Source organism: Archocentrus centrarchus, chromosome 21 (genome assembly GCF_007364275.1).
Source record: "Archocentrus centrarchus isolate MPI-CPG fArcCen1 chromosome 21, fArcCen1, whole genome shotgun sequence".
Lineage (NCBI taxonomy): Eukaryota > Metazoa > Chordata > Actinopteri > Cichliformes > Cichlidae > Archocentrus > Archocentrus centrarchus.
In genome coordinates this window covers 34,328,240-34,472,418 of record NC_044366.1, presented here as the reverse complement: position 1 = coordinate 34,472,418, position 144,179 = coordinate 34,328,240, and the positions used below count along the sequence as shown (strand labels likewise).

The window sequence follows — 144,179 nt, the reverse complement described above, 5'->3', positions numbered from 1 at the left end:
GAAAAGGCAAAACTTCTTGATGAAAGTAGAGTTATTGCTAAAAATGAAGTACATGAGTAAATGAGTACAGCAGCGCCCATCCAAAAATATGAACACACCCACTGGTAAAATGCTACCCCCTGCTGGTGAAAGTTGGAAGTGCATTTTGCAGAGGGTAATTGCAAAAAGTACCTTTAAACTAAATCATGCTTTTTGTTGCGCACAATGATCACAAAACTGTAAAGATAATAAAGCTGAGCATGTCGTTCACTGTAGTAGGTTTCAAGAAAGGGGTAAGGTTGATCATAAAGGTCACTGAATTTAAGTTGCAGAAAAAGTGGCATTATCCTTTAAAAAACAACAGAACAGGGTTCAGCTAATCTAGGACTCGTACGTTTTGTCCTCACGTCACATGTGACGATGGCCAATGTCCATTTTGCAGTATTAAAACATCAGTGCTTACCTCTGCCAAAGGCACTGCAGTCAGCCATTCAGTACAGTGCAACCCACTGCTGCTCCCTGATCCATGAGGCTATTTCCCTTTATAACTTCAAAAGTGGGAACACATCGACGTAAAGATTTATCTCTCACTGTGATTCAATATTTAAGGATAATTCTGGTTTATCTCAGTATTTTCCATTATTGTGTCAGTTGTTGCTTAATGAGTCCTGTTTACTCTGTACTCCCCCTCCACTGTAACGATTCAGTGAATTAAAAATGGTAGAAAACAAACAAACAAAAAATGTGTTCTTACATCCGAGTTCTTTGGTTTCTGTCTGATTGAAACACAATAATGGGAAATATGCAAGGTTAAAATAAGCCAAAATTCACCTGTAAGTTGTGAGTTTGAAGCGTGGGAGTGTAGACTATCCATGTGAAAGATCTGGGTGCTACTTATGACTGCAATGTATCTGTTAATCCACATGTCTTAACTCTTAGTACTCTTCAGTGTGTGTGATGCTACCAGTGGTCAAATAGTGCTTAACATTCATGTGAGTAATCGGAGAGTTGTTTATACTTGCTGTAGTGACGTAGACAAACATGTAAAACACTTGGAAACGTGTAAAGGTATTTTAGGTTCTGTAGGCTATTATCTGTGGCATCTACGATGTTTGTGTTGGCCTGTGTCCGCACCACTGACCTTTGAATCCAGTGTTGTTCCCTCAAGTGTTCTCACAGGCGAATGTATGTTTTTGTAAAGCTGACAGAAGAAAAAAAAAGACCAAAAGAAGAAAAAATATTTATTGAAGTGTGTTTTAAAGCTATAAATAAATATAATTAATTAAATGGACCTTGCTTTTATTTTGAAAAGCTACTGTGTTTTCTATCTCACTAGTAATCGAATATAACAAGAGTATGTATCCCAGCTAAATAAAGGCATCTTTTCCTGACCAAATCCTCTGGTTGTGTCTACTTTATCTCACCGTGTTGAAGGTATGTTTACAATATACACACTCACCCATTCATATGAATGAAGTCTCTTCCTTTCTGCCCCAAGCCTCAGTTTTTGAATCAATCTGGATGTGTTTTACAGTAGTCCAAGGGTAAAGCATTAACAGCACAAATAAGAAAGTACTTGCGGTAGGTTCCATTAAAATGCCTACCTCAGACATGATGTCAGTAGAGTCTGGATCAAGATGGAGAGGATTTGGAGAGATAGGCACAGGTTCATTGTTGACACACCCCAACAGACCCCAGGCCTGACCTTAAAGTCAGTATGACGGTTAATTAATGTGGCTACAACAAACTGCATTTAGAGTTGCAGTTGACACTGTCAGTGACATCATTATCTGTATGAACTGTACCTGCTCCAGGTGTAAACACCTGTAAGAACAAACTGCTCACCGTGTTAATTTCAAATACTGGAATTTATCAGAATGAATATAAATACAGTATGTTTGGGGTACTGGAAGTATCGTGGTAGGGTAGCTAGTCTTTACTGCCAAAACAAGCCCCAACACATTCATGTAGTAAAATTTGATCTGGTAACAGTCTAACCTTGCAGCAACTATTAGCTAAGTCAGTTAGCACGAACAAGCTAAATTTAACATTAGATAATATCAGCTGAACTGATAAACTAATTTAGACACACTTATTACAAGTTTGATAACTTTATTAATGACTTCATTATTGTTCTTAAAAAGAAAGAATAAGACTCCAAAAATAATCAAAATCCAAACACTGCTCTGCTCCTTACGCTATAGATTACACTGGTGTCAATGCTGCCATGAGAACGGTGAATATTAAGTTTGGAAGTGGAGTATTGCTCACAATTAAGCTCCTCGTCTCTTCGGCAGACTCTGTTCAGCTGCTTCAGCTGAAGCGTCTTCCTGTTTCCTGTGTTATTACTTGATTGCTTTAAGTAATCATCACAGTTTGATCATTGTTTTTACAATGATCAAACTGGTATCTTCAACAGTAACTGAATAAAAGCCTGGAAAAAGGCTTTTTTCTTCCTTTCCAAATAAAGCTGTTGGAATTTACAGTGTAACTAATTTGACTATTGAAAACTATCCCATTTCTTTACCTTGAAGAACTCATTGTGGCACAAGTTCATCTAGTTTCCATCTGTCCAAACATTTTTTAAAATGTTTTCTAAACTCTAAATCCTCTGCATTTCCATTCATGAAAGCTTCTCTTGATTGGACAATATACAATAATAGCCTACATCCTCACAGTGTTGGGTGTAACACATTCCAAAGTAATATGTTACTGTAATAAACTGTAAACAAATGCATTATGCTGCTAACACAAAGCTAGCCAAGAACCGAGTGAATGCTGACCCCACCCATGCAGCCAGAGCCTGATCTTCAGTGGGTAACAAAGATGGAGAGGATTAGTGTTGGTGTGTGGGACTGTAGCCTAAGGTTTATACTGTGACTGTCATAGTCTACAGAGGGGATTGGGCTCAGGGTGCAGAGTTGGAATTATAGTGCACAGGTTTATTTACAGTGAAGCAAGGAAAAGGTCAGATAGCAGAAGGATTTCCAATTAGTGGATTCCAGACTTCAGTTCAGACAACTTCACAGATAAAACACTCCACAGGGGTTACTCTCTCTCTGCAACTCAAAGACGGATTCCCGCACAGAGGAGCACAAACAGTTGAGGTGTCGTCTCAGAGTAGAGTCATAAGGAACCAACAACCCTGTTTCCAGTCTAACGATCTGGTGCTGATTGAAGGCCCTCCTTCCTCTTAAATAAGCAGCAATCACACACAGGTGAGTTCATTAACTCCAGGCGAGCAGAGCTGAGGGGCGGGAGGAGAGGAAGGACTCGTTAGCTAGCACACACACACACACACACACACACACACACACACACACACACACACACACACACACACAGAAACTGTACTTCAAACAGTTTTACACTCAGGGTGCTGAGGGCCATTTTCCATAGACATCCATACAACCAGACTTCTTTTTCAGCTGAGCATTCAGCCGCTGCAGGCCTTTAAAGGGAATGCAAATCTATGGGACTTCTTCACTGGCCTGGAAGACCCGGAAGCTATGTCCATCTTTTATGGACATAGTGATGAGCTGTTCACTGCTTTCTTTTGTGACCTTGTTTTAGGTGATTTACTTTTTCATAATCTATAATGCAACCTGGCCCCAGATAAGGGGAGGAATTAATGGATGCATGAATGAATAACTATCTTATTTTCTCCAGCACATTTAGGCCTTTATTTTCTTATTATTTATATTTGCTGCTATTTTCTTGCTTCTTGTTTCTGTTCTCATTTATATGCTTTATATTTATATGCTTGTGAATGTATATCTTGTTCTTATTTATATGCTGCTGTGTAAAAATATTTCTGTCTTTCTACATGCTTTATAGGACACCCAGCATAGTTTTGTATAGATTTATTGAAAAAAGAACCTGAATCATAACATATGAAGCGGGTTTAGCAAGCAGAAAGCAACTTACAATAATGTCATCAGCCAATGGTGTATACTGTATAAGCTATGCTGATAAGTACCAAAAATGTCATTTGAAAATATGAAACTCATGAACACACAGGCTCCAGTCTGCATTTGCTGAGTTTTCCAGAGAGGATGTTAGTGACAGTAGCAAGTGTGATTGTGTCTGCATAGTTGAGAGGTTCATGTCCTGCACATGATGTTACTCTGTATTTCCAGGAGGGGGAGCCAAACATCAGGCTATTTTCAGATTGAGTAAAACTTAATCCCACAAGTCAATGTCTTATTTTACATCAGTGTCTCTGTATGTTAGGTGCTAATCTGGCTGAGTAACATCCACTTTATGAATGTAGTTTTTGCTGTATGCCAAAATACAGAAAAAAGTGAAACCTGAAACCACATCTTTTTCAGTTTTTCCCCCATCTTTGATTTTTGTGCAAATGTTGTTTCTTTGTGATTTCATGGTGTAACGGCTGAGTGTAGAATCCTGAACAATCATTCACAGATGCACTCAAGACTTTTACATCAAAGGTGCGTGACTAACAGTCTATATTAAGGATGCAACTAGAACTTACTACACTTTTTCTTGACCTCCTAATATCTAATAGGTCTCCAGTGACTCATATAATATTAGGGTTAGGGTCATATTTACCCCTTTATATGGAGAACTTGTCAGAGGTCTCCTGTATCTCCTGCCTTGTCATATAAAAGCAGACCAGCTCCATGATGCTGAGGCAGTACAGTCTGCTGCAGGGACTTCTTGGTCTTCCTGAGGCTGAAAATGGTTCTTCATGACTGTGACTGGATGCTGAGGATAAATCAGCTGCCTCCCATCATGATCTGTCAGTGCTGTGAGTTTTAGTTTCTTAATCTAAGATGAAGGGCAGCTAAGTCTCCCCCTCCCACTTTCTCTCCCTCAGGAGGTGTTGGGCAGCAGATGGGAAGTGATGGAACTGTGTGGTAGTGTAGGCAGTGACATGGCAAGCTGTCAGGTCCTAATGCAGGCTAACATCTGGAGGTTATTGGCCATGTCACTTCGGGATCCTCTAGCCTGGGGCGAGAAGCCACCCTGTGGGACGTAAACTCAGGGCCAGAGCTGGGCTCTTTTGACAAGAAGCAGCGTACGGTGGGAGTGAGTTTGTCTTTGGCTTTATAGGGGAAGTAAAAGATTAAGATTTAGGTTGTATTGGGGGGTAATACTGACTGAGTTCTAGTATGGAGTGACAAAGTAGTAACTAGTTTAAGTGGGCTATTGAAGTGCAGGTGCTCAGAAAAACACATTTAGTAAGAAACTGCATGGCTCTGCATACATCATGAAGCATGAAGCAGCTTTTACAGTGTATTTATCACAGTAAACAGCTGGAACAAACTACAAATAGACCATCATAAGTGGGTGGTGCAGCCACGGCTATATGCACAGCAGGATAATACAGAGCCTGTTAAAAATGTTAGCGCCATGGAGGCACTATGCTATTAGTGCTTCATGCTTGCCTCGAGCATCTAAGAAGCAAGTGCCTCTTCTATTTTAATGACAGCCCTCACCCAGAGGTAATTTCACAGTGATTAAGGCAAGAGGAAAAAAATTATGTCTTAAAAGTCTCTAAATTGCATCTTATTTATCCACCTTTTAACTAACTACAAAAGGAAGACAGACAATGGCACTGCATGTTTCTACCTCTCCTGGTGAACAATTATACTTGAGACATTATCTGCTCTATTGTTAGATGGATATTAAATATGGCACCCAGGAGATAAAACAGAGTGAAGCTTTGATGGAAAAGTTAAGATGAAAGAAATTAAATGAAAAAAAAACAAAAACTTCCTTGACTGTATTAGTTTTTTTCTTCACAGATCACATTTAACCCGCCTGATGCAAACAGATGGTTTTGGATTAATTTTAGTGCAATTTTAGTGGGTGGAGTAAATTTATAACATTTAAACCGATACTTTCTGTGGGGATTTTCATCCTCTGTCAGGTTTTTAGATGCATTTTTCTGGCTTAGTAAACAGTTTGGGTTTCAATACTGCTATTTGTCATTTCTGGAAGGTGACGCTTGATGGTCTCCTAATTATATACTTTAGCACAAAGTTGATGCCAACCTTAAGAGCTGAATAATAAAACCAACTCTTAAAAGCCACAAACTACTATTCAAAGCAATAGTTCCAAAAACAAGTCAGTCCCCTCAGAGCCCCATGTCGAAAATTTAAAACCTTTGGTCACTAAAGCTAATTTCCCCTCTTTGTGGCAACTTTGCGCATGATTTTTAGGTAGGCCATTTATAATGTATTATGGCTTAATGTCATATTAATGGTCTGGCCATGTGACTGCTTCTTTGGACTTCATGATGCTGTTTACTCCCCAGTATTCTCTTAACCAACCTCTGAGACCGTCACGGAGCAGCTGTATTTGTACTGAGATTAGATTACACACAGGTGGACTCTTTTTAGTCATTAGCAGTCATCAGGCAACTTCTGAATGCAGTTGTTGCACTCAGAGAAAAGGGGGGCTCAATACTTTTGCACACTGCACTTTTCAGTTTTTTATTTGTAAAAAATGTTTTGGATCATTTATAATTTTCTTTCCACTTCACAATTGTATACCACTTTGTGTTGGTCTTTCACATTAAATTCCAGTGAAATATATTTATGTTTGTGGTTGTAATGTGACAAAATATGGAAAAGTTCAAGGGGTATGAATACTTTTGCAAGCTACCACGTATTCGTGAATGAATCATTTGCTCATCTTTATTCTTTGCTGTAGAAATGTGTTACACTTATTTAAACAGCTTGAAAGAATGGGTCACTCTCAGGAGCTCAATGAATTCCTGTGTGGCACTTTGATAGGATGACACCTGTGCAACTCGAAATTTCCTCATTACTAAATATTCCACAGTCAGCTGTTAGTGGGATTATAACAAAGTGGAAGTGAATGGGGACGACAGCAACTCAGCCATGAAGTGGTAGGCCACGTGAAATCACAGAGTGGGGACAGCAGATGCTGAGGGTCATAGTGCACAGAGGTCACCAACTTTCTCCAGAGTCAATCACTACAGACCTCCTTACTACTTGTAGCTGCACTAAACTGTACTTAATAACAGAAGTCATTAAGATGTGAAGTAGTTTCAAGTCTTTTTTTATGGCACAATGTTTCATTACAATACGTAGTGCAACAGCGGGTGCAGGAGCAGTGCCTGAAGTGTAACAATAACACCACCCAGTCAGGATCCCACTGTTGCATTACAGAAGCTGTTTAAAAAAATAAAAGCAGGAAGATTTCCTTTGATTTAACTATGCTGCAATATACTGTAGATACAGCCAAGATAACTACCACATCTAAGGCAATTTGTTCAGTTGTACTAAAAGACAGTTTACATGTTATAGTGGGCTATTAATATTGCTTGTATTTATACTTGTGTTTTATACTTCTCTTCACTGGCTCCCTGTTAAATCTAGAATAGAATTTAAAATCCTTCTCCTCACCTACAAGGTCTTGAATAATCAGGCACCATCTTATCTGAAAGACCTCATAGTACCATATCACCCCAATAGAGCACTTCGCTCTCAGACTGCTGGCTTACTTGTGGTTCCTAGGATACTTAAGAGTAGAATGGGAGGCAGAGCCTTCAGCTTTCAGGCGCCTCTTCTGTGGAACCAGCTCCCAGCTTGGATTCGGGAGACAGACACCCTCTCTATTTTTAAGATTAGGCTTAAAACTTTCCTTTATGATAAAGCTTATAGTTAGGGCTGGATCAGGTGACCCTGAACCATCCCTTAGTTATGCTGCTATAGGCCTAGTCTGCTGGGGGGTTCACATAATGCACTGTTTCTTCTCATTCACCTTATTTACTTTGTTTATACTCCACTCTGCATTTAATCATTAATTGATATTAATCTCTGGCTCTCTTCCACAGCATGTCTTTCTCTCCCCTCAGCCCAACCGGTCGCAGCAGATGACTGCCCCTCCCTGAGCCTGGTTCTGCTGGAGGTTTCTTCCTGTTAAAAGGGAGTTTTTCCTTTTCACTGTCGCCAAGTGCTGCTCACAGGGGGTCGTTTTGACTGTTGGGTTTTCTCTGTATTATTGTAGGGTCTTTACCCACAATACAAAGCGCCTTGAGGCGACTGTTTGTTGTGATTTGGCGCTATATAAATAACATTGAATTGAATTGAAGTGTCCAGGTGTGTCTACATTGCTCTGGCATATAACCGATCTGTTCATGTTGCACTTTGAGTTAATACATTTTCAGCAGCAGCAGCTTTTACTGAAATGCACAAAGGAGAAACTTTTGAACCAACTTTGAGTCTATGCACGGATTGTCAGAGTTATGAAAATGGAAAAAAACAAACAAAAAAAAACCAAATAAATGGCAGCACGTTGGTAAAATAATAGCTATTTTAATAGCTACTTTATGAGCCTAATGAGCAATACACTTACAGTTAAGCATTTTTCTTGTGCTCACATCAATATACTTTGTTGAACATAGAACAACATATGACTAATTATAAATGTCCAATTTTTGATAACCAAACATCAAATTTTTTTATCACAGAACATTTTGAATGCTAACTAAAATCCAGTGATACCAACTTGTCCAAATGTTCAGTTTAAAAAAAGCAGCATCAAAACAGTCAAATTGGCCAACTTGTCTAGTCTACAGGTATGCAGCCTTCTTTTCTCCAGAGCTGAAGGACACGTCAGGTGTGTCCTGTGAGTTCTACCCTATCCCAAGATTCTGAAGATGGGAAATTTTCAAATGAAAGCGGCCAAAATGTTTGAAATATAACACTCTGTGACACAAAATAAACCTTTACAGTATATATATATATTAGGGCTGCAACGATTCATCGATTAACTCGATTAAATCGATTCTAAAAATTTATCGACACAAATTTACTGTGTCGATACTTCGTTTAAACTCTGCAGCGCTCAGCTGTCTCGGTGTAAGCGGCGCTCCTCACTAGCATTAGCAGCATTTGTGCTGACGTTTTTTTGTGGGTTTATTGGGGGCTGGCAAACCAACATAGAACTGCATTACCGCCACCTACTGGACTGGAGTGTGAATCACTCACGTATACACAAGCACACATTCTAAAAAGCTCTCCGTCGCTGCGATGGATTTCATTTAACACAGAGTGGATCATCACTAGAGTTGCCACCTGTCGTAAAATACAGAACCCCGTATGTTACGGGACTCCGTGGAATACGGCTCCGTAACATGCCGTGTTCCGTACTTTACGGGACGGGTGGCAACTGTCGCTGACATGCATTTCCACGCCTCCACTGCTCTCTGTGTGTCTGTGTGTGTTGTGCTCGCTGAGAATTTCAGCTGCTATTTTTGTCTTTACTTCAGCTGTAGCTACCAGAACTGGTTTGCTAGCGAGCGCGGGCCATTAGCACTAGCGATGGTTCGGTACCGGAAGGCCCGCCCCCCAGGACCGAGGGGCTCCTTCAAAATATTTTTATACTTTAATCCCTTATTAGTGACTAAATATAGACCTGCAGTAGAAACGTATTTTCGAGAATGCTTGTGAATACAAAGCATTACACCATTACTCACACATGCGCCATGGCTCCCGCAGCCACTAGTTTTTCGAAACACTCATAGCAGGCAGCGGTTTTAACTGCGCAAGCGCAAAGAGGCGAAGCTGTGACGGTGAGCTCAAGTAGTGAAAAAGGAAACGTTTTTCCAGCGTCCAAAACAGCAGCTTTTTCTTTTAGTAACCACCATTAAATCTGTGAAACAGCTGGAGGTCCTTCATCAAGCACCCGATCAGCAAGTGTTAAGGTGAAGAAAAGAGAACTTTGTAGCTGCTCCATTCACCGCTGTTTGTTCACAGGCGAAAAACTGCAGTAAGGAAGTTAAAATATGCAGATAAACTGTTAATAAAAAAAGTATTTTAATCGCTGGAATAATCGATTACTAAAATAATCGTTTTATGCAGCCCTAATTTATTTATATATATTTATATATATATATATATATATATATATGTTTAACTTTAATGCCTTACAAGAACACTACAGTGGCTTGCAAAAGTATTCATACCCCTTGAACTTTTCCATATTTTGTCACATTACAACCACAAACATAAATATATTTCACTGGAACTTAATGTGAAATACCAACACAAAGTGGTTACAATTGTGAAGTGGAAAGAAAATTATACATGAATCAAAACATTTTTTACAAATAAAAAACTGAAAAGTGCAGTGTGCAAAAGTATTGAGCCCCCCTGAGTCAATGCTTTGTGGAACCACCTTTTGCTGCAGTTACAGCTGCAGGTCTTTTAGGGTATGTCTCCACCAGCTTTGCACATCTAGTGACTGAAATTTTTGCCCATTCTTCTTTGTAAAACAGCTCAAGCTCAGTCAGATTAGATGGAGAGCATTTGTGAACAGCAGTTTTCAGATCTTGCCACAAATTCTGGATTGGGTTTAGGTCTGGACTCTGACTGGGCCGTTCTAACACATGAATATGTTTGGTTTGAAACCGTTCCATTGTAGCCCTGGCTTTATGTTTAGGGTCGTTGTCCTGCTGGAAGGTGAACCTCCGCCCCAGTCTCAAGTCTTTTGCAGACTCCAACAGGTTTTCCTCCAAGATTGTCCTGTATTTGGCTCCATCCATCTTCCCATCAACTCTGACCAACTTCCCTGTCCCTGCTGAAGAGAAGCAGCCCCAGAACATGATGCTGCCACCACCATATTTGACAGTGGGGATGGTGTGTTCAGAGTGATGTGCAGTGTTAATTCTCCACCACACATAGCATTCTGCATTTTGTCCAAAAAGTTCAATTTTGGTCTCCTCTGACCAAAGCACCTTGTTCCACATGTTTGCTGTGTCCCCAACATGGCTTCTGGCAAACTGCAAACGGGACTTTTTATGGTTTTCTTTTAACAACGGCTTTCTTCTTGCCACTCTTCCATAAAGACCACATTTGTGCAGTGCACGACTAAGAGTTGTCCTGTGGACAGATTCCCCCACCTGAGCTGTTGATCTCTGCATTTGGTCCAGAGTCGCCATGGGCCTCTTGGCTGCATCTCTGATCAGTGCTCTCCTTCTTCGGCCTGTAAGTTTAGGTGGACGGCCTTGTCTTGGTAGGTTTACAGTTGTGCCATACTCTTTCCATTTCGGGATAATGGATTGAACAGTGCTCCGTGAGATGTTCAAAGCTTGGGAAATCTTTTTATAGCCTAAGCCTGCTTTAAACTTCTCCACAACCTTATTCCTGACCTGTCTGCTGTGTTCTTTGGACTTCATGATGCTGTTTACTCCCCAATATTCTCTTAACCAACCTCTGAGACCGTCACGGAGCAGCTGTATTTGTACTGAGATTAGATTACACACAGGTGGACTCTTTTTAGTCATTAGCAGTCATCAGGCAACTTCTGAATGCAGTTGTTGCACTCAGAGAAAAGGGGGGCTCAATACTTTTGCACACTGCACTTTTCAGTTTTTTATTTGTAAAAAAATGTTTTGGATCATTTATAATTTTCTTTCCACTTCACAATTGTATACCACTTTGTGTTGGTCTTTCACATTAAATTCCAGTGAAATATATTTATGTTTGTGGTTGTAATGTGACAAAATATGGAAAAGTTCAAGGGGTATGAATACTTTTGCAAGCTACCATATATTCCTGAATGAATCATTTGCTCATCTTTATTCTTTGCTGTAGAAATGTGTTACACTTATTTTAACAGCTTGAAAGAATGGGTCACTCTCAGGAGCTCAATGAATTCCTGTGCGGCACTTTGATAGGATGACACCTGTGCAACATGAAATTTCCTCATTACTAAATATTCCACAGTCAACTGTTAGTGGGATTATAACAAAGTGGAAGTGACTGGGAACGACAGCAACTCAGCCATGAAGTGGTAGGCCACGTGAAATCACAGAGTGGGGACAGCAGATGCTGAGGGTCATAGTGCACAGAGGTCACCAACTTTCTCCAGAGTCAATCACTACAGACCTCCTTACTACTTGTAGCTGCACGAAACTGTACTTAATAACAGAAGTCATTAAGATGTGAAGTAGTTTCAAGTCTTTTTTTATGGCACAATGTTTCATTACAATACGTAGTGCAACAGCGGGTGCAGGAGCAGTGCCTGAAGTGTAACAATAACACCACCCAGTCAGGATCCCACTGTTGCATTACAGAAGCTGTTTAAAAAAATAAAAGCAGGAAGATTTCCTTTGATTTAACTATGCTGCAATATACTGTAGATACAGCCAAGATAACTACCACATCTAAGGTGCACAATGAAGCAAAAGCCCTATTACATGTAAGAGTTAAGAGAGTTAGAGTTAAAGGTACAGTCAGTCAGTTTATTCAAAAGAAAAAAAAAAGGATTATTGTAATCATAAATATACATTTACACCTGGTGGAGTCTTCTGCTACTGTAGCCCATCTCCTTCAAGGTTTGATATGTGGTGTATTTAGAAATGCTCCTCAGCATATGTTTGCATAATTTACAGGATTCAAGCCAGAACAATCTAATAGACTCCAATTTGTTCATGTAAATGGGGAGTCTTCACACACTAAGATTAATTATGGAGTTCCACAGGGTTCTGTGCTGGGACCAATTTGATTTGTCTGTAAAGCATTCAGCTGATCCAAAATGCTGCAGCTAAAGTACTGACAGGGACTAGAAAGAGAGAGCAGATTTCTCCCATATTGGCTTCTCTTCATTGGCTCCCTGTTAAATCCAGAATTGAATTTAAAATTCTTCTCCTCACATACAAGGTTTTGAATAATCAGGCCCCATCTTATCTTTAAAACTTCATAGTACTGTATCACCTGAATAGAGCACTTCGCTCTCAGACTGCTGGCTTGTGGTTTCCTGGATACTTAAGAGCAGAATGAGAGGCAGAGCCTTCAGCGTTCAGGCCCCTCTTCCCTTAATTACACTTCAGTGGGCCTAGGCTGCTGGGGGGTTCTTCTTTACTCACCTCTTTTCACTCTCTGTGTTTATACACCACTCTGCATTTAATCATTAGTTAAATGTATTTGGACTAGTTCTCATATAGTGCTTTTCTACTCTATCTGAGCACACAAAGAATTTATGCAACACGTTTGCGTGCACCCATTCATACAAGCACTTCCATGTGTATCTAAGCTAAGTGCTTTTACTGTCTACCATTCACACACATTCATACTCCAATGCTTGCGTCAAAGAGCAACTTTGGGTTCAGTATCTTGCCCAAAGATACTTTGGCTTGATGGAATCAAACCGCCAACCTTCCAATTAGTAGGTGACCTGCTCTATCTCCTGAGCCACAGCCACCCCATTGGTTATTATTAATCTGGCTCTCTTCTACAGCATATCTTTTGTCCTGTCTTCCTCCCCTCACCTCTTTTTCCCCCATTCTGATGCTCAGTTTGAGCTTCAGCAGGTCGTTTTGACCATGTGTGCATACTTAAATGCATTAAATTTCTGCATTAAATTTCAAGCAGTTGAACAGGTGAACTTAAAAGTGTCAGGTGAATAAGTCATATTATAAGGAACTATTCCTGCTTTTTTTCTGTTGGCTGCAAGCAATTTAAACCCAGTTTATTGCTTTATAAGCCTTAACATATATATATATATATATATATATATATATATATATATAAAACCAGGCCACATATTTGTATTTGTTCATATAACCAATTTTCAGACTAAGCCTGTTTTTGAATTATGTGTTTATTATGTTATTGCTTCCTCTCAGTGTTAACCACCTCTAGGGCAGCAGCTGAAAGAATAAGCCTAAAATTCTAAACTGAAACAACATGATTTTAGTTGAATACACAGTTCTAAGACTGGCATATTCTCTTGTGTCTTGAATACACTTTACATATTTTTTCCAGCTTTCCTTTCTGACTAACCACTATTAAAATTATAGACTATATAGGCCCTCTTTTCCAATCTGCCAAAGAACTTAAAGGGTGCACACAATCATACAGTACTTTTAAAACGATGTTGTTGCTGTTTAGCTTCCAGACTATTATGTGTTTAACCTCTTCATATTATTCTAATATTATAGTTTTATCTTCTCTTAAAAAAACAGGTTGCTCTGCAGTCAGTAGACCATGATTATGATTGGTCAGATGCTGCCGACACCTCGCTTTTCATGTGAAAAGGGAGCTAGGTTGGGAAACCCTGGGTTGACTTATCAAGGTGATAACAGCCTTCGTGTAACTGCTTAGTAAAGGCCCCTGGGAGACAAGCGTAATAAGGAACAGGTGAACTCAATTAGACACTAAAGAGTGTAGGACAGGAACAAAGGAGGGGAAGTAAAAACACAGAAAGCCACAAGAAGAACTAACCTCCAAAATAAAACAGGAAGTAAACTTAAAGAGGCGTAAACATACCAAATACAAAAAACTTTAAGAATTACAAGGGCCGTAACAACGAAACAAAGCACACAAAGCAGCCATGTTGTTGACATTGTCTGTTAGCCCAATGGTTACATCATCGCTGCATCCCTGGTGACCACAGACCGATAAAAATGACAAATGAATCATTCTTTTTTGCTCAAGTTCTGAAGTCACAGACAGAAAGTGTTTCTAACTGGATGAATCCCAGAGATGAGTTTCATGAACTGTGGACATGAAGCTCGAGGTCCCATCGAGGCCTTTCGTCCCTATCAAATCACGCTCCATTGTGCCAGCTGGAGAGGAGCTTGAAGATATGGATAATTACACTCACCAGAATCCATGTCGCACCTCTCTGTACCCTCCCATTCTTGAGGAGAAGTTCTACCTCCCCTACCTGAGCAATCACACACCATCTTCACAGACATTGTATTGTAATCACGGCCATTCACAACTTGCTAAAGTTTAAATTTACCTCTTCCCATTATCCTCACGAATCATCCCTCCTCCTCTGCTCTCTTCATTTATTTTCTCACTTGATTGCACGTTTTCAGGCTCATCAGTCAGTGTTAGTCACTAGTCCTTTACAAATGATTGAAACACTTGCATATTGAATTGTAGTGAATCTTTTTTCCTCCTTTTTCTTTCTCACACACATCCATACACTCCTCTAGCTAATGCTGCTAATGTTAATAGCTTGTTCTGCTTTAATTGGTTCCTAAACGCTGTAAGCAGAGTTCCTACTGTGTGTTTAATGAACAGGTAGCACCCCATGATTACAGTAATCTCAACCCACCACCCCGCTGCTACAGACTCTCTACTCACACACACACACACACACACACACACACACACACACACACACACACACACACACACACACACACACACACACACACACACCGTCCCCTGGCCTTCTCGTAAGCAAATGGACAAAGGCATTTTGAGAGGCTCCTCAGCTCTGCAGGATGCTGGGTAATTTAAAGACGAGGATGAGAAGGCGAGACCAGACGAGAGAGAACACAAAAGAAAATGAGAGGAGAGGAGATGAGCCCCCCCCCCCCCCAAAAAAATGATTACTGTTTTTTTTTTAAGTGAAGAAGACGTGAAATCATTTCAAAGCTCACGTGTGTGACCAGTAAGCACATTAGTACTGTGCAGGCTGGAGTGCGTAGCGAGGAAAAGCTTTGCTGGTTATAGAGTGTGTGTCTTTGACTCCATATGTTGTGATTGTGTTTGATCCTTGTGTTTTTTCAAAAAAAAATTTTCACCGCACTTAATCAGATTATTCCAACAATGTCCCTCCTTTTCTTTCCTTTGCCACAGTTCATTTTCCCTTCCTCATTTCCTACCCTCCTTGTTTCTGCCTCTCTGGTCTCTGTTTCTGTTCTTTCCCATCCTGTCTTTCTTTGTATTTCTCCTCCTTTCTTTGGTTATCTTTTGCTTTTATTTTCTAAATGTTTTCCCCTTTTCCAGTTTTCTCCTCAGGTGTCCCTGTACTTTCCCCTCTACTCTACTTTTCTTTCACCTTCTTTCATTTTTTCTTTGATTTTTGACTATTTTTATTTTCTATTCTACTGTTCCTTTTATGGTTCCCTTTCATCACTTTCCTTGTTTCCTCCTGTCCTCAGTTGTCCTTTTGTTGTCTCTTTTTGTTTCATCTATGCTCTCTTCTTCTCATCTCACCTCTCTCCTCATTTCCATTCACATCTTCTCCCCTTTCCTCATTTGTTTTCTTTTCCTAATTTTTTCCTAATTACCTTCCCTCACATTTCTTTTCATCTCCTTTCTCCAATTCCTTTTCACACTCTGCTCATGTCCCCTTTTTCCTTTTCCTCTTCTCCCCTTTTCCTGTCCTTCTGTCTAATTTTATTCTTTTCCCCCTCTTCTCCTTTCTTCTTCACCTTTGCTATTGCTCTTTTCTTCCTCTGCATCTGTTAGTCCTTGTCTATCCTGAGGCACACAGTCAGAAACGTCTCTCCTCAGTGGGCTGATGAGGATGTGGGACGACAGCCACCTTTCTCTCTTTTTTCGGCAGAGTGAGTAGAAACAGAGGTGGGTCTCGTTGGAGGCCTGTATATATGTACGGCTGGGTGGCAAACCTCATGTTGTATACATATTTGTTCAAACATGTGCAAGTTGCTCAGTAATCCTCCCCACTCAGGTCACCCTCCCACCCATGTATATAAACACACAAGCCTCTGCCCATCTCAGCTACCATGGTGTAGATGTGATGGGTGAGCCTAACAAAAAGGGGGATGGTATGAGGAAAGGATACATGCACAGCTTCTGCCAGATGCCCTTTGTAAATAAGCAGGGAGCCCTTGGAGGGGCGCCGTCGGGCGTTCTGACTCACCCGTCCCAAAGGACGCAATCAGGGTGTCCCCCCCACTGCCGTGTGTAAGGGGTGAGGAGAGGAGAAGGTCTGGTCTCTGTGCCTGGTGCTGACACAGAGGAGCTGTGGGTCTAATTCATTAAACCAGCCTTCTAATATAAACAGCCATTCATTTCACTGCCTGACACTGGGCCGTCTGGACAATGTGAAGAGCTCCAATAGAACTGCCATACAGGACTGTTTGTGTGTGTGTGAGAGAGAGAGAGGGAGAGAGTTGTGGTGCTGGGCTGTTTGCGTGTATGAGGTCTCAGAAAGCCTGTCAGTCCCGAGCAGGTACAATGAAGTTAACCAGAGGCTTTCATGAGCCTCGATATGGTTCACCGAGCAACTGACGTGCACATCACATTTTGTACAAAAAAAAAAAAAAAAAATCCACATAAATACAAATCCAGTCAAATCCTGAGGTCTGTGCATATTTCAGAATAAAAGGGAGGACATTGCTGACTTATGTCAGCTGAACTACAAGTGATTTGCAATCGGCATCCCTCCAGCTGGGAGGGTGAATTTTTAAACAGAATACAAAAAGATAAAAATATCAAAAAGCAAAGGGTGAAACCTGTTTAAGATTAACACAACTACTCAATTACTCCTGTTGACAGGATGCTGCATTCAAGCACCTTGACTTCTATAACTGAAACATTTAAAAGCATTTCGAAAAAGAAACTATTGTACCTTTCATGTGGTCACTGCTTGGTTCATTACTGAGGTGCAGCACTTCAGTACTGCAGACACATTAAACTCTTTTCATATTCCAAAACATTTAAAAACATTTAACAGCCACGTCACTAATGCTTAAAAAGTATAAAAGTACATTAAATGATAAACATTTTAAACATAATATAAACAAACACTGAAACAAAAAAGTAAATGTAAACAAACTAAAGACTAATTTGACTTTATTTAAAAAATAATGACCATCACTACATTCTGTGTTTGCTGCACTATGTTAGGAATTTAATGTGGCTTTCTGGCTGCTTAATTTTTAATAAATATAATAATTAAAGCACAAGTCAAAGTGTGTCCCCCACCCCCCATCCCTGTGAACATGAATTGGAGAAGCCGTTAAGAAAATGGATGGATAAGCGGGTATGCTTGCTACCTAAATTGGCATTCTGTAACCAAAACACATACTTTCTCTGCTCATGTTTGCATTGCAGAGTGAGATCACTCAACATGCAGCAAGTATAAATTTCAACTTGCCCTCAGCAAGCACAGCAGACAAAAATCCTAATTTAAAAAAAAAAAAAAATCCTGATTCTTGATTTTTGGTTAACTTGTAAAAAAGAAAAAAATAATGCACACACACTCACCTACGCACAAACGCAGCTTGCCCGTCTCCCACAGGGCTAAATTGGCTAGATCAACCCCCCCGTTCATTGTGCACACTTAGCTCCATATCTGCTTTTGTTCCATTGCTATAAAGTGAAATGTTCTCCTTTTCTCTGAGAGAAAAGAACCACAGAAGAAGCTCTAAAAGACCCACAGTGCTGAGGGCTGTAAGACATTTTCAAAAACATACCACAGTGGACAAATGTATTGTGAGGTAATGGTGTACAATGATGAGTAATCATGAAAACCAAGAGGCCTACTTTCCTCTGAATTCTATAGTCCTTTAAAAGTGAGGTACTTAGTGAAAAAAGAAAAATCTATTTAAATCATACCAAGTTAAAAAAAAAATGCATTTTGACAATTTTAAAGGAAAGAATATTATCCACAAAAAAGAAAGAAAATGTGTGAAATTATTCACACAACACTCTATGTTTTAGCTTTAGGTGGCAAATAGATTCCCACTGATCCGCAGACTGGCCAGCTGTTTTTTTAAGGACACGTTGACAGACGGCGCAGCCATCGACAACAGACAGCGTGTACACACCCACTGACACTGATACTGAATCTGGAATGTGGGTTTTATGGGCTTACAAATAAACACACACACAGTGTACATGCGCACACATTTTCATACACGCCCAACCATCCAAGCATGCAAGCATTCACCCACCCACACATACAAACACACAAGCACCTAGGTATCTGTGACCACTAATTGTGTCTGGCCAGTGCCGTCCCCAGCAGCCAGGGTCATGGGAGCGCTGGGTAGCCATTGCGGTACCCTCTTAAACATAGCTTATCCTGAGGCCTGTTATTACCCTGAGAAACTATCATCTTTTTCTCCTCAAAACTGTCCTGCTCAGTCAATTTAATGAAGCAGGCATTCCAACAAAGGGAAATGAGCAACAGCTCCCACAGTCCCATGCTGCACCACCAATTAATGGTTCGAGACAGCAACCTCCGGGAAGGAGAGAAGGGTTCTTCTTCCAGCAAATAGGTTTATCCTGAGAGTGTTATTATCATTTGGTTCTCTGTTGTTTGTCTTTGTTCAGCTGTTGTTAGCTTTTTCAGTTCATATGCGGCTATAATCAGTATTAAAACACTACTGCAATTGTTTAAGGTCCCATCAAATGCCCATCTGTAACACAAAGTGATTGTAATATTTAGTTTCAAGCCAATATTATTTATGTAGTGCCAGTTCACAACTCTTTATATTGTAGGGTAGAGACTCATAACCTGATCCATCAGACAATTCTTTATGAGGAAGCCTGTTGTGATTGTGGGGAGGAAGAACTCCATTGTAACGGGACTAGACCTCTAGCAAGGAGAGCCCTTTGCTGCAGGGCGTGAGAACCCGCTGCCACAACAGGTTGGTTTGCTCTTTCTGCCTGGACCGTTGGATTGAATGTAGTAACCAGAGGGTAGGGTAATGCTGGCACCTAAAGCCTCACAAAAAAGCTTTGCATGCCTGAGAAATGAACTTTCTGAAACTATGCCTAAGGGCCGAGCGCAATAACTTCAGTTTTGTCTGAATTTAGATGCAGGAAATTAGAAGCCATCCACGTCTTTATGTCTTTAAGACATTGCTGCAGGTTCACTAACTGATGTGTGTCATCTGGCTTCATGGATAGATAAAGATGGGTAACATCTGCATAGCCATGAAAATGTATGCTATGTCTTCTAATAATACTGCCAAAAGGAGATATGTATAATGTAAATAGAACTGGTCCCAGCACAGAACCCTGTGGAACTCCATAATTAACCTTAGTGTGTTAAGAAGACTCCCCATTTACATGAACAAATTTGAGTCTGTTCGATAAATATGATTCAAACCACTGCAGCGTGGCATGCTCTAATCTCTGTAAAAAAATTTATGGTCAACAGTATCAAAAGTTGCACTGAGGTCCAACAGGACAAGCACAGAGATGAGTCCACTGTCAGAGGAAAAAGATCATTTGTAACCTTCACTAATGCTGTTTCTGTACTGTGATGAATTCTGAAACCTGACTGAAACTCTTCAAATAAACCGTTCCTCTGCAGATGATCAGTTAGCTGTTTTACAACTACTCTTTCAAGAATTTTAATTTGCATTGACCGAACATGGCCCTCATCCTGGAGTCTGAGGCATCCACCTCCAAGATGAATAGTTTTTCTGGGTCAGGGTGAACCACAACTGGCACTGAGCTGCAACAAATTGACTGGGCTGCTAAAGTACACACACAATTTCACCTCAGCCATTCACCACCATTCCTCTGGTGTTAATTTTGCACTGCCAAGCTCCATCAGCTCCCCAGGATTGTCAGGTGGGGAACAAAAAGTGCTCAGAAGAGGAAGGCAGAGGACCAAAAAGGTAGAAATCATAAGTGAACTGCTTCTAGGGTTAAGCCAGGACTTGTAGTTCTTTTCCCTGCCTCATTCTCTGATGCAGTTACCCATCACTGCCACAGCTGGTCTTCAAATACACAGCACTGATGAAGGTAATGAGCTGCAGGTGCCTGGCAAAGGGCAGCTCCACCCATGGTCAGAGGCACAGATAATCTGCCCACCTCTCCAGTTCAGTTCAATTCAATTCAATTCAATTCAATTCAATTCAATTCAATTCAATTCAATTCAATTCAATTTTATTTATTTAGCACCAAATCACAACAAACTGTCACCTCAAGGCGCTCTATATTGTAATGAAAAGACCCTACAATAATTATAGAGAAAACCCAACAATCAAAACAACCCCCATGAGCAGCACTTGGTGACAGTGGGAAGGAAAAACTCCTTTTTAACAGGAAGAAACCTCCAGCAGAAGCAGGCTCAGGGAGGGGGGGTCATCTGCTGTAATCGGTTGGGGCTGAGGGGAGAGAAACAGGACAGAAGACAGACTGTGGAAAAGAGCCAGAGATTAATAATAACTAGTGATTAAATGCAGAGTGGGGTATAAACACAGAGAGAGTGAAAAGAGGTGAGTGAAGAACACTGAGATCATCATGGGAACCCCCCAGCAGCCTAGGCCTATTGCAGCATAACTAAGGGAGCATTCGGGATCACCTGATCTAGCCCTAACTATAAGCTTGATCATAAAGGAAAGTTTTAAGTCTAATCTTAAAAATAAAGAGGGTGTCTGTCTCCCGAATCCAAACTGGTTCCACAGAAGTGGGGTCTGAAAGCTGAAGGCTCTGCCTCCCATTCTACTTTCAAATACGTTTGCCTGCAAGTGAGCCAGCAGTCTGAGAGTGAAGTGCTCTATTGGGTTATTACAGTACTATGAGGTCTTTAAGAAAAGATGAGGCCTGATTATTCACGGCCTTGCATGTAAAAAGAAGGTTTTTACATTAATTTCTGTATTTAACAGGGAGTCAGTGAAGAGAAGCCAATATGGGAAAAATACGCTCTCTCTTTATGATATATCCATCTTTTATGTTTAGTTTAGGACTAATCCTTTCTTTCCTTTAGTCAGCACTGTGGTCATCTCCTTTGAACAGACCTTTCAGTCAGTGGGGAGGGGCTGGTGTTTGCTTTCAGATTGAGCTCCACATGATAGGAGGTTGATTAACATGTACAGCAGATAATATCTAAGCTAACCCCACTAGCATGCTAAAGCCAAAAGAAGCGAACTGCAAAAAAGAAAAAAAAAAAAAGCCATCAAATGTTCTTTAAATATTACTTTCAGAATTCAGAAATTAACAACATGGTAGAAATACAACAATCGTGTCAACACTCTGCTGTGGCTTCTATTTCACATTCGTGCAGTTGGAATGAATTTCCTGTTTCACTTTGAGTATAATATCAGTCGTTTAAAGAAGGCAGAGTCACTAGCTGAGTGACAGCCAAGCCCTTAACTTTTCTTCCCCTCTCAAGGACTTCCCTTCAACTGTTGAGTTGAATTAGCCTCCTGCTGCCTTTATTAGCAGCAGCGGTGGAATCAGAGAAGCCTGTCTGTGTGGATCATGGAGGAAGGCAAGAGGGGGGGACAACCGCTAAGTGCCTCACTTCAGATCTCTGATGGGGGTCATGGGGTCGCCGTTCAGCCTCACCCTGATGACTTCTGACACTGCATGAGCAACCAAAACCGCACGTGTGCACACACACGCACGCACACACAGGATTTCATGAACACACAAAACCATTTCCTTAGGGATTGGTGGAGCACTGATACAATTAGATCAAGTACCCTAAATATCCTTCCAGAATGCATTCACAGTAAAAAGGCAACCTCAAAACAAAACACTCAAACCCACTACATATTCCTTCTACACAAGTTTCTAGAAAATATGGACTGATAAGCTATTTTTAAGCAGCTGTTGCAAACAATTAATGGGTCCACATCAGACTTGTGGCCGATGTTTACGGGAAGTTTCGCCTTTAATCACATCACCAAATTAGCTGTAATTTGGGGTTCTGAGTGAGACTCGTCTCATTTTACTCACTAGTTATGTCTAAACGTACCAGTCTCAGACAAGTTGTAATTAAAAATGAAATGTAATCACGTGTAATACATGTTTTTAACAGTACTCCAGACTTTTCCAGTGTCTGATTCTTGGTGGAAAAACAGAGCCACAAACAAAATAAGGGGAGTGCTTAAAGTTGCTTTGCATCCTCAGGAAATATTGAAATGACTGGGTAAAATTTTGCTGCACTTACCTGTCAACTGATAACTGAAATGAGGGGAAACGGGAGTGATTAGATACTAGAACACAATGCTAATTCAGACAGTATTGTATTTGTGGGCAGAAAATCCAGGTTTCCTCTTTATAACTTGAGGGTTTGGAAAGTTGATCCTCACTTGTGGTATTATGCATATTCTACATTCTTCATACAACTAGTTATGAATTTTGCCTCTAGTAGCATATACAGCTTTCAGATTGTGTGTCTTCAGTGGTCCATCAGGTTAAAATCTGAGTTTCTCATACATCATATCCTAAATATTTTCACAAATGTCAGAGTTACATTTAGGCAGGAAGTCCTTTGGTTAAATTTAATGAAAGACTGGTTTTGATTAAATGTATTCAGTTCTGACTTAATCTTCACTCTAATATTTCCCTCTAATAATATTTCCCTACCTGTTTTTCCCACTTATCCAGAATTGGGTTGCAGTGATAGCAGGTTAAACAGAGTATTCCAGATGTCCAGTGAACACTTTACCCATTATTTTAATAGAATATTAGGTCAGAACCAGCTCTAATCAGTTAACTATAGGCTATCTGAGCAACACTAATTTATACTTTTAGAGCAGCTTCCAGAGTTCCTGGATTTGCTGAGGGTTGAATGACAGACCAGAGGGACTTGGACACTGAACTTTTTCCATTAAACTGAAAATAGAGCAGAACCCCTATAACGAGGGTAACCACACACTCAGAGGACATAGAAAATTATCAAAAAAAAAGTTTACTAAAATCACCAAGATGGACGTGTTTGAGTCACCCGTTGTTTCATCAGTCCTATTACGAAGCCTTGACTGAGCATTTTGGCTGACCCATTTGGCTGAAGGTGTTTAGTGAGGTCACTGATCAGCAGAGTCAAAGGGCCATTTTCCAGTACACTTCTGTATAAGCAGACTTGATTTTGCAACCAGAGGAGTTGCACCCTAGAGGTAAAATAGACCAACGTTACTGTGCAAAACAAAACAAAGAACAACAAAAACATGTATTATAAAACATATATTATATGCACCCTCATATCTATCATATCAATTGATTAAAAAAAAAGTCCACATCTGGAGAGTAGACTTTCATGTTTTCCACATAGTTTTAAATACCTCATTAATGATAAATATATCACTTGATTAAGTTTAAACATTAGAAACTACTGGATTGGGCCTAGAAAAAAATATCATGGTTTGGGTACTTAACACAACAATTCCCACGTCTTTTATAACGTTTTTTTTTTTTTTGTAGCATCCCTTCTTCTTTCAACAGCCAGACTATAAACATCCAGGACCTGAGGAGCCTAGTTTCTGTACTTTTGGGAGAGAAATGTCCCATCCTTGTCTGCTACAGGATTCTAGCTGCTCAACACGGAAGCCATGCTGCTGTAATAGCAGTTTTTTGTTTAAGGCTTTCCCTGAAAAAGACGTCATCTGGGAGGATATGTTGCTATAAAACTTCTATACACCTTTCAGCACTGACAGTGCCTTTCCAGATGCGCAAGCTGTCAGTTCCATAGGCTTTGATGCACCCCTGTACCATCAGAGATGCAGGCTTTTGAACTGAATTCTGATAACAAGCCGGATGGTCCCTCTCCTCTTTAGTCCAGAGGATCCAAAAAAAAAAAAGGGAAATTTAGATTTGTCTGACCACAGAACCATTTTCCACTTTGCTTCAGTCCGTTTTAAACGAACTTTGGTCCAGAGAAGACGGCAGCGTTTCTGGATCATGTTCACATCAGACTTTTTTGCAGGACAGAGCTTTAACCTGCATCTGTGGATGGCACAGTGCACTGTGTTCACATACAGCGATTCCTGGAAGTGCTCCTGAGCCTGTGCAGGGATTTCCATGACAGAATCCTGTCACAGTTTTCACAACTTAACAGCAGAGAGTGGTCAACACTGTGCGTGAGCACATTTGGGTGGTACAGGTGGTGGGACTTTGAAACCTCGTCTCCACCCCTCACTCATTGTCCTGCAAACGCAACTTTCTGCAACGTGTTGAGGAAGCAGCTACGTGTCACCTACTTTTGAGTTTTTTGGTCGTCAGTGTTGCTTACACACACATATTTGAATTATTCTAAGAACATTAATTAGTGCAGCTCAGTCTGACAGTCTGTGTGCACCAAATATCTGCACGATTCTGCAAACTGGAAGCTGAAAACTACGTTTAACAGTCTGTACCTTCACACCCCGGCTCTCTCAGCTCCTCACTGCTGCTTATTTATTGCTGAAACTAAGTGGAGGATAAAAGCTCGGATCCCTGCTCTCCTTCCCACCTCCCTCTCTCACTCCCTCCTCCTCCTGCCCAGACTGTCTCCTGTGTGTTTATCTTCTCATCAGGGCTCTTTATTGGTAAATAAGGGTGGCCTGCCCAGCCGGGCCCTTTCTTTCTCTCCTTTTTCTCTCACTCCTTATGCTCTTACATCTCCTCTTTACTCCATACCCATCCCGTCCTTCCCCCCTCCCTCCCTGTCTGTGTGTGGAGTCTAAGTGCTGCTGATATGTGTGTGAGTGTAACTATAGCGGCCAGTGTTTAGGCTATTAGAGCCGTCTATTTACAATCTGGAGTTTCCTATTGATTATGTCTGCCTTCTCTCTCTGTTTACACGAGGGAAATAAATAACACATGTCGCCGACCAGCTCTGACTCGACATCTTCTTTCTCCTCTCGCTCGGCCTCCTTTCTCAGCCTCATGCTCTCTCGTTCTCTCCTTCCCCTCTCTCCCCTTTCTTTTGACTGTCACTGCTTTCCAACTGCTCCTCCATCCCCCCTTTTGATGGTTTTCTTACAACTCAAAGTGGCTTTGAGTTCAAATGCAGATTTTTAACGCAGTTGGAGCAATTTGTAAGAGGAGACATAAAAATCAAGTGACATAGAAATGAGGAGTATGCATTCTTGGACACTCAGAGGCTGTGATATGTCAATCATGACAGCAAGGCCCAGAGACACACACATCACACAGTATGTATGTATATCCGCATGCGATGCATGCAAACAGGCGCTTTCAGTGTCAGCCGCAAACCAAAAAGAGAAACAAGCGAACTCTCCGAAGGAATGAAATACTGAGAGAAAACCACGCGAGGGAGAGACGGCTGTTAGCTGTGCAGGAGATAATCACTCCTGGCTGCATCCACAAACCTATACAAAAGTTTACACACAGCCTGTGCTCCCACGCTCCCTCCTGCCACCTCCATTGTGCTCGGAAAGACCGGGCAGTTTGTCATAGCTTCCATCAGCCCCCCACCTCTGTGCCTCTTCTGGAGGGGACGCAGCGCTTAGATGGCCCCCGCTGATAAGACTGGGGCTCCTTATGAACAATGAGCAAAGTGAGATGGTGACTCTCACTAACTGTTCAGAGCCCCAACAGAAGCAAGTGTAGTAATGTATTTCATCATAAAGCTCTTCAGAAAAAAATAATAATGTGTAAATATTCATTTCTTTTTCATCAGTCCGACTCAAAAATATTATAACTTAATTAAGAAAGTAAAATCTAGAACTGAACTGGAAAAGTTGCTTCATGTTTTGATACTTTAGATTTTTACTCCAGTACATTTCAAAAGGAAAAACAGTAATTTGTTACCTTTATGAGTATAACACAAAATTTAGTTCAAAATAATTATGAAGAAAAATTTAATAATATGTGTGTGACAAATCATCCCCAGAGGTGATAAAGTAATTAAATTAGTCCAAAGTTTAGCGGTACCAAACACATCAGTGCTTTAATGAATATAATATCCAATTATATATTATTTTGAATGTGGTTACTCCAGTTCTTTTCACCGTTTAAGTCCATTAGAATAATTTCTAAAATGTGAAAGAGTGTTTGAGCTGATTGCGTCTGCGTACTGCTTCGCTGTCTGCAGTGATTTAAAGTGAGGACTGAGAAACTCACGTGTGTGAAGAGATTGCATTAAGTCTAAATGTAAGTGAGGTAATAATAATAATAATAATAAAACACATTTTTGTGCACAGGAAATTGATTTAAAGTTTAACAGTGATAGATCAAGAAAATTGTAAATTATAGCCCAATGCTTTTTTTTTAAATTCAGCTTTGTGTCATGCAGTTATGTATTTATATTACTTACTGAGCATGCACTTTAGTGGTTCACAATATCAGACTTTCAGTTCTCATTTATAGTGGACAGAAAAATTGAAAGGATATTATCATGATAGAGAAAAAAATAATAGCAGTTATGCTGTCAGTCAGATTCATTGGGAACTTTTCTCTTGTTTGGCAAATTATTGAAAGTCAGAACACCTTCATGGGGGGGGGGGGCAGCCTGTTACCATAACTGTACCGAAGCATACAAAATTTACACAGTTATTCACAATATCATGCATTTTTGACACAATATTGGTATTTCATTTTAAAATGAGTCTGGAAGCAGCGATGTGCTGGGATGTGGCTGATGCTCGTGAACCTCCGCAGTGCTGTGGGACTGAACGCTGCTCCTTTTGAAAACGTGATGCAAAAAAACCCCAAACCAAAACAAAAAGACCTAAATCAATATTTGCCTCCCCAGGACACAGTTTATATAAGTAGGTTATTCCAAACAATGCAGAGAATTCACCACAGTTCTGCTAACTTCATGTAATCCCAGACTGACTTGAGGAGATCGGCGGCGGCGGGGGGGGGGGGGGGGGGGGGGGTCATAACGGTCTGCTGCAGGACTGCTTGATCTTCTTGTGGCTGAATATAACTTTTTATGACTCTGGCTGTTGTTTATGTTTAGGCTTGTTGTCCTGTTGCAGAATGTGGGACCCTCAGACGCCTTGATTGCAGGACAGATACGAATCTAAACTGCTTCAAACTTCTGCGCGGTGCTGTTGTGCTTGTGTGTCTGCTGCTTATATTTGAGCTGGACTAACTTTGCATGCTTGCGAGTGTAATGTATATATTTGTGTACTGCTTTTCACAGAGAGGAATACGTGTGTTGGGGGGGGGGGTTGGTGGTGGTACTCTCTCAAGAGCACCTCTCCACAACAATCAGAACGAAGATGAGATGAAAGCGAGCGCAGCCATAGAGACATGGCGTGTTTACAGGAGAGGAGCTTGAATAACAGGTTGTGGCGGTCAGCGGCTGTAACTCTAGCTGCTTGTGTGGATGCATATGGTGTGTTATGCAGCTTTTTGTAATGCACAGCTTTGTTGTCCCATAGCGACACCACATATTTTGACCAGCAATCAAATAAACTCTGTCTCGGGTTCTTGGGGGGGGCCTTTGATGCCAAAGAGCCGCAGGTTTCGAGTTTGAAGGCACTTCAGTGTGGATATAAATGAATATGAGAGCGCTTTGCACAATAGGGCTCTAACAGTATGGTCACTCACTCCAAACTGTTGCATTTGGTGCATTTGGGTTGGTGTGAGACTGTTTGAATATTTAAGAATTTTGCTGAGGATAAGGCCCTTCTAAATGGTTATATTTTGACATAATATACATAAAAAAAAAGGTGCATTTCTTTTATTTTGTCTGTTGTGCCAAAAACATGGCAACCCCAGAACTGAGCTCATCAAACTGTGACTTTGGTGCACAATCACACTCCATACATAAGGTAAATTATTTACAAAGGAATGTATGGAGTGTATGTAGTGGTGACACAAGTGAGAAGTGTGCGACTGAATTTTCCCCTGTGGCCAAAAGGGAGCAGTAGAGGCCTGGCAAAGACTGAACCTACCAGCCGTTCTCTTTTATTACTGACCCTGTGAAGCTCTCACCTCACCTCCGAATCTCACCCTGCCTCCAAGCACCGTGTGTGTGTGTGTGTGTGTGTGTGTGTGTGTGTGTGTGTGTAAGGAGGGAGAAAAGGGGACTGTGAAATGTTTCTCAGCAAGACTGCATATACAGTCCGTCTGAAACAAATGTGACTGATGGACGTATATGTGTGTGCATATGTCTGTGAAAGCGGGAGAAAGTGAGTGACAGAGAACATGGCAGGATGGGGGGGGGGGGGGGGGGGGGGGGCTTGTTGTTTTTCTGTTGTTTTTTCCATGTGAACTGTAACTGGTGGCCTTGCTGCTGCCGCAGACATCCCTGCAAATGACAGCCTGATCAGAATACATGTACATGTGAAAGGCACCAGTCGTTACTCTGCTAAGTATAGGACCGCTGCTCTGCTTGGCCGTGTGTTTCATGATAACCAGTGTGTGTTAAAATGTGTGTCCTGAGGAAATTGATCTGTGGAGGACTGAGTGTGTGGACATGTCACGGTGCCCTGATCAGCACGCCAACATTTACAAGACATTTTTTTCTTGGCGGAGGGGCTTCAGGTCTGCAGTGATCATGGTATATAGTACATTATATGAAATGGCCCAGGTAGGCTGATAATTCATTACCATTTTTTCTAGATAGTTCATCAATAATTTACCTGGCAGAACATTAAGTGTCAAACATTTTCTGCTCCCATGTTTTCCAGTGAAAGACTTTGTTGCTTTTGTGTGTTTATTTCATTAGATCAGATTTTGGCAGCTCGCAGATTAAATGCCAAATCGATTCATCCAATAAATATCAATATGCAAAGACTCCTCGTTTCAGCTGCACATGTTCCATTTCCACTTTGCAAAAATTAGTTATCATCATTATTATGTTCATTATGTTCAAGAAAACAGTAGTTAAAAAAAAAGATTTCTGAAGTTTTACCTGATGCAATAGTAAGTGTGGAGTGTGTGAGAGTACACTGAATGTCACTGTAAGAGCAAACAAAGGAAATACATTTAAATTAATTATATTAAAACATTCATAAATGTTGCACCACAATACTTATTTTAACTCTTTATGGAGACTTATCCTTCTTATACAGCTCCATTTTTTTATTCCTGGATCAAAATAATCTGTTTGCATATTATACTCGACCTTGATGCAGCCCCTCAACTGACCCTCCATTTAAAATGTCCTGTTTTAGCTCCACTCCCCCTCCCTTTGAGCCAAATTTCTTGCCCCTCATAAACAGTAGGTGGGTGGGGCTTCCGTACCTGGTGACTACATTAGAAATATCCATTCTCGGTGATATCATAGTTATAAGTACAGACAACTGTCAGAAGCAGAGTGTTTAGAGCAAGTCTGAAGTCTGAGCTCATTTTTTGTACATACAAAAGGAATGGAGGGGCGGCGGGGGGGGGGGGGGGGGGGGGGGGGGGGGGTGATTGGCTATGTTTGGCTGCACTCAGGTAAAGGTTGAACAGTATGAGCAGAGAATAAGGATGAATTATTTGCTATTAGGCGCATCTTACATTTATTCACTGAAGAGTTGCTCTAGATCGTGGTGTAATTGGACTCTTTGTGTGTGTTGAACTTCAAGTTTGAATAGGATGAAAAAGCCTCTAAAAAATGAACACAGGATTGATCTGGCACGTTCTGAGGCCTCTGACTTTACCTGCTATACCGACAGCCCGTCTGTCAAAGCAGTGACCAGCTGAGCTTAAGTTCTCATGCTTTCGTCTGACAGGCTCTGGTCACCGTGTCCTGCGGCTGAGGCCAGGCTGGTCTGGGCAGGGCTAGAAACTGTGGTCGAGATGATGAAGGGGGGGGCAGGAACTATAGTTGACCCACATAGGCGCCTTTAGTTCGGGCCAAAGGAGAGCCTTTTCTGGCCAGCTGCAGCCCGTGGACTGTAAACACACTGGACAACAACATAGAGAGAGTGAGCAGGGCTGACCACAGTGCTGCTTGGCATCTGCTCACACCCAAAGAGAAACGAGCTGCAAGCAGAGAATCCACCACTACACAAGAACACACAAATCACCAATGTGTGGTGAAAACCTCACACCAACACCAGTCGTGATCATATTTTCATATTTCAGCTTTAGCATTATGTGCTCGTGTGTAAGATGAGGGGGAAAGAAATCCCCAACCACTCAGGATTTTAGCTGGAAAAACACAGAGTGGTCACCCTGAAAACTGCTTTATTTTTACTTCCTACAGAGTTCATATTCAAACAATACACGGATTTTCATTGGAATGTCAAATTCACACAATAGCTATGAATATAATTTAATGACTAGTCAGTTGACTCCAACTAATCTAACACATATTTTTCATTTAGCCTGCAGCTGTATAAAAATGTTGTAAGAATTAAAATGATTTATGTCTAAGCAAGTAAGTGAAGCACATTGTTCCAGTTCTGAGATCACTGCTGGCTGCTGCTGTGCCACTGAATGAATTTAAAAGAACTGTTCTCTGGTCTGCTTTAGTCTTATGAACCTTTCAGACTTCTTCAGGGTTAAAAAACACTAGGAATAGAAACGACAATTCAACAAAGACCAACGGAGACCTGCTGTCTGCACCTCCAACCAGCAAGAACTGCAGGATGTTTGACTCTCTGAGGTTCACGTCAGTGTAGGTTATAACCCTAACCCTATATTTTGGAGAAAGGCATATCAGCCTTTTTGGGCAAAAAAACCTGTGAAAGGTGAAAAGCTGTCTTCTCTAGCAGAAGCACTTCAAAGGCTCGACTTGAGTATTTACCATTTACTGTTCTCACGTGCTCAAAAAGCTGTGTACAAAAAAAGACCATTGATGTGTAAAGTTGGTTGAACAGTAAAACCTTTTTCTCCTCGGACAAACAGCAGATTTGAATCCAGAACCTTTTTGCTATGAAGACATTAATGGATGTTGTTTTAAAGACCGTGACTGAACTCCCAGATTTAGTCCACTTGGTCTCCGGAGAACCGCTCGAGGACTGGATTAGGTATCGTTGTGATTTACCCACAGACTAAAGCAGTTTCAGAGACCAGAAAATGTTATTGTCAAAGCAATTCTTCCAATGTTGTATGTGTGATAGGTGAAAATTCTATATAAAGAGGAAGCTGTGACCTAAAACTTTACTAAATACGCTAACAACGACCTGGTGGACATTAAAAGGTTAAATCAAGCGTTGATTGATTAGACTTGATTGATTAATCCATGATTGATTCAGACTGTTTTATGTTTAAAATGAGCTGTGTTACAGAGGTCTTTAATCTTTATTTTATGGTGCCAGGTTCACGTCCATTGACATAAAAACATGAGACTGACTAAACGTACAAACCTGTGAATGAACTGCTGCAGCTGTAAAAATGTTTTATCTTTAAAGTTGAAGTCAGTCAGTGATGTTTGGACTCTTCAGAATTTTAAACTGATTTTCATCCGTCTCTCATTTCTAATGAATAACTGTCGATCAGATTAAAAAAATCAGCTAATGATAGACATTCATAATCATCTATTGGCGTTCTACATTTTAAATGAATATAAATTAAATAATAGTGATTAATGCATTCTCTTTGAATTTGGCTTTTGATCGTTGATGCTTGTCTTTAATTCATGCAGATTGCGAGCCACTTATTTACCACAGTTATTTAAATAGTGTATGTTCGTCTAAAATATACATAAAGGCATTAATAGAAGCAAGGGGTTCCTTCACTCCTGTTGAAAATCACTTGCTCAGCCACTGGATTTATTGATAGCTCATATCCCCCTGGAGCAGTAGAAAACATGGATACCTGGAAACACGGCAAGACCACATCTGGATCACAGAGATCATCGAGTTTCTTCCAAACCTCAACTTATGAAAATAAAAGTAAAGGTGTTTTGATTTGCTGTCAAAGCTAAAATCGAGGAGCGGATCAACATCAAGCAGCAAACCTCTTCAGGTTAGGGCTGCATTTTAATCACATGCTAAACAAGGATTCTTTCAGAAATGAGAGGATGTTACCTGCTTTTACATTTCTTCTGTTATGAGATGACATTTGGATGTCAAATAAGTGAAAATACCATATAAATGGATGCATGTAAACTGACCCTTAACCCCCGGGGGTGGGGGGGTGGGAACCTCAGGGCTAGGTTTGGCTGTGAGGTGGCATCACTGTGACGCCCCGGTGGATGTAAAGAGGTTAATGAAAAAGTTTCTACTTGGATTTAATCAGTTTTTGAACTGAGTTTGTGCTGCTCCAGGACATGTGCAGTCAGGTCAGAACATAGCGTGAGAATCAGTCCCTTTTTTTTAATCTATAATCACCAGATTCTCCATAAAGAAGACCCCCATAAAATCTCCATAAAATACCTCCTCATCACTATCATTACTCACTGCCTGAAAACAATAACGCTGTAAAACACTTTCATTTTTACTGGAGTTATAAAAAAGTACCTGCTGAACATGTATTTCATTTTAATGGAGATGCTGCTTTATAGTGGGTGATCATATGAGAGCCGTCAATACGACAAGGCGAGAGTTCACAGGGAATGGATGTACAAATACACACCCACTCCCACACACACACACAAAATATACATACACATTACTGAGGATTGATGGCAGCCAGTAGACACAGAGAACAGACCTGTTGGGAACATGACCCAATAGATTCGTATTGCCTTTGCTTGCTACTTAACCTGCAGCAATTAGCAGACAGGAAAAGGTCTGGTCACTGAAAATGTAATCACGAAATTAGCTATGCGATACATCAACCTAACATACGTCTATTAAGTCCAGGTTATGGATATGGCATTTGTTCATATCAGCGGTGAGGATGGCAGATAATTGGACGCACTAATCCGGTAATGCTTACAAATGGTCAAATTACATTGAGCAAGGCTGATTAAGGTGCAGTGTTGAACATTACGGGCACATGTGCACAACGATGCATGCTTATTCATGCATACTCACACGCATGCACATGCGTGTGCACACACACACACACACACACACACACACACACACACGCACAGTTTCACCCAACATTTGTGTCACAACAACAGGGGTCAAAGTGTGGGTTTAGTTACCGACTGCATTGACAAGTGACACCACTCATAAACCAGCACTGTCATTAACTGCAACATCGTTTGCCAATACATCACACTCGACCATCATAAAAACATGGAAAACACATTGCCGCAGTGGTTATTATGCACTTTAAACCTTGACCAGCCTATAAAAATTGGATGAAATTACAAGAAGAGTATCAGCCTGGTAATTTTTTATGAGATTTTTTTACTAGCTTTAACTAATAAAATGGGCAATCTATCCTTTCCTGACCAGGGTCCGTCAAAACAAGTCAATCACAGTTGCAGATCTTGCTGATTCTCTTTAAAGATATAACAAATAGATAGTAGATCAGCAACTGAGTGTTTTGATATTTTTAACCTTATATGTCTAACGAACAGCTCCAAATCTAAGGATATTAATTTCTCTATGACAAAGGAAAAACAGCTAATTCAGGGTTTCTGTGCTAGATTAGCAGTTTGGCACAAGAAATTATCAAAATAAATACAAATAAATAAACTACCCAATGCTTATTCCGAGCAGGTCACCAGGATTGGAATACAGTGGAAATGAATTAATGACTGTTATATATGTGCTATATATTGTTTTTACACTTATAATACTACAGACACCAACCAGCCACAGCATTCAAACCAGTGACAGGTGAAGTTTATAACACTGATCTTCTTCTGAATAATAAAATGTTCTACTGAGAAACCTTGGGTCATGGCATTCATTACTTTTATACATACAACCCACATTGTTATAAGCCAAGCACAACTCTTATCAATGACGCTCCCTGTGGGCAGCAGTCCCCCCAAGGAGGACACGTCTGAGCTGACCTCCAGACTTCCCAGATCCCAGCTGTATCAAGCATCCACAGTGTGCGATGGAAAAACCATGATCCACTGACCCACAATCCACTGACCCCACAACCAAACTCCTTTTAGGAGATAGTCTTGCAACTAGTCAGCCATCTTGCATCCAGGGGTTTATTTTTAATCTATTGTAAAAAAAAAAAAACATGATGAAAGCACTATAATTTCAATTGACAGGGCATAAAATAAAATTTGCATGTATAGAGCTGCAAGTTATAAGAAGTGTGCTGCAAAACTTTGTCCCAAAATTCTGATTCTCTTATGCATGTGCAAAGTTTCACGGGACAGAAGTGAATCTGCACTCTTTTGCAAACGACACGGTTGGAGATGACAGCAGAATTCTCCCACAGATTTCTGCAGGTTTCTTTCAGTACTGTGTCTCCTGCTAATACGAGGTCTCTGTGGGGACTGTTTGCAGCAGCCTTGGTGTCCTGTGTTCATGTTCTGATAGGTCAAAGCTGTTTTATGTGTTACGAGGCGGCCCACATATATTGGGCCAGTGGTTATAATGTTGCAGCTGATTTGTTTACTTACCAATTAAAACTGCTCAACACGTCAGTTATTTCATTTATTTGTTGCAGCTCTAATAGACAGATGATTGGATGACTGGATTTCACTTTCACGTGACAGAGTAAGAATATATCTCCAAATATATTTATTGTAAAAATGCCTCCACTTCTTGTTGCACCACATCAACCACACTGTACTTTTAATAAGTATCCCACACGGCCACTGCAACGCACCAATCTAATAAAACATGGCAGATCAATTTATGACTGAATTCGAAATGTCTCATGCACATGACCTTATGTCTGCCTATTTAACCTAATATAACTAATATGAGCTCCATATATCACTTATTACTGATATGGAATCAATACCAGATTCAATTAGCTAATGATGCTGAAAGGTACTGCCTGGATCCATTCAGATTATTGAGCTTTGTTGGTGGACTCACCTTTGATTGAATGTTGTTTCAAATATTTTCTTTTTGAATCTCATTTACTTTTTCTTCTAGTTATTCACTTTTTACTCATGGCTCATCATTGCTGTCCAGACAGGAGTTTTCTTTTGTTTGCCTGTAAAGAAAATTAGACCTGAACTCACTACTTATTTGCTAAACTGCTGCTTATGTTCCTGCTGTCTGCAGGTGGGCTATTAGAAGTGATTAACAGTGCAGTAAAGAGGAGGAGAGGAGAAGAAGAGGGTTTATGACTGAGAGGATGCTGGTTCAAAACCCCAGACTGGCATGCACTGGGGAAAAACATTGGGTTTTCACCCTTCGATGGACTGAAAAACCACCTGGAATCTGAACCCATCGGGGGGAAAAAAAGCTTCAGAGGACCCTCAGACTGGCATGGGAAAATTGAGGTGGTGAGGGTGAAGTGCTGCCACCTGTCTCCACTCTCATTAGCACCACTGTGGGCCCTTGAACAAGGCCCTTTACCCCCCCAGTTGCTCCGCGGGCGCCTTCTAGCTGCTCCACATGTTGGGCTGTGTGTGTGCTACGTACTGCATGTGTGATGGGTTAAGTGAGAGACTGAACTTCACTGCATGCATGTGATAATAAAAGTTGTTGTTGTTGTTGTTCTTTTCTATTTTAAAGCCTGGTGTGACATGTGAAAAGAAGCAGGACTAATAAAACAGTCATGGGATTTATAAATGATTGTCTGATCTATGAGCTGCTCTTGTGTTTTGTCATTAGTAGGAAAGAGCCACAAATGGAGCAGCGGCTATCAGAAGCCACATGTAAAGCTGGGAATCAACCTCAACAAGCAAATCGTCAGAAGATCAAACTAAGTCAGAGAAAACACAAAAAAGGAAATACTTAATCTTTTGCTCATGTGATTAAAGGTTTGGGTGGGCTGCAAATGATTTTCAGATTTTGAAATGTGCGGCAGGCTGAAGTTTAGGACTGGTTGATTTAGTGCCGTCTTCATGTCTCTCCACAGATGTTTGGGTTTAAGTCTGGACCTTGGTTGGGTCACAGGAGGGCAGTTAGAAGCGTCTCCTAAAAACACTCTAGGACAACTCTGTCGTTGTTCTGGACAGGTAAACCGCTGCCCCAGTCTGTGGTCTCCACCCTCTGCAGCAGGTTGTCTTCAAGGACCTCTCTGTATTTGGGAACATCCTAAACTCAGTTCTGACCGGTCCATATTTATCTGTAAGGATGTTATGCCTGCCTTTCAAAAGACAGAATACTTGTAGTTCTGCAGAAATGCTTACAGACCAGCAAATCATTTTCTTCATGCTCTCAGAATTAAAATGCTGTTTGACAAACTCCAAACAAGCTGTCCTGTCGTTTTTGAATTGTGTACTCATATGCACACCAACTCAGGGTCATGGGCGGAAGGAGGGGGAGGGGCTGGAGCCTATCCCAGCTGACAATGGGAAAAGATGGCGTACACTCAGGTCCTGGACAGGTAGCCAGCCCGTTAATACAATCCAGACCCACACAAAGAGAAAAGAATTGCACGTCCTCACAGTTAACCCTCAAAATGTATGACTGTCTTGTAATGTCCCGAATCTGACAGATTTTTATTGAAAGAGAAAGAAATAGATCAACATCAAATCAAGTGCCTAAATTCCTGCTGCTGCCTGCCTTTACCTACAGTTTAAAATTGCTGCTCTGGTTTAAGTCATCATCAGCGATGACCTCAACCCCAACCCCAACCCTAATCCAAAACCCCCGACCCTAATTCTAACACCAGGCAATCAGAACATGATTTTTGTGATTTTATTAAATTGTTCGTCCAAGTCGTGGCAATCAGGGAACCAAGGAGACACATCAAAAACTCTAGATTTCCCCCCAAAAAGTCTGATGTGCTTTTCTCCACAACATAGGGTTAAGCTTGAGTTTGGGTTGGCACCTATAATGAATTAGACCTCAGAGGGTCAAGTACCTGCATCATTGTGATAACCCCAATCTTAACTCTAACTGGTTCTCCGACATGTTGGCAGAGAACAAAGAAAATAATATTCACAATTTTCCCCACCAAAAAAATCTACTTTGCCTTTCTCCAAAAGTGTCGGGTTAGAGTAGGGCTATCACAAATGATGGCTTAGAACTCTGAGGGTTAATTAGACTATCTAGCTGTTTATAAAACGTAAAGAAGGATCCAATTTAGCAGAGTATGGCAGCTTATTCATGCAGAGCTGAGATTTTTGCCTACAACCCGTCAGACACAAGCAGCAGTTGGTGGAAGGTTTTCATTCAATTGTGGCCAAAAGTCTGGATATCATCAGGGCGGCTACATGCTCTGTAAACAGAGCGGGCACTGAATACATTAGTCTCTGCATCGATTTAAACCTTTCCTTCCAAACGCCACCCCCCCGCCTTTACCCCGTTTCTCAATTTAACTTCCCTTTCACTCTTTAATCTTCTCCTCTTTGTCTCCCAGTGTCAATCATCATTTATTCCTTTTCACTGCTCTGAAATATTTCAGATGATGATGCAACAGTGCTCATCGCATGATTTTAAGTACAGTTCACGGGAGGCAGATTCCTGTAAATAGAATCTAAAAGAAGGTGGGTGTGATGAGCTGACCTTCATGTAAGAAGGCGCTCCCACTCGGGGGTCCTAGCTGTTTGACGGTGTCCATGCTGATTGCCTGCTTGGCCTAATTGCAGTAATCTTTGTAGCAGCAGTGCAAATGGGCTGAATATTCACATAAGCGCACACACATTCTGCAAAAGCAAAGTGCCAATATGGCATCTAAAGGTCTAATGACAATCTGTTGATTGTTACCCTGCAGATAATTCGTTCTCTCTCTTCTTCATATTCTTCAAAAAGGGAAAATGCATCTAAAAAGCAGAGAAGAAGCTTCTAGCAAAAGGACATAATAGCACTGTGCTTTCTGATTCACACGTTCACACCTTGTTTATAGCGTACACATTATTCAGTCCTTATGAAATTGGCATGTCTTTGTTCTTAGTTTATTGAAGAAAATATCCTCTGGTCTCCACCCAACTATTATCTCCAGACATGGAGCCGGCAGCCTGAGATGAGTGTGTAACTCGAGAGAAAAACCAAGACAGACTGCAGGTCTGTTCATTTATTTATGTATTACTGCAAAGCTGTGTTGATTTGTTACTGGGGCTCAGCTCATGTATTTGTATGTGTGCGTGTTTCATATTTATCCATGTGAGGGTCTGTCAATTTATGTGACAATTTAAGTGCCTGTAGCCTCGTGTGTGTGTTTAGAAGGGGGTGGGGCAGGACAGGCCGGGCCAGTGTTGGTGTTTGGCAGGCGGTCCTGTCGCCTCAGCTCTGGTCTGATCAGTACCAAACAGACCCGGTTAGTGCTGAGCCGAGAGTGCAAAAGCATGTCAAGCAACACACAGCTGTTTACACACCAGGCCGCAAACACTCCACACCGACTCGCCTCGCGCCTGATGAATAATACACGCACCACCAGACGGCCACTGCTGCATGCATCTGTGTGTGTGTGTGTGCATTCAAAATGGCAGTTTTCATGAGAAATATGAGACACCAAACATTTATGAGTATTTTTGATATCTACCCTCCATGGCTGCAACTACAGATTATTTTCTGTATTCTTTTTTTGATCAATAAGAAATCTGAAAAATTAATGGAAATGTAAAAAATAATAGCTGGATATAGTGAATGTTTGCTAAAAAAAAAGAAAAAAAGAAAAAAAAAAAGAGGCTGACTGAAAACTAGCTGCCAGTAAATTTTGTGTCGGTCAAACAGTCAATTAAAAGGCTGTTTGTTTGTTTTTTCAATTTTTTTTGTATAGTCCACAAAATTTCAAAGGAAGCCAATGTGGAAAAGTCAGAAACTGTGGTGCCTTTAGTGGCCACTTGAGCCTGGCTCCAAAAGTGAGTCAGTCCTCACAGACTCACATGTTAAAATGCCCAACTTTACAAAAAGAAGTAAACACAAAAACTGGTTTTGGTCACTATATCTAAAATTTCATTCATTACTACTGTACAGCAGCTGAATTTGATATAATTCAGCAGGTCAAATTGAATTAAGACTATAATTATGCATGACTGAGGGCATGGCTGCTTTAACTAATAGGTGGATGTACCTGATGGTTGTCCACCAGGCTTCGACTTAGATCATTTCACTGAATTGAACCTCCTATCTGGGTTTGTGGTGTAGGTCCGTTCTGGAGCATCTCTAATGCAAATCTCACAAATACTTTTTCTTGCTGTGCAGTTAATTAACAAACCGCCCAACAGACTTGTGCTGTAATATCAGTGTCTCTGTGATGGACCCGCGTAGCACATGGATGCACCTTACTACTCTGTTTAGCATTAGCTTAGCTTAGCTTCATGCTCCTCCCTCCTGCCCAAATAGGGTCACTTCTGCATTCTGTTCTTTGAAAAGTTTGCATATGGGCACGTATTAGAAATATGTCAATATCAATATATCTGCGATAGGCTAATGTCAACTGATTGACATATCGCAATTTAATGTTATGTGACTTTTATTATTTGTTCTAAAGAAACAATCTGAGAAGCGAAGTCACTCTGCTTTGCTCACAACTCTTAGACACATGTATGCCTAACCATTGCAGACAAGGAGACAGAGCTAACCCTTTAAACTGACACATATGAAGTTTTTCTTTGTGTAGACAAACCATGAAGCTCCAGCTTTAGGGCATACTTTTAAAATCCAGATATTTGCACAGGAACAGCGCTGTAGCACAGAAGGAGTTAAACCCCAGCGAGGGGAAAGAAAAGGTCTGCTCTGGAGAAAAAAAAAGTGATCTCCTTTATTGTTGAGTTTAATTAAATTTTCAGCTCTAATTACAATTAAGCCACTTAGTATGTATAATAATGTTTGCATCACAGAGCAGCACAGATGCAGTCCATCAACGCAATTAAATATTAAAATGACTGTGGCTGTATTAATAGCAATGTGGTGTGCTAGTCACAGTTTGTGCATGATGTGCATGTGTGTGTGTGTGTGTGTGTAAACACCAGCCAAGCTGTGGCTGAGGGGGAACTCCCTCGGCACTGGTGCCATCGCTTGGAGACCTGCAGCATCGTCCTTAGTGCCACCAGCGAGCCCGGTGTGTATATGACCTATATTCACCTCAGTTCTCTCTGTGCCAGAGAAGCACCACTAAATGTAAAAAAAACCCAGTCTGGTGGATTAAAAATCCCCATGAGTGTATGAATATTCCTGAGCTGCAGAATCAGCATACTGTAAGTCTAATGCAAAATTAGTGTTTTGGTACAAAATTATTTATGACTGCACATAATGAGTCCGTTTTAAGTCAAAGTGATGATTTGCTTGATTCACCTCTGCTCCTTCTGCTCCCTCTCTCTTTCTCTACCCGTCCTCTTTGATTTTTATCTTTACTTATTTTTTGTGTACACCTTGCCACGTGCTCACACACGAAAACTCGGATTTAGGAGCACACGCATGCACATGGAACACCTACACCTGCACCTTAACACAAATGCAGAAAAAATGCATTCATAAACAAACCCACGCAGTTGTTCCCTCACTCCCATCTTATCCTGCATTATTCAGGGAATCAGCGCCTGCAAACATGGTAAACAAGAAGTGTGGCGGGGTGTGTGAGGCGATAATGGACAGGGCGCTCAATCCATGCTGTAACACAGGAACTGTGTTACAAACTGCTCTAAAGTCTATTTTCTTCTTTATTCAACACCTTGATAACTTAGCCAATTTACACACATGTACATACTACTGCGGGCCGGTTTGTAGTGTTCAACATTTACCTTCTGGTAATGAACACACAAAAATTCAAACAGAGGAAGAAGAATTTAGATACAAAATAACAGGATATTGTATATAACAACGCAGAGGGCTGCCTGTGTTGCTGTGAATGGACTTTTGAACCAGTTATTCTTCCCCTCAGTGACAGATAGAGGGTCTGATATTGTGTTTAAAAGATTCTGAAACCATCAAAGCATTATGTGATTGTCAACCACATACTAGTTCTGACATTTTCAAAACTTTCATCTTCTTGGTTTTTTTCAGCATGAACATTTTGATTGATGGTTTCTTTGTTTGCATTAAAATTTGCAACATAATTCTGGGTGGATATTTGACCATTCTTCTTGGCAGATTGGTTAATTTAAATGAAGTGAGTTTATTAAATTGGTTGGTTTCCCACATGGAACTGGCTTTTAAGCATAAATAGTGTTGAGGTCGGGGCTTTAGGCAGGTCAGTCCAAGTTAGCCTGCTTTGTCCATTCCAAAACCAGTTCTGATGTGTGTTTGGGATCGTTATCCTGTTGGAACACCCAGTTTCATCCGTTTCAGCTGCCTAGTTGATTTGAGGTGAAATTGAAGAATTTGGAGGCAGTTCTCCTTGTTCATTATTCCATACACTTTGTACAATGTACCACTGGCAGCAAAACAGCATGAAGCTACCACCACCATGCTTGACAGCTGGTACAGTGTTCTTAGAAAGCCTCATTTTTACTCCTCCAAACATAATTGCCCGACCATAACATTTTTCTCCAGAAGGATTTGGCTTGTCCATGTGGACAGCTACAAGTTTTAGTCAAGCCTGTCCAACTAGAATCTAGTTGGACAGGCTTGACTAAAATGATCTAAAATGATCTTTGTAGATCATCACTGAGTTCCTTGGGTGTTCTTATTGTTCTGAGTATTAATCAATCCAGGGAGTGCTGTCAAACAAATCCTTTTCATGCCGGCAAACTACCAGTTGTAGTCAGTCATGATCACTAATAAGAATAGGCCTTGGCCTTGCCATTGTCACTTAAAAAAACACTGTAGAAGCTCCAGCATCATTTATTAACAGATTTAGGTGAGTGCATGCGTATATTTGAGCCTGTATGTATACTTTTGACGCTGTATGGATTAGAGAAAATCCAAAATGAATTCAAACGTGTGCACTAATACTTGTTTTTTTAAAAGTCATTAAAGATGTATGCTGTGTAAAAACATTTCAATGAAATCATTGTGACATTCATGCCCACAATGAGTGCTGCTAATGGAGTAGGTTGGAGTATCAATGATTCTAAGATACATAAAAATGAAAATCACAATACTTTTTATGGTACATATATACATGTATGTACAGTCTGTGAAAAAAAATATTTTCACAGGACTCTATGCAGTCATGTGAAAAACTAAGTACGCCTTTATTGTTTCCATAGGAATTAAGAGGTTAAGTAGTTGCTAATCAAATATATTGATTCATAAAGTGTAACCACCTCTATAAAACCAGAAAATGTCAGCACTTTGCTGGTTAGAAGCCTACAGGTGTACCACAGTAGGAGCACCCAGGGTCAGACTGTTCAGTGTTCAGAGAAACTGAAATAAACAAACTAGGAGTTACAGTATATCTCAGACTCTACAGGACTCAGCATGTTAAATGTTAAAATTCATGATGGTACAATTAGAAAAAGAGAACATGGCACCACAGCTTAAGTTTGCAAAGCTGAGTCTGAACAAACAAGACCTCCAGAACAAAGTGGACAATGTCTGACCACCATGTTTGGCAAAAACCAAACACAGTATATCAGCACAAACACATCATACCAACAATCAAGCATAGTGGTGGAGCAGTGCTGATTTGGGATTTTGTGAGGCCATCTGTCTGACAGTTAAAGTTTGGCCAAAACGGAGTCATCAAACAGGACAGTAATCCCAAGCAAACCAATAAATCTACAGCAGAAAGGCTGAAAAAGAAAAAAAATCAAGGTGTTGCAAAGGCCCAGTCAAAGTCCAGACCTTGAAATATTCTGCCAGGATCTTAAAATAACTATGCATAAACAAATGTTCACAAACCTAAATGAACTGAAGCAACATTGTAAAGAAGAGTGGGCAAACACTGATGTAAGCGACTGGTAAATACAGAAAATGAGTCACTTTGAGTCACTGCTGCTAAAGGTGGTTCTACAAGCTATTGAATAATAGGATGTACTTAGTTTTTTACAGGACTGCATAGAAGCCTGTGAAAACTCTTTCACATGACTATATGGTCTATAAACTGTTGTTATTATGACATCGACCACAAAATATTATACAGTGCTGTGAAAAAGTATTTGTCCTTACATAAAATTAACACAGCATTTCATACAAAGAAGGGCACACCTACAGTCAAACATGTTGGCAGTGTGGTGCCAGGATCTGGGGCTGCTTCACTGTTTCAGGACCTGCATGACTTTCCGTGATTGACAGAACCATGAATTCTGCTCTCCTGCAGAAAATCCTGAAGGACAATGTCCAGTTTGCACCATTAAGCTCAGGCACACTCATGTGGCTGAATTTAAATAATTCTGCAAACAAGTGGGCTAAAGTTCCTCCAGAGGAAAGACTCACTGCCCGTTATTGCAAACTCTTAATTGCAGTTCTTGCTGCCAAGGGTGGCAAAACCTGTTATTAAGTTTAGGGGGCAACTACTTTTTCACTTAGGGCCAGGTAGGTTTGGATAGCTTTTTTCCCTTAATAAATTAAATTCTCATATAAATATTCAATTTTGTATTTATTTGGGTTATCTTTGTCTAATATGAAAATTCGATTGATGAAGCATGTAGGTTTGACAAATATGCAAGAAATCAGGAAGAGGGTCAGAAATGGACTCAAAGGTGAAATACTCTTGAGTTAAACCTTTATTGCACTGATGGGAACTTTATTTGATTGCAAATGCATTTGCAATCAACATCAAATTACTAGGATTGATGATATCATGTCAAAAACACACGTGATAACATGATAAACAATCCAGTGCCAGTATAGTCAAGGTTACACTCTTTTGTTTCTGTAAGTGACTGTAGTGCAGCCTCAGCCTGTCGTTATGGCTGAGCAAATTAACTACCACTAATGGCATACACTTTTCTATTGCTGCAGCAAACTCTGTCATGCGCCAGCAGAGACTCACTTCCCACAACAAACCTGCAAATTAGATTAAGTCACACAGGTGCCGTTAGTCTTTGTCACTTTGTTGAATGAAGCAGTGGAGATGGGTGAAATGCAGAGGAGTTCATTCTTGATTTTGTAACAGAAGGCTCCTCCTGTGGTTTTGCTTTATCTCACTGAGCTAATGCTACAGTAGCTGCTTTGTAAAAATGTGTTACTCTGCCCTTTGCCTTGATTCGCAGATGGGCCTACAGTTTGTGTCCATATGACTGAGCAGCTAGGTGCTCTTTCAACTATACAAAACTGAGTACGGCATATATCAATGACATTTGTTTATGCTGTTTGTACTATTTAGCTCATTTGAGACAATAGTTAATTATAGTCTGTTTATGTCATTGGCCCCTGGATTTTTGCCTGAGTGAGTTTTTGTATAAATATTTTTGATATTTATGGTGTTTTGAGGTTTGTTTTTTATTCTGTGTGCAGATATTTCATGGCTGGTTTCTTTAAGATTAGCGCATCAATTAAATCTTTGGATTTCTTCATTTTAGATTTGTTACCTTTTGCAATCTAGGGTCTGTTTGTGGTTATAGTTATCTATCCTTGAGTTTCAGTTTATCCTGCCTCCACTCTATCCCTTTGTATCTTTTTGTTAAATCTCTGTTACTTCCTGTTTTAATTTGGTAGCGGTCATCTTTTGTGTCTTGTTCCTGGTTTTACTTCCCCTGTCTTATCATCCTTGATTAGTTTCCTTTGTGTTTAGTTACCCACCTTTTTCCTTTTCTCTCATTAGCTCTTGTGTATTTAAACCCTCACTTTGCTTCTGTCGTACCGTGTAGTCAGCTTGTTTGTTTCCTGCTCATTCCTGTAATGTATTCCCTGTATTCCTTGTGTCTTGTTTAGTTTTTTTTTTATCATTATTTCTTTCAAAATCACAGATAATTTGCTGCAACCCATGTTTTGTGGGCTATTTACCTGATTTTCTGAGAGACTTTGTTGTGTCTATGTTCTCAATGTGGGTGGCCCAGAACTCGCTACCGCAGCATGCAATCAGCTCAGCCACTGCAGCTGGTCAGCTTCTTGCCACTGCAGCAGCCACCTTCCAAAAAGAAGAAGCATGGTTCCTGGCAGCAGAATTGGGGTGATCAGAATTGGGGGCATCCTTCCTACTGGATTTGACCCTGGAGCTACCTGAACCAGAGCTTCATCTGGAGTTGTCGCCCAGCCCCTCTAGCCTTGTCGCAGTTGCAGCAACCTTGCACCCAAGCCTTGTCACAGCTCCCTGGCCTGACCAAAACCATGCTGCCTGCCCAGGCCAGCTCCCCTCTGGTCCCAGCGGTGAAGACAAGGCTGGTCAGATCCAGGTCAGTCCCTGTGGCAAGCATGAAGGTTGGCAGGCACCAGCCTGTGTCTCAGCCTGTGTCAGCCTACACTGGGCCTCAGCCTGTTTGCCAGCCCTTGTCTGCCAATGCCAGGCCAAAGACTGGTCCACCCGGGGCTTCCCCAGAGACTGAGCCAGTGCAGTTTGAGCCTGTGCAAACTGCCCCAGCTGACCAGCAGAGGCAAAAACCTCTGGGACTCTGTCTCAGTTGCAGGGCTTCAGAGGCCAGCCTCCAGAGGGTCTTTGCTGCCTTCATCACTGACCTCTGCAGAGATCTGTCCACCCTGCTCAACCTCATGGACACCCCTCTGAAGGGTCTCTTGGACTAGTTTCTCCTCTGGCTAAACCTCCTGAACTGTCTCTCTGCTCTGCCCTGCATGTGGGCTGACCTCCAGAACTTCTCCTTTGCCTTGTCCCACTGGGGTGGCTGTAGCTCAGGATGTAGAGGATGTCACCTACTAATAGTAAGGTTGATGGTTCGATTCCAGGCTGCATGCCAAAGTATCCCTGGGCAAGATACTGAACCCCAAGTTGCTGTCCAACGCAACCGTCGGAGTACGAATCTGTGTGAATGTTAAATAGAAAGCACTTAGCTGTAGAAGGAAGTACTTGTAGAATGTGTGTGAATGGGTGAATGAGACATGTTAAGTGCTTTGAGTGCTCAACACAAAGCCAGTCATTTACCATTGGGCCGATTCCTTGAATTGTTGTCCCTGCTCTCTGGAATCTCATGCTCCCTTTTATTGTTCCAGTTATTTGTTTATCTTCTTGTATCTTCTCGTCAAGTGTTTTCTGTTTTATTTCTTGTCTTACTTTGATAGTCATTTGTCTTTTGTGCCTTGCTTTTAGTTTAATTTCCCATGAATTGTTATCAGATTTGGTTCATTATCTTCTGTGTATATATATATATATATATATATATATATATATATATATATATATATATATATATATATATATATATATATATATATATATAAGATAATGAGAGCAGTTGTAGTGTCCCTTTTGTCCTTTCTCAGATCATCTGCATCTCAAGCCCGAGTTTCATGCCTGCTTGTTTTTCCCGTTGTCGTCCTTGCGTGCTCTTTCATGCAGACTTTTGGATTCTGTCTTTTATTTTATTTTCTTAATTTTGATGGATGTCATTACTCCACATATAATAATGGTTGGTTTGGGTATTTTTTGTTTAGTGAGTTTGCATTTGGGTCCAACCAACACATTTTTTAATGTGCTTTAAACCACCACCCAGCACTCAACTGGTACAAACCCCCCCTTATAACAAACATCTTACACTCTTTGAAAAGTGTTCTTGGGTTTCTTGAAGGGTGCTATATAAATCTAAGTCATTGTTATTATTGTTATCTTGATTCACGAAACACTGCAGGAAACAATGTTAAGGATGGCTCCTACTAATAGTATCTTTTTTTAATTATCTTGATAAAGCATTGTTGGCATTATTGGGATTTATTTTAATTAAAAAAAATTAAATTTTTTTGCCAGGATAATAAGGGGAAAATCTGATATTGTGGCAGCCCTCGTTCAGTTTTTGATAAAGTGCATCATGGGTTTTATTGGTCTCAAGCAGTGTAAAAGTAGAGTGTAACTAATAGTACAAAGTAAAATCCTCATCATGCCATCATATGTTTAATCCACAGAGAAGTACTTTAACCTATAAACTCATAAAATTTGCAAAGTTACTTTTAAATACTGCTGTTGGAAGGTAGTGGAAATGATTTGGGCAAAATGTAAATCCTTTACTAATTTGTTTCAAAATAAAAGTATTAGAATAAAAAACTATGACTCACACTGATTTGTTGAATCCATGTTCATCTTCTGGCCAGTTTTAGATGTGTATCGTGATTGCCGTTGGAATGTGTGGGGAAAGCTCAGCAGTAAAGCCGAGCGACCAGGACTGCGTCTGGCCTCGACTATGCATGCACTGATAAATATAGCTGCCGCAGTCTAAATACAAGGCTCTTATTTGCTGTAATAGATGGGTGTCGCTAACCTATGGTGCAATCACGCTAGATTCCACAGAAATATTTCTGCACAGTGGCAAACAAACAAAGGGAAAAACAAAAGCATGGAGCAGGCAATGCTAATCATGAGGCATGGCTAGGCGTCTGCGGCCATGGCAGTGGAGATGGTGTGCGTGTGTAATTGTGTGCAGCAACAACTGTAACAACCACTACTGACCCTTATGGACCAAAGGACCTTTCCACGGTAGGACAAAAAAACCAATGGCTTTGTGCGTGTGTGAGTGTGTTCAGCATGAATGTGTGTACGTGCAGAATGAATAGGGTGATATTTATGACCAGGCATTATCCTGAGGACACTGGGCTGAGTCCAAAGGTTGCTCTGCTGTCTGTCTCTCCTGGTTTCTGGGAGCATCATTAACCAACATTTAACTGCTGGCTTATGAGTACAATTTAACGACCTGGGCTGTCCTCTAGGGTGTAAGTCACACAACACACCCATGCACTACTGTTTCTTCCTCCAATATCCGGCCTGTTAAACCAGTATTTATCAACCAATGAAATGGTAATAATCCTCAGATATAAGCACAGTTGGTCACCCTTGTCAAATAAACTCACATGTCTCATATGAATCCTTGAACCTTTGTAAAAACAGGGTTATGCATATGGAGGCTTCTTTTCGCTGACACACACAAACACACACAAACACAAGTGATCAGCTGCCACAGCCTGTGCTGATTTGCGGGGCAGCTGTTGTAATAGAGCGGGTTGATGTGAAACAGTTTACACACACAATTACTATTAATACCAAAGACACATGCGCCTCTGCTCGCATTGTGCCATCTTTTGGATGTGAAGCGCGACTGATTAGGCTGCTCTGTGTGTGCACATATGTGTGTATGTGTGTCTGTGTGCGCGCATGTGTGCACATGTACACTGGAGAGAGAAAAACGGCGCTAAGAGGGAGGAAGCAGTGTAGCGTGAGGGGCACACCTGTTAGGGACACACACGGGAGTAAGCATAGACAAGAACAAGCACAAGCACTGACAGTCTCACTAGCAGGCATTTAGTGACCCTGCAAGTTGAGTGTGAGGTAATGATAGGGAGGATTAAGGGTTCAGTCTTGCTTTGGTTTAGTCTCTGTGTGGAAACAAAATGAATAAATGTCAATGTTCTATAGAGACAGAGCACAATTAAGTCCTACTCACACCAGAGGGGAAAACAGTTCACAGCTCTTTGGTGATTTTCTACTGCATGAAGGTGCCCCCTGTTAGCTCTGCCCCTACGTTAAAAACCTAAAAGATGCAGTGTGTTGTCATGCACTCCCATCAAGGTAAAGAACACAGAAATAAGTTGGAAGAATAGATAAAAATGGATGCTCAATTGTCTTGGCTCTCACTGCAGTATTGTATCACTTCATGTTCTTGTTACAGTGCATAGTAGTGGTTTTGTGTAATCTGTGTAGCTCAATTAATTATACATTTTTAGATGACGATTTATTTCATAGTGTAATTTTTATCTGCTTCATCCAAAGCACGCTCTCTGCTGAATCACATTATTCACTTAGTGTGTCTTTAGGGATTTGCTAGCTTAGTGTAGCAATTAGCTTAGCTCTCTACTGACTCAGTAGAGAGCCTACACTTTGTCCCTCCCACACTTTCCTTCTCTGTGTGTCAAATGTTTAGTTACTCCTCGGCCTCCTTTAGCAGTAATGATATTTGTAACAAATGTAGTCTGTTCGTAGTCTTGGAGGCCAGGCTCAGTGAATTGGAGACCCGGTTCCCCACCCTGGAAAAAAGGCGGGCGCTTGTCATTGGTGCGGACCAATGGAGCTTAGCCACCGTTAACGCTCCCCCAGCAGATTGTCCCGAGCAGCCGGGAAATGAGGCCTGTTGGGTGATGGTGAGGAGGAGGTGTAGTCCTAAACAGAACCCCCCAATACACCACCACAACCCGTTCATGTCTTGAATTGTTTTTCCCACTTGTCAACACACCCATCGAGAAACAAACTCTGGTTATTGGCAACTTTGTAATAATTCACATCGGCAGTAATGAAAGCCAGTTACGCCAAGTGGAGGTCACTAAAGTTAATATTAAATCGGTGTGTAACTTTGCCAAAACAATGCTGCACAATGAATGTAGTTTTCTTTGGTCCCCTCCCCAATCGGACCAGGAATGACATGTTTAGCCACGTATTCTCCTTAAATTGCTGGCTGTCTGAAAAATCCTTACTTAAAGCGCCTTGAGACGACCGTTGTTGTGATTAGGTGCTAAATAAAAAAAACTGAACTGAATTGAATTGAATAAGATGTTACGTTCTTTAGGCAAGAAGATTGGGAAAACTGTGCGGTGTCAAAGCCGCAGATGCATACAACATGTCCTTTGCTGTTTGTGCTCAGCTATAGAGCTAGTAATACAGGTCTCTCACTCACCATTTGGCATCAAATAATCTCACTGAGTAATTGTTATTTTTCAACATGCAGGGTTAATACTATAAAGAGGCTGATTTTGACTTAAAGCCTGATTTTTTTCCAGAATCTCCAAGTATTTCTTATTGCCTAAACCATAACCAAGCATCTAAAGTAAAAGGTGAATTAAAAGAAGAAAAAGAATCAGGAAATGAAAAGAAAGCAAAACAAATCACAGAGCACAAAACTCCCAAACAGGACACAAACCATTGGCAAACTTGTGAAAAACCGATGACCTTTTCACTTCTAAAAGTGAGCATGTCTGCTATTACTGCAGCTGATGTTTTAAGGCACTGATGTGAAAAGACACCTAGCCACCAGCATCTGATAAAACAGCAGTATTTGATTAGAACACATTGACTAATTATGTAGTAATTAGATGCAACTCTCCCCACCTGCCGTGCTGCCATGTTCTTTTTGGAGAGAAGAGGCTTTCTCCTTCCAAACAAGCCATACTTGTTTAGTCTTTTTCTAATTGTACTGTCAGGAACTTTAACATGCTGAGGTCTGTAGAGTCTGAGATGTACACCATATTGCAAAAAGTATTTGCTTGTTTATCTTCACATGCAAACTTGAGTGACATCCCATTCTTAATCCATAGGCTTTAATATGATGTCGGCCCACCTTTTGCAGCTATATTAGCTTCAACTCTTCTGGAAAGGCTTTCCACAAGGTTTATGAGTGTCATGTTAATTTTTGACCATTCTTCCAGAAGCACATTTGTGAGGTCAGTCACTGATGTAGGACAAGAAGGCCTGGCTCACAGTCTCCGCTCTAACTCATCCTAAAGGTGTTCTGTAAGGTTGAGGTCAGGACTCTGTGCAGGCCAGTCAAGTTCTTCAACAACAAACTCGCTCATCCATGTCTTTATGGAGCTGCTTTGTGCACTGATGTGCAGTCATGTTGGAACAGGAAGGGGACATCCCCAAACTGTTCCCACAAAGCTGGAAGCATCAAATTGTCCAAAGTGTCTTGGTATGCTGAAGCATTAAGAGTTCCTTTCACTGAAACTAAGGGGCTGATCCCAACTCCTGAAAAACACCCCCACACCAAAACCCCCCTCCACCAAACTTTACACTTGGCACAATGCAGTCAGACAGGTACCGTTCTCCTGGCAACCACCAAACCCAGACTCATCCATGATTTGTCACTCCAAAGAACATGTCTCACCTGCTCAAGAGTCGGCGTACTTTACACACCTGCACTTAGTGATGTAAGGCTTGGATGCAGCTGCTCGGCCATGGAAACTCATTCTATGAAGCTGTCTGTGCACTGTTCTTGAGCTATCCTGAAGGCCACATGCAGTTTGGAGGTCTGTAATGATTTTACGTGGCCTACTCCTTTGTGGCTGTGTTGCTGTCATTCCCAATCACTTCTATTTTGTAATAATACAATAATAGTGTTATAATAGTGTGGAAATTTCATGACTGGACTTGTTGCACAGGTGGCATCCTATCACAGTACCACGCTGGAATTCACTGAGGTCCTGAGAGCAACCCATTCTGTCACAAATGTTTGTAGAAGCAATCTGCATGCCGAGGTGATTGGTTTATATACCTGTGGACATGGAAGTGAATTCCATGATTTGAATAGGTGAGCATGCCTGGATCATCAAACTACAGACCCTTGGGCACAAAAGTCTTGTGAGCCCTTGAACTTTCAGCGCGGGAGGGCATAATCGGAAGGCATGGGGGCCTATTACTAATACACTTGCATCTCTGATGGGTCCCCAATTGTGCATGGGCCCCTGGGTATTTGTCCAGTTTGCCCGTTGGATAGTCCTGCCATGTGGGTGAGTGAACACTTTTATCAATATAGTGTAGCTCTCAAGTTTTTTGCAATTTCGCTGAGCATTGTGTGGTTTGACCTTGGGTAAATTTGTCTGCTTTTATAGAGGTGTTCACAGTCAAACAAGTGCATTTCATTGACAGCACCTGACTGCTACTTACCCTCTTAATTCCTATGGAAGCCATAAGGTCATTTTTCACAGGACTTTTTTCACATGTGTATGTGACCAAAATAGGCCCAGTACACTGGACCCAGTATTAGACCTAAGATTAAAAGCTTACCAAAATAAATTAAAATATACAGGAAATTTCAGGAGCCTAAGGAAGCTCAACAAATTGCAGATTTAGCCTTTTATCTAATCTGTTACTTAAACCAAAAGGGGAAATTCCTAATCTTAAGAGTTTCCATCTAAGATAGGCCCAGAATGCCAGGTCAATGCCAGCATGTTTTCTAATGGTGGGAGAAACCATATTCTTGGATAACAGTTTATTCTCACTTTTGCCCCTCACCCCCCTTTCCTTCTGCTCTCTTCTCTCCCTTCTTCTTTTCTATTTTCTTGTTCCCAGGATGCCATAGTGGACCAGATGCCAATTCAAGGGACCCTCAAATCCCCCCACCATAGCTCCACATACACACACGCACACTGTAACATATTGGTTCATAATTAATGAAATTAGTGGCTTTAAGTACTATGAAGAGCCCCCCCTTCTGTCTCTGGATGACTGGAGGGAGACAGATAGGATAGGGAGATGAGTAGGGAGGAGGGCATGAAGCGGAGGGAAGGGGCTGCAAGGAGGGAGAGATTGATGAGAAAGACACAACTGATTAACAGGAGTGCCAGTAATGAGTAGAGAGAGTTGTGAGCGAAAGGGTGCGTGATGTGACAACTGAAGCATGGAGCGAAGGGTTGGTGGAAACTTTGTGAGCAGACGTGTGTCCATCAGTGTTAAAACACAAAATGCTGCTTTATGGTTTTGTGTGGTTTTGTGAGCAATGAGTTATTATTGAAAATAACAGATAAATGACCCACAGTGCAAAAGCAACTGCGCATAGTGTCGGTGGCTGTTAGCAAATGCAGGGTTGCCAGATATTTGATTAACTCCCATTAGCGTGGACTGTGTTTGCCCCCAGAGGAGCCTTTGTGATGACAGTGAACGCCTGATGGGTGTCCGTCACTCAATGAAAAGCTTCAGCCCTGCACAGCTGCTTCAAGTATCTTATATTAGAAAATAAGGAGTGCAGTATTAATCTCTATCTTCAGCTCACCAAGGAACAGCTCTGCTACCAGTCCTCTGGGTGTCTTTAGTCAGGCTGCGTGCTTCCTGTCCCACCCAGCCTCAATGTTAACACACACAGACACCACCACACACACACATAGACATATATCAAGTGCGGTTTAGACTAGGTGAGTAAATTGTTTTTTATTCTTGAGGTATTTATCAACCGCGGTGCCGCCCGTTGGACCAATGGCTTCCGTAATGGATCTGATTAATGGCCGCTTATTAACAAAAGCTCTGTTGTTCAGACCCTGAGGGCTCTGTGTAATTCTAGAACTCAGTGCTGATATAATGGCCTATTTTAGGAGCTCCGTGATTAAGCACCATTAAGCGGTAAGCAAAGCCTGGCTTTGGACAACTTCAATGGCAGCAAACGTAAACGCAACTGTGTCCCCAGAGCCCCTCCAACCCTCTCTGCTTGTCTCACCCCGTCTGTCTGTCTGTCTTTCCCCGTCTGTTATTGAAATAGAGAGCTGCATTTATATTTAGTTTAGAGAAAGATTCTCAGGGGGCCAAAATTTATCTAAATTTTGTCCAAACAGTAAAGACATATTATGTCGCTGGCCACTGGTAAAATGAGAAATCCATGTTGCAGAGAGACTCTGTTCCCACTCTGTAAAATTATTGAGGCTGCATTAATTTGTTCATGCACTTGTGAGTTTATGCAGTGTTTGTTATTTTGTATGGTATATGTTAGAATGAAGATTTAGGAGTGAATCTACTGCTGGGCACACCGGCATCCCTAGACAGAGACTGCAATATCTGAGGTCCATGCCATCAGCACGCTACATGCTAACCTGCTTTTGTGTTGTCTGAATCTGCATGCTAATCTGTTTAGCCAGAATTCAGACCACACAGCCGACACTTTACGCAGTCAACTCCAATAGAGAGAGGCTCTTTGTTAATAAAAGTTCAGCTTAATAAAAAAAAAAAAAAAAGTTCAGCTTAATTGACTTGGATTTGGCCCTAAAAATTTCAGAAACACAGTATCTACATGTAAGTAAATATGTTACCTGGATGGCATTACCTTGACTATCAACACTACTATGGGATCATTACTACTACAGTACCAGGGTATTTAACTTTTCACTCACACAACAAACAAATCTCCAGGACTGCCTTCTTTCATTTGGACAGTCAGGAACATCCTAACACAGATTCTGAAAAACCAGTTCATGCATTTACTTCAAGGCTGGACTATAGTAATTCCTTATTATTATTATCCTGATATTATTATGTTATTATTATTAACTGATATTATCAGTTGGGCAGTTGATCCAACACACTGGAGGGAGAGTACTAACAGGGACTAGAAAGACAGCATATTTCTCTTCATTGGCTACTTGTTAAATCCAGTATTATATTTAAAATCCTTCTTCTCACATACAAAGTTCTGAATAATCAGGCCCCATCACATCTAAAAGATCTCATAGTATCAAATTACTATAGTGCTGGATTAGATGACCCTGAATCCACACATAGTTCAGCTAAGCCAGGGGTAGGGAACTCCAGGCCTCGAGAGCCGGTGTCCTGCAGGTTTTAGATGTGTCCCTGATCCAGCACACCTGAATCAAATGACTGAATTACCTCCTCAGTCTGCAGTCAAGTTCTCCAGAGTCCTGCTAATGACTTCTATATGTGATTCAGGTGTGCTGGATCAGGGACAAATCTAAAACCTGCAGGACACTGGCTCTCGAGGGCTGGAGTTCTCTACCCCTGAGCTAAGCCTATGGCTCGGGCTGCTGGTTCCTCCCCATGAGTTTGTATGCCACCATTGCATGTTCTGTCTTTGCCTTACCCCATACCAGTCAAGGCAGATGTCCTCCCTGGGCCCAGTTCTACTGGAGAACCAAGCTCATGTTCTCCAGCAGAACAAGGCCCCTTTTAAGACTCCCCACTGTCACCAAGAGCTTGATCAGAAAATATTGTTGGACTGTTGAGGTTCTCTCTCTAATATTGCAGGGTTGTTACTTTACAACATAAAGTGCCTTGAGAGCAGTGATGGTATAGTTACCTTGAAAAAGTAGTCCGACTACTGATTACTGATTACTCCTTTAAAAAGTAACTTAGTTACTTTACTGATTACTTAATTTGAGAAGTAACTAAGTTAGATTACAGTTACTTTATTAGTTACTTTCAACAGCGGCCGGTCTTGTGCCAAAAAGTGATCGTCTGTCATAAAGTGATCCTGATGTTTCTGTGTGTTTTTATGTGTAATGTCTTTACTTAAATTGGGGAACAGAGTGCAGTCAGCATGATTTATGAAGGGCTTATATATAAAATGCAGAAATAACCTGTTTTTCAACAATCTTTAGGAGTCTGTGTTATTGTACCTACATTATAATCAATCCAGACCTTTTTGGCCACTTCAAATATCTTTATATAACTGTGATGTCATATTTGTTCTGATTTCTGCAGCTTTGTGAGCCAGATTTCTGTTTAAAAAGACATTTTTAATGTCAGACAATTTTTAACCTTGAAAAAAAAATTAATATATAAAAGTCACTTTGCCAAAAACTGAGTGCAGCTTCTACCTTGTGATAGAAATGCTGTTTCTCACTCAAAATTACCTGATATCATTCATGAGAGATATGTTTCATATATGCTTCACAGATTATAGGTCAACAAGTCATTTACAGCCATTTAAATACAGGGAATTATTTTTGTGGCAAATACCGAAAATTTCGTTTTGGCAGACGATCACTTTTTGGCACAATAACCGCCTCTACTACATAGTAAAGGACTTTTTCAGCTCTCCCCCACTTACTGGTTTGTACTGAAGTCCAGCTTTTTTTGTTTGGGTGCTGGGGGGCTCCTGCATTAGCCGCAGCTCTCCTTCGCTCCACCTGTTCTGATATTTGACGTAGTGTTTTTGAAGCTAGATAGCACTTTGTCGCCAGCACAGAGCGCACAACCAACGATTTTGTCATCTTTAGCTGACACAGATTCACAATAGTTCCTGTATTTCAGCTAGAAAACGCGCATCTCTCTCCTCCCTCCATTGTTTACATTTGTGTCGCTGTGCTGTTATTGTCCTCATGATGAAAACGGCCAGACGTCACTCCCCGAAACGCAAGAAGAAAGCAAAAATATATCTTTGTACTGAGGAAAATGACAAAAATAGTAACGCACAGTGACTTGGATAAGTAACTTTAATCTGATTACTGGACTGCAAATAGTAACGCGTTAGATTACTCGTTACTGAGAAAAAGTAGTCAGATTAGAGTAACGCGTTACTAAGTAGTGCGTTACTGACATCACTGCTTGAGAGTTATTGTAATATGTATAAAAATGAAAATAATTACACTAAAAAGTAACACAAATATATTTAAGATAACTTAAATGAAAGACTACAGTTTTGATTTTAAAAATGGCTACTAATGCTATGATAACTGCACTGCACAACAATTTTACAGCAATGATAAGGAGAGATTAGCCTCCTAAGTCCTTAGTCATGCTGGAAATAATTTTTCAGACAGAAAAAGACAAACCAAGTTCCTGAGTGGTTGAATATGGTGTCTCAGGCAGGTTTCAGAAATTTTAGGTTTCAAGTTTTAAGCAATTAAGAAGATGGATGGATGATTTATTAACAGCCTTTAACTGTGCAAGCAAATGGAAGTTTTGACACTACTGTGTTTTTATCAGTCACAAAGTGACAAAGGCGTAAGGGAAGCAATTACAGTCAACCCAGTTCATGTGTACACTTGTCACTGGACAATGATCAGGCCTTACATACATACTTACATACATCAGTCATCACCATTGGTGAACACTATTTTATTTGCTAATAACAGCTAGTCCAGCAAGTTTCGGTCAGTACTGATGTTCCCTAAGAAATTGGTTCATCCTCATGTTTTTGTTTTGTTTTTTTAATTATTGAACATAAAGCTTCATTTTCAATGATAAACAGTAGAGGTATATATGATGAGGGCAGATTTTGCTCAGGTTGTTGGAGCCCCCCCAAACAAAATGAAAACAAAGACAAACTGCTAGTGTTACCTTTGAGCTGCAGCTTTTCCAGGTGATGTGTATGGTTACATAGTTGTGAGCCATTTTGTGTCTTCTTTGTTTCTTTTACTTTGAAGTAAAAGAAACAAAAAAAGAAAAAAAAGAAAAACTTGCATCATAATGCCCATTCATACCATGAGGAAATGACAGTCATTTTATCTCTTTGCGTCAGTTCCGTACACGCTGCACCATTATGACGTACATTATCTTTTGAACGTGGTCTTACTAAAAAGGCACACTTAGTGTCTTACCTTTCATGGTTTTGTATCTCTTCTGAATCACTTTCATTCTTTAAATGTTTGTCTTTTGGCCCATCTGTCTTTCTCTCTCTCAACAGGAAGACTCTTCACCCTTCCTGCTGTTTTCACCGTCCACCTCCTCCCTCACTTCCTCCCCCTTCTATCCCAGCCTTCATCTCTCCCCAGACCCTGCCGTTCTCCCCTGGCTCCTCTGGGGAGGGCAGTAATAATTATTATGTAAATAAATACGCCTGCTGTAATCACATTCGTGCCACTGATCCAATTAGAGAGCTGATAGCAGGCGGCTGATTGCGCGGACTGGCGGCTGATGGTCAGGGCCTGTGTGCCTGTCTGACTGGCCAGCCAAGGTAGCTGGGGGAGCATGCATTAGTGAACTAGCTGACTAGCGTAATGAAAGCCGTTTGGTGCCGCGCTGTATGCAGTCATGTACTCTAAATAATGCTCTTTGACCAGGACCCTGCATGTCTGCCAGCCTTGCAGTCTGCTCACCGAGTTGTGTGTCACTGAGGTGTGCTCTGTGTGTGTGTATGTGTGTGTGTGTTGGTCTGTATTTCTGCTATCACGATCTCTGGCTCTGGATCACTTTCACCATGCATCAGCTTATCACCAATTACTGTCTTGTTGTGATTCTCATCAGCTTAATGATGCTCCGCAGAGACCATCATCAGCGGGGCTCTATCGGCCTCACCCCTCGCTCCATCTATACTCAACTCACTGTCAGCTCAGGATTTTCTTGGAAGAAAGGGCTTTTCCGGGATTTTTTAAATGGGAGGGGCCTCACAGGAAACTGGAATATTCAAACAGAAATAAATACAGTGTAAGAAATTGGCATAGGAAACACCAGGCACCTTTTTCAGCCCCATGTGCTGCCTTACACCTTAATATAGTTGTTACGCTGCACATGAGCCTGAAAATGGTTTTGTAACAAATAACTGCTTTGCAAAGAAGCAAAACAAGTTTTTAGACCTTTGGAATTTATAGTACAAAAGTAGGAGCATTAACATGAAGTATCTAAAGTTAAAGTACTTCTATTCAGAATCATATATACTGCTTTACTGTATTACTACTGATCAGTGTTTAGATCACTTTAATGTTGCAACTGGAGATGGTTTGGATTACCTATATACTGCTGGGTAGCTACAGTATATCTATAAAATAATAAGTAAAACTCTAAATTAAATAAAAAATTAATCTGAGTCTCAAATAATGTGGAGTAGAAGTAGAAGCAGCACATTTACAGTGTACTTCAGTAAAGCACTTGCCATGGTTCTGGTTTGTGATGCTGAGCTTTGGGGCTTTTTTTATACTTTTGAGTTTTTGGTTCTGGCTTTGATTTGTTTCTGACTGCGAGTATTTGATTCCATTTTACATACATTACATATCTTTATAATTATTTTGATGTTGTTACGTTCTGAGTACGATGCATTTAGTCTAGACAGACTGAAAATTGACCATTCTTGTTTCGTGTTTCTTCCTGCCATCCTCATCTGCTTTGTGCGCTTGATGTGACTCCCATCAAAAATAACCTTCTGTGTTTGTGCCTCCCTCTGTCTCATTTCCATGTTGGTTCCCCTGTGTTCCCTTGTGCCTGGCATCGTATTAAGGGTTAATATTCATGTCTGCGTTGGTTCCTCTTTGTTTTTTCCTGTCTTTTGTGACCTGCCTTAGTTTTATTTCCCATCTCTGTCTCCCCCTGATTCCCTGATTGTTTTCACCTGCTGTTAATTGTTTCTGTTGTCAGCCCTAATCAGCCCTCCACATTCAGAAAGTCCTGCCTTCCCCTTTAGTCTTTGTCAAAGTGCCCATTTTAGCACCATGCACCATGCATGAGAAAATGTATGTCTGCTTCTAAAATAAATCAATAAATAATAAAAACAGATAAACAAAACAAATAAAAAAAAATCTTAAATAGCTGGGTGTCATCTGCATATAAAGAGAGGCAATGACCAAAGCTATAAATTGAAATTAGAGATGACAAGGGCCTAATGATGTTTCTTTTTTTTTTAATTTTGCTCATTATAAATGTGATAGAGTTGGCTAAAAAACACTCTTTATTGTTTGGGTGGTGGAGCTTTTTCATTATCCATTCCATCTGCATTAAAAATATGAAGCCTCTGGTTTCTTGTTGGTGTGTGTTTACTCCACTACACACTACACCATAGAGCACAGAGAAGGGTTTTCTTATTCTAGAAGCTTTTAAATTTCTAATTTTTGGATTTCCTTCATGAGCCAAACTGCTACTTTAGTGCTTTTTTTGGGTAAAGGCAGGAGCTACTGACTAGCTGCACCGCTGTGAGCATGGAGGCAAAGTTGAATCTGGGCAGGAAAAATGGGCAAGCGGTCTGAGTATGATAACTCTTTACATTAACGGATACCACAATCCGGGAGCATGGAAGTGAAAAATGTGAGCTCTGTAGTGGTATCATCATGTTGCCAAGCAAGCTTTCCAAGGGTGTGTGCACAGATGAGTGGTTAAAAGAGGGGGGCATCAGTTCTAACCTCAGCATTTGCCCAGGGGCTGCACTCCCACCACCATGTGTCAGCTGAGTAGACTACTGTTAATGTTGGAAAGTAATATATGGGTCCCAGTGCTAACTCCCTGCCTTTTACATCTCAATCAGGTCACTCTAGTTTATTTATATATTGTCAGGGGGCAGGGGGGAGGGAGTGTGGGGGCTAAGAGATGAATGTGGCAGTTTTTTTTTTTTCTTTTTCTTTCTGCTCTCCCCCTTGGTCTCTATTTAGTTAGCAAAAAGCTTTTATAATGAATTTGAAACGCGGCACAGATCCAAGCATTTGAAATTCCCAGAGCACTGCTAAGTGAAACACGGAGGGTGGCTGTAGCTGGGCGGAGAGAGAATGAGAGAATTAAAAAAAAAATAGCCTGCTTTAACTGAAAAGGTGCAGCGGAATAAAAAGAAAAAAAAAAAGAATACATCTTAATTTTTCTTCCCAAGCTGTTTTTCTTCATTAGTGTTCCTCCTCTTTCTCTCTCCTTCCTCCTCTGGGTGCCCTTTGCGTTTTGCTCTTACCCAGTTGGTCGCACGCTATTAAACAAACAGTCCTAATATTTTGAGCTGGCTGGCAGTTTGAATTTCATCTTGCCGACGCATCTTGTTTCTCTCAAACCCTGACTGTTTTGACATGCGCCCCGATTAAATTATAAACAAGCAGGCCTCCTGATGGTGATGCTGGAGCCACTAATTTCCCTAATTGTTTGCAGTTGTCTGGGAGGCGAGGCTAGGAGGCCCGGGCCTGATCCCACTGACTGGCACAACCCAGTTAAAGGAAAGAGTGGGAGGGAGGAGTAAGAGAAGGAGAAAAGCAGGAAGACTGGAGGGAGGAGAGAAAAAGAATGAACGGGTGAGGAGGCAGAGCAGATAAAACAGAGTGGGTGTACCCAAAGGAAAATAGAAATAAGAGTGGAGGTGCAGCTGGGACAAGCCTGTTTGGTTGATATGTCATTATATGCAAACTTTTTCCCTGGTGGTCACTTGTGGTATTGTGACTAAAGGGATCTGGTGGACTGAAGTTGATTTTTCTGTTGTTAATTTCATGTTTAATATTTGTAAAATGTACTCTGAATTCTAATTTTCTGATACCATCACAATGTGAAATCTAAGTGCCAAGAAGGGACCCTGTGTGTGGGGACAGCAAAGGAAACAATAATGATCATATGAAGTCACAAGGTGTTCATATTTTAGATGCAGTATGCAGTTCTCCCAGGACAGCCATGACTGAGCACTGCTCAGAGAATTAGTCCAGTTAATAAGTGAAATTATCACTACATTAAGGTGAAACTGTGAAAATGTCAGTGTATTTGTAAAGTAAAGTAACACTGCACCATTACCATGTAACAACCCATGAAAATAGTAAAATGTCACTCCTCTCTTTTCCTTCTCTCCGTCCTCCTTTTCCACCTTCTTTGCCTTTCCTCATCACCTTTTAGCTTATACTAAATGTCACATGTGGCTAAGTTGTAGCAGTCACCCATCACAACACATCACTGCAGCCCATGATATCATCTGGCCTTCCAGTCTGCAGGCTTTCCAGATCCAGACTATAAAGGCTGCACACTGAAGCAAGCCTGATGTGTGACATAATGACTCACTCTCATTCACACATCGGTAAAAGGTTCAGATTTTTTTCCCTCAAGCGTGCAGCCTTTGGAAGATTCTCGGTTCTCTCTGTGAAACTGCACTGGTATGTTTCTTCAGGTTTTATTTCTGGGATGGTCATTCCAGTAAAATGAGGTACATGTTAACAGTGGCAAACACATAAACAGTGTGAGAGGAAATCTGTGGATTGTGTGTTTGTATGTGTCTGACTCCAGATGGGAGTGGATGAAAGACTTCTGAGCAGAGCTGTGAATGTTATCCACGCTGGCATCAACAGACAGGCATCGTTACCTAGCAGACAGGGGTGCAGTCATATCGCCACTGTCATCACCCAATCACTGATATCACCGGTGTGTGGATGCACATTTGTGTGTGTACGTGCCCAGTGCAGGCTAATTTAGCGTGACAGCAGAGATGGCTGGTATTGTTGCAGAGCAGGTGAGCTAATACACCTCTGTTACGCAGATTTGAGACCTGAGATGCAACACGTACACAAAGTCAAACTTCTATAACTCCTGCTGTACACAACAGAAAGAACTGGCAGGATATAAATTTGACGGGACATAAGTTGTGGGTCAGAAAGTTTCTTGCTGTGTTTTTAGTACTGACTGACTGCTACTGGATTTGGATGTGAAACATTGTGTCAACAGATGTAGCAGTTACCATTTTAGGGTGTGACTATTGTTATGAATTATTGTTAATGTAAGGTGGACATCTGAAACTCTCATCTTGAATTCAGTGTACAGATCCACATTTTTTTTAGGTTTGTTTGAGGAGTACCTTTTTCCATTCCAGATGCTTGGTGACACTGTTCACTCTGGCTTTTGATTATCTTTAACTTGTTACTGATCATTAACTTGAATGTTAACTTTGTGAGTCTCACAAAACATCACCTGTGTCTCCAAAACCTGCAGCATCTGCTCCGTTTTCACGGCATGCAGTACTGTGCACAAGTCTTGAGCCACCCCTCATTCCTTTATATTTTGCTAGGAAAAAGTATTAAATTTATTGAAAATTTATTGGAGTGTTGTCATGGCCCTAGCAGTAGCAGGGCCTGCTGGGATTTTTGACCTAGTGGGTGTGGCTTGCTCTTTCTCCAGCCTTAGGTGCCACCCCTTTTGTACATCTGACTCAACTCAGCAATTAAGCCAATGTACTTAAGGACAGAGAGGAGCGCTCGGGCGCCAGAGAGCCTTTGTGATGCAGCTTGTGGGCTGTGTGTTGTTTCTGCTTATCCCTTCTCTGTGGAGAGGAGGGTGTTTTGGTGATTGAGGCCTTTTTAACTTACTCTGTTGGCGTGGTGACTAACTTCTGGTTTTTGTTTGATTTTCTTCCTTTTGACGGTGACAGTGGCCTGTCTGCCTCGTCCACTTTAACCATTATTAAAAAGCTTTTACTTTAACAGTTTTGCCTCCAGGTCTCCTTTTTGTCGACCCAAACATTTACTGTTACTTTCCCACATCCCCTGGACTTTTTAAGGGAACGTAACAAGTGTGGAAACACAAATGGAATATAAAAGTGGAGTATATGGAGTTTATAAGGCAAATTCTAACAAGCTTGAAAGTCAACATTTTGTATTAATACAACATTTTTGTATTGTATTTAGTAGGTAGTCTTTTAAAATGTGTGTGGTTTACAGATTGCTGTAGATACTCACTGTTGCACTGCTCTCTCCTGACGACCTCTGCATATATTGAAGATGATTTGAACCAAAAGTTTCAAATCTGGATTCAACACTCCATCAGACCTGTTGCCACTGATTTTCAGTGCAGTTCTTGTGTAATGTGGCATAACTCAGCCTTTTCTCCCAGTTTCCCTTCCTTTAGAATGGCTTCTTGACAGCCCCCCTTCCCCTGAGACCATTTCGGATGAAGCTTCAGTGAACAGTAGATGGTCAATTGAAGGGCCAGATGCATCTCACAGGTCCTGTGTCAGGTCATTACTGGATTTTTTCCTATTTCTTAAGGACACAACGTTCAGATAGCATTTTTCAGATAGGATTTTAGGCCTGCCCATTTTCCTCAAATCTTTCAAGGACACACTGCACACCATGATGAGATATGCCAAATTTTTTGGCCAGCAGCTGCTTGGGAATCACCTCGTTGGTTCAAAAATACTGATTTAAGTCTGTCATTCTGTGTTATCTTTGATATTTATTAGACCACCACTGCAACTGCCCTAAATTAACAGTATTGGTAATTACCAAAATCATTTTTTATGTTTTTATAATGGTTAATTTATAATCCACCAGTATGCACAAGCTCTTTAATCAGAACAATATTTTCAGTGATAAAATATAATTATTGTTGTCATCCATGAATTTTCAAATTTACAATTTTACAAAAAAGCTGAGAAAAAAAATCAGTAAAGCACATTATTAACATTATTATTTTTTTAATTAAACACCAGAGGTGCAGGTCCAGGGCCTGGATAAATGAGGTACAACGATGTCTATAAGCTGAAGCTCTAGGAACTGCCAAACAAAGGCTCACAGCTCTGGCTACTAGGTTGAAGAGATACACCAGAAAACCAGGCCATGAACTAAAACTCAATCTAGGGTGTACTCTCAGCTACAAGGGAACAATAATATAAGGGCAGGCCCACCCAGAGCTGAAACTGAGCAATACTGGAAGAACGTCTGGGAGAGTGAGGCATCAAACAACACCAACGCCACACGGTTTGTGGACCTAAGGACCCAGTCAACATCACAAAGGCAATACGTCTCCAGAATGGTTTCTCTCAGGCATCATAGGAACCAAGCTGAGTGAGCGCATGAGTCAATACATAAGCACAGCTCAGAAAGGCACTGGAAATGACACCAGATCCACTGAGGCAGGAATGTACCCCAGCTGACAGAACCCAAATTGAAGGCTGTGCAACGGTGCCTTGGAGATTACCCACAACATAGTAGCAGGATGTAAGATAAAAGCTGGGACGGCATATACTGAGAGGCACAACAAGGTGGCTAGGATAGTGTTTCGGAGCATGTGGACTAGAAGTCCCCAAGTCCCGGTGGGAGACATCACCAAAGGTGGTTGAAAACAGCAGAGGTAAGGTCCTGTGGGACTTTGACTTCCAGATAGACAAGTAGCTGCTTGCCAACAAACCAGACATAATGGTGGTTGACAAGGAGCAGAAGACCACAGTTGTGACAGATGTGGTGATCCGAGTGGACTCTGACATCAGAAAGAAAGACCACAAGAAAATAGAGAAGTCCAAAGTGGTCCCAGTGGTAATAGAAGGAGAAGTAACCCCCGAACTAGAATAGTGGCTCCAGCAGATTCCAGACCTGGCAATTCTGGTATTCTATGGCAAATGCTAATCGGGCTCCATGGTGCTGAGCAGTGAGCACAGGGACCATTAGAGGACGTCAGGCCCTCAGGCCACCCTCGTGAAGTCTGTTTCTGATTGTTTGGTCAGGGACATTCACACCAGTGACTGCTGGAGGTCATTTTGGCAGTGCTCATCCTGTTCCTCTTTGCACCAAGAAGCAGATACCGGTCCTGCTGATGGGTTAAGGACTTTCTACATCCCTGTCCAGCTCTCCTAGAGTAACTGCCTGTCTCCTCGAATCTCCTCCAATGCTCTTGAGACTGTGCTGGGAGACACAACAAACCTTCTGGCAATGGCACGTATTGATGTGCTATCCTGGAGGAGTTGGACTACCCGCGCAACCTCTGTAGGGTCCGGGGTCGTCTCATTGTTGCCCCTCTAGTGCACCTGTTGTTAATTTCATTAACACCAAAGCAGCTGAAACTGATTAACAACCCCCTCTGATAGTTAACTGACCAGATCAATAATCCAGAAATGTAACTGACTTGATGCTAAACTCTGATTAGCATCACATCACTAAAGGTGATTGATGAATATGGAATTCCCTGTCTGAAGAGCCCAGTCAGGAAAACTCTGTAACCTCTTTTAAATCCCTTCTTAAAACACATTTAAATTATTAATGTCTTGTGAAAACTTTTATGTATGAGGCAAAACTCCAAGAAATAGTGTATCCACGTATTGTGTGTGTCTGTGTGTGTGTGTGTTAACTACTGCTCTGTCAGCTGTTTAACTATTTCAGTGGAAGGAGCCCAGCTTGTAGTGATGAATATTGAATACACTGTGTTTCCATGTTAATGTCTGCAAAAGTGTGCGTGAGGGTTTCTGTAAAATATGCGGCGCTTCAGAAAGGAAAACGCATGCGAGCTGGAGTCACAGGCTAATCCTGATTTTAATTATTAGCACAGACTCAGACTTAATAATTATTTTTACAGTAGTAAATATTTAAATGATCCTTATCTATCTTTGTTCTGACTGAATAGCTGGAAAGCAAAGGTGGAAGGAGCAAATGTTCAGCCAATGTAGAGAATGTTCGCAACAGAGAGAATAAGTGACAGTGTCCATTCAAGCATTAACCCACTGATGCAGTTAATGCCTAATGAGACTTCACCCGTAACATTTGCAAATGATAAAAAGAATAGTTACTGACTGACAGCATGATGCAACCCAAAGTGTTTTAGGAGAAGTGAAATTAAGACATTAAGGAGCTTTATCAAAATCTGCAACTTTAAGAAATAAGTGTGTGAACAGCAATCAAGTACAGCTGATTCACCTGATTCAGGTGCTGTCTCCCTGTTTTGCTGTCAGTGATTACTTTACATTTGAATAGACAGGGGCCATTATTAATGTCAGAACTGACACCTACAGACTGTATAGAAAGATGAATGACTTGATAGCCGTCCAGCAGTTTAGCCCAAATACATCAATCATCAAACCATCAAGCCCCCTGGAGGCTGACTGCAGTATAGGTCATAAACCCTTTAGACTGACTATTAGACAAACTAATAAAATCAAAGTACATCTACATATAATTACAGTATAGTCACAGTTTGAAGGTTATCTGATGTCTGTGTCATTATTTTTTACTTCAGCTGCTCTGAATAAAGTGGTGTGGGGTTTTGGGAGTTGTCTTCACGCAACTCAGAAAGAAATTGCACTAGATTTGAAATTATATTCATGTCACATTCATGCTGTGTCATTTCATCCTAATGAAACGGCTGCGTGTGAAGTTAGCTAACCCAGAGTTAACTTTTAACTTCCGTTCAGCGAGTTGACCATATCAGCTAACTGAGGCCTGAGGGAATTTAGGCTTCCAGGGCTGTGTTTTTGTAACAGTAACCGTGCCCATCAGCCTGATAGTTCACATGAATAACAGGGATATGACGGCACTGACAGGTAACTAAAAGGTAATTCACAATTATATTTCATAAAATTACTGAATTCTATGGAATATAGGAAGGCAAGCCGGCAGAGGTTTTGTGTGTGTGTGTGTAGTGTTTGCCCCCACAGTGTTTACTAGTTTTTTGTACATTTGTCACATTTAAATGTTTCAGGTCATCAAAGATATATTAATATTAGACAAAAATAACCCAAAATAATTACAAAGTGCAGTTTTTAAATGATGTTTTCATTTATTAAGGGAAAAACTATCCAAACGTACCTCACTGAGTGAAGAAGTAATTGCTCCACCTTCCTGCATTTGGCCTTTTAACACAGGACTCTCTGGGATTAACTCACATTACCAGGAGAAATCTCCAACTTAACTTAAGAAACTTCAGGAAACTGATGGCCTTCAGCTGCTTTGGCCACAGCTGGAGAAAGATTTTGAGCCTGTCCAGAATCAGAACTGCTTCTGCTGAAAAACACTGGTGATGACTCATCTGTCTGCAGCAGTGCATCTCTCTGCAATAACCAGGCTGCAATAAAAAGGAGCATGTGACTGCGATTAGTAATTGGTGCTGACTGATTTGGGTTTAGTAGGTGAGAAGTTACAGAAGACAGTATAAAGATAAAATATACCAGTCTGCCAGACATGGGAATAGTAATGAGTGCCTTCCTCTATAAATGTAATCACTGTAAAAATGACACATACTGTATATACTTGGATTTTTTTGTATATTAATTAATGAAGTTGAATATTTTCAGCCCTTTTTTAAATAACTTTCAACGATTATGGAGGATAGGTCATAAAAAACAGAAATCCAGCATCTCAAATTATTAGAATACTTTATAAGAGTAATAAAAAAAGGATTTACAATACTTGTGAAAAGTTTTTTTTTTTTTTATTCACTCAGTACTTGGTTGAGGCTCCTTTACAAAGAATTACTGCACTGGTACCATGAAGGTGATCAGCTTGTGGCACTGCTGAGGTGTTATTTAAGCTCAGGTTGCTTTGATAGCAGCCTTCAGCTCATCTGTATTTTTGGGAGAGGTACTTCTCATCTTCCTCATATGATATCATGAGGTCAGCTGAGTTGGCTGGCCAATCAAACACAGTATTATGTGGTCAGCAAACCCTTTGGTAGTAGTTTTGGCACTGTGCAGGTGCTCAGGCCCGCTGGAAAAGGAACTCTCCATAAAGCCTGTCAGCAGTGGAACCATGAAGTGCTCTCCTGGGACACGGCTGCATACACTTTAGACTTGATCAAACACAGTGGCTGAACAGCAGCAACACCAGCCGATGGCACCCCACATCATCACAGACTGCAAAAACTCTGTACTTCAAACACCTTCTGGGTCACTCCACTTTTAGGATGCTGATTTCTAAATGAAATGTAAAATTTACCTTCATCTGAAAAGAAGACTTTGGACCACTGTGCAACAGTCGATGCTTCTGATGTTCCGGGTCAGGAGTTGCTTGATATTAGCAATGTAACAATTGTAGCTGCTTTCCTGCAGCTTCCCGTCTGTGTGGTGGCTCTTGATGCACTCGCTCCATTCTCAGTTTATTCCCTGTGAAACTCACCCACGTTCTTGAATTGACATTTCTTGACAATCCTCAGTCATCCCTGCTGCTTGTGCACCTTTTCCTACCACACTTTTCCCTTCCAGCCAACATTCCACTAATAAGCTTCAATACAGCTCTCTGCAAACAGCCGGCCTTTTCAGCAGTGACGTGCTGTGGTTTACCCTCCTTGTGGAGACTCTTGATGATCGTCATCTGGACAACCACAATCAATCTTCCCCATGACTGTGGTTGCATGTACTGAACGAGAGTAGACTGAAGGATACACAGTATTTATAGTGTTTAAATACTAATTTTTTTTTCCAATGCAAAATGAAATACTTTGGGATAGTAAATTTCTGATTTTCATGAGCTATAAGCTGTAATCATCAAAATGAAAACAAAATAAAAGCTTGAATTGTTTCACTTTAAATGAATATAGACTACATGAAAGTTTGCCTTTTTGAAATAAATTATAAAGGAAAAACCATTTTCACAGTATTCTATCTTTAAGCAGTTCCTATCTATAGATAAATAGTTCCCAGTGCAGATATAAATATAGACCATATGCACAAATTGCCTGATTGGGGAATCACAGCTCTCTGTGGCTGCTTTACTATTCCCACTACTTTCTCATTCCAGCAGTTGTTCCGGATTCTCTGTCAGGAAGCATCAGTGGCAGCTGAGGCAAAGGCTGGTACCTGGGGATGGCCTCAGGCTGCACCGTCCTGCACACACCTGCCTCTGCTCACCCAGTGCATCAGACCTCCGACCCACCCACAGCTGCAGCCTGAGGGTGACCGGGTTGTGCCCGGGGGAGAGGTGGAGTGTATTGGGGATGAGAAGGTTCTATGTCTGATCTTCTACCTGAAGAGAAGATTCAGATTTACTGCTGTGGGAAACACCCGCAGCATCTCCTCTTTACCAAACTCATATTTCATCTCCCATGAATGGCAAGCCACAGCAGACAAATCAGTAAAAATATCTTCTGTTCTTCCAAGACTCCACATCCAAAGAGTTGATGTGGCTTTTATTCTCTCTTTCATAGACACAATAAAAGCCACATCATTTTGTCTTTATTTGTGAGATGGGAGATTCTTGCCCTATCCTCTAAAATTACTTTCCCATGTAACTAAATTAACTTCTCGATTACATTTCCAGGGAAATGTGTTTTCGCACAGTATTTCACAGCGAGAACATTCCTGTTTTGAACCCTCTGGTTGACCTTTCGGCTTGCTCTTTCCATGTTCTCTCTTTGCCTGTGTGTGTGTGTGTTTCCTCTAGCATGCGTGTTAAGCTAACTGCCGATTCTAAATTGGCTGTAGGTGTGAATGCGAGTGTTTGGATGTCTGTATCTCTGTGTTAGCACCTGTGACCAACTGGTCGCGCTGGATGGCTGCCCCTCGCTGAGCCTGGTTCTGTCGGAGGTTTCTTCCTGCTAAAAGGGAGTTTTTCCTTCCCATTGTTGCCAAATGCTTACTAACAAGAGATCATGTGATTGGTGGGGTTTCTTTCTAAAATTGTAGGTTCGTTACCTTACTTGACAACATAAAGTACCTTCAGGCAACTGCTGTTGTGAACTGGTGCTATATAAAAAACTGAACTGAATTGATTCACTGGTGATCTGTTTCACAACAGCAGACTCGTCCCAAACAATCAGCTTCAACTTTAAGGCTTTGGGAGGTTCAGGAAGTTTTGAAATGGTACATTAAAAAGCCAGTCTTTATCAAATCTTGAACAAATGTCAATTTTAAGAACAGCACTGATGTGCAGTACAGTTAAATCACTTCTGCAGCTAAAAAAAAAACCACATTCAAGTGTGCACTACCTCTTCATACTTTGTTCAGTGTAATCAAGAATACAGCAGTCTTTTGGGAGGAAAACTTCTTAAATGATTAACACTCAACATGTTATTTTCTAATATTATCTTCATTATGGCTTCGCTGCTGCTGTGGTGGAACAATCCTCTCTCTATGTGTATCTGGTACTTTGTTTTAAAGTGTTTAAGTAAATCCTTTGATGGATGAAATTATTACATTTGCCCTCATCTATATTTCATGTCCCAGTCGAGATTAGTTATTCCAGGGTTTAGAGAAGTGCTGAGTGCGATTTATTTTTAATCACAGCAGCTGTTTGCCTTCTCGTATTGAAGATCTTGCCTGACAAAAACCCAGATTGTAAGAGACAAATCTGACCCTATGCGACCCCTGCCATTTTTAATTCAAACAGCATTCAGCATCTTACAGACAAAATGGCCATGTTTCAGTTTGCATCTGTGCCTCATGCCAAATGAATCTACGCTCTCAAACACACATCCAATCAAACAAACACAACTGCGGTTTGCAGTCGTCCTCGCTCCATCCCAGAGCAACATCTGAAAGTATTCTGATCAACTCGAAATGTCACAAGCCATATATTCAGCAAGAATACGATGAAAGGCTTGGTCCTGACAAGCAGTTGTTAATCTCACCGTAACATTTGGCTAATTGAATGTCTGCTGTTGTTTACTGTTTGTTTCCATGTTGCCCCTCAAGTGACTACCACCGCTGCCTTCTGTTTCTTCAGTGCATTAGCACTGATGTATATTGTTGCCATCCCACGAATCCACCAGCTGGCCCAAGGCGCTCTACAGCTCCACTTCAAAGCTCCCAAAGGAGATTGTTCCATGTAAAGTCTCCCTCCAAGTCTTATTCAGTTTGTGTGCAGTGTACTGTCATGGAGCAAAAAACATGATGAGGAAATATTTAATAACAAAATGTTACAAGAAAACCTTTTCCTGGGATTCTGTGGTGTGCAATAGCTTAGTGGACTATCAAGTAAGATGCACGTTCTTGACCCACACATGCTATCTGTGTGTATCCACACATTTCTCCTGAACACAGCGGGAGGCCACAGGTGTGTGAGCCTATTCGGCAGAGAGCCTCCCCTCAGATGCTGCATTGTGGGTAATAATAGTTAGCAGCAACAGCTGTGCCCTCTCTCCCGCCTTCACCTCTAATGCTCTCTAATCATCCCTCTATCAGGCCTAATATCCCGCAGTGGTGCCCTCACAGCTGTCTGAGGGGCCCTGGGTATCGAGACACCTGTCAATCTCTCACTCGCTCTCATGTGCACAAACACACAAACAGTGCAAACAGAAGCACCGGCCAAACAAAATCATTTAATCTGTGACCGTTGGATTAAACCCTCAGAGAAGAAATTTGAAGCAAACATCAGGGGCTGGACATCAGCTTTGCATGATTCACAGTCCTTACAATGCTTATTTATCGAATACTGGGCCTTGGTGCAGACCCAGTATTCGCTAAATAAGCTTATCCTCTGAAACAAGCTGTTTCAGCTCCCTTCTCTCTCCCTTTAAGGCAGCTTTCTCCCGACTGGCTGTCCCTCAGAAACAGAAGGTTTGAGCAGCATGTGAGTGGTGGTGGGGCACGGTCAGAGCTGCAGGATATCCCCTTTCTTCAACATCATACAAAGCCAAGAGTAGAAAAACTGAAGCGAAACATTTAGAGCCATTTGAATTTCCTTCAGGATCAATAAAGTATCTGTCTGTCTATTTGAATCCTGGGCTGTTGGTTCAAAGCGATTACATATATACATACATACATAAATCATTATTTACCACTGTAATAGTATGAATGAGGAAGATTACAATTGGATAATTAAAAATTGATAGTTTCAACTTATTTTTGTAGTCTTTTGAGTGAATGAATGTTAAGATGGGTTCGTGTTATGCGCCACTGTATTGTAGATAAAAGTGAAGAGAAACTGCTATCACATTAGCCTGGAACAACAAATGTCTATAAGTGTCATTTGCCTTCAAAATCAAAAAAAAAGAAGGAAAAAAAAAATCCTTTCAAAGGGAGGTCCATTTATCATCCCCAGTTCCCCCAGAGACTTCCCAGAAGTCTTCACCAGGCAGATGCATAGCTCATATTAGCCAAACGCACCCAGACTGCAGCTAGCATCTCAGAGAACCACAGACCTCTGGGTGGTCTTGCCGCGTACACTGCTGTCTGTCTGCAAGTCTGGCCCAACCGAGCAAAGCTGACTCTCTTCCAACTTCTGACAGATCCACTCTTTAACACGGGGGGGCTGATAAAACGGCAGCGACACCCCGCAGGCTCTTCAGGAGCTTTATGATACTGCATGTGTGCAAGAGAGAATTTGGGCCTACTACCGCCTGCTCCGCTCTGTCACAAATCCTGGCTGCTAATGACTACCAGCTCTTTAGGACCCGAGGCAGGGGGGGTGGGGGTTAAAGCCCACCAATTGAGCGAATAATGAGTTGAATTAGGAGATTTAGGGACGAGGTGGAAGGAGAAGGGAACGGGTGGTGCTGAATGAAAACCAGAGGTGCTTACCGCAAAGCCGAGGAAGCAGTGAGACTGTGTGCTGGAATATAACGGATGGGTACAGCAGTGGTGAGAAGCGCTTCCTTCCTGACAAACACATTTTGAGATGTAATATGCATTTTAGTACTTATCATGAGAGGAAAGAGGAGAAGCAGCACCCAAATATTATTACTGGAACAAATGTCATCACTGAGAGGAAATAAGGACTTCATCAGTTCTGTGGCAGAGAACAGCGTTTCTATTCGGATCAAGCTGCTGTCTCTTTAAAAGCCTTGTTTTGCATAATATTTGCTGGAGAATTTTAGGCTGATGGGATTGGGCCATTAAAAGGAAATGGTTTTATCACTTTAGGTGATGCCAGGTGACAGTTTGATAAAGTTTATTTTTTAATTCCCCAAAATATCCACAGAGACCTCTTTAGTAATACAATTTTGAGTCCAGGTTTGCTTGCAGAGGAATGGATGGGTTTGAATAACATTACCATTACATTACCACTGTTGGCCACTTATTAGCTTTATCTTGCATAATGTTCTCTTTTATTTACTTTGAGGCTGATTAGTTTAAAGTTGAAATTTCAGCACTTTGAGTAGAAGGGAATGTCATGTCAGAGTGTATTTATTTTAATTTCTTAAAACATCCATACAACCTTTAGTAATGGTGCTTTTAAAAGTGTATTGTTTTACTATATAAACACAGGAAGCTGCATTGTCATCCACAATTTCCAGTAAATTCCACCCAAAACAGCCTCTTGGGTTGTATTTTTTTTCCCAGTCTTGGTTTTCTTTGATTGTGAACATGTACAAATAAAGCAATATTTGGTTCCTGTGGCCACATAGTTGACTCGGCCCAGCCTGCCCCCCTCATCCTCCCCCAAGCCAAGCCCTCTTCAAGTTTATACACAATGCACAACATTGTTCAAAAGACAAAGCACTGCAAAATAGTCTTTGAAGCCTTTGAACATCATCAAACAAGTCGTTGCAAAGTTAACTTGAGCAGCTAAACATAAACTCTGAGAGGAGTGATTCATGCTGAAATACAGAAATAGATGACAGGCTTCTATCTGCTGGCTAATGGTAACACCAGCTGTAACAGCAAAAAACAAACCTGAACTTTTCTCAGTGAAATCTTACATTGAAAATGCAGCTTGTTCAGATCTCTGAGACTTGTCAGACTCCTAAAGCATAAATCAGGAAAAAGGACATAGAGGCTATTTTAAGTGGGAAGCATAAAGAGACATTGGTGTACCTCAGCAGGTATAATTATCCTGCAGAGGCAGAGTCACAGCGTGAGCTGATTGTCCTCAGCCAGAGAAGACAAGCTGAGTGGAAACGCTTCAGCAAGAAGACCTCAACCCTCCAGCTCATCATCAACACTTAGGCTCCATTGTTTACTGAAGAATCCAACAGACTGACACACACACACACACACACACACACACACACACACACACACACACACACACACACACACACACACACACACACACACAGAGAGTTGACCCAACCCCTGCTTGCAGGTTAAACACTAAGATTGTTACGCCCTGCCACACCTCATCAGCCCTGAAACTCGTTAGGGAGGCTATTTGAAGAGTGTGTGTGTGTGTGTGTGTGTGTGTGTGTGTGTGTGTGTGTGTGTGTGTGTGTGTGTGTGTGTGTGTGTGTGTGTGTGTGTGTGTTTGCTGCTGTTTTAGCTGATTGTCCTTAGGTAGCTTGACAGATGAGCTATTTTATTTTACTCATTTCGTCAAGTCAGTATTCAGGATACCACACAGCTGCTGATTGAGGGGCTGCTGGTCTGAAAGTCTGTCTTGTATGCAGCACTACCAGTCTTGAGTCACTTATACCCTGAAGTAAAAAGGAAGTACAATAAATAAGTCATCATAAGACACCTCTGGAGTTTAAGATATTATATGTAAGCTGCCCAACATTCTTCTTTTATGCATTTTGAGATTAATTAAGTCAAGACCATGGAACTGCATTTGATACCTCAGACTACATATACTAAATGTTAGACTTAGAGCATTGACAAACACACCTTCAAATGTATTAACTTTGCTGTCTGCCTTATTAATCAAGAACAACTGAGAAAAAGAGTAAAAATTTGTTACAGGATTTGAGAAACCTTGACTTTTATTTTGTGCTCATTCTTTACTAATTACAGTTCTCATTAAAGCCTCAGGACTTTTTCCCCTTTATGTTGACCACTTTGATGACCAAATTTTTTTTTTTAGTTCTTAGATAAGTCTGAAAATATAATAGACATTTTCATATTGTTAAAAACAACCAATAAAATGAACAGACTGTGCTGTAGGTCTTTATTTTTATAGTGGCAAATAACAACAAACAGTCACCTCAAGGTACTTTACTATATATTGTAGGGTAAAGGCCATACAATAATACAGAGAAAACCCCACAAATCAGACGACCCCCTATGAGCAGCACTTGGTGACAGTGGGAAGGAAAAACTCCCTTTAACAGGAAGAAACCTCCAGCAGAACCAGGCTCAGGGAGGGGGGGTCATCTGATGTGACTGTGGAAAAGAGCCAGAGATTAATAACAACTAATGATAAAATGCAGAGTGGTGTATATAGGAAGTGAAAAGAGGTAAATGAAGAAGAAACAGTGCATTATGGGAATCCCCCAGCAGCCTAGGCCTATTGCAGCATAACTAAGGGATGGTTCAGGGTCACCTGATCCAGCCCTAACTATAAGCTTTATCAAAAAGGAAAGTTTTAAGCCTAATCTTAAAAATAGAGAGGGTGTCTGTCTCCCTACCCAAGCTGGGAGCTGGTTTCACAGAAGCGGGGCCTGAAAGCTGAAGGCTCTGCCTCCCATTCTACTCTTAAATACCTGAGGAACCACAAGTAAGCCAGCAGTCTGAGAGTGAAGTGCTCTGTTGGTACTATAAGGTTGTTAAGATAAGCTATTCAAGGCCTCGTATGTGAGAAGGTTAAAGGAATACTTGGATCATTTGATTCTGGATTTAACAGGTAGCCAATGAAGAGAAGCTAATATGGGAGAAATATGCTCTCTCTTTCTAGTCCCTGTCAGGACTCTCACATACAATAGTCCAACCTAGAAGTAATAAATGCATGAATTAGTTTTTTAGCATCTCTCTGAGAAAGGATGTTTGTAATCTTAGAAATATTGTACAAATGCAAAAAAAGCAGTCCTACATATTTGTTTAATATGTGCATTGAAGGACAAATCCTGGTAAAAAATGACTCCAAGATTTCTCACAGTGTTATTGGAGGCCAAAGTAATGCCATCCAGTGTAAGTATCTGCTTAGACACCATGTTTCTAAGAGTTTTAGGCCTGAGTACACTAACTTCAGTTTTGTCTAAATTAAGAAATTAGAGATCATCCAGACCTTTATGTCTTTAAGACATTCCTACAGTTTAACTAATTGGTGTGTCATCTGGTTCATGGATAGATAAAGATGGGTATATCTGCATAGCAATGAAAATGTATGCAATACTTTCTAATAATACTGCCTAAGGGAAGCATGTATAATGTAAATAAAATTGGTCCTAGCACAGAACCCTGTGGAACTCCATAATTAACCTTAGTGTGTGAAGAAGTCTCCCCATTTACATGAACAAATTCCATTAGATAGGTATAATTCAAACCACTGCACCTTGAAAACCCATGCTCTAAGCTCTGTGATAAAATATTTTGGTCAACAGTATCAAAAGCTGCGCTGAGGTCTAACAGGACAAGGACAGAGATGAGTCCACTGTCAGAGGCTGTAACCTTTGTAACCTTCACTAATGCTGTTTCTGTACTGTGATGAATTCTGAAACCTGACTGAACTCTTCAGATAAACTGTTCCTCTGCAGATGATCAGTTAGCTGTTTTACAACTACTCTTTCAAGAATCTTTGAGAGAAAATGAAGGTTGGAGATTGGCCTATAATTAGCTAAAACAGCTGGGTAAAGTGGAGGGCGTGGCTTGGAAGAAGTAACTGTTGAAAGATCAATCTGACAGAAGGAGTCTAAATAAATATCAGTAGTACTGAAAGTAGCTGTATATAATGATACGTCTGTGAGATGGTCATGAATATTTTTTTTCTCTAATGGTTAAAATTTTATTTGTTAAGAAATTCATGAAGTCATTACTAGTTAAGATTAAAGGAATAGTTGCATCGACAGAGCTCTGACTCTTTGTCAGCCTGGCTACAGTGCTGAAAGTAAACCTGGGGTTGTTCTTATTTTCTTCAAACAGCAGCCCTCCGTACACCATGTTTCGAACCGTTTTTCCCCACCATACCTGCTGATGCACAATCTCTGGTTATTGGTGACTTTGTTTTGAGAAATGTGAAGCTAGAAACCAGCAAGCATTGCTGATTGTCTTCCAGGGACCAGAGCAGGTGACATAGAAGGAAATTGTTAGCACAGATGTGCCATATTAATTTTCTGTCTGCCTGTAGTAAATAATTTAGACTTAAAACAAAGGCTTTTGGAATTATCTGGACCATTGTTGATTCATGTCACAGTTGCTACAGTCACACAGTGGTTTGAGACTGCAGCAAGACCAAAATGCTTTTGAAATGGTTGCTTCAAATCCAGGAACCACGTCTGTGAACACTCACAATAAGTTGGCATCTTCAAACTAACTTCAGTGCATCAAGACAGTAATAACCTGGCAACAAGATGGAGTCCGTCTGCTCTCAGTTTGGAGTTGGGTCAGTCTGGTAATTACATGCAATGTTTGTAATAAATAACTGTGATAAATCAACAGAAATCTTTCAAATCTGCTGCCTTGTGTTGTAAATCTTTTATATACATTCGCATTAAACAGAAATTCACATTAAATGGCCTGGTTCTTATTGCACTTTTTCTACTACTATAAAGGTTAGCTAACATGATGGCAGAGAGGTGCAGCCCATGTGATCTGGATTTGTTTTTTGTCTCAAATTCATTGAAAACAGAGAGATTAGTGAAACCACATAACTAAACTGCTTATTGTGGTAATTCTTTTACATTTCTTTCCAAATACTGTAGTAAAATAACAAGTAAATAATAATGACAGGCGCATTCTTTTTAATGTCTGCTGGGTAAAGTGGTAAAGTGGGACTCCGCAGCTTCCAGTAGCTCGAATCGTGACGCAGGAGAGAGAGAGGAAAAGCCAATCTGAGAGTGCTGGCTGCATTTCTAAATAATTGTCACTCCCCCACGCTTATTAGAAATCCCAGCCCCAGAGGCTTTACACAGACCTTTAATTGATTGGCTTACTGGAAGGTTTAGCCCTGCGTGTGTCTTTCTGTGTGTCTTTATGCATGAATGTATTTGGGAGGATGCATAAAACGCTTGAAAATCGACAGAAATAAAAACAGACACTCTTTGAATTCACAAGTTTTAATTCACTTCAACACTGAACTGAACTAAGATTTCATCAGAACTGCATTTGAGTCTAACCCTGATTCCTGTCATACAGAAAAGCACAATATAATGATATAGAGTGATTGACGCAAAAATGAAAAAGGCAGGTCGTCTGTTTGAGTGTAGCAGCCGATCGGGATAGTCAAACAAGTCGCTATCCATGCTCAGATCTTCTTCCAGACATACTCGATACTTACACAATTGCAAGAGACATCAAACAAAAAAAGAAAAAAAAAAAGATGCTTGCGTTCTTTTTAAATAGTCTTGTGACTGAATTTGCTTTTCACAATGAAATGAACCGATTCCACTGAGATGTCTTAAGGAAAAAATAATAATTTCCAAACTGGCTCAAACAATTAAAGTCACTCAGCAAAATAAAAGTATATCAACAACAATTTATCCCATGATGGGTATTTACAGACATTAAAAGTGAAGAACAGAGTCAAACCTGCCATGTTTCTTTAATGGCTCATAAAAGTAGATTGTCATCAACTGCAGCAAAAAAGCACACTTTTACTTTCTTCTCTTTTCAGCAAATTTACTATTTATGTGAAACAAACCTATAAAAAACTGGCATAATACAACATGACAGGGCTTTTTTTTTTTTTCACCCAATAACACTCAGTAACTGCTTCTTTTATTTTCGTTCACTCTCTCCGCTCCCCTTCTTCCTCTTCTTGTAGGGCAGGGCGCTCTTAATGTCTCTTGTTATCCAAACAACCGCCCAGTTCTGCAAACCAATATTTAAAACCATGGAAATAAAAACTAAAAATAGCACGCAATGACAGCAATTCTAACCATAATAACAACAATAATAACAATAATGATAATAATAATCATGGATAAAGATAGCAATAAATAGGGTTGGTGAAGTTTAAGTGCGGGTAGGTGTGGTGAAACACAAGACTGTGGGCACCAATTAGAGAGAGGAAAGGAGGGGGGAGAGAGTGAGATGGAGAGAGGAGAGGAAGAGTGGAAGGGGTGGACTACCACATATAAAATGACTGATTGTTTGGTTGCTGAATCTCTGCTCTGTCTTTCCTTTCTTGACGTCCCCCCCCCACCCCCACCCCGCCACACACATGAGATTGGTGCCAGTCATGAATGTGAGTGTCCCTCCACGCCACATCCTCTGCACTGTCCTCCTGCCAGACTGTCCACTGCTGCTCTCCACGCTCATTTAAAAACTTTTCTTTTTCTTTCTCCAGGCTCGAGAGGCGAGACAGAAGGAGGGAAGAAGTGGGACATGAATACAGCACATCCACTAAATATCAGCGTCTTTGTGAACAGTAAGTGTTACATTGGACTCTTCTGGAGTGTGATTGTGAGGCAGAGGCGGGAAGTGTGTCGCCCATTGCCCTTTTTTTCCGTAATGAAATAAAGCTTGAAGATGCACAGAGAGTGCTCTCTACCTGCGGTCTCAGGCAGGTAGAGGCATTAGCAACATCAATGTGTGTCCTGAGGATTTCCATTTTTTAGATTGTAGAGTTCTCCGTGTGCCCCAGGAACCAGCCACTGTTTGGGGGCGAATCCAGCCCAACATTTAAGTCCTATGTGACTGTGCTCGGTCTTTACAGAGGAGGAACATCCCACACCTTTGGAGTGGCTTTTCTAAATTGGTGCGACTGTTTCGAGGTTGGAGTCATGAGTATTAAAAGTCTTTTGTACGAATGAAAATCTGGGGTGAATGATTTAAACATTCCTTGGGGAATATTCTTTCACATTTATACAACTACTGCTGTATCACAGCACTCTGGTAACCTGTTTTCTTCTATTGAGGTAATTTCACTCTACAAATCTGTGATTGGAACTGTACACAAGTCTGTCTGATCATTTCAGATGTACAGTGTTTCAGCCCAATGGTTTCTTGGTTAATGTGCCTGGATAGACATTCACCTTCCTATGCTGCCACCCTCCATCAGTTCACAAGAAATTCTTCACTTCACTATCACAGAACATCCATTTTTCCTGCTTCTTCTCATTCTGTCTTTATCTCTGTCCTCTCCTCTGTTGTCAGTCTCTACCTCTGGTAGTCCGCCTGCTCTCGAGGACTGGATGAGGAACTCCCAGGGGCCAGAGATCCACTAAGCCTGCCTTGCCCTTTGTCCTTCCCCTCTTCCTGAGCCGCATTGGGCCCTAAAGACGACTGGCTGGAGTTGGAGCTGGAGGATGTTGGAGGTTGGTTCAGCCCCCCGGTGCTCCCACTGTTCCCCTCTGTGGGCTGGTAGATCTCCTCAGCCCCATCCTCGCTCGACTCTGGGTCCTCTGAGCCTGAAAGCAACTCCTCTTCCCTGTACTCGCTGACATCAACCCCTCCGCTGGCAGCAGCACCCTCACCCAGGTCCTTGAGGCGGCCGTGGTGCTTGACGTGGTACCGCTGGTTCTGGAAGAACTTGATGATGGTGTGTTTGGGGAGGTCAAGCTGTGCAGACAAGGTGTGAATGGCCTCCTGGTCTGGGTACAGGCCAACATCCTGGATGAAGCTCTGCAGAATACCCAGGGCCTCCAGGGAAATCTAGAATACACATACCCAAGATTCAGAAAAGGAAAAAATAGGCAAAGAATGTGAATTAAAGTGAACAGACCCATATACCAAAATGCAGAATGAAAAAATACGATGACAATCTCTACCTTAGTGCGTGACCGGGGCTTCTTATTACTTCCTGCACTGCCAACATTGCCAGGTGGAACACCTGTAGGTCCTGCACCCATGTTCTGTGACCTCTCCTCATTCACTGGGGCAGACAACGGCTCCTCACGCATTGGAGACAGGTGGTGCTCCTTCATGGGGACTGGGGGTGGCCTGTGAAGCGCCTGGCGAGAAAGACAAAAGAGCTGATTAATGGGGCACAGTGACCCCTGATCAAGACTGCAGCCAAGATTGATCTAAATGCATATAAACATGTTGTGTGAGCCTTTATGTGACAGGGTTTTTTGCATTTTATGCTTTACATTTCATCAGAAATATAATTTAACTTCTAAAAAGTGTTATTTCCAGCTGAAGCTATCCTTATATGTTGCAAAATATCTTACAAACCAACCAATATTCTGCCCTCCTCCTGCAATACACAGTAGCCAGGGCTGCGGGGTGAACAGAGGGTGAGAACAAGCGCTTCACAGCCCACAGTGTCACGGTCTATTAAGCTGCTCCAAGGCTAGCATTCAAACAGCAATGTGTACCTTTGACCTAATGTGTGTAAGATTAGCTCTAGTAAAATCCCAACCAGCTGTCTGACAGGAAGTCTCTTATTTACAAACTTATGACACCCAAATCACTATTTAACCAGCCCATTCAAAACCCCAGAGGGGGGCAGACTGTAGAGGGGGAGTGAGGACAAAGACATGATCATTTTGGATTGGTACTTAGATAAGGTCAGTAAAAAGCTGCTGTTGTTGTAGTTTTATAGCAGAGGGCAGACAAAGTATGGAGAATCACTTCCATCCATCCATTTTCTTCCACTTATCCTGGTCAGGGTTGAGGGGGGTGTATGCCAGCTGTCATAGGGCGAGGGGTGGGGTACACCCTGTACAGGTCGCCAGCCTGTTGCAGGGCTAACACATTCACACCTATGGGCAATTTAGACTCACCAATTAACCTAACCCCTGTACAGGGTGTACTCTGCCTCTTGCCCTGTGTCAGCTGGGATAGGCTCCAGCCCCCCCTGCGACCCTGAACAGGATAAGTGGAAGTATGTATGGAGTATGTGATACACTAGAACTGAAGCTAATTTGGCTGCAAGTCCACTATCATTGACCTGATACTTAGTTTATTTTTTACAAATGTTGAAAATGTGTTAAAAAAAATAAATAAAAACTGACTTTGTCTAATGAATACCCATAAGAAGTTTCAGAAGAATTGGTCAACAAGGAGGGGAGGATTAACGATTGAAGTTAAACAACAATCTACAGTATTTCTTGAAAATTTTAAAAATTCACAAAAAAGAAAAATGAAATTCATCTGCAGCATTTTCTAAAGATTTGCCCAATAAATACGTTTAGCTAAAGATTCAGCTGATAAATAAGGGAGAAGTAGTCATTGAAGTTAAACACGAATGTTTTTCTTCAAAAAATGGCAAAGATTTTAAAAATATCGAAAACAAAAAAGTTGAAGCATTTTTGTAGAGCTTTGCACATTGAATACTCACACCAAGTTTCAAACGAGTCATCATAGGAATGAGGCAGGAGCAGGGATTAAAGGTAAACATCAATATACAGTATTTCTCAAAAAATTCAAAAATTCATCAAAAATCAAAAAGGTCGTCTGTCAGTGACAGCAGAGCTGAGCAGAAAGTATTCCAGCACTGAGGAACTCCATTTGTTATTTTCTTGGTTAGGCATGATTTACCACAAAAAAAAAATCAATATTCTTTCAATATTTCATATATAATATACGCTACCCTTAAATTCTTGACTCACTCGAGTGTTTCTGATCTCGTTTAGAGCTTCTCTTTTGATGAAGAGCTCAACAGGGATTAAAAAATGTGTATTCATTGTACAATACTGTTGTACATTAAAATGATCTTACATAGAGTTAGTCTCTATGTTCTGTCTGTATTCTATGTACTCCTGTTGCAGAGTTTGTAAAAATAAGTAAATAAAATAAAACACCCAAACATCTCATTACCTGAAGGAAGTATTAACTCTGGCCGAGCACAAATCCAAAGCAATGCTTTAGTCCTGCATTCATTTAAATATAGTAGTTATTTTTAGGTGTATTTCATACACATCACATTGAAAACAAATTTTTCCTTATTATAATTACTTTCCAGGAGAAGCCTCCAGACTGGCTGGCTGGTTATTGATTTGTTCTTAAATTTGATCTGGTTGATTGGTCTGTGATGTAAAGACAGAGTGAGTCACATGCAGCCTGAGAAACCAAAGTTAGGACACACAGGAAAACAAACTTCTACTGTTGCTGCTTAAATAGCTGGTACAAGTGTATCTGGGTTTTTATCAACTCAGATTATTCAGTAATCCAGGTTATGACACAAAGAGCTCAAAGTTTAGCAGAGCGCTGCAGTAGAAAAGTGGAGCTGACAGAGAGGATCCTCTGGCTGTCAGGATCAGCCTGACAGCTGTTGGACAGCAGTGAGGAGGGTGGGATGAAGCGGAGGGAAAGCAGGAACTTTGCTTGTTTGTCAGAAGGTAGTGGCTGTTGTGAGAGCATTGCAGTCCTGTCCCGCCCGCTCACTTTAAGAGCAGGGAGGGGCCTCCCCACTGGAATGCCCAGCTATAAATCTGTGGCGCATTAAAATTAAAGGACCCACATAAAGATAATAGTCATTCACTTTTCTCTCCCTCTTTTCAATAATAACAGGGTATTACTTAAATAATATCGAGGGCAGAGCAGACCATGAAATTACTCCGATTTCATTCGCAGAGGTTTTATTTCCTGGGGGGGGTTACAGGAATTCAGTAGGTTTTCCTTATTTTGCCATTTTTCAAATTGACGGTTTTAGATATTGAAAAAAAGGCTGTAAGAATGCAAAAAGACCAGCAATACCAAGTTAGAGGCAAAGCCCAAAAAGAAAAAAAAAGTCTATCCATGTCCTAATGAGGACCACACAGCCACAAATATCCCCCATACAAACACACTGAGACACTTAATAGCTAAATTGAGGGTAAACCATGGAGTGGATTGTGAAACCTACCACCCCAAACTCACTCCCACACAGACCTTCATCATTTCTAGGCTTATTTGAGCTGACGGCAGGGACTCTTGGATCAATGGCCGCACATGCATGCACTGACAGAGGGGCCTGGACCCCCTCGTGTAATAATGATGATGTTAGAAAGCACAAGCGAATACACGAGGCTGGTCGGCTCCTGCAAAGTTCATCTCCAAAGACTTCTTGTCTCTTCCTTGAATTGAAACCAACTTCTTTCTGATGTTCTCCCACCTTAGGTTTTTCAGTCTTTAGCGACTTTTCTGTCTCTTCCACCACCAAACTGGATCTCCTTTCCCCCCTCTGTGCTCACTTCTAATACTTCAGGACACAAAAGAAGTGAGTCGCTGCCAAGCCAACATGACTCCAGCTCCAAATCAGCCTTGAGTTTGTAGATGCCAGGAACCCCTGCCCCCACCTCCCCGTGTCCTCTACCTACACCACCCTCTGACCCAGTGCTTGTACTTCTGGCATGCCCTGCTTCAGTATTTAAAAATAAATGTTTAAACCATGCAAAATTTTATCAATCATTAATAATAAAATAGGATTCAAGTCGAATCTGAGTTAATGCTGGGCAGTGCAATAGTATCAGCAAACTCGTGCTTGTTTAGTTTTCCTAAAAATTGGTTTCCATTCAGCTTATTTCGACCTGAGTCGTCTGCCCGTCCACATCCACCTGTAGCTGTTTATGTTTTTAGAACTTTGTCCCCACTGTTGCATTTTCACACTTTTTACAAGTTCAGCTGCATCTTTGCTTTTTGAGCTCTACCCATCTCTCAATTTTTAAACGTGTTTTTTCTTTAACTTTTTTTTTTAGCTTGAGTCTTCTTACGGCAGGCAGGACAGGAACTTGTGGGTGTGTGAGCAAGTAAAAATTCAGATAAAACAACATGAAACCAATCGGCTGTTTTTGGTGAAGCTAATTAAAAACTAAGCAGCAAGCCATGGTCATATGTCATAGAGAGCAGGCTTCCATTCTTGGGTCAGTTAATGTGCACAAACTGGAGGCGGCATCACTGCAGCTCACAGGCAAACAAGCCCTCCTAAAAATGGTTCTCATCGCCCAACTACTCATCATTTTACAATGCCATATGAAGGTCACAGTAATGATTCACCGCTCTGGTAAAGATTTGGTTAAGTTTAGGAACCAAAACTAGTGGCTTACAGTTTGGAAAAGATCATGGTTTGGGTTTAAAACCAACATGTTTAAGGGCAGGGAAAGATCATGGGCATACCTAAATGAGGACTTGCTTTACTCAGTTAGCGTCGGGGAAAGATTGTTGTGGTCATGAACTTAAAAGAAAGCACCAACCAGCAGTTCATACATGCAAGAAACAGAAACACACGAACATCATCTGTAGTTTGGAGGGTCACACGTGTTGACCCAACACTCTAATTTTCCCAATATTGAATGAATCGTCTCCTGGTAAATACACTGTTGGTCTATCAATTAGCAGGAAAACAGCAGCTGTGAACGGCATTGTTAAAGGTGTACTTTCCTTCAGTACAGGACTTCTAAATCCATTTTTAATATTATCTGTATGGCTATACTACAAGTTTACAGAAATAGTCACTGAACATAACCTGTCACATGTGTTCTCACTCAGATTTATAGACAGATTTATAGTATAAATGGAGTTTACAGTTTATTTGCTCTGTTTCACCTTTATCCCTCCTTCCCCTGCAGTCCAGTTTGCCTACTTCTCACCATTAAACGTTGGAAAGGACTGCATGTCACTTCAGAGCAACACAATGCAGCCCTGCTCTCCCAAAACCACAAGCACTGGAACCCAGCGCCAGACCAGCTCTTCTTGTGGCATGATTCAATATTCCTGAAAACCATCTCCTCTCTCTCCCCCCTCTTTGCTTTTCACTTCTGCCCTCCCTCTCTCTGTCTTTCTCTCGCTCTTCTGGCAACGTCGTGAGTGCACTGCAGTAAAATGAAAAAGTTTTCTTTTAAACGTAAATCAAGGCAAATTACGATGCAGAACTATGAAAGAATTATAGAACATGAAATATTCATCTTCTCCTTAATGAGCTCTGGTCCTGCAGGACCTCTAACTCTCGCTCTCTTTCTGTGTGTGTGTGTGTGTGTGTGTGTGTGTGTGTGTGTGTGTGTGTGTGTGTGTGTGTGTGTGTGTGTGTGTGTGTTGGTGGGGGTGGGGTGACCACAAGAGACACCATTAACACAGAGATAAATATGTAATGAAGGAAAAATCACTTTTCTGTTGGTTTTTTGCATGACTTCACCTTTCCTGTTAATCAGTGTGTTTTTTATTTTCCCCCTTTTCCTTCCATGTGTGTCTCTGTCTGTCTCTTTCACTCTTGTATTTAAAGAAGTGTGTGTGGTTGCGATTCATGAGGACTGGATCCGGGCTAATGGAGTGGATGAGTCACTGCACATTACTTTTTTTTTGTATAATAATGTTTCTTTGATGAAAAACTGTATACACGTAATGTTATTGAGTGGTAGGGTCATATGTGTATACACATGCACGCACTTGCATTGTCGCATCTTTTTTTCATTCAGACTGTGTGTGTGGTATTCATTCCATTTATCTGCAATTAAACAATTAACTTAATTGTGGTTTGCCAAAAAGCCCAAACTCCACCCTGCAACAGTGAATAAGAGGCCACCGGGATGCACTGAAGGCTGAGAGACAAACGAAGAGAAAAAGAGAGAGGCAGATATGTTGTCTCAAAGCTAAATGAATAAAGACTACACAAACTGAAATCACAAAATCCTGCTTCATTAACGTAGGTTTGTTCTGTAGAGCTTGATATATATATTCCTTGTATAAAAACAAGACATTTCCAGATGAAGTCAAGATCATTTTAGTATTGCTCTCATAATTTTTCAGTGTTAGATCCACTTAAATGTGTATGTGGTAACTTTATTTTTCATGTATTAAGCAGTTTGTATCACCAGTGTCTGTATAGGTTATTAACGTAATACATGAGGTTGGTTTAATTCATGCAAACTGCCAGTTTGAAATGACTTTATCTGCTAATATTATGAACTAACCTTCACTGGAACTATTTAATGTATGTAAACTTAAGCAATCTAACTTGTGTATGTCAAACACTATTGATTTTAGCCATAACAGTAACATAACAAAGCTGAGGCATTCAATTCAATTTTCAGTTAAAGACCCTACAATAACAAAGAGAAAACCCAACAATCCAAAAAAAAAAAAAACCCTATGAGCAGCAGTTGGTGACAGTGGGAAGGAAAAACTCCCTTTTAGCAGGAAGAAACCTCCAACAGAACCAGGCTCAGGGAGGGGCAGATATCTGGGGGTGAGGCATCAGTCATATAGGCCGAGAAACTGATCAGCAACCACCTGGCAACCTCTGCTCACTATGGATAAAAGTGCAACGCAAACTGGAAACGGAGACCATTTGCCTTCATAGTAAAAGTTGCAGGTTACCACTGAAACCAACATGTTTCAAAAGGGGCTACTTTTACTTTGAAGGTTATAGGTCTGTTTCCAGGTTGCAATGCACTCTTTACAGCTTCACAGCTGCTTAGCAAGTAGTTGGCAAGTGTTTGCAGACAAGTCTTATTCCATGCGAACTATGGGCAACTGCAGTAAGCAACCAAAGCAATCACAGAGATTTCTGATGCAGCATGGTATACCTCTTCGTGATCAATTTCACCCAGCGACACCAACCACCTCCATACACATTTTGCCCCAGTGACCAGTGGTTACCGCTGTGTGTGTGTGTGTGTGTCTGGGTAGGGTGGTGGTGACTGACTAGTATCTAGTCTCTCTAGTAACATGTAGTGTCAACACATGCAAGTCAGCTTTTTTGTGTTACATTGATGCTCAGGTGCTCAGGTGCTGATCTCCAAGTTGTACAGAAAGTCCATACAATAGTGCAGCAGCATAATCACACAGGACAATCTCCTGCATGTCATTAAATGTCTTGGCCAATTCTAGCTCCCACTATAATATGAGTACAAATTTCAATGACATGGCAATTTGCTTAATAACTACAGGTGTCATTAATAACAGTGGTTCTTTAACAGTTTCCTTTAACAGTCTGTTTTTAAGTGATGAAACCCCCTACGTTTGCCAGTAGAGTAACAAAATTATTGCCTTTCAAATGGAACCGCTTCACTTTAATTTTTGGTTTCTATGGAAGATCAGTAAGTCTTTGTTTCAGAGCAATAACAGTCTCTATAAGAGCCTCCAGCATATTCCATGACATTAAGAGAAACAGAGTAAAAATAAGCAAATTAATGTTGAATTTTGCAGGACACCATAAGGACTAGTAAAAGTAAACAGCATCATGTTTTTGCCCAGTGGCAATCACAAACATTGAAGTTTACACAACTTGTTAACAGCACACATTTTGACTTCCTATAGTAGGAAATAATGCTAAAGGCGGTTCTGTTTTATTTCCAGTGAATCGTTAAATAGCCATTTATCCATTTAGCTGCCTCTTAAAACTGAGGCAGCTAAATGGAATTCTGCCATTTTATTATCTACGCCTGAGCTTTTTCAAATGAAGGTATGGGTATTACTTCTTTTTATAGTCCAAAAAAATCTACTGTTTTTACACAACAAGATTGATTTACACATCATGGGAAGCACTGCTCAGCTGGTGAAAGCAGTTGTGTAATGGCTCTAGCAGGAACTTTCCCAGCTCTGGGAAAAATAATGCCTGGTGATGTCACTGGGGCTGTTTTGGCATTAGGTTGGGTTTGGAGAATTTTTTTTTTTTAACAGTAAGCTTGTGTTACAAAATGAGGGTGTGGAGTTCAGGAAAAATGAAGGGCGTTTATCAGGCGGGGAGGGTCGAATGAAGATTGATGTTTCATTAAAGAAAGCGTACAATGGAGCGCTTTCTTAGCTTGACCCATAAGCAGTTTGCATTTGTCTGGTGCCCCATTTAGATCACTATTGTTTTAAATACCACATACCTACATCACCCCATCTTTATGGCGCTGCGGTACTAAATCAGCGTGACAACCCAAAGATGGGTCCTGTGTTTTCCTATCTAAGGTTCATATTTTCACTTTTTTTTTTTTTTTTTGGCAAAACGCCTTATCCTGCTGGTAAAACAAGCGGGTGAAGAATGCACATAATATCTTTTCTACTATTTAATGACTTTGTTAATCAACCCCCCCAGCAAAAAAAGATGTAACAGTCTGAGTGTGCATCTGTTTTCCTGCATAGCTCTGTGTACAAAGACAACAGGACTATTTCAGTGACGCTCTCAGCTCGTAGGCCCTTTACTGCAGCTTTGGAGCAAAGCAGTCAGTTCAGAGTTATCCTCAGGTTCTTGCAGCTTTGCTGGCTTTGACTAGAAGCCGTTGCCTGAGACCTTACAGTTAAGTATTGTTCAGAGGATTTTACATGGAAGTGTTCGCTGTTATATTTTTATAATTACACCAGAGCCGGTGCAGCAAACTTGAGTCTTTTAAAGATTTAAGTGAAAACCTGGATTAAAAATTGACGCGTTTGTCTGAACTGCATGTCAGTCTTTGTGAAACAGGCAACCCAACATTTGCACCCATGTCAGGCTGTGAGTGGCCAGTTGGGCATTATGCTGTTACATCCAGCTCACTTTCTTTACCTGTGGTAACACGATGGTAGCTTAGCTCTACCAAATATATGAACCAGCACAGGAAAGGCAGCCAAAGACGCACACCGAGAATCCCGGCTGTTCACAGAAACAGCCGCGCAATGATGCAATCAAGAGCAATTTCCAGAATTTGCAACATTATCTTTACTTCACTGTCTGCAATATCTCTGAAAAATGTGGTATATTAAATTGTTTCTGATGCACAAACTGCAAATAAACAACAAAATATTTTGCCCCAAATATTCATCCAGCAAACTTCTTGGCGCGCACACACACACACACACACACACACACACACACACACACACACACACACTGACTAGCCAGTAAGCCAGCAAAATTTACCCCCTTACTGATACTGGTTTCCATGTTCGGCCTCTTTAGCCTGCACTGATAACACCTTCAGCCAATCAAAATCTGCATATTGTTACCTTGTAAACGTAGCACAGGTGTTATCATTTACAAATATGCTTCAAGTGACTATTTGTCTATTTGCACTATTAATAAACTGCAATGGTTCAAAGAACAGAGTTTGACATCTTCAAGTTAAAAAGTCATAGCAAACAAACTAAGACAGAGAAATGAAATCTGATTTTTTTTCTTTACATGTTAATCTAGAAGTTTGGAATTTTTAGAAAACATAAACAAGTTTTTTAAAAAATGAAGTTCCATCACATTATTGTCACTTCTTGCTCCAAAAAACGTTAACACTAATGTTTCAGACCGAGGAGTCTGTTATATAATCTACAGCGTATTCAAAAATCTTTTTTTTTCTTCAAAAGATTAGGGTCATAGCCATTTGTTTAAAACATAGTGAACTGTAATTAAATATTTTTACCAGAATTTTCCTTTTGTCATGTGATCTTAACTCTGTCTCTCTCTGGCACATCTGTGAATTGTAATTTTCAGTTTGTGTGTTTTTTTGTTTAAGTTGTTGTTTTGTAAATCCCTCAAAATACATTTCTATATATTTTATAAAATTTAGCAGACTGCAAAAGTTGTGGCATTTATATGCCATGGCCCCACTTAAAATAAATAAATAAAATAAAATGGAGCAATTTGTTTTCGGGTTTGGCAATAAGCACCTTTGGGCTCAAGTGAGGCACAAAGAGTGGAGGAAGGGTGCAGCAGTTGTAACTTCTTGTTCTAGTCCACCACTCCTGGGGTCTCGGTCACAGTGAGCAATCACACACGCACACACATAAACACCTCCAGACTAGCAGCAGAAATCAATTTAGCAACAACAATAAAGAAATTATTTATAAGGGCAGACTCTGCCAAATTAGCTGTGGGACGCACTTAACTGCTAGAGCCATATGAGTGAGAGCTGTACAGCAAACACCGGGGCTGTGTCAGTCATGAAGAAATGCGATGCTGCTGACATTACTGACACACACGCACACGCACGCACACACACACACACACACACACGCTCAGAGCACCTGCACACTTAATAGACACGGCGACACAGTCAGAGATTTCCCAGAGCCTCTAACATAGTACTATACACACAGTCCAGTCCAAACACACACACACACACACACACACACACACACATACACACACACACTACTGGTATGTGCACAGCTTTGCTTCAGAGGGCAGCACCACATCCATTTTTGTGTGTGTATCCTGTGGTTGGTTGTTACAGTTTTAGAGACCTTCTTATTGTCCAAACACAACAGAGTGCTCACATTACCAACTATCAGTGTGAGATTGTGTGTATGTGTGGCAGATGGGACACATGTGTGGTCTGTGGTGGCAGGCTGGCTGGAGCCTGAGGTTGGTGGAGGGCTTCATCTGGGACAAAGCGGGGAAGAAGAGGGGGGTCTGAAGACAGCAACATGAACACACACACACACACACACACACGCACACACACCTCATTTCCGATTAATAAATCACCAGCGTTCCACCACAGTTCTTCTCCTTGTGTCTCTTGGGGGGGGAAGGGGGGGGGGGGTTATTACACAGGCGTTATGAGTGTAAATTTTATTTTTAGACTTTGTCGAGAGGAAGAGAGGAATGTGTTAATGGTGCCACCACAGTTTCCTCTGCATCTTCACATCAGCCTTCAATACAAAGCTCTGAATTGGGAAGACAGAAAAGTGGCTTGGTGGTAGAGTGAAGGTGGGTGGAGCTGCAAAACAAGCCGTGTAGGATTCATGTCACGATACCAAATGTGAAGTCTGAGCATTTGCCTGTTTTTGATTTATGGCATATGGTATATACTATATGTGAGCTATAATAGCTTTGGAGATGGGGGTCGTGGCAAAGTAGGTTGGTGGGTTCAACCAGAGGACCAAGGCTCAATCCAAGCCGTGAATCCTGTTTCAGTCTCCAACCCTGATCTTTGACCTTTAAACAGCGAAGTCAGGTAGCTGCAGAAATGACACGTTTCCTGTTGCTTCTCTGGACACCACACTGATTTGGGAATATGCATATACAGATGTGAAGAAAATCTCTATATAATCTATGTTTGCATTTTAAAATTAAGCTACAGGCAGAGCTTTTTGGCCACTTCAAATATCTTTATAGAACTATGATGTTATATTTGTTGTGATTTCTGCAGCCTTCTGAGCCAGATTTCTGTTTAAAAAGACATTTTTAATGTCAGCGACAGATTTTACCTTCATAAAAAACAAACATATAAAAGTCACTTTGCTAAAAACTGATTGCAGCTTCTACCTTGTGATAGAAATGCTGTTTCTCACTCAAAATGACCTGTTATCATTCATGAGCGATATGTTTCACAGATTATAGGTCAACAAGTCATTTACAGCCGTTTAAATACAGACGATCACTTTTTGGCAAATACCGGAAATCACTTTTTGGCAGACGATCACTTTTTGGCACAACACCGGCAGCTGTTCAGTGTAACTAATAAAGTAACTTGTAATCTAACTTAGTTACTTTTTAAATTAAGTAATCAGTAAAGTAACTAAGTTACTTTTTAAAAGAGTAATCAGATTACTCTTTTCAAGGTAACTGTGCCATCACTGCTGACTGGTCTGCAGCTATGCAGCCCCATACACAACAAACTGATCCACTGTGTATTCTGACACCTTTCTATCAGAACCAACATGATCTTTTTTTGGCACTGTGAGCTACAGTAGCTCATCTGCTGGATCGGACCACATGGGTCAGCCTCTGCTCCCCACGTGTATCAGTGAGCCTTGGCCACCCATGACCCTGTCACTGGTTCACCACTGTTCCTTCCTTGGGCCACTTTGATAGATACTAACCATCAGCTCTGGCATCTACTCTGTGTTAGTGTTAGAATGATGAACACATATTTTTATTGATAACTTTTTAATTGGACATAAGGTACCCACCATAAAAAAGGGACAAACAAAAAAAGTTTCCAATCATTTTCACAACTTTTCCTAATTCATTTACTGGAAGAAAAAGAAAAACACAGACAGCCAGATAAAGCTGGACAGGGTGGGTTCAGAGTGTGTCCGAGTGGAAGGGTTACAGTACCCAAAGATGCCAGCACGTTCCCGTGCTTCCTGCATCGATCTCCCTTCTCGCTCAGCCCTCCTTCAGCCTCTGCCTTCCTCCTCAAAAACTAATGGGGCATTTCCTCTAGTGCCACACCACCCAGCAACACTGTTTACTCTTCGTTCCACTGGGGCACGCAGGGACACACAAACACATGTGCACCCACAAAGAGATCAAACAGTACTGCACATACTTAGATTAAATAAATATAATGACTCAATAATAATGATGGATTTGGTCTCTGAAGGTAGGGAAGTACAGTTCCATCCCTTTTAATATGTGAAAACTGAACCTGTATTGCAGTCATAACTATTTCTAATGTTTTTCTTAGTCATGCTTGTCGGTCAGTGTTTGTATTATACTGTGTGTTCAGCATATTTGTATCTGTGTTCTTTTTAGGGCATTGTAATCAGAGAGGGTGGGCATATTTTAAAGAAACAGTTTTGAAATCATCTAGCAATAGCATCACAAATACATTCTAGGATACACGTGTTTGCAGTGATGAAGAGGACCGGTTATTTTCCGCCAATTTCAAGCTGTAAACATTATGAGATGAGGTGATGTGCAGGAAATCTGCTCAATGTGTTTACTAGAGATGCCTTCCCACTGCCAGCTGTAAATAAAATCCACTCAGTGTATACCACATCTGGACATTGGAGCGCTGAGGTACATGTTACCTCCACATGTAAACACTTACCTGCGTGTCCTGTGGCATGTGGAGGACAGTGTGCAGCCTCTCGGTGTGATGGTGTCTGGACTCCTCCTCGTATGCCAGATCTCTGTCAGCCTGCGGCAGCGTCAGGAACCTCCTGATGGTGCACAGGTTCTCCCACAGAGTGCGGTTCTCTGGGCTCGGGTTCTCCTTCCACCGAAGCAGCTCGCACAGCCAGCCCTGAAGAGGCGACAAAGATGTACGTGGAAACAAAGGTGAGGGTTAAAGACAAATGAAGTGTGGATTGCGTGGCAGCTGGCATGCACATGAATGAGTGACTGTTGTTACTGTATCATAGGCAGTGAATAGAAATTGTTATGCTATTATTTTACAGCCTAGATCTCCTCACACAGCTGCATGTTTTTGCATCTACCATGTTCAGTGAGTAGCAGCGAGGAGGAGTATGGCAATTGGCAGCTAAGAAAGACATGAATGAGGCCATAGAGGCCATTAATTCATCTATTTATTATCAGGGTCACATTAGAAGCAGTCTAAGCAGAGATGGCTTCACAGCCACCTCGTCCAGCTCTTCCAGGGGGACACCTATGTGGTCCCAAGCCAGCTGAGTGACATAATCTCTCCAGTGTGGTCTCTGCCTACCCTGAGGCCTCCTCCTGATAGGACAACCCCAAAACACCTCATCTAGGAGGCGCCCAGGAGACATCCTGGTCAGATGCTTGAACTATGTCAGCTGGCTCCTTTTGATGTGGAAAAGTAGCAGCTCTACTCTGAGCCCCTCCTGAATGACCAAGCTCCTCAGCCTATCCCTAAAGGAGAGCCCAGTCACCCATCAGAGGGTGCTCATTTCCTCTGCTGGTGTCCACAATCTCATTCTTTCGGTCGCTACCCCAGAGCTCATGGCCATAGGTGAGGGTGGGAACGTAGATCCACCCATAAACACCACTGCTTTCACAGTCAGCTCTCTTTTCACCACCAGACTGGTAGAGCATCCGCATCACTGCTGAGGCAGCACCAATCTGTCTGTCAATCTGCTCCATTCTCCCCTCACTCATGAACAAGAACCCAAGATTCTTCTCCAGTTGGGGCAGCAACTCGTCCCTGACCCAAATTGGGCACTCAGCCCTTTTCCAGCTGAGAACTATGGCCTCAGACTTGGAGGTGCTAATTCTCATCCCAGTTGCTTCACACACACACACACACACACCCACAGACCCAGACACACACACACACACACACACACACACCTCATTATCTGTGACAAGCAAAGACGAGAACCTGAGACCACCTAACCTGGCACCCTCCACCGTGGGGAGGGGGGCTTAGATTCAACTAAAAAGTTGTAAAAGTTGGAAGGATGCAGGGTGTGTGAGGTAAAGGAAGATGGGGGTAGGAGAGATGGAGAAGATTCAATTATATCTGCTAGACTGGTTCAGTTTGTGGCACCAGCTGTTGTGTTCAACCAGCCACCTCGGGCAGCATGCGCCGCTAATAGCCTGATCATCTCTCTCTCTCCTCTCTCCCCCGCTTGCTCGCTGTCCTCGCTCGCTGGCCAGCTGCAGCAGATGGGTGCACTGAGCCATGACCCTCAGCAACCCCCAGACCCACCAACTGGGGGTACCTCGCTAAACACACAAAAGCAATGCACATACATGTTGTCTACCCGTCTTAACATATCACCTTTTTCACACATCAGTCTGTGTGACTTTGTGTCAAATGCTACAATCCTTCAGTGCAACAGAACTACACAACTCCTTCGGTCTGAGGTGATGAAGTCCATGACTCGTTACTGTACATTATGTTGTAGGCAGAGTATCAGTTTTGCCTGAGGAGGACTTGGCTCTCCTCAGTCCCACAAGCTTTGTGGTTTTAATACAATTATCAAAATTGTCTTGGAATTCTATTTATTAGGAAGAAACTGCAGCACATATAAACATGCCACTGAACTTGGAATCTACCTGGAATGGAAGAGAAAAAAAAAAGATTTCCTCACCTGGCTCTTGTTGGCGGCCACCTTTGCAAACAGAGCTTGGGACACTTTGGCTCTCTTCATCTCTTGCTGAATTTCATCATAGATACCTGACGTAATGTTGACCAGTGACTCCAGCTTCAGTGGGAGGTCGGGGGCCGGGCCAGACGGCTTGGGCTGGAAGACAGGATGGTGATGCAGTGCAGAGTACAAATTTAAAAAAAAAGAAAAAAAAAAGAGGAACCTTATTGTGTTATTGTGAGGACAAGATGAGCGATAAACAATCATAAAGGCATACCGTGTATTATTTAAATCTTGTCATTTACTTTATGAAACTACTATGAAATTTAACCACAAAAGCAGACACATATGAAGAGAGGTTATCGGCTGATGATCAGGCCAAGTCGCTCTGAGAACAGACATGCAGTGTTCCCAGTATGAACATCAGCTGCACATCTGCAGCGCATGTCCCCACATGAGTTGTGTTTACAGATCAAAGTCATTAAGTCCTCCTCTTTTGTCTTTCTTTGTTGTTTCTGTTTGAATGAACATGTATTGGCTCTCAGAAAGCTTGTATACACAGCGTTTGAAGTCATCCACAAGACATGTAGAGACCAGCGAGCTCACATTCCCCCAGTGTAAACGATGCTGAGATAATGTTACGTAGCCATAATAAGAATAGCGCACCAATTCACCCACAGCCATGAATGGGCATTTTTCCTGACAGGGGTGCTTCTTATCACTGATGTTGCTACATGTGCTTGTGGAAGGAAATGTCCAAATACTGTATAATGTCCTTTATGTTTACAATATGTCCCTGTGATAGCTTTGAAGCACTTTTCCATGATAAATGGAATTTGTTAAGATGAAAAAAACAATCCAAGCACAAGTTTTAAGACAAAGCGCATGACATGCTGCAGTCTACTTTGTGAGGGCAAGTTAAAGATGGTAGATAACTCACAGAGTTACAGATCTTAGCCTTGTTCTTCCAGATGGAGGCCCAGGTATCTGGGATTTTCTGGTCATCCAAGCTTCTCTCCCACACTTTCTAAGCGCACATACGACAAAAGGCATGTTACCGTCACATCTTTGCATCACTGTGATTACACATACAAAACAACTGCTGTTTCCTGCTGTGGCGACCATTGTTTAAAGACAGTATAGGCACACTAACCTGTGAAAGGCGCGGTGCGCCAGGGTTGGAGGAGTTGGAGGCGGGAAGGCCCACTGAAGGGTTCATGGTGCGTTCTCTCTCCTCCTGGTAGATTCGGTCTCGCTCGCTCTCCGGCAGATTGAGGAAGTTCTGCATGGCCTTCAGATTCACCAGCAGAGACTGTGAGGCTGTGCGAGGGTCCTCCTCCTTCCTCAGGATCTCTGAGAGCAAGCCCTGACCAACACACACACACACACACACACACGCACATTAGCACTACAAACCTTTCAAGCAGGATATGTTATCGCTCGACAGCGGCTCTCTAGCATCAAGCATCTATAATGTTTGCTTAGGAAATGCACGCTCCTTTCAGCTTTTTCATTTGTTTTCTTTTCTTTTGTTTGTTTGTTTGTTTACAAACTAAACAGCTTTTTAAATACACAATTAAATAATTGAATATTTTCACTTTCTCTTTTATTTAAACCTAGAGTGGTAATTAGCTTTTTCCTTTTTCTCTTTTTTCTTTACTCACTTTTTACTCTGTGAAACAAATAATTATTTTCCAGTTGAATAGATTAACAATGGTTAATCTACTAAACAATAAAGTACCGATTATTGAATATTTTTGATTTGTTAATGGACATCATTTACAAAAGCAAATGTACATCAAAAGTATCCAGAATTCAAACTGGATACTTTTGATGAATTTTTGGGCCAACAGTATGAACCTCTAAATTATTAGCAAAGAATGTCCTTCAAGAAAACATAAAATGTATTTGGCATTTTGACATGAAAAATAGATTTGACAGTAGGCAGATGTAAATCACGTTGAAAGAAAAACTCATGTTTTGTAGCATAAACTTGAGATGAAAAGCTGGATTTACAGCAGAGGTTTGAACCTCTCACATACACTTTCAGAAAGTGATGCACAAAATTCAGTGAAAGACACCTGGCCTCTACACCAACAGGCCTACGAGCCACCTCCCATTATACATTGCTCTAATGGGCCGTGCAGTAACCAGTTTAGCACAGCCTGAATGCATCAGGTGTTTGTGCTGCTGCGAAGGTGGAGGAGGAGACTCAATGACGCAGCGAGCAACCCTGTCACGCTTCTGCTAAGCCCACTGAAAATACCACAGGGTGGGTGACCAGAAAGTAGTTGAGTTCTTTTTTTGCGTGTGTGAAAATTTGATCAGTGATGACAACTGGTGAAAAAGCAGCTCTTCCTCGACTCTTCTCACCTGATATGTTGTGGAAAATTACAACTATGAGCAATATGTCATATTTTGGTCTCGCCTGATCCAATACTGCACTGAACGCCATATTTCAGTTTGCAGATTTTCAATTTTCTACATATTTTTGATTCAACTAGAAACTCTGTTTCCTTTCCCTAACAGACACCTCACACCTTCTCTTCTTCCTCTCAGACTTTGCCCTCCTGTCTCCTAACCTTCTTGACCTCAGTCTCTTTCTGTGTTCCTACCTGTGTACGGTTGAAAGCCACGCGGGCAAACACAGCCTGGGACACGCTAGCTCGCTTCAGCTCATCTCTGACCTGCTGGTAGATTTCAGAGGAGACTTCAGAAGCAGAGGGGTTGCTTCCAGGGTGGTCACCCCCCACTTTGGATGAACCCCGAGGGATGGGCGGATGGTTGAGAAACTGCTGGTTGAGAGCTTGAGGGTGCTGGTGAGCCAGCAGGCGGCTCACGGCTAGCTGTTGGTTTATGAGGTGGGCCATGGCGAGCTGTTGCCGTACCAGCTGCGGGGAGAGTTGAGGGGAGAGCAGTCCACCTGGGCCCAGCAGGGGCTGCAGGGCACCAGGTGGAGGAGGTGGGGGAGGAGGAGGCCCTGTACGGAGAGGAGGGCTGTGGTGGAGGGGGCCGTGAGGTGACGGCTGTTGCTGAGGAGGAGGAGGTGGTTGCTGGGGTGTCTGGGAGGGTGCCTGTGGATCTCCAGATCCTGCTTTGAGGAGGGGACTGCTGGCTCCCAGGTGACTGAGCTGTGCCAGGCCAGCCAAATGAGGTGGAGGTCTCTGGCCCAACACACAGAAGTCGGCCATGTTGTCTCTCTCAACTGGAGAGAAGCAGAGAGTGTGTTCAAACAAACACCTTAATTTTACAGCAATGTCACAAGGATGGATGATATTCCTTACTTTTAATATCAGTAGCATCTCGTCCAGACCACATCTTCTCCAAGTAATCTCCTGCTCAACAAAACAAACACACCAATGAGATGATGCTGCTGATGTAAAGCCATGATTCTACCTCAAAATCAATTTACAGACCAGAAAAGAGCTGAACTTTTAAAGTTAAAGTCCTTAAAATGTCCAGAAACATAAAGTAAACATATACAGTTCCATGTGCTGGTGTGGATTATGTGTGAGCTGTGGGTTGAAAGCTCCACATTAGCCCCTAAAGAAACCTTTAGGTCAGACTGTCATATCAACATCTGTAGAGCAGGACTAATGGAGGAAATGTTGAATGTAACTTAACACCCCCTCCTAAGCAGCAGGCTCCAGCCCAACTCCATCCCCTCTCACTTTCTTCTTACATCCTCTTTGCTCTTCTGGCCTAGTGTTTAATGTGATTATTATAATGTAGCTTTTGGGAGTGGGACAGGCTGGTGTGGTTGGGTAAAAGACACATTATTACATAGATGCGGGACTGTGTTATTGAATATCACATCCAATCAGTGTCACTGTAACCGTTTACCTAAAGCCATCCTTAGTTCGACTCCTCCACATCGTCTGGATTTAATACTTGATGCACGAGGTTAACTGGATTCCCATCATAGAAACTTACTTGGTTTGGACACACAACTCTCTGTCAGACTGCACCAGTTAAAAGTACCACTCCTAAACCATGCACTGCATGTTCTGGATATAGCTGCAACAATTATTTTAAAAACTGAGAGACAGGATAGCGGTAAGATGTTTTTATTATTTATTTAATTTATTGACACATAACTTAACATTAGCATACAGTAGGTCATCTACCAAGGCAGTAATTGTGGATTGCATAGGACTAATTTACCACTTCTAACCATCCAAGATTAATATAGCTAACTAAAAATAAACTGAAAGCTACATTAATCAAAATAACCATAAAAACAAGACTTTGGGGGCGCCTGGGTGGCTTAGTGGTGAAGCCGGCGACCACATGCATATTCCACGTTGCAGTGCGGGCGGCGCGGGTTTGCGTCCCAGCCCGTCACTAATTTGCCCGCATGCAAAAAAAAAAAAAACAAGACTTTTGGAAAAAACTTTGAAACTAACAAACAATTGTGTGAACTTGGAAAACCAACTGAAATCAAGTAAAATACAGAAGAAATATCTGAGTTTTAATATTTGTCAGTCTGGTAAAAGTCATGTTACAACTTGCCTGATGAGGCGTTGATGGACATGATCATTGAGACTCTGGATGTCTTCAAGACTGTGAGTCAACTGCTTTCAAAAAGCTGTACTTCTATTGTAACACCGGTACTGAATTTCCTAAATCTTGCCTCTGATACATGCCCTCCGTACAATAATAATTAAATTATTATTTAATTGTTTTAACACAATTTTTCATTACACAGTGTGACTGAGGGCTTCACCCTTTGCTCTGGTTTGCTTTGCAAATTAAATTTGTGAGTCAAAATGTTGACTGCATGGTATGTAATGCAGGTAATTTGGTGTCAGTAACTACATAGCTATGCAGAAATGAACGCCCATCGTCTCAAACTCCAAACTCTCTCAACAAAACTCAGCGATGGAGGAAGCTGGTCTAGCCTGCGATGTTCTGTGCTCTGCTAGTTGCAGCTGTTGCTGGATTTAACATTGTTGTCACATGCAAGTGATGCAAAAGCCTCTTTGAAATCCAATTGGAGCAGTCAGAGCTTCCAGACCTCGATGTATTCGTAGAATTTTAAAACACTTTCAAATCTGGTTTGAATCCGATATCCAACATTTTAATTTATTTTTGCTAAATACACTCTGGATGCACCCAGGAGCCGGAACACTGAACAGACAGGGTTTGTGTGGGTGTTTATTTATTCACATTGAAAGCAAGTGGTGACCGGATGGCTTGCAGCGTTTAGATGTCTTTGCTAGAAGTGCATCCTGAAAAGACCACTGAACCTTTTCGCCCACCTAATGTTACTGCTACTCTCAGCTATGGCTTCAGAAACTCAGCCCTTAGCTGACCCGTCACATGCGTCACTTGTGGTCCTCATGCGGTATCTCAGGGGTTGCCACAGGGATGTATGGTTACACTTTTGCAGAGAGGTATCTCATCTATGGTGTAGCTACACGGCTACAATAATAGTAAGTCGGACCCTTTTGAAGTTTTAGTTATAAAGTATTTGTATTGCATTATAGGCAATTTGAACAAAGAGGATGGTTGTGGTCATCTTTTGTCCATTTGATGTTGTAGGAGTGCAATGCTGCACTGGTGGAGTACTAATGTAATGCTTTTAATTGTAACTCTAGCTTAAGTAGTGGTTAGCTCAATCAAGATCAGATTTTCCGTTCTCTTGTGTTTGACTTATTTCAGAGTACACTGCAGAAGAAGTAAAAGTGTGTCATTATTTCACAAGAAAAATAAACAGATTTGTATGTGCTAGAGCTTTTTTTTCCTTTTCATTTTACTCCAGAAATTATCTTACAACCCATTTTCTGGCCACTGGTCAACTACCAGAAGATTTAAGATTTAAATCTGGAGCAAACTCTACTAGCCTCACCTTTGATTTTTTTATACTTCTTGTACCAACGACCAAATTCTTGACATTTGGCAGTGGAGACGTTGGCATAGTAGGAGCTGTTCACTATGGAGGAAATCATGCTCTGAGAGAGAACAACAGGGGAGAGATCATTAATAATCAGCATAAAATGAAACGCTTAGACTTACACAACAACCACATGGCATGCACGCATAAACACACACGACATATACTCTCGCGCACACACATATACACACACAATAGAAATAGACAAACATTAATCATGACTGGAAGCCACCCATGGAAACTCGAGCCAGTACAGTGCAGAGAGGGAATCTCCAGCCACACACACATATGCTTGCAATTGATGCAGTGATCGACACCCCCACCAGAGATCCATTTAAACACAGTATGCAAACACATCTCAGACACAAGTGAGTATGGCACCAAGATAGAGAGCTAAACATACAGCTGGGGACTCTAACATGGCTCAGGAGACTTCTGGGGTGGAGTTTGATTGAACGGTTGCAACAATAGGTTGTTGGACTGTTTCTAAATTTGTCCAAATGGATCTCGTGAGGGTTGAATTTAGTGCTTAGCCAGGGTGTGTGATGGGCTTGTCATTAAGACAATGTGTGTAAAATGTGAAGATATCTATCATAGATAATCACTGGACTTAACAGTACTTCTTGCATACAGATTATCTCTTTTTGATGTGAAGATGGAGCAGAGGTGCTGCAATTCTGATGGGTCGTACCTGTGACAGAGGACACTCTTTGGCCAGAGTACTTTGGTTCATTTCTTTCAGAAGCTCTTTGAGAGCATTCCTGACGGTCGCATGGTTCCACTGTTCGCAGGGCAGATCCTCCAGCTTTGAAAAACTGTACAAACCAAAACCACACACAGGCATCAATTACATCTTTAGGTTAAATTAATATGTTGAGACATAAAAGGACACATTTGGGAAAGCTCTGTGGCTGAGAGCTCCAGTAAATAAGTAGTTTGAAAGGTGGGAAGCTTGTTTAGCCTAGCTTAGCATAAAGATTGTAAACAGGTAGCCTAGCTCGTTCCAAAACAGACTCACAATAATCAAACTGACAAGTAGCAGTTATCTGTTAGGCTCATTTTTGCACAGGAGCACAACTTGTAACCTATTCTAACCCCGAAAAATGAAATAGCTTTTTATGCATGTTAACATATTTTCTTCAACCCCAGTTTGCCAAGACTTCAGAAAACATACTACATACAAGTTTATGTATATAGCACATTTAAAACATCAACGCACATTAAAGTATATAGCCCCAAGAACTAATGCTGACTAATGTTTAATGCTAAACTAAGCTAACTAGCCACCATTAGATTCATATTTGCTTATTTAACTCTAGGCAAAAAAAATAGAACCCTAAATGAACACATAACCCCAACAATAATCCAAGCATCATGTATTTACATCGACCACAAGCCACCACTTCCCATTTCTGGGCTATCTCTTTTCTATCTTTCTGGTTTTATTTAAATGTTAACCTCAAATAAATAATTTCGAGTCTTGAGCGCAAAGCATGCAAAACCTCTGCCTTTGCCATGGAAACACAAATAAATATGTAAACAAACCTGGCTGGTATGTGCCAAGACAATAACAATAATAACCCTCTCATCTGGAGTTTATCTGGTTTTATCTGCCCTGCTTCACCATTTCTCTGGAAACAAGAATCCTGGCACGCGGGCTCTCTCTGACGGAGACAGATAATAGATAATTCCCTGCCGGGTTGTTTAAATGGAGCTTTAGTGTTTCAATATTGCTGCTTTCAAATTTGATATATATGGTAAATTCCTGAAACTGCAATCAGCTGCAATGACATCAGCAGCCCACTGGACACAGTGTCTGATCTAATGCATCCGCACACACTGTACCCATAAAATACAGACAAATCTCTACTACAATGCTGCACACAGTTTGTTCTGAAAAAATAAATAAATAATAAACATCATCCTGTGACATTTGTGCCTCAGAACAGAATCTGACCTTTGTAGCTGAATGCGTAATGTGACCATGTGGTAGACCTCCATCAACATGTCGGCGACAGTTGCTTCTGGAGCATCAGTCAAAAAGTGGATGGGCAGTGGGTTCCACTTTCCCACCTTGATGATGCCTGAACAGAGACAGGAAATGCTTCCGTAAATTTTCAGTAATTTTTTTTTTAAACAGCATTTTGGTATTTCACAACAATGGAGACAACATAAATGTGACTTCAGAAAACAAAAAGGGAGATGACCACAAGAAAAAGCAGCAAAAAAGATCAATCATAAAAGCACTCAAATATCCCATCACACAGTGTCAGTTTGTAACTCCATCTCTGTGATGCTGCACCCTTAATGCAGGTTTAGATGTTCTGGCTTTGGTTGTTATTAACCATGGAAACTGAAGTTTAAATAACCTGCTCTCCCATGTTAGAGACCAACGTTTTGTTGACCCATCCATCCACCTCAGCCTCCTCACCCTGCTGTCAGCTGGTTCCTTCCTACTGATTTATTTACCGTTAGATGTTTTTGTTTTAAGTCAAGAATGGTACATGGGGATCTTAAAAGGCACTTTTAAGACTTGTGCAGCTTTATTGTGACTGGATAATGTAGATTTACACACCTATGGAGAAAAGCCCTGTGAAGCTCTGCTTTGAAACCTCAGGCTGAGCATCCTGGGCCACCTTGGTGTTTTGTAACCAAACTCAATGAATTACAGGTGGATCTGACTGAGAAATCAAACCCTAAACCATATCCTGCTTTATCCCCCCTTTTTGATCATAATTTACAAAATGAACATTGTGTTGTTTTCAGTAAGACTTGCGACCATAAACTCATCAATAAAGTGCCCAGTGGAGGTCAGAGATCACGAGAGCAGTAGGATAATTTCCTTATAGTTCCCTTTTTTCAGTCCCTTCTGCTGGCCATGAGAAAGAATGCATTTTTAAGCTACTTTCACATAGGTCTTTTTTTCCCACTAAGTTTATGATTTATACAATTTAAATAATTCTCATTTCCCCCAGTAATATCTATCCCTACATGCTGATTGGTTTTCCTTCATGTTGCTCAAACAATTGAAATTATAATTTTAAAATCTATACAGCATCATCTCTCTCTGTCCTGGTTACACAGTGTTCTTTGGGCCATGCCACGCACAGTCTAGGGACACAATATCACAAAGGGTTCTGCAAATAGATCTGTGACAAATGCTGCTGTTGGACCGCCTTAAATTGGATTCTGGCTGTATCTGATGTTTGAAAGATTCTGGGGTCTTTGTGAGTGCAAACACAGGCATGCTTTTTGTTTATTCATAAGTAGGTGTTTGTGTTTGTGCAGGACTGCACTACCATCAGGCTCGCTTGATTTAAGGAATCTAGTTGAATCTCTTTAAGAAGAATATTAGCACACAGCATAATACGCAAAATCTTACATGTGCGTTTCACCTTTACCCTCCAGAGCACACAAACAGACACACACAGTCCCACACTCACTCACATGGGTTTTTCATGCGGACTGGCTGGAGCTGTGAAAACTAAACAAAGCTAATCGCATTACTATCCTCTAAATGAGATCCAGACGGGTCCTGAGAAGCTCTCTCTCTCTCTCTCTGTCTCTCTTCATCCCCTTGTTCCTCCCTCTCTCCCTCCCACCTCTCCTCCATATCTCCCTCTCTCCTTTCCTCGCTCCTTTCTTTGGAGCTGTCTTGTCTGATCTCCCTTTCTCCTTTAGCTGTGTTTACAGCTCAGTTATATCTTTGATTCTTCTCAGGCAGGGCTGTGTTGTTAATTATTTGGTCAAAAAAAGGGAGAAAAAGAACCCCAGAGGAACTAAAGACCACCATGGAGACATTTAAAGACCCAAACAGAACCAAATAGTTATATTTTAGCAGTATAGTGAGTTACATTTAATCTACAGCACATGAAAAGCTTCTTTTTCTATATTATAGCTTTACTTTTAGTTAGTTTAGTTCAAAATGATCAAAGTTTTTTTTTTTTCAAATCTCCCATCAGAGAATGAGAGCAGTAAGAAGCACTTTTACACAGTAACCAAATTATACACTTGCAACAAATACAGTTCTTATATTTTTAATCAATTGCATTTCTAAAATAAATTTCTTGCTTTTTTACAGAATAAATTTATCTCACATAAAAATGTTTTTTATTCACATAAATCTGAGATGCTACACATCCAGATCTTTGGATTTCTTCAGTCAGGGTATTTTAAACAATCAAGCTCAAAGGAAGAACCCCCTTTTAATAAGAGGAGCACTCTGGCAGAGGGAGGCCTGGGGAGGAGCACCTGCCATGACTGTCTGCAGAGTGAGGGGAACGAGGAAAAGGAGGGGAAATCAGGGGGAAAGGCTTAAAGGTGTGGTCAGAGGGCTTTGAATCTGCCAAAAAACTGTTTACATACTCAGGCAGAGCAAGAACATGAAAACACACACACACACACACACACACACAAAGTTCAGGTGGATCAGAGAGAAAAATGTTGGTGCTATAATAAAAGAAACTGACCATGTCTTTAATATCTGCCAATCATTGTTTTACAATATGATCTACTGTATATTGTGAAACTGTTAAAAATACATGTGTAAGGAAGACAGAGGAGAGGACCCACGTGCAAGACACACAAAGGCTGAATAAAAGTCAGACACAAGCCAGAGGAAAAGGAGCCCGCTGGGGACCAGGCAAAAGGCAACATCCATTTCACAGTCCAAAAGGATCATAGGAAAAATGAGAAAAACATCAGGAATACAAGAACTGCTGGAACACTTAATTAAAGAAACAGCACGATCTGTCAGGGAGCGAAGGGAAGCTGGAGAGTTTATATACAGAGAGGCGACTGATTGGACACAGGTAGGGAACAGGTGTGGAAGAAAACAGAAAGGGAGGAAGTAAGACTGACAGGAAGAAACAAGAACCATTGAAATAAAACAGGAAATAACTTGAACTTAAACATAACACTTAAAAAACATGACACTATATGTGACTCCATGAATGTCATGTTCTTATGATTTTATAAAATACAAAAGCAAACACCCTAACCCCCTGGATATAGTTTGTCTTCCTTTTTTTCCTGTCTGCCTCTCTTGTTTGAGTTGACCACCTTCAGCAGCAGCACATCTGAGAACAAAGCCAACAATTCTGCTAATGCCCAGCTGGGTGGAGGCAAACGGGTGAATAAGCAGACAAACACAAACTCAGAGAGGACACAGACAGCATGCAGGGAAGTGGACACGTACATGCAGCAGTTCACACACACACACACACACACACACACACACACACACAGACACTCACTCACGCTCTCAGTGTGATGGTAAATGCATTAATAATTGATCCATCATTTTTCTGGTCCGCTGTTCAATGGGCTCTGGTTCTTGTCCACATTTAAAAGTAGAAATCATTGTTCCCATTTCCACATTAAAATTCCACCTCCCAGAGACATGCTTTCATGTGGCCGGCTGGTGGCTTGGCTCATGTCTAAGGGTGCCATCCACACAAACGCAAGTCCAAACACACACTTAATGTCTCTGACTCCTTTTGTCCACACTGGTGCAGCCCTGCACGCATGGATGCCACTGTGTGCACACGTGCACGTGCACGTGCACACACACACACACACACACACACACACACACACACACTCAGAGCTTCGCACATTAATCCCATGCTGCAACTTAGAATGGCCATGGCAGCCCACACATGCATGTGGGATCTCAAAACCGGTTCCAGGTTCTACCCCTGGAACACACTGAGTGAAACTGCACATGTCTGACTCATTGCTATCATCTACCGTTGCACCCTGAGGAACGTCTCTTGATGAAAATCTGTCAGGCTGTCATTTCAGGGAGAAACGCTTCTTTAATGCTTGTCTTATGTAACGGCCCCTCAGGAGCCAAAGCTTGAATTATGGCAGCGGTCGGTCTTATGATACAACTCACTCGATACAGAACTCTCAACCTTCTGAAGTCCAAGTTATCGCCAGTGATGAACCCTATCTGAACCCTATCTGAACCCTGTAAGATCAGAGTATGTAATTAAAAAAAAAAAAAAGGTTCTGGCAGTTGGAGACCAAAAAGAAGTCATTCTAACTGACACACATCAAAAACGACTTTTATTTTTACAAAAAATTAGGGTTAGGCTTCAGGACTAGGGTTTGGGTCTTCACCGATGACACTGATTATGTACATGCATGTACTCTTATATGGCAATAGACTCCTTTGGTCGTGTCTTGGCATTCAGGGGACAGTAAACATTTTGAATTATTATTGTAGGGTCTTTACCCACAATACAAAGCGCCTTGAGGCGACTGTTTGCTGTGATTTGGTGCTATATAAATAAAAGTGAATTGAATTGAATTGAATGACACAACAAAAACTTGCTGTGTGTCATGTTTTTTCCCAAAAAAAAAAGGTCAATTTTGCTCCTCTCCAAAACATGGGGTTATGGTTCTTCTGTGGGTAGTACACTGACTAGTGAAAAGGAAGTTACTTCATACAATCTCCTGCAGAAGAAGCTAAAATCTCTTTTGTCTTAAAATCCAGCAGGTGTCCGGTGACCTGGTTAGAGGCAGAGCTAGTGCTGGGTACATATCGACCCATTTTTTTCACCCATTTGGCATATTCAAATAGAACTCTTACAACAGAAGAAGTAAGGCCAGTAATGGAGTATGGGAGTAAAATGCAGCCATAACTCTACCCCCACAAGTGGGTTGCTGGTGACCAGGTGGATTTTAACAAGTTAAAAACTTAATTTGATTTTCAGATTTTTTTGTTCATCTGCCTTTATTTTCCAAGCAACTGAAGCTGTGACTCCAGTTTGAGAATGACGGTCACAGACAGCATGCTTTTTCAGTGACTGAAGTTGCTCGATGGTGGTGGTGGTGTTTGGGGTGGATGGTGGGCGTACAAAACACATGGAGAGACTCAGTTTGGTTCAAGTTAGAAAAAGATTTTAGTCCAATGTAAATAAATACACTGTGTCTCAAATCACTGTGGGCTTTCTCTGTATGAAAACTGACCAGGATCCTTTCTTAACCTTAACTCACAGTTACAGCAAAAACCTCAAGTTTTTTAAAGACCCTGAAAAGGATAAGCAGAAGAGGATGGATGGATGGATGGATGGATGGATGGATGGCATTTTGAATAATATACTGCTTTTATTATCAACCTCTTTGTGACTCGCCAGCTGCATAAATCAACATTTTCTCACTTTGATTTGAAGAAAATATTCTGCAATGACATTTTCTTCAAAAGCTGCTGAAAATGGTTCGCACATAGGTTACATAATAATTTCTAATAAACAAAGTCAACAATAGATGTGGCATCCTGAGAAACTAAAAGATGTTCTTAATAATTGCTTATCACAGACTTATAAAGCATCAATAAGTCATTTATTAGGTAGTAAAGCTTAGCTTTGAATCGATAGGAATGCTTCATATGAAAGTGGTGTCCAAAAAGTAACAAGATCCTGTCACAACTACAACTCTCAGTCAGTTCAAACTCACATGTCCAGTAAACTGCAGCTCTGCAGCAGTGACCCTTGTTGGCCTGTTAGACGTGGCACAGCAACAATGCTCTCTCTCTCTCTCTCTCTCTCTCTTTCTCTCTGTCTCTGTCTCTCATTCTCACTGACCACTGTTAACTGTTTGCTCACTAAAGCCTTAAAATACAGGTCTGCTCCCATCCAATCTATAAAAGCCTTCAAACCCTTATAATTGAAATAAACAATATCTCCCAGTTAATTACTGGGCTAAGCTAATTAAAGAAAGGCCGTGGTCCTTGCCGGGGACTTTAAATACAACGCCGGGACGCAAGAATGCAGGACACAATTCAAACAGGGAGAAAATAGCTGGGACTCTGTGTAATTTTGGTTGTGGACCGCAGGGGAAAAAATGTATAATTTAAGCCAGAAATTATTCATTTAACATAAACGCTTGTTTTAAAAAACAAAAAGTATTCATTTGAGAGAAGCTGTGCGTGTGTGCGTGCGTGCATGCATGCCTGTGTGCGTGTGTGTGTGTGTGTGTGTGTGTGTGTGTGTGTGTGTGTGTGTGTGTGTGTGTGTGTGTGTGTGTGTGTGTGTGTGTGTGTGAGTGTTTTGTCTGTGATACTGCATGACTACATGGTATTCCATGCCGAGTATGCATGCCAGTTTAAGTGTGAGCATATGCCAATTCATCCTTGCAGGGGTTAAAGAGAGTTTACTAGTAACATGTGAATGTTGCTCAAGTCAGTTGTAGGAGTTTTGTGTGTGTGTATGTGGAGTTGGGATGTCCCATTCAGTCTCGCTTTAAAGCCTCTGGAGGTGCTGTGTGTGTGTTTGTTTGTTTGTTTGTATTTTTTCTCCTCTTTTTTTGGGGGGGGGGGGGGCATGGATGCAGACAGGGTACCAGCGTGGTCCTGCTGTTTTCCATACACACTGATGAGACACACAGAGACAGACCTCCCCGGATACTTGACAAAAACACTGAGGCTAAAAGTGCTACTAATGGCATTCATTTGCAGACCACAGCAAACAGTTGTTATAGCAGTTAGCGTGCGAGTTCAGCTCATCAGTGCTGTATAATATTAGTGAAGCAGACTGCAACTGCATAACATCTGAGGTTATCAGATGGTAATAAAACTGATAGTAACAACACTATAGTACATGGGGCTAGAAAGGTGAGTTTACCATATATTCTGTATATATAGTGGTAAAATTGTGGATGCTCATATTAAACTAATGTTTGAATTTAGCTTATTATTGTCTACTAAAAGAATTTTTTTCTGACAAATATTCTCTAGACTCTCACAGATCACCTCTTTGTATGTGATTTCATTTTATGCTGTGGCTGCCTCTTGTCTCATTGCCTCAGAATACTTGCCTCATTTCCAATCGCAGTATTCTGATAGCACCACTGATAACATGCAATGGGTTTATTACGGAATAATTCAACAAATGAGCGTTTTTTGCTGGTTCAAATCCTTCATTCCATACTTAGTGGTGAGTTGAACAAAATTCTGTGACCCTTAAGAATTTTGAAAATATTGTGAAATTTTGGTGACCGTTGTTACATCAGGCAACGCAGATCAAACGTGACACGTGAAACAAACCCAAAGGGAGAATGCAAAGTTTTGTTCAGATTGGTCCGCTCATTGAGGAGGAGATAGGGTACATACAGGCATATATACTTATATTTGCTATACTGTATATCATTACAGTAAGAAGAAGATTACTTTTTACAGTAGATACAAAACAATTCCTGAGATATTGCCATTATAACTACATTCAATTGCTCTCCTTAGGGGGCATCCAGCCAGGAAACAACCAGCAGCAACATGGTGAGCAGAGACCAGGGAAAGTCAGGGACATTCAGCAAGCTCTTTGACTACAGGCGAAATACTGACTGCTGACTTGAAATGGGCAGGTCCTGAGTTAAATTTTTCTATTCAATTCAATTTTATTTATATAGCACAACAAACAGTCGCCTCAAAGGCGCTTTATATTGTAAGGAAAAGACCATAAAATAAGATCAGTAAGAGCAAAGGTTACTGTTGATTGACATATGACAAGGTAGTAAATACATTAGAGGGTTACCTAAGCAACCGGAGCCTGGAATATCAAACAAACCGTCAAAGTTGACAAGGGTGCGTCACGCAACTTTGATGGCTGCCACGTTTTTTTATATACACTTTGCATTCACACCAAGAACGTTGCTCTAAGCCTCACCTTAACCTGTATATTGAGCAAAAAGCTCAATTTACAGTACCAGTCAAAAGTTTGGACACACTCACCCATTGATATGAATTCATATCAATGGGTGAGTACAGCAGGGTACTGATAAATTCTAGCAGTCTTATTGGGAATGCTGCAGGCAATGTGCATTGGTTAGAGCTACTGACAAAACCTCCTAGGATAGAATGTAAAAAAAAAAAAAAGAAAGAGCTAAATATTGGCTATCAGTGTGTAACTGTGGGTAATATTGCAAAAGAACGTCTCTTGTTATTCACTGGTTATATGGAAATTTCTTGCTGCACAGATACTGTGGGTATGTTGCAATGTCATTTTACTACCCCAAAAAAGTCATGTTGCCATTAAATGTTGCCCCAAAACTTGGCTAGCTCACCTATAAGCTAGTGTCGCCTTACTTACAAACACTGTGAACATCATGTCCAGATTGAACCATTTTCTGTTTAAAACCTGTATATGCAGCAGTACTTCCTGTATGGGCCTACACATAGAGTCCCACTCACATAAAGCTGAAATACAAAGGGTGCAAACAAAAAAATTAGAATATTAAGTACACAGTTTTAGAAATATTTGGATGTTGAAAGAACTGAAAAGCTGATCTATTCAAATCTATAGTCCACAGGTTTAAGGTCAGTGGTTCTCCAACATGTACAGTGGAGCAAATTAGGACACCGTTCAAAGTAATTTAAGGTCAACTCCTTCAGGAAGGTCAGATTAAAATAATAGTAATAGTCATGATAATAATGTAGCAAAGCAACCTGCATGAATAGTGGCCAGTGCAGTCACCGGGGATGCTACTATGTATCATATTTAAGACAATCCGCATAACAAGATTTCTCTGTGTCCTGAATACTGGGACTTTATGTGGAAGATACACACACAAACAATCAAGTTAGATTTCAAACAGATGGGGATCTCCCACCATTTTCAAAGTATTGCAATAGCTGTGTTGCTCACTGTCACTCTGTTGTTACCATTTTATAGTGATGTGAGGCAACTCCCGCAGATGGAATATTCTGCATACTTGAGAAAAGACAGCAGTAAATGACACTGTCCTGTTGCAGATGACTACCATGTGTGCAACAATAAATTACAGAGTTTTTTTCTTTTTCTCTGCTTCATAAACATTCTCACACATACTGTACACACACACACACACATAGACAATATATTTTTGTCTTGGGGAGACATTCCTGTCCAGCTCTTTGTTGTGCCTTTAATGAGTTTTACAGGCTCTGTCTGTGCTTCAGTTGTGTTTTTGAAGCATTCTTCAGCTTATTGCCACTGTAACAGTGCAGTGTCTGCTCCAACCTCACATCCAGTTTTGTTCTCAGACCACTGATTAGAGGGAGAGTCTTCTTTCATTCTTTTGACCCCTGAGTTGCAGGACGTTAACTCTGACTCAGTATTGTAGTTTATACTGAGAGATGCTTGTTGGTTGGAAAGTCGTGACTATTAATAACAGCCCTGGTGAAACTTTTGTCATGCTATTAAAAAGAGCCAGCATGACTTAAGATATTAGGTATCTAAGTAATAGTATAGTGACAGGATTAGATGAACTGAGTAGTCTTTCTGTGTGTTTGACTTTGTTTAGCAGCACAATTGTTGCTAAGTTGAGTTCATTTCTTGGCTGTCTTTTGGCGTTGACTTAATGACTTAAAGTCTGACTTTGAATTTTGTTGAAGGAGGGTTTTATTTTTTTTGTTCCTCTGTGATAAGCCTGTTGACTACCAATGTCATACTCATTTTAGGACTTCTCTGCTGCTAGAGCTTTATTTTCAATAAAAACTCAAGGCATGATGATTAAAGCTATTGTTCTATAGATCTTTTACCTTTGAGCCTTGGCTAGCTGTTTCTCCCTGTTTCCAGCCTTCACATTAAGCTAAGCTAATCACTTGCTAGTTGTAGCTTTTCAAATAGACCAGAAATTAGTAAGAGCATATGGTACGAATCTTCCCTCCTGTTTAGTTTTTAACCCTTATTTAACCAGGAAGTGAAATTCCTGAGATTAATAATCTCTTTTACAAGGCGGCATTAAACTAAAATGGTTTTTAATGGTGGGAGAAACCACAGATCTCAGGGGGAAAAAGGCAGGATGGCAGGATCAAAGAGGAAGAACCAGCTGTACTTTCAAAGCTTTCAAAATTTCTCCTAAGGACAGATTAGGATTAATATAGAAAAAGGTTTTTAAATATACTTATTTATTTACTTGACTGCTACTACAGCTTTATTGTTATGTCTAGCTAATGTTGTTAACATTAGCTAGCTTATCTATGCAAACCAGGTTACTACCAACCAAACTGGGAGAAACCACAGAAAAAAAAAGAAAGAAAAAACCTCACAAAAATATAAGAGGATCATAAAAGCTCAACACAGAAAAGCCCTGCCTGGGGCTCAATCCTCTTGCTTCAAGGTAACGCTCATGCTATTTTGAATAAACATAAAACATTGTATTTTTTTTTTTTTTTTTTTTTTTTTAGAATATACAGCTTTTGTTTTTTCAATCAATAGGAGACTAATAAGTAGGTTGAAAACCTGCGTTCAAATTTGCTGTGCACCTCAAAATTTGGGTGCACTGAATGAAAAAAATTCAAGGAACAGATTTTTTATAATACGCCCACTCTCTTCAGTCCTCTTTTTGCTGAGGCGATAAATCAATGCCACTGCAGCTGAAGCCAGCAGCTAGTTAGCCTTGCATAAAGACTGGAAACAGACATAAAATCTACCTACCACTAATAGGTAGATGTTGTAGCATATTCGTAGTACACAGTCTAGGTACCCACACATGAATAAGTGTATTTTATGTGTGAACCTACAGCAACCTGTAGCTGACCAAACTCCTATTGCATTTTATTCGATGTGCAAATCTGACGCTTGATCTTTGTGTGTGTCTGACACTCTAAAACCTACTACGCTCTTTGAGAGCATAGTAGGCCTGTTAGTATTAGCATGGTCACATGCAAGGCAGCATGTAGATAGTAGATGTCTGATTAGTGTCTTATGCAATTACACAATTCACTTTTCAAGAATTTTCCTCAGTTCTTTTAAAAAATGGAAGGAATAAAAGCGGTACTGACCGTGGGCTTGTGCAGCAGAGCTGTGGGAGTAACCGAGGGCCAGCAGAGCCGTCTCCACCAGCTGAGAGAAGAGAATATCCTTCCTGACCAGGACAAACTCTGCGTGCTCCTCTCGTCCCTCACACACATCTGTCTGGATCCCCCCATCTGACTGCTCCACCACACAGAAGACTGGAATCATCAGACCTGTTGAGGGGGACAATAAAAGGAAAAGGGGGAAAAAACAACAGGAGGATTTTTTTAATGTCTGGCTTTAATTGTGTGCAATCACATGGCATTTTATCCCTCACAGATAGAAAACATGTGGATTGTATTCATTGTGGGTAACGCTTGTAATCAGTTCATCCTTTTTCTTTCACACTCTTGAGTGTTGCAACACCTGAAATTCTCAATATGCAGCAAGCAGCTAGGAATGGAAAATGCTCCTCAGTCCTACGTAGACTAACAGCACTGTTCCCTGCACGCCACACATTCACAGGCATTTAATCTAACGGCCTATTAGATAAGCTGTCATCATAATGACTCCCCTAACACGTATGCAAAATCAATATACAAAAGACCTAAAGGTGATAGCGGCAGCCACTTATGTTAGGCCATTAATAACGCATTAAAAACACAAGAACAGTGGAGCAACTAGCAAAAGTGTGAGCAGAGGACTTGTAGCAAAGACAGTCCCAAAAGATATTTAACATGTGGCAGGACAGAGGTCCACGGTCAAAGAAGAGTTCTCTGAATTTATTTGATAAGTCTTTTTCAAGTATGCAAATTTAAACCAGGTGAAAAACTCAAACCAGATTCTCTGGAAAACTCTACCACACACACGCACACACACACACACACACACACTCTAAAGGCCATCACATCTATTTCCTCTAAACTAGTGTGTAAGCTAAACTCTAACCTGAAATCAAGTCTTCATGCTAAAATTTACTGACTCGTGGGCATGACATGAGAAGAATTCTTGTCCCCACATTAGTAATAACACACACACACACACACACACACACACACACAAAATACTCGACTTGATTTTAAGGCCATCAGCAGCGATGCTTTGAAAAACTTCACCACAACATATGTGCACGTTTAAAGTTTTGATTTATTATATATATATATATTTTTTTATTAACAGGAACAACTTAAAGCAAGTTCAGAGTAAATTAGATCTGGTGTTTTAGACATGTGGCTCACGGTGTATCTGCCAGTCCTCTAACCCGGAGCACAAGCAGGTTTCAAACCAGCGCATCTTAAGCTGCTTCGTATGAATACTTCATGATCTGCCAGAGCTTTGGTTGCTTTGGTTTGGGATAAAGCAACCACAGCTAGGGTCGGTGACAGAAGGAGGGGACGTGTGTTGTACTCTGACAGGGTTTGCCTGCTTCAGCCGTATCACCTGTTGACATGGTTTCTTCAGGATTGAGTGGTCTGTGACCTGAAACCAACAATTCAACCTTCACACCTGCTTCACTTCGTTTAGGTATGTAAAAGTGCTAAAGTACAGTAGACGAGGTTTGGATTTCTCTGGTGCTGTGTGAGCTTCCTTCCTGTTAAAAATAAATCTTCCCACTGTTGCAAAGTTCTTCTCAAGGAGAAGTTGGTTTTCTTCTATAACAGGTTCCACTTTACCAGGTAAATGTGCCCTAAGGTGACAGAAGTGGTGGTTTGAGCCGAATTGAATGAAACTGAGTTGAACTGAACTGTATTGAACCAAATGGAGTTAAACTGAACTTCTTTCCCCTTTTAAACACCCTGGAGGAAATATTGGTGAAACACAGGTTATTATCTGGGACAGGACGGCTGGACACCTTTTAACCTTTTAATATGATATAAGCCCTAAAGGCTTGGGGTGACCTATGACATCATCGGCAACTTCTGCCTTCTGATGATAACAGCTAATATAATTGCTCTTACTCCACAGAGAAGTGGTGGATGCTTCGTGTGTGGTAAATGGTTCCTTTATTAATTCCCAATTTTGAAATATTGTAGTTCTCTTTTTAAATGTTTTTGTTACACTTGTTCTCTGGAACCTTCCTATATTATCATCTGAGATTTGGTTTTATCTGAGCCTTGTAATGCTGTCATACTGTTCAAATCTTGATTAATCACTTCCTCCTCCTTTCTTTCATTATCTGCTTAAGGTAAGAATCCAATTCCAAAATTTCTTCCTCTTGGCTCATTCCTCTAATATCAATCCTTCCTCTCCAATATCCGCCTTTTTCCTAAAAGGCTTTTGGTTTTGGGCCACCTGTCAACTCGCAATTAATTAAAACCCTCTGAAGAAATGATGGAGTGTTAGCATTAGGCAGCGTCCCAGCACTAATAATACTCGGCATGGCAGTGTGTTTTACTGCATGGCTACCACACAATACCAAACACACACACACACACACGCTTCCCTCCTATTCCCGGCATGCACACACATCCATACAAACACTTCAGGGTGCATGCAGCATTAGCTCCCCCTGCACCTCGATCCATCCCACCCGTTGTTTTAATCAGTCAATTCCTATATTTCTATTTCCTCCTCATTAATCACTCTGCTCCCAGTCCTCCAGGCTCTCATGGAGTGAATTACACACTGGAGCACTGTGCCAATTCAAGTAAGTGAATTTCCCCCAACAGGGAAATATAACTGTCAACACAGAGCAGCTCCCTCCGACCAGCACTCCTCTCTCCCTCTCTCCCTCTCTTTTCCTCTCTGCCTCTATCTCACTCTATCCTCCGTCTCCACCTCAATCTGTCTTTTCTCATACACAGTGTCCTGTGATTTGCCCGCCGAATGTATGATCTGGTTTGGACGATGTGATGTAGCCTCAAACCTCTAATCCCTCTAATATGTATAAGGATGAGTGAACAGGGATATTAAAATAAGATATGTGTACGCAGGCACTGGAAGGGGGGGTTGTGTATTTTGGCAGCTTTTCTTTGTTTTGAGTGTCACAGCGTAGAAGTTGGTGGACATATGTTGTGTGTGAGCCTGTAAATCTGCAACTATGTGTGAGTCTGTGTGTGAGTGTGTGTGTGTGTGTGGCCCCCTCCTCATGGCAGCAGTGTGGTTTGGAGGAGACACGTTGAGTTTCCTGTCTTTAAAGACAACCCATCATTATTGCAGGCCAACCATCCGTTCAGCACAGGAAAGCCTGTCCTCTGTCCTCCTTCCTCCCTCAGCCTCCGTCTCACACAGAAATACTCCTTTTTTTTTTTTTTTTTTACATTTTATCATCCATTCCTGCTTCAACACTTCTTTCGTCTTCTCTTCTTACTGTGGTCAAACCTGAGCCTCTTGTTGATTTGTTCGCCACTCTTCCAAAAACCTCACACAGATTCATCTTTACAAAGTTTGCAGAAAGGCACTGCTCAAACCCACAGATATGTATTCTGGATCCTAGAGCTCTGCAGAAACATGCAGCATAACTTTTGGCACTAATTTGCATAAAATGACCTGCATAAAGTCTAGTAAGTTTTGATTGTTTTTCCATCCCACATTAATAAATGCGCAACCTGCATGTTCTCAAAATAAACCATTGAACAAAAAAGCCTGAATGTGCCTCACATATCAACTGTAATATCACCATGAATCCAAGACACACAGTGCCACAGACTGCCGAAAGCCGTCTAAATATGGTCAATTTTGGCACAAAAACCAAATCACTAATGCTGCAGGTTCAAAATGTGGAGTCCAGAAACCAATGAGTGCCATCGCTGTGGCTGCATCCAAAACCAAGTGTTTGGAGCAGCCAAGGATACCTCATTATGGGAAACTTTGACCATGTTTAATATGAACATCCAGCACTGTAACAGTATAAATGACAGGAAACAAGCAAAAGAATGTGTACACTCTAAATACTAATATGAAAAAGCCTGTCCATCTTTGTTTCAGTGTTGCCCCAAAATAATGATTGATTTTCATGGTACATATAATTAATATTAGTGATCTTAAAACATTAATATAGAGACTGTAAAAAAGAAACCAGCGCTCATTCTCACACACTGACCTAAATAACTAACGAGCTTTCTTTGTGTGATTAAAATCAGGTTCAGGTCTACAGATGAGGCTCTGCCTTAGTTTTAAAAGTGACATTTAGAAAAACAGTGAGAAATACACTGATTTTATTTATTTATTTTTTGTCTAAACTGAGGTTTCACAATTTTTTTCATTAAGATACTCCACCCTTAAATACCCAAGAAAAACCATAAAATCTCATCCAGCCCTTTTCTAAATACGATACCTCCGTCTGGTGTGACAGTGCAGTCTTTAAATAACTGCATCTTGATTATTAGCATTTTCAGTTAACATAAAACTAAAGTGATGGAAATGAATTTGTGATCACATAAAAAGTGTCACATTTTTTCAGCCTAAACCAAAAACAGGATTTTACAAGATAAACATGCTGCAAACATGTGACAACGTAACACCCAAGACACAGACGGCTAAGTGCCCCCCACCCCCGCACATTAACAAGACCCAACTTTGACGATGAATGCACGGATCAATAACCCACAGCGACTTGTATAAATCTTGTTTATATGGAGCAATCTCCTTTATTTGGTAAGCCCGTGTTATACAGTTCCCCCCAGACTTATACATTAACTGGACAGAAGCAGCTTGAGCTTCTCCCATCAGCACTGCCACATTACTACATGGCACACTGTGTCAAACTCAGCCTCACGGCCAGGATGTGGTTCACTGCAGAGCCAAAAGCCACCTTTGGGTTTGTTACATATAAGAGCTCTAAAACCTCGGACACTTGGACAAGATCACACAACTCACACAACGCAGGATTTATGCACATTAAATAATTAGAATAATCATTAGCTTGGTGATCATTTGTTTTCATTAAACACACTTTAAAGAGCTGCATTTAACCAAACAACCTGGTACAAGAAATGAGTGCATCATTTTTTTTTTTTTTGGGAAAAATGTAAATAATTTTGGATGTGCATCAATTAGAATAATAATTTTCTTTGTTCCCAAGACTTGGGAGAACAATTTAGTTTTCCTTCATTGGTGACATTCCCAGTGCCTAACCTGTGTTATGGAGAAAGGCAAAAAGGACCTTTTTGGAAGAAATTTAAATATTTGTTGATTTGTGTGTATTTTTTTTTCTTTGACCCCTGATTGCCTAGATTCTGTCAGCACAGAGTGAGGTTCATCAGGATGACTTAAACAGGTTAAAACAAATCTCTTCATTTAATAACTGCACCACAAGAAAATGTTGCTCCGTCCCCGTATTTACACCTCTTGGTCAGCACGATCCTTACCTCCAAGGGGTCTTGGTGGGGCTCCGTTGTGGCGTATTCGTGGCCCAGTGGGACTCCCGTTGAGCTCCAACCGGCCCTTCTTCCCCGGTGGCGGGAGGCCACTGAGATCTGGGCTGCCTCCCCTTCGCTCAGGACTGTCCTGGGTGATGGGACTCTCCCCTCCTCGCTCCATCCTCCTCCAGGCCCCCAGAGGATCTCCGGCCAGAGAGAATGAGTCTGTAAAAAATGGCATTTAACAATAAGATAAGTAGAATTTCAAAAATAAAGTAATGCTAAAACTATAAACTTTTTTTTTTTTTCAAATTGGCTAAACCCAAAGACCATCAGTTTGTCTGCAAGCTTGTGTATGTAAGACAAAGCCTGATGTTTCATAGTTCTTTGTGCCATAAAGGTCTATACAAAATCTGCTTCCTTGGTGCTACAAACACACAGTTTTACACCAAAGCTACATTGATTTGTGGCTCACAAATGCACAGTTATCTCTGTTTGAGTGTTAAATATTTGTGAACCCTTTTCAAAGATTGATGTCTTCGGTAATTAAAGGCCTGGTCTGAGAGCTACAGGCAGAAAAACAAAGTTAGAAAGTACTAAGAGGCAGACAGCTGAACGTTTGGACCATTTCAAAGGAATAATTGACACTGAAGCATCAGAAGGTCGATGACAGCTCACGGATAGAAACTTACATCAGTGGACTTGTACTGCAGTATGCAGTATGCGAACACTTTAGATATCCTTTACACCAAGCACCTAACAACAGAAGAAGAGCTCTTCTGTTTATTGTGTTTGGCTCAGGTATGTGACAGGGAGGGATGGAAAATTTGCAACTTAAATACACCACCAAACTGGGAGGGTGTGTTTGGAATATGACATGAGGAGAGTGAGGCCTGTTTTTGTGTGTGATGCAGGTGCCCGAACTAGCTCCCATGCTCCATTTATGTTGCTATTATCTGAGACTGCTGCAGGCCTCCTGTGATGCACAGAGCATCTCCTCTCCACCATCTGGTTTTTGTTTATTTAACTTAATTTAATTTTTTTTAAACTCTCCGTGGATTTTTATGCCACAGATTTATCTTTTGTCTGCTCTGTCTTCTAGATTTTTTTGCCCTGTTTGATGTTCGTGGTCTCCCTGTGCTCCTCTTTCCCCTCACCCCTCAGCCGGTGGGGTGTCTGCCCCTCCCTGAGCTTGGTTCTGTTAAAGAGAGTTCTCCCCATGGTCACCAAGTGCTTGTGTATAGGGGATTGTTGCAGAGTCTTTAGCTTACAATATAAATCACTTTCAGCATAAATAAAAGGTGCTCAGAACAACCTGCCTGGCAGAAGTCTAGCAAAGAGAACAGGTGGTATTTTAATGGTAAACTGTAAGCAGAGTTAACGCTTGTTGGTACAAAATTAACTCATAAATTATAATCTTCTTCATTTTTATGTTTCAGTAAATAGTATAATAAATATATTCAAAGAACAGAACTGTAGGCAAACAGAGAAAAAGACAGCTATTGGAGTTTGGGGGGACTGTGTGCTACCCATGCTATCACACGGTCAAAGAATCATATAACACTTGTGACAACCACCTTTAACATGTGCCAACCCTGATGAGAGCGTGAGCCTGGTGGGTCAGCGTCCCCTGATAGGGGAGTGTCAGCCAAATGTCTAATATAGGGTAATGCTGTTAACAATGCTTCCAGGCCTGACTGGGGACTCATGCCAAAGTATCAAAGAGCAGCCAGCTCGCTCAGGCCAAATGGACTGCTTTTATTTACATAAGAGCCCTGGACAATATCAGCCTGCATGTGTGACCCTCAGTGAACACAGAGATTAGAAGCTGCCAATAGAAAAAGCAAGCATATGAAGCCTTTTTATTTGTTATTAATTATTTATTAAGAATAGTTAACAGAAACAGAGGGTCTATGAGTGACACTAGGCAGAAATGCATGAGCACAAATGAAGTAGAATCCACAGTTATTGTTTGAGTGAAACTTATTCCTCAGTGCTTGATTAGAAACCTGCCCCCCCCCCCCCCCCCACCCCCCCACCCCCTTTACTGCCTTTACTGCAGCTGTAACTCTCAAACAAAGGACACTTTTTGTGGTGGTGTCACTCAGTCGTCTTCCTGCCCTCTCGTTCCGCCTCGTCTTTTCCCTACCTTCGCTCCCAAACTTTCCTTCTTGCACAACAACAGAGCTGAAGAAAAACAATACACCACAAAAACACAAAACAAAAAAGTAAACTCACAATCCGAGACATTTTAGGAGCTCGGGCTAAATTTCAAAATGAATAATAAATTAAAAACATTAGCTTTGCAGTGATTAAAAGTGTGGGTGGGAGGCAGAGAGGCCAAAAATGCAAGTGGCAGAGTTTAATAAAAGTGGCTTAAACAAAACAGAGAGAAAGAGAAGAACGAAAACAAGTTCAAAGAATTACACTGAGTGGGAAGCAATGTGTTTAAATATGAGTACAATGGTAGCTATAATTCTCAGTGTGATGCTTGCTGAAAAAAAGAGAGGCTTTGCAAATAAAACTAACCACTAACAATGTTGCAGCTACAATAAAGAGCAAGTGAATATAACGCAAGATTGAAATAAATTCAGTGGCTGTTGTCAGCTGCAGTTTAGAGTAAGGACTGCACTTTAAAATAAGTGTAACTGTACTTGGCTCATTAACGCCCTGAAGTCTAACTCATAGGTGATAACACTAACCCTGTATTAGGGGAACACAACAAAACAAAAAGACTATAGTTTTTGATGCACTGAAGGATTTTTCTCTTTGTTTGGACACTCTCACCTCTGAAGTCTCTAAGTCATCACTGGGGGTGGGAGATGGGCACTCACATCAAAAACTAGTTACACTTTGTCCAGAAATGTTCTGCTTGATTTTCTCCATCATCAGCGACTCAGGCTCTGGGCTTTGTTTTGTTTTAACTAAATGCAAGACAGGTAAAATTTCAGAAACTATAAACTGTGGAAATGTTACTTTTTAAATCAGTTCTCATACGTTAATTTTCACATTACAGTTTTTATTTTTTCCATTTCGGTGTAGGTAAAGATTCTATCAGAAGTGGCAGACATTAACCACACCCTGGGGGCGGGGCTTTGGAGCTGGGGGTTGTCAGTAGTAATGACTTTGACCTCAGAGGATTAAGAGGATAAAACTATTTAATTTAACTTGTTCTACCTCTCACTTACAAATAATCCTCCAAAGAATCTGTCTTTATCACCAACAGGTCCCATCCTGCTTTAGCTTCCCACACTGCTACTCGTGATCCCTATCAAGCCCTGCCCTTGCCGACATCTCACCATCTAACCTGGGACATACATGCAGCACACAATCTACAACCACTTTCTTCATCTCTAAACATATCCTGCTTCAATTATACTTCATTTGGCATTTGATCCGAGAGATAAAGAATGTTACTGAGCCATGATTTTTTTTTCTTTCTTGGTTAACCTCACTCACTCACTCACTCACTCACTCACTTGGTGCCATAAGATAAGGTGCTCCATCTGAATAACAGTAAAATTACTGTTTAAAATCATCTTATGTTTTAGGGATTTATTTTTGAGAGTTCTTTTTTTTTCTACAACCCTGATTTCAAAAGACAAATAAAAAATAAACAGCAGGATTTGCAAATCATTTCTACCACAAATTTAAGCTCTAATTCTAAGTCATTGTTCTATATATGTATATATAGAAAAGAAAAGAAAAGAAAAAAATATTTCTTTTCTTTTCTTTTCTTTTTATCCCCAAATAGTCAGTTTTGCCTTCAACCAAAGTACAGGGTTAGGGTGGGCTTGGTGTTAGAGTTGTCATCCATCACCTCAGAGGTTTAACCGCCTTGGTAAATGGTCTCAGCAGTTCAGCCCTTCAAGCCCTCCTCTGTCATCATTTCATAATGTTTTAAATGGATGACAGATAGTTTAGCCCTCACACTCTGGCCCCATGCTTTTGTAATAGGTGCCAAGTGTAGTTTGACATTGTCTTGCTGAGATAAGCAGGACCAAGAGTTTTAATCTTCTGAGGTGGAAGTCATCAGCAGTAAAACATTGTGCGAGGTATACTACTGAGTAATATATGTAGTATACGTGTGCAATTATATTTCAGGCATTTAGATTTGATTGAGGTGATGAGAGAAAGGAGTCTGTACATCATATGCTGCATCACCAGGTGTATATGAGATAAACTAGTTCCACTTAGTTTAATATACAGTAAGTATTTCTACCTAAATGTACTCAAAGCTCCAATAGTAGAAATACTTAGGTCTTCTATATTATAACAATGTTCATCATTAACTCATTATTTTCTCTGCTTTTTTTTTCAGCTAAAAAAAATCCCCTAAAACTGTTTTTAATGGAGTAAATAACAGCCTGGAAATGGGACTGTGTGTGTGAATATCAAGGTATCATGTAAACATCCTGTCACAGTCTGATAAATGCTAATCTATTTTATGCAATTATTATGGGTTGGTTGTGCAATAGCCTTTTGTTCTGAAAACTGTCTTTAAACCGTCTTTATAACTCCACACGGTGCATCGCATCTTAACGACTTCGACTGTCATTAAAATCCTACATAAAATGGATTTAGCCTTCAGAAACTGAGATCCTTATCGACCCCATCCTAAATTCATCTGCAGTGCGTTGTGTGATAAGGTGCGTGATAGTTAAAGCAGTTAATAAAGAGGTGATAAGAGTGGCTGTTACATCTTTCTGCTATGGAGACGGGGATCAAATGTAATGTCTTTTTGATAAGGCGAGGCTCATGACACATTTCCCAGTTTACTGCTTCTCTGGGCAACTGTCAGAGCTCTTAGGGAAACTGGAAAATGAATTATTCTTATAACTGTTGATTATATTTTAACAGATGTGAATGTGTTTCTTCAAACCTTTAAATCCCACTCTGAGTGTGTCAGAAAGAGTTCTGTTTGTCCCGCATAATGTTTGATAGTGGGACAACCTCGTGTTTTGATGATAAGCCACTATCAAATTCCACATTATTACACTGTTCTAGACATAACAAATACATACTGGGGGCCAAAGACGAGATTGCAGAGCAAAAATGTGGACACACCCAAAGAAATAGAGGAGTAGGACACAACAACAAACACACCTATAAACAATGTGTCCAGCTCAAAGACGTAAACACACACAAACAGAGGCTAACATGTAATTCAAAGCCAGCCTAAACTCTGCAAATCAAGACGGATGACAAACACTGACATCCATGTGAGACACACAGCGAAGGATGACTGGTGTAAACTGGGAGCCAGTTAATTCTACTTTTTTAAAGATAATCGCTTGTGGTTTTATTTTCGTCTCACCTGAATTTTAAGGTTTATTTCAAAGCGTGGCCTCCTCGACGCGTGCGCACCACGTCCAAAAACAGGAGCAGAGCAATGACTGTTTAGAAGATGCACCAAAAGAAGAAGCCTGCTTTTATCTCTCCTCCTGCCTCCCAACTTCACACACACCTAAACACACACACCAATCCCATTGTGATAAGTTTTACAGGAAACAGAGGGCGGTAAATGCCACAGCTCCAGCACACACACACGCACACACACACACAGACACACACACACACACACACACACACACACACACACACACACACACACACACACACACACACACACACACACACACACACACTTAGGAGCAAAGCATTAGTAGGAAATCCAACTGACCTCTGAGGCTGCAGAGCTGTAGAGACGCTCAAAGAAGAGAAGCCAAACTCCCGCTGCCTCGGGGCCTCGCCTCTAACTGCCTCTCCGGTATCTCTTTTTACCGTTATGATACGTGTCTGCTAATGAAGGTTTCTGCCTTTACCATGCAAACCAGCCAGAGAGAGAGAGCGCGTGTGAGGGAGAGAGGGAGGGAGAGAAAAGGTGACCTATGAGGGCATTATTAGCACTGATAACAGGGGAGAATGAGAGAGGCGTCACCTATAGGGAAATATGCACAGATACGGCTGTTCTTCCCGTTCCAGATCCAGTTTTATAGCAGGGCTATCAAACTATTGGTTAATGCTTGGCTCTGCAGCACAGATAAAAGAAGGCAGGCAGGCAGGCAAGAGGAGGAGCGGGGGGGGGGAGGCATTATTAAAGGCCCTGCTGTCAAAGATGCACAGAATGTACACATACATGTATGCACTGGGCGGGGTGGACGTAATAATGGAGATGGGATGCGATGCGATGTCTGCCTGAACATTACCCACAGGGAAAAGCCAGCTTGGCTCAATTTGTGTGACCTGGATCCACAGGATTTGACTCTTTTCATCCCGTAGATGGAGTCTGTGTAAAGATTTTAAGACCTGAGCTGTTTAACTTCGTAATGTAGTCAAAGCTGAGTTTCCTTAAACAGCTTCTGAGATTCTGATTTGGGAAAAGTCACACTGTTTCATCATAGAGGCGTACTGTCTGGGTCTGCAGGCAGTGATCATCTGTGACAGCCCTAACCCTAACTCTAACCCTCGGCACTCAGAATGTCATTTATGATTGCATTAAATTTTTTTTTAATTATTATTAAGTATTAAATTGCTCGCCATCAAAGAATATTCACCCCCGCCCCCCCCCAAAAAAAGTCCGTTTCACCTTTCTCCAGAATATAGGGTAGTGTTAGGGGTTATCACCTGTGATGACCTCAGAGCAACAACACATCTGACAGGTGCTTTCTTTAAACCACCGATTGGCTGTTTGTGATATAAAATGGAACCGGAAGTGTTCAAACTGCTTTTTTGTTTGTTTAGTTTTTTTTTGTTTTTTGTCAGGCCAACAGTCGCAAAGCCAAAGTTGCTGATTTTAGCTTCAGTAAATATTCACATTTGCGATGCTGAAACCCGAGAAGAAGGAAAACAAAGTGAAGGGTTTGCACACTCAGACGAACAGATACAGATACGTCTGCCTGAATTCAGAAGCATGAATGTGCTTTTAAAAGGAAAAAACCCGAAACAAATCAAATGACCAGAATTGTTGCAGATTTGTTCTAATTATTTATTTCATGAATTTTTTACCATTTCAGCTCAAGATATCTGCTTGATTTCTGGATGTGTGGGGAAACAATGAAACTAAGGATGTGACAGCTGTGGGCTTCTATTCTGACACTGATGCTAAAAAATAACTTTTTTTCTGTCTTTTTTTCCTTGTGTATTGTTGTCATTTATTCCTCTTTTGTTGTGGGAAAATGAAGATATATTTCATTTAAAAAGCAACTGTTTGAATGTCTTTCAGCTCTTTATGACACATTTTCCAAATAATTTAGGGAGCTCAAAACTGATGTGACACATAAATCTAAATTATGCCGTCTTATCTGCTGATCTGTATCAGCTGATAGTGATGTATCAGTGCTGCAGAATTTGATCCAAATCAGTGAGCAAACTTATTGCCAGTTATTTATTTATTAATCAGTCGTTTCAGCTTGAGTGAACTTCTTGCTTCCTGGAAATAATGAAACTAACACCTATCATGAAATTATTGGCAAATAAAAGTACAATTCACCTGATTGCCAATAAGTCTTTTGATTTATTTTGGTCGTTTATTTTCTAGTTTGTTAAAAGGGAAACAAAGAAATCTTTATTTTGAAAAAGTAGCCTAAATATTTTATAGACATTCAGCCCTTTATTACAGAATTTGTGATTACTTAGCCAATGTAAAAATTGATGCAACACAACAGATAAATATCAACTATTTACGGCATCTTATTTATTGAGAAACAGGCCAATATCATCCTGCACTGATGTGTCGGTGCATCCCTGAATGAAAGCATTGACTTTCTGAGGTTAATCTGTTCATGCTGCAACACTTTTGTTGCACTTATTATGCGAGAAAATGCACAGGAAATAAAACTGAAGAGCAAGTTAACAATCGCCTCTTTCTAAATTTGTTTTTGAAAGTCTGAAAGCAACATGAGGAACAACATGAACATTTTTATGTTGGTGATTATGAGGAATGATTGCTGTTCGGGAAAGTTACATTAGTGCGGAATTTGCTGTTTATGGCCATCAGATGTGTTACTGTGATGTGGAGAGCACTGGTGTGAGGGGGAAGAGGGACCTTTAAGGCAAACACAACTATTTTGAAGCTCTGAAGGGGTTTCACAGGCTCAAACACACACAGACTGAGGAAAGCAAGCAGGGTGAGGGGGTGAGACGAGGCCCCTTCTGGCAAACATGTTTGGCTCTCTCGTAAACATCTCATTTGATAACGCGAGGATGAAGAGCAACCATTTGCAGCCTCACCCTTCCAGCTAGGAGGATGCGCACACTCTTCCGCGCAAAGACAGACACTGAGCCACACAAACCACAGCCAGCGTGCTACACAGACTCTCTGCTTTAACACTTCCAGGGACCACACACTGACTCAGAACACAGCCACTCGCAGCGTGGACGAATGAGGAGCACGAGAAGCATGAACAGCAAAAACAGCGATGTTATCATAAGTCGGACACTCGTGCAGCCTCTTTGAACTGTGAGGAGGAGAGGATTAAAGCTGCATTACATCATGAAAAGTTTCTGCTATTTTGCCCACAGAGGAGAGAAGTAGCTGGAGGGAAATGGTAAAATTTTACTGTGACATCCACACACACACACACACACACACACACACACACATTGATGCCAGACCATCCACCACAGCTCACGCAGGCCTTAACAGAATGAGAGTAACTCAGTTTGCGGGGGAAGTTTCCTCAGGCTTTAAGGGGTCCATTTATTATCACCAGTAAGTGAGACCATTATGAAACAGGCACAAGGTTAAATCAGAGATATAACAATGTACATATGTGTGTACAGAGCAGCAGTGACGCCCAGAACCATAGCATCATCATCATCATCATCATCAACGCCCACACACAGGTTCTAATCTAATCTGCAGTTCAAAAGCGCATCTATAATATGTGTGAACAGATAGCCGGGTTCATGGAGAGGGAGAGTCCCTGAAATATTGACATGGAGTACTTAAAGGTAGATGGAGCCTCATTTTCTCATAGCTGGCAGACTCCTGAGAGATTTTCAGATATAAAGTGACAAAGTTTTAAAAAAGACTTCTGAGTAAATGAGAGAATGAATAGTTTTAGCTGCTGAGGCCAAGATTTAAAAACCATAGCATGCAGACTTTGCACATTACGGACTTGCACAAAATATTAATCCTTAGCGGATCAGTGTAAGCCAAAGTTTCCCACTATTTCTGACGCTCAGCATCAGTCCCGCTCCTCTCTCTAACTTTTTTGACCTCTGCGCAAACTTTAAACAGACCGGCAGCTCTTACCCATCACCGCCACTGAAACGAATTCGTTTTTCCTCGCGGTTGGCTAAAAAAATAAAACATAAAAAATAAAATAAAATCTTGCCTGCCTGCACCCCCCCCCCCCTCCTCCACATATGTGTATTTTTTAAAGGAGTCCTGCTGCCTTGTGAGAATGAGAAAAGGTTGACACTGAGGTGCAGCCTGCGCTCAAAGCGCGTCACCTTTCTGCCTGCAGTCTTTATCATTTCAATTAGAAACTACAAGTCACGAAAATAAATATCAACCTGATTATCTGCACTTGGACTGAACCACAAAACTGCTCCAAAAAATAAGAAAAAAGGGAGAAAAAATAATTTTAAAAAAAGCGACATGGAAGCTGGCATTTCTAACTTCATGAGAAAAACACTCCAAACATGAGCGCTGCTTGGATTCTTGGTGGTTTGGACAAGAAGAAGGAACTGAGTCAGCCTGCTAAAGGTCAGAGAGGACGGGGAGACTCCAGCGTTGTTAGGCTGCTGTCAGTGAGGAACCTCCGGGTTCACGCACACAGCCGCAATAAAAGAGTCTTTTTTAAAATAAGAAGAGAGGGCAAAGGACTGCCTTTAATTTATATATATATATATATATATATATATATATATATATATATATATATATATATATATATATATATATATATATATATATATATATATATATATATATATATATCAACCGATACAAACTTGTATTAACAAGCCACGGTTAATTATGAGGCTGAAAAGGAAGACAGTCGGATTTCTCGTAAGGGGGGAAAAGCGTTTGTGTTTAGCAGGACAAACTATTGCTCCTGACATGACGGTCTGCAGAGGGACTGTTTCTCATTTGCAGCAAAACGCATTTGGCTCCGGTTTCTCCTGATTACGCGCAGCAGACTTGGAGGCCAAATGTCTTCGTATTTCTGAAGAAAAAAATACCAGCAGGTAACTTTTAGAGTTTGAGTGTGCGGCGTGTCGCAGAGGTTAGAAGGCCCTTGTAGCTGCAGGCAGCACTTCTCTGCCTCACTATGTTTTATTCATCACTCGTCCCGTTTTCTGCTGAATATGTGTCTCTTTGCAAACTAAGCAGGGTAAAACTAACGGGGGAGGGGGGGGGGGGGGGGGGGGGGGGGCTGTTATTTAGGCTCCGCACGTGTTAATTAGTAACACCTCTCAAAGTAATTCGTCATGAATTATATTTTTTTTCAAGTTAAAAAGTTACAAAGTGGAGAAATACTGAAAATATCACTTCCTGTTTTGTGTTTTAAACCTGAACACACACACACACACACACACACACACACACACACACACACACACACACACACACACACACACACACACACACACACACACACACCTTGCAGTGGTGAATTATTTTGATCCTGTCGATGAATAAATCAAACACTGTATTAGTTTTAGGCCGTGTGTGCTTTTATTAAAGCTCTAAATAAATAAAAGATGGAATAAGTTATCAAAACATAACCTTAAATATTTAAAGCACAATATTTAGAGAATTGCCCTTTTTTAAAAATTATTATTGACAATATTAAATATTACTTTGTAATTTTAAAGACAAATGTGCACGCCGGGTAATATTTCGTGCTTTAAATGGAAGTGACCTTCCGTTAAAAATGACGCATAATTAAGAGAAATAACCTATATTTATTTTAAAGGCTGGGCTTCCGCTTCATGGTGAAAGATGAGAAAATTCTAGGTAAATATGAATTGTAATTTTTAACTTATTTTGTAGTAAAAATTTGATTTTGATGAACTAATTCATTAATCATTTATATTATTAATAATAACATAATACTAGTAATACATAATACTAATAATATATACTACTAGTATATACTAATTAGTATATTATTCTATATTAGTCCTTAAATAGAAATATTACTAGTATAACCTGCACTATTATTATTATTATTATTATCAATATTATTATTATTATTATTATTATTGTTTGATCATTCAGATTTACTGAGGAAGCCTTAAATCAAAGTTCCTGCAGGTTGCTGTTGTTGGTTGGATGTTGTGCGTCTGCCTTGTTGGTCTATTAAATTAGACAGAATTTTTTATCATTCTGGACCTCGCAGTGATTTGGAGCCCCTGTAAATCTCTACATGATCTTACAGTAAAGACCTGCTGCTGACAGTCACAGTGTGTGTGTGTGTGTGTGTGTGTGTGTGTGTCTTCTTGTGTGTACTCACTGTTTACGACGTGTCTGTAGCGCTGCTGCCCGCTGAGGAGGCTCTGTCCATTGATCAGGAGTATTGAATCCAGGGCTGGGCTTTGATTCGACTCCTGGATCGCGCGGGTCCTGTGCTGCTGGATCTGGAATCGGAACCGTACCGGAGATCCACAGAGAAGAAAAGTTGGTTTACTGGTGCTGGAGGCTGAGGTGTGTGTGTGTATGTGTGTGTGTGTGTGTGTGTGTGCGTGCGTGCGTGTGTGTGTTTGTGTTTGTGTGGATTTCGCGTAAAGCAGCGGAGCGAGCGGAGATGAGACGGAAGGAAAAAGAGTTTGTGGACAGCAGCGCGCACAAACTTGATGCGTTCGGCTGTTTTTTGTTTTTTTTTTAACCTTCTTCTCTTTTACGCGTCTGTCTTTAGCTCAAAAGGCGACTCTGTGGCACAAGTCTGCTCTCCTCTAAACTCATGGCTTCATCCTCGGAAGAGAGAGAAAAAAAAGCTCACAAACAATGCGACGCGCCAGTGAAAACGTTCTGCAATCCGGGAAAAGAACACAAATCTGACCGAAAAGTAAAAAAACAGCGGCGTTCAAGTTGCAGCGTCACAGCGGGGTTTAACGGCGCGGAGGACCGGTTTCTAATCAGTGTATGTCACTTTCAATCTTTCCTGTGCCAACGGGCGCACTGACTGGTAGAGGGAGGAGAGAAGGGAGGAGAGACAAAAGCGGAGGGAAGGGAGGGAGGGAGGGAGGAGAGGGGGCGTCAAAAACAGCTAATCTAACCCATGAAAGCTTTTTGTGGGCCGGATCTCTCTTACAGGACACAGAAATCAAGCCCAAGTGTCCAGCAGAGCTCTTCTTCTTCTTCTTCTTCTTCTTCTGCCTTCACATTTGAACTCTTTCGCCATTCACATGAAGGGAGGGGGGATTTGTTTTGACTTTATGACGTCTCCTTGCAAGAGGAGCAGCTGAATTTTCCGACTCATATCTCCCTCAGATCTCGGTGCCATAACATGCGCCCACCTATCAGGGCGACCTTGACGCGTGCGCCCTCGTGTCACCTTTTCTGTGATTAGAATGATTGTGCTTCACGCAGCGGTAACTTATCGCGCTGCTATCAGCGCTGCAGCTTCCCTCTAATACCCTCAGGCATGTCAGTATCATCCGAGCTGAAGTCCATGTGCTGATACATGTTAATAAGTAGCCTAATAAGAAGTCAAGGATGAGCTTTCTCTCTCTCTCTCTCTCTGACTGTGTGTGTGTGTGTGTGTGTGTCTTTGTATTGAGCCATCTAATAATAACAAAAGCAGTGGGCAGTGCTGTGGGATCCCTGTTAATGATAAACCTGTGACTTGACAGACAGATGTCACCGCACCCTGACTAATAGATAAGGAAGCCAGCTAGAGTCAAATGAGCCGAAAGAATTTTGCAGCCTTTATTTTGAAAATATCACTAAATCTTTTATGCCAAACAGGACAAATATAGTAAAAATGTAGGTGAGAATAAGGTTTGGGTTTTGTTTGTTTTCTTGAGCTGTGCTGAAGTTCTGTGCGCAAAGCTGAAAGATTCCATTAGAGATAAGAAAAGGCTACAGATACACATATATTTTTGGTTTTGTTCGTTTAACCCTGGGTTGTTTGTTTAACTTATTTTGCTTTTGGACTATTTTAATGACAGCTCTGTTTCTAATCTCCCCCTGACGGAACTACGGGCACGCACATTTACACGCAGCCTCAAACTGCAACTGTGCGGAGGCTCTCAAACGCGTTTTTACACGCGCGGTCGAACTGAGAGAAATGAAGCCACCGGCTTCCAGCATCTGCAACACGAATGCACTGCTGGCTGCAGCGTTTTCATGGAGCAAGTAACCGTGCGGGCACTGGTGAGGAGGAGGTGGTGGGTAAGGAGGAGGAAGAGAGGGGCATGCATTACTGCTCTCTCTCTTCCTCGGCCTCTGTGTTCAGGATCTTGCTCGGGATTGGAAGAGCCAGCTGGATCCAACAACAACAACAAAAAACGGAAATAAAGTGTGCGCAAGGAGCGCGCCTGGCTGTTGAGGAAAAGAGGCGGCACAGGCCTGCCTGTTGGAGCTATGGTTAGTAACAGGTAGAATTTGGCACATGATGGGAGAGTTGCAGCAAAGAGCAATCATAGAAAAGACGCTAAACTTAGCAGGGCTTCAAACTGCTTCTTAATTAAGAAAGAGGGATATTTTCTTCAACACTACCAAAAAACATAAAAACCGCTGTACACAACAAAAGCCACATCTTTTGACTCACCTTTCCACTGAAACCTCGGTATGAACGCGAAGACACCTGGCAGCGCAGCCAGCTCCCGCAGCTGTGACGCGAGAATTAAGTGGGATCAGAGCGTGGCGGAGAGCCAGTTCGCTCCTCGCCGCTCATTCGTCAATAATATTAAATATGATAATGACGGCGATGTCGGTGCTCACGAGAGGAGGGTTGGGGGGAGACCGCGGCAATAACGTGGGAGTGGAAGAAATGCAGGCCTCTTTCAGGCGACATGGCAAACAGAGTGTGTGCGTAAAAGAGAGAGTGATAAGAGCTTATTGAACAATTTATGAAATGCTGGATGTCTGGTAAAAATGCACAGGTTTGGCGGTTTGTTCTGCAGGAGGCCCTTTGCTGCGCTGGATTCTTGCAGAGCTCGTTAGAGATTTAAAATGAGGGTGTTAAAATCCGTTTAAAGCTTTTTAATTCTCTGCATACATGCAGGCTGCTGGAGCCAGAGTCAGCGCGGTTTGGGATAATAAGGCGCTCCAAAGTTTCCCCTGAACTCCGGGGGGAAACGCGCCCTGTGAATTATTATGTCAATTTTATTTTGAAATTAATTAAATTCCTGGATGAACTTCTTGTGAATTCCTCTTCGTTTTTCGTTTTTATTTACTTTTTTCAGCTATTTAAAATCTTTAAAAAAAAATTCTTCTAGGACGTGAGGAGTATCTGGCTCCCGGGTATTTTTTTCTAACCTATGCGTGCTAAACCAGGATATTCAAAGGAAAGTTACTTTAGATTGAATCTTGAATCATTGTTGTTAGAATCAGTGATCCAAGCCCTCCTTAGGTATCACGTATCAAGTATCACCAGAATATATTTAGACTCAGACTGGTCGTTTTCTCCGCGTATCTAAATATTTAAAGCACTTTATTTGTATAAAAAAATAAATAAATTAAAAAAATATATATAATGGGTCCTATTGTGTAGTTAAATTCAGAGTTTTGTGTGCAGTTAAGCGGGGACCGAGCGTGTCGTATTTACTCAAAGAACTGTTCCGTTAACAAGCCGCATCATGTGGCTTTCACCTCCTCATGCGAAGACACCGGGCTGCAGCAGGCTCTCTGAATTATTGAAGGCCGGAGGGACAGAGTCTTTCCGCTGCATCACTCACTCAGCTCCTTCCCTCTGTCTATTTTCCATTTCTTGGGGAACTGGGAATCTAGGAACGAAGCCAAACAAGCGCAAAAAAAAAAAAAAAAAACTCCACCGTGCTGTGGAGTAGGATGAAATATTGATCCCTGAAATAGCCCCGATGGAAACAAATTCAAGGGACGAGAGTGAATAATTGATTCCGCAGATCGAAAAGCTGGAGCAGAACACGAGAGTGATTGGAAACTAATGTGCTGCAGGTATGATTACTGACTGAGAGCGCAGGTAAGGCCCCGGGACATCCGCCCCCTAACACCGAAAACAAAGAAGAATAATATGCATTTATTTAGTTTCACATCAAGGGAGCAGAGCAATTTATAGAAAGCGATTCTGTGATTTTAAACAGAGCAGACCTCCGGCACAAAACTCATTGCAAATTCAAGAAGTCAGCGGAATCATTTGGAGAAAAATGCGTCTGGCTTACATCAGGCAAAACGAAGCATTAATAAATAAGCGCAGTTTGTTTTAGCCTCGAATTTACACACTGGGGGCACATGAGCGCAGGGGCATGTCCACTGTGGGGCCATGGGGCTGCAAGGGCCTTGGACCACGGTATCATTAATCTTACAGTGCGCAGCGCAATCGGATGAGAGCACGCACAGAACCAGCGATGGAATCCAACACTGTGCATTTACGCATTTTACTGAATGGACGTGTATTTATTTACGGATTTCTACATTTATACCCCCACTCATCTGCATTATACTGTGGATGCAAACATTTTACTTTGAACCCCACATTATTTATTTATAGCTTTATAGCTTTAGTTAGTTTAGTTTTAAAGTATAGACATACTATATATATATATATATATATATATATATATATATATATATATATATATATATATATATATATATATATATATATATATATATATATATATATATATATATATGTGTGTCAGTCTGTGTGTGTGTCTTATTTCACGGCTGTATTATAGATAAAGCTGCCCAACAGTATATAATAACGTTAATATTGCAGCACTGTTGCAATATTACAGTGATATACACACTGATGAATCAATAATCATGATCAGATCAGATGTCTACAGTTTCCTACTCTTAGGTTGCTCATGCAGGATTATGATTTCATTTGAGTAAATAGTCGAAATGCTCGATTTTCTCAAGGAAATATATAATAAATAATCATTGGAAATCCAGCCCACTGCTTTCCCTCCCAGTTCTCGATACTGTATTTATTTCCGATCAAATATTTTAATTTGTGGACTCCTCTTTCACCTCCCTGCCACCTCCTTTTAAAATGTCCTGGAAACGCCTCCTGCACACTGACGCCTAACAAACTCATTTTTGGACCTTAATCTCAGTGACAGCATCTAAGTGCTCCTCTGAGCTCTTTTGCTTATACATGCTCACATTTCTCTGTCTGATCATCACCGACATGAGTGCATGTTTCACGTCGCTCTTCACGCGCCGCTCAGGCCGTGCCGCGGATTTTGCCATCTGGTTCCGTATGGCTTCCTACCCGCCTGTTGTCACCTTGTTAAGTGCGGGCCGGAGTGCAGCAAAGGCGTCATTTGTGCGAACAGCGCGGCTGTGTGGTGAAGAGGAAAAGACAGAAGCAACAGAGGACAGGAGAGGCTGCAGACTCGATGAAAACCCTTCAGCGCTTGTGCGTCTTGGTTAAGTTGTTAGATGATTTTACTGGGTTTAGAAAGGCTTTAAAACTTTGTTGGAATTATACATCCAAACACTGGCTGGATGCTTTGTTTGTTTGTTTGAAAAACGAATAAAAGCAAATTTAAAATAGTTTTTATATATTCGTTTTAAAACAGGGGCGCAAGCTAAACACTAATGTTTATCTTTAAGAATCTGATAATTAATACAAATGACTGTCCTAATGACAAATCAGGATCAACACACACACACACACACACACACACACACACACACACACACACACACACACACACACACACACACACACACACACACACACACACACACACACACACACAAAGGCAACACCGAGTACGAACTGACCGGCCGACAGGTCCTGATAACACATCAGATTTTCCTTTCTTGTGTTTTGTTAAATTAAAAATTGAAATTTTAATAAACACAAAAAGCGAGAGGAAAACATCTTCACCGGAGCTTCTGCCGGACTTCCTGCTGATACCACGTGTCTCTAAACTCCACAGAAAACATAATTTATTCATGTGAATGCTGAAACAATGATGGAAGAAATCCTCTCAGATACAGAGTGAGCCAAAAAAAAGAAAAGAAAAAAAAAGAAAAGAAAAGAAAAAAAAAGCCAAAGAAAAGTGAAATTTTTAAAAACTGGCAATATTGCAAAGCAATAAAATCGGACTGAATTAGTATTTGTTAATAATAATAACAACAGCAACAATAATAAAGATAAAAGTAACAAGTATTATTCACTTCTGTTATTCTCTTATTTTGTTGATAGATTGACTCAGGTAAATGCATTGATGGATACTATTTGGATTCATTATTATTATTATTATTATTATTATTATTATTATTATCATTATTATTATTATTATTATTATTATGCTGCTGCTGCTGCTGCTGCTACTAAATTGTCGCGTTGTGTTAGGGCCGACACAAACGTGTTGAAATTTTTTGCATGTTGCAGTTTTTCCGCTAAATTGAGCGGCCATGCTTCGAATCAGCGCAAATTGAAAACGAAAGTAACTCCGCGCAAACGAACAACAGGCGTGTGACACGAAGCAGACGATTAAACAAAAAGTAAAATAAATGCATTTTTCACCAAACACCCATTTCACATTTCTTTCTTTGCGCTTTGCTTTGTTTGGAGTGAATGAGGGAAATTAAAGATCCGGGCCTGAAGCCTAACAGAGGCCACAACCTCCCTGTTCTATAGGATCCTGTTAAACCGCTTAATGAAAGGAGTATTTAAGTTTTTCCTTATGATTCTGTCCAATATGCGCAGCTCCAAAAACGCTGCAGCTTATCCCGTGAGATTAAAGCGTAAAGTTTGGGCCAAATAGGCCCAAATGGCTTGTTTTTAAAGGATGTATCTCCTTTCCGTCAAGGATTAATTTGTCTTTTAGCGCACTTTCAACCCTTTTTCCAAATTGCTTCCATACAGAGGTCACGACTCGCGAGTCCATTATTGCTCCTTCACACCATTTTTCACCGGATCACTGCTTTTACTCTGAAAGCAAAGAGAACATTAGCGCACTGCTTATTAACAGCGGTTTAATGGGGGAAAAAAGAAGGAAAATAAAAAATACTGACGGGGCCATCATAATATCATAATCATGTCGACCAAGTATCCGTGAATATATAGTACTGAATTAAAAAAAAAAGACAATCCATGAAGCTGTAATAGTTCTAACTAATAAATAAATATATCGTTTTTTATAGTGATTAATTGACCTGAGACAGCAGTTTTTGGGGTTGCGAGTTTGGCACCAATCCTTGGCTGATTGGATCTTATGTTGATGGGAAAATGTTGCAGAAGGTTCAGAGGACCAAAATCCCTTTAATAGCAACTGATGAAACATAAACAATGCTATCAATGCTGCTATTTTTACAGGAAGTGTCTAAAAGGGTTTTATTCTTATTAATGGATTATAACTGACCAATACAGCTTTAAAAACTGATCATAAAAAGATCAACAAAACAGCAACAACAACAGTGTATAAACACTTTGCAGGTGGGCCTTCATGTGAGATATTTGACCTTTTCCTGAATACTGTAATTAACCTAAAATTATTGATGAATTCAACAGCTGATAAAAGATGTATTATTTTTTCTGTGAGGCACACAAATTCAATAAAAATCAAGCCAGAATCATTTAATAGACTTGGCAGTAGCAAGTTGCTCTTTCGACAAAATAAACTGCAGGAGTTTCATTGTGAGAGCAAATTGCAGCTATCAGAGACAGCAGCCACGATGCCCTTACGCCCATCTCAGCCTCTCAGCGTCCAGGCTCTTTGAGCTCCGATATGCAACACAGAGGACTGTTTTCCTTTCAGTAAAAGCCGTGGCCCTCGCTGGTAGCCCCCGCCACCACTTTTCCTCTCAATAAGTTCTTACCTGAAATCAAATCCGGCTGCTTAACAAGGGGGGAGCGAGTTGGAGGGAGAAAGGCAATTGTGAGCGTCAGCACTCTGCACTATGTCATTGGGCACAAGTATTTGACAGCTGGAATTATCTGTAAATACTTCATTAAAGTGTGTACGAGTTCCCTTCTCATGGTCCACTTCTGGTAAGATTTACAAATGATAACATAAACAAAAAAGAAAAAGAAATTCTCTTCTCATTTGAAAAGAATTGGAGAAGGAGGAGGTGGAGAGGCGGGGGTTGACCTGGACCCACAAGCAACAAAATAGCGGAGGTCTCTGTAATGAGGTTTGGAAAGTGTGTTCAGTGTTTGAGGGGCCGGGGTTTACTTGACCTGCCAGAGGGATTGTCTTCCAAAGTGGACACAGAGCCAGACGCAGAGCAGAGCTGCCCAGCCGTTCACCACCAACTACCTATGTTGCACTAAATCTGTTAGGAAATGTGGGAAAGAGTAGCCGAGCTTCTCCAAGGGCTCCAGACAAATGGGGTGGACTCATCAAAAAGGTGAGCCTAATTCCTCCTGCAGCTTGGCTCTTAATATTCAACCTCAGTGACATAAAAAGAAGTTCTTTCACTGCCTTTTCTTTTTTTTCCACGATGAAATTGATCCTTTTCCTAAAAATACAGCCTCCAAATTAAGAGGCCTCACAGACAGGACAGGCTTGCCAGTAAAATAAAATGCTCTCTATCTCTAAGATCATTTATTCTTGCACTCACACTGACACACCGCAAAGCCACTCCAACTTCAGCTTCATTTCTGCTTTGTCTAAGGCTGACACAATCACCGTGGCAAACACTCCCCACGTCAAGCTGTCGCTACTAATAAGCAAGGCAGCCAGCCTCATGTACCTGAGAGCCCCGCGTCCAGAGCGGCCTGATGTGTGGAGGAAATGGATATGCTTTAAAAGTGTCTGCTGGGGTAGAGGAGAGAGTGAAAAATGGAATCAGAGAGAGGTCACAGGTCATGCTGCTACCAGCTGAAGCAGGAAAAAAAACCCTGTAAATACAAGAAGCCCGCCTACAAACACGCACGCGGGCTCTTACCGTGAGGCATGCTGGTTCTCAGAGGCTCCTGGCCACGTGTGCTCCCCGGTCCCTGTCATAGGTTTCCCACACATCTCGTCTCTGGCTCTTCAACCACCAGGACACGGACAAACAGCAAACAGCCTTGTGGGTAAACAAGGGTGTGGGGTATAGCATAGTGGATGGTTTCACTTTGCAGGTCTCCCCCCTGGATGGGTGGAGCCACTGCATTCAAAGTAAATGTCAATCATTTACTGTCAGACACCAACGAGCAAGCTTTTGTCTCCCAGAGTAAATCTCTTTGATTTCTCTAAAGGGAGTCAATGATTGAAAACATGCATTTAGGAAACCTATACCGGGCCGTCAAGTATTTAGTGTCTGTAAATACGTGTGTGTGTGTGTGTGTGTGTGTGTGTGTGTGTGTGTGTGTGTGTGTGTGTGTGTGTGTGTGTTCTGTCAGATTCCTGAGTGGCTGTCAGAGCGTTCAGGCCGGCTGCGTGGAGGCTGCAGGGTCAGAGGTGACCTCAGTGCTGTGATCTTGTGTTTGTTATTGCTATGCTGCCCTTGGACGGGTTAACATAGCACACACTGCATCAGCTGGTCTGTGCACTTCCTCTCTCTCTCTGGCTCACACACACACACACACACACACACACACACACACACACACACACACACACACACACACACACCCACACACACACACACACACACACACACAGACAGACTGCTCAGCCACCAGGCCTTTGAGAGCTGTCTGAGGGTCACTTCCACATGTGTTGATGGGTCCTGAGTGAACTAATCTAAACTGGTGAAATATTATCCCGCTACAGGGAGGACAGGAGCTCAGCTGGCCCCCACTGCTGCTCTCTTTATCCTCTAATGTGCAGGAGAACATGGAGAGATTTAGTTATGTATGTTACTGTGGTCAAAGGGAGTATTTTGCATTGTCACATTCTTTAAATTTTCATTTAAGATATTTTCTGGAAAAGACAGTTTTGGATCGAAAAGCCAGCTCCCCCATTTTCAGTATCTACTGGTTGTAGCTAACTGGCACATGGACTGCAGCCTCTTGCCCTTTAATTTCAGAATCTTAGATTTTGTTGGTTTACTTCAACATTTTTATCATTAGTTCTTTTAATTTGTATTAAAATAAAAAAGCAAGATTTTAATCCCCTTTCTGCAGCAGCTCCCGGGCATACGTGGATACCAGCAGCTACAGCTTGGCTACATGAATGTTTTGTAGTATTTTGAGCTTAATTATAAGCAACAGGTATGTGATGTGATAATGTGACCAATAAACATACCTTCCAAAATTCCTTGCCTGCACTATGTGTAAATTAAAGGAAATTTAAATGCATTTATTATTGTTAATTTTAATTAGATATTAACATCACAGGTTTTCTACCTGAATGCATAATCTTTTTTAAATTAATCCCCTGAAGTCAAAATTATCACAAGTGAGACTTCTACCCTAACCCTATATTTATATATGTGTGTCCATTAGAGTCATTATTATCACTGTTCCCTGACTCCAAAATATTGGAGAACAATTTAATAAAAACAAAGATCCTTAACTCAGAATTAAGGACATGGTTGGGGTCGTCACTGATGAGGAAACAAATAACTTCATTAAAAAATATGTGTAATTCATGTTTTAAAATGTGTATCAATGCCCCACGTTTTTAAGAAAGTGCATTTAAATGTATGATCATGCATATTTATTTGCACACCTGGGTGTGTCCAGAGGAGGTGGCACTGGGTGCCACCCCTTTCAAACTAATACAGTAACCCCTGAAATGCACTGCTTGCATGTTAGTGATGTGCTGCTACCTGGAAGCAGATTTGCTCCATTCTTTGTGCAGCTTCAGATCACACCAGGAGTCTTTTATTTTTTTAAACTGACGGGATTCTGTGCCTGGTTCCTGCCCTGCTTACCTGAGTTATGCAGCTTAAAGCGCCTTCAGTATAAAAACAATAGACCCTGTTTTAAGTGACGCGGAGTGGAAAGGCTCTTCTGTGGCATTTGTGAAACACCCTTCAGTGTGTGTTGGAGAATCACAGCGTTGTCCTGAGTGGCTGCAATTAGCTCTGGAGACCACGTCAGAGCGTTACTCATGCACTTGAAATTTATTAAAGTAATTCTGTGTTATCCTGCATTTCTACTTCTACTCCACTATAAATGGATGGAAATATTGTACTCAAATCAAATCAAATCATCTGCGGCTGCAACATTAAAGTGATAAACATAAATGTATAATCAGAATCCAATAATAAAATTTTTCTGATTCAGCATAACATAACGTACCACTACATTTCATAAATCCTGGAAACACTGCTGTCAGACATTTATTGCCTGTGATTCTGTTATGTCTCCAGAAAACATCAAACAAATGTATTGAGAATCAAATCTGGGGTTTACATGAACAAAAGTGTTTGTCCTTACCTCTTAATCTCTGATGACTCAATAACTGCAACATTAACATCAGCATAAAACTGCACGCCGGGAGCTTCGTGTCATTGGTTTCTGTGGCCAAGCAGCTCCTGCAGGTGTAGATGGGCAGCACTTTTGTTCAGAGTGTGAAAACATATCAGCAGCAGACTGAGGACTGAACTCTGTGTCTTCATCGGTGATGAACCAAATTGCAACCCTAAGTGATCGTAATATTGTTTTTATTGTTCTTCCATGTCTTGGCAACCAGGGTACGAAGAAAATAATCATTCTAACTGACACACATCAAAAAAATATTTACATTTTCCCACCAAAAGTCGCGTTTGACCTTCTCCAAAATATGACATTAGAGTTACAGTTATCACCTATAAGGATTTTTGAAAGATTATGTACACAATCCCAAACATTATATCTTATAAAATTTGCATCTTTGAAACTGTGCTTAAACTGAAACTGTGCTATGCATCCACTGCCTTTTTATAGAAGTTTTACCGGTTCTGACCATCCAAATAGGAAATCTTTTAACATAAATATTATAATGGCAAAATGTTTGAGACCATAGGCCAGGTCACCAGTGACTTGGTGGATCTTAAGAGTGTGGCCTCTTATGAATTAGTTGCAATTAATTTGCATTTTCCAAATGTTTTTAGTTGCTACAAAAATTTGGGTGAAATTTGGGTTTTGTTGTATATTTGCTAAAAAAAACTTTATTGCTGGTTCAGAATCAGAATCAGAATCAGAATCTTTATTGTCATTGTACACAGAAGTTGCACAACGAAATTTAAAATGCATTCCTTTCTAGGTGCCTCAGACAATAAATAATAAAATAATAAAAATATGAGTGATAAAAATGATTACTAAAATACAGTGCACAATAGTAAATTAAGACGAATCTAGCCCCAATACACACACCAACGCACGCATACAGTCAGCACTACCACCCCACATCACTGTCCAAACCACACAGAGTTCAGTTCAATGATAGCCCTGGCATAAAAGCTGTTCCTCAGTCTGTTTGTTCTGGCCTTCATTGTCCTGAAACGTCTGCCTGATGGCAGTAGCTGAAACAAGGAGTGTCCAGGGTGTGAGGGGTCCTGGATGCATGTGTTCAGTTTCTGTCATGGTGAAGAGAGGACTCAAGATGCAGACTTTTAGTGACATTTCCAAGGACTTTATTTACAGTGCATATGTTAAGACTCAGATTTGTCAGCAACGGGTGGAGGGCAGGACTCCCCTGGGATGCTCCACCATGAAACAGAATGTCTCTCCAGAACCACTGGCCACACTCCTCATTGGCCACACTCCTCTTCTGCTCACTCACTCTCTGGCTTGCACTACAGTGTTCCAGTCTTGGGGGTAAGTAACAATCCGGTGTCAAATGTACTTAAATAGGCCGGATGATGATCAAATCGCCAGCAGCCGTGGAACCGGCCAGGTAACAGGCAACTGTGGATGGGAGGAGCTCCGCCTCTAAAACACAAGGAGTGGTTAATAGAAAAGACCAGAGTAACAGGCCCAGAGAGAGCAGGGCCAGCAGGATCCATGACAGTTATACTCTGTGCAACAATTAAGAACATGAAGATTTATTATGATTAATGATATATTTGGTACTCAGACATCTCACAGGTGAAACACACAAATTAAACACAGAATGAGTATTTCACCTTTTCTATAAGGCCTGAGCAAATAAAACACTGTCCATCAATAGACTCAGCACAGCCATATTTCAGATTCTATGAATGATGTGGACGTCTTTTAAATACATCCACAGAGCTGATGTATTTATCTATTTATGACAGCCTTGTCCTCCAGATCCTAATGTAGTGCAACCTCCATCCAAATATAAGAACAGCCACATTAGAGAGCAGTGGAGGCCGCTGTGCTGACTGTAGCTGTGCCAGCAGAGGTATGCTAATGGTGTCAGAGGATAGTTCTGTGTGCGTCACAGGTCTCCCCTCAGCGTGGTGGTCGGCTGGCCACCCACCTCCTTAATTTTCATACTTCAAACACCCAACTAGGACCCACTAATACAGAACATATTTGGGAGGTGTGGTGGACCACAGAGGAGGACATGTATGAGAGACTGAAAGAAGAAGAGAGTATCCACTTAATCAGTCATTATTTACAGTCCAGGGAGGTTTAAAATCAACATGTTCAGGAACCAGGGCCAGGCCTTATGGCTTTATAACTGCTGTTCAAATAATCACAGCACAGATACCAGATACGGATAATTCCTCCTCAACTCCTGCCTCCTTCACATCCTTTCCTCAGTCATGCCCTCAGGTTATTTTCTGACGTCCCACCCAACTAATAAAACTATTTATCAGAGTGTAGTTCCTTCTCTGAGGTAATGCAGCACCTGCTTGTCTTTGCCTCGTTTGCATCAGACACAATTTATAAGCTCACATAAATGATAGACGTTTTAATAAAATTATTTATGTATATATTTGTGTAAATCTGTGGGTGTACGCAAGCGCCTTGAGACGACTGTTTGTTGTGATTTGGTGCTATATAAATAAAATGGAACTGAACTGAATTGAAT

The 144,179-nt window shown here is 41.1% G+C and overlaps 1 protein-coding gene across 2 annotated transcripts; it reads right to left on the bottom strand.

Annotated features, from left to right (window-relative positions):
• Positions 1–78,941: 78,941 nt before the first annotated feature.
• Positions 78,942–132,968, bottom strand: satb2 (SATB homeobox 2). Of its 2 annotated transcripts, XM_030757325.1 has the most exons (15): positions 132,920–132,968; positions 130,661–130,784; positions 119,199–119,414; positions 113,937–114,122; positions 103,128–103,254; positions 101,862–101,985; positions 101,126–101,228; positions 98,559–98,609; positions 97,890–98,479; positions 96,428–96,640; positions 96,215–96,301; positions 95,278–95,430; positions 93,312–93,506; positions 80,481–80,684; positions 78,942–80,364 (listed from the first exon to the last, which is right to left on the bottom strand). In XM_030757325.1, exons 3-15 carry the CDS (start codon positions 119,368–119,370, stop codon positions 79,870–79,872), a joined length of 2,700 nt encoding a protein of 899 aa, XP_030613185.1. In that variant the 5' UTR covers positions 119,371–119,414; positions 130,661–130,784; positions 132,920–132,968; the 3' UTR covers positions 78,942–79,869. The 2 variants fall into 2 exon arrangements, with proteins under 2 accessions (XP_030613185.1, XP_030613186.1); XM_030757326.1 differs by lacking the exon at positions 132,920–132,968 and having other exon boundaries at positions 80,481–80,663; positions 130,661–130,845.
• Between the last annotated feature and the right edge of the window lie 11,211 nt (positions 132,969–144,179).

Coding starts and splice junctions, on each gene's coding strand:
- satb2 (XM_030757325.1), bottom strand. CDS start 119,370: ATGGAGCGAGGAGGGGAGAGTCCCATCACCCAGGACAGTCCTGAGCGA. Junction 101,986..103,127: donor TTACGCATTCAGCTACAAAG/GTCAGATTCTGT, acceptor TGGTTTGTACAG/TTTTTCAAAGCTGGAGGATC. Junction 96,641..97,889: donor TGGCTTTCAACCGTACACAG/GTAGGAACACAG, acceptor TGTGTTGGTCAG/GGCTTGCTCTCAGAGATCCT.